This window comes from Hydractinia symbiolongicarpus, chromosome 4 (assembly GCF_029227915.1).
Source record: "Hydractinia symbiolongicarpus strain clone_291-10 chromosome 4, HSymV2.1, whole genome shotgun sequence".
Taxonomy (NCBI): Eukaryota; Metazoa; Cnidaria; class Hydrozoa; order Anthoathecata; family Hydractiniidae; genus Hydractinia; species Hydractinia symbiolongicarpus.
Genome location: NC_079878.1, coordinates 10871663 through 11014245, shown reverse-complemented (window position 1 = coordinate 11014245; position 142583 = coordinate 10871663). Strand labels below are relative to the sequence as shown.

Genomic DNA, 142583 nt, shown 5'->3' with positions numbered 1-142583 from the left:
CATTTCTATCGTCGTTCTTTGTTCTTAAATTTTTAAAAAGCGATCGAAAAAAGCATTTCTATTGTCGTTCTTTGTTCTTAAATTTTTAAAATGCGATCTAAAAAAGCATTTCTATCGCCGCTTTTCGTTCTTAAATTTTTAAAATGCAATCTCAATAAGCTTTTCTATTGCCGTTCTTAGCCAACCTGACCATCCTAGCTAATTCACCGGCTCCTGACTTAGTTAAAATAACTACGTAGACCTAAATCTCTGTGGCCTGGCCCCTTCGTCGTTGGTAACCAGGTCTTACACAAGAAATCCTGCCATGCGGTCCTTAACTAATGCGGAGGTGAACGCCGACGGAGCACGGATGAATAAAGTCTGCAAAACTGGACTTACAGGCGGAACAGACATTTTATCGTGGATTTAATTGTAGATAATTTCTTCATTTGACAAAGCAATTGGAAACCATAGCTGGTTCGAATTTAATGGATTTTCTTTATCCCGCAAGTGTTATTTAAGCAACTTTAAAAACGAAACCCATGTGCGGTAAAAAACATTTGTTTGCATAAGTGTTGTTAAAATGTTGGATAAATTTTTTTTGTAATTTGAAAACATTAAGTTTATAAAAATGACAGTATAGTCACGCATACTATTTCGGATATGTAAAAAGGAAGGTAAGATTGAGAGAGTCGCTATACGTAGACGCTCGATCATCGTATTTGGGGTTCACGAATCAAAACATCCCCCACTTTTCTACCGTAAAATTAGCGTGCAGCAAAGATTAGCCTCGGCAGTATTTTGCCGTCACAAAATGAAACCGCGCCAGCAATTGCGACGGCAATTGCCGATTGTCGATGCTAATTTCGAGGGCTGATAATATAGATGCGCGATCCTATACATAGTAGCATTTTTTCACACAGTGAAATTGTTTTATATTTCTATTACTTGGTGCTCTTTTTATGAGTTTTTTTCAAAACACCATTCTGGAGATCATTCAAGATTAACCTTGGAGCCTATATCGCACGCGTAACATTCTTTAATTTTACAATTTGAAAAAAAAGGGGGAGCTCTTGGTTGTTTCGGACCATTATTTTTTAAAGTAAATAAGCGATGCAAGCCTTAACACTTTAAGGATGGCAGAAAAAAATAAGTAATTTGCCAAATTAGGTTTCTTTTAGCCGAATTTAGATACATTACTAATGGTTGTTTACTGACGTGGGATTCATTAAAGGTTTTTTAGACAAAATTTCTCCTTTATGTACAATTTTCTCAGTTCCAATGATTTTGTTGAGCTTAATTGGGTGTTTACTACCTAAATTAGACTTTAACTAGTTGATAAGCGTGTGAAACCCATCGGCAGACAAAAATCTAGAGATTTGTTTACTTATTGCTTCTATTGTGTAGAGCCTAAAACGCTGATTGAGAAAATATATTGGTTTGTGTGCTTTTGACAAACTGTGGAAGAGATAGAGGTTTAAAAGGGTTTTTGATGATGCCATCAACCCGTCTGTTCCAAAACAGTCAGGTTGACCCAATTAGTCCTATTTTAGGATAAGATTTAAAAGATTATTTCAGGAGAAGCTATAAAGATATTTCTAAAATTATTGAACAACTTAGTTCTAGATTCTCAATTCAAACAGGTAAGAAATTTTATACACACAGCAAAGAAGACCAAATGGACTCAATCTATAATAAGACAATAGATCTAGCCAGGTGACCCAGCATGATTTTTCTCACCAGCAGGAAATTGGAATATTAAAGTGCAAAAAATTACGTTTGGTCTCAAACTATTTTTCTGCAATTAAAATAGACTGCGCTTCTTGATTTTTGAAGTGGTTTTAATAATGTATTCAGATATTTTAGATAGGGACAATGATCTAGTAGATTGGTTGTTTAGGGACAATGCTTTGACCGATGATAAAAATTAGATCACATAAAGAAATTTTACGATGCGTTAATTTTTTTTTACCTTGTAAAATTTTTTAGCAACGATCGTAAAAACAAAAAATGTATTGCCCAATTTATTTTGTGATATGACTGTAGTCATGGGAAAAAAAGCTATATACTATAATTGTACATGTTTTCTTTATTTGTAAATTTAAAGTCAATGATGCAAAGTCTTTAACAGATTTGTTTTTTTAACCAACAACAAGATTTACAAAGGTTCGAAAGACCTCATTGTTCTATTCTATTTTTAACTTTTTTTTTATGGTCAGAGCCTTTGAGTGGTCCCACGAAATTTTCAATGTTTTTTTTATTTGTTCTTTGGATTCTCTGCTATTCAATTAGTGTAAAGTTTTTATTCTTTTTTCGAAATAATGTTTATTGATCTTTTAATCAATGCGCAAAGATTAATTCAAGACCACTAAATACATTGTAACTGACAGAGAAACGATATTTTTAGTAAAACATTGGGAAAGTTTTCGTGCTGGAAGACACGAATGGTGCAATATTTCTAATTATGAAATTATGATCTTAGATTCTCTAGAATATCATTCTATTTGCTGAATTGTCTTAATACACAAAAAATCATTCGCCAACTATGACGTTACAGCTATTTAAACAGGATTGTAAAAAAGTGCCAAATAAGAGAAAAGAAGAACTTTTTTTTTAAAAAAAGTTTTTTATAATAATAAATAAAACATTTCCGATAAAATAAAATAAAATTATTTTTTTGATTTTTCGTGGGACCACTCCTTTAAATTTCTCAATTCTCAAAAGGAGCATTGTAAGAAAAGAAAGATTTATTCAAACAATGGTTAGCTGAAACTGTTTATTGTGTATTAGGAGCAGTATGTAACATTAAGTAAGACTGCTAGCTAATCCTAAATTTATAAAAACTAAAAGTGAAGAAATTAATGGATACAAAGCATCAACTGTTAAGTATTATTAAAAAATGAGAAGTTATCTCCATTTTGCGATTTTAGAATTAGAATACAGGTTTTAAATTTCTCTCGCAGTGAGTTTAGTTAAATGTTAAACACCTTGCTCGCGGTAGCGAAGGAGGCAATGTTAAAAAGAACAGGCTATTTGAGAAATTTATTATATACCTATATCTTGGCACAATTTTAGTGTACACTAGTCGTTAGCCCGTGGAAAAATCCACGGGTTCGCCCGTCGCAGCTAAGCTACCATTTTGCATGACAGACAGACGTATATGGGCATTAAAATATAGATTCAGGCATCAGTATTAAATCATGGACTTCCCACTAAGTTATAATTCCTGGAGTTCCAAGTTCACCTTTGATTTTGGATGTTTTGGAATTCGTATAGTTTTGCTACAAAACAACACCTTAAACTATGATGTAAACTTAAGCAATAAAACATCTCAAGAAAGCTGTGAATGTGAAGACTTCTGAAAGAGACTTAACATTCTTGCTTGTTTAGTAAGTTTTGCTGCCGAAAATGAGGGTATAACGCCCAGCGCAATAAAAAATTTAAGACGGTATCTTAATTATCCATAAAAAGGCTTGGACAGGGATGGCATGTGCACACCTCCACACACGCCTGAATAAATTATGGCATGCTATCTTTTGCTTGCCTCAGCTCTATCATGGCGTGTTATAAAAAGTGCTAATGTAAAAAACACACTATAATTTGGCATTTTTCTATCAGCAAAAAGGAAATTTCAAAGTCATGTCAAAATCCTTTGTTGTGAGTGAGAAACCCTTTGAATGCATCTATAGTAAAATTGATTGAATTCAGATTGGTTAAACAAATATAGCAAAACTAAGTGATCATCAAACAGGATGTTGGATTTGTGGAATTGAATTTTGTGTGAAGTTAATGTAGATATCTCTACTAAAGTTACCTTATAAAGTGATGGAAAAATCTAACAAATAAACAACAAAAGGTGTAACTAAAGAGTTAGGAAAACTTTTGTCATGGCAAAAGGAGGATTTAACACAGGTTTGGTGCAAGCTCTGCACCATATATAAGCTGCTATTGGTTCACTAAAGCCTTTACAGAGGGACCAATTTTGTAACAAAAAATCAGGTTATTTTACGTTATAAAAACTGTTTTTTTTTTTAATGTTAAACTTTTTATCTTATCTGGTTTTATTAGGTAAAATTTCCTTCTTATGTTTTGTATGAAACTTAAAAATTTCCAAATTTTGTTCTAAAATGATAAGAAAACAACCATACAAAACATAGAAATTGTCCTATTTTGTTTCAAAAAACTAAGTACATACTTGTAAACATTAAACAGATGTAAGTACTGCATTTTAAAATTATCAAGCGGTATTATGAAGCTTAAAATGTCACTGTAATTTTAAATAAAAACATGATAGTTGGAAATTATTGCAGTTAAATTTGTCTTAATTCGTCTTGCAAGTTAATTTAATTTTTCTCTTATTTAAGACTAATTTTACAAAAATCGTTTTGTATTAAACCAATGAGACAAATTAAAATTAGTCTCAAATAATGTCAAAATTTGTTTTTGGAGACAATTTAATTTGTGCCAATTCACTTATATTATGAGACAGAATTTTAAGATGGTCCTAAAATCATTAAAATCTGAATATGTGAAGCTTAAACAATTTTGTTGCGAAATCATTAAAACAAGTTCGTTAAAACTTTTTTGTTAAAATCAAATTGTACTTCATTTTGTTTTATGGTTTCTATTGAAATAATTATATATAGTTCATAGAAGTTTGTTTCATGAATGTAGCTTTTGCGTAACAAAATAAATTAGTTTGTAGTGTTTAACATGGAAAAAGTTACAAAAATTTTGAGACAGTCCCTTACTGTGACATGGAATTAGGTGTGTTACTATGTTCCATGTTAAAAACTCACATTTCTGCCCAACTAAATTATATACCATGTTTTTACGATTTATTTACAGGGAAAAATATTTGTTTACAATTAGAATGAGAGGTCTGCAAATTATGTATGTATGCTGACATGAATTTTTCTGAGTCTTTCAAGCAATCTGGTCAACTTTGTAAATTTTCAATTGATGGATGTTATGTGGTAAGTTTTGTTTTTTGCAAATTTCATTGTTTGTCACAAGATGTGTATAATGTAGGAAATTTTATTCTATACTCACTCATTATTCATTTTGCTGTATTCTTTAGCAAAATGGTCGATAAGTAAAAAAAAGGGAGAAGAACAGTGGAAATGAACCATCTAAATCTTAGTGATGTCAGAAATTACCCAATGAGACACAAAGAATATTCTTCAGATATTTGTTTACCCCCTTTTTTTTGTTTCAAGCTTGTTGTGTGGAACTTGAATTACTGATTAAGAAAATTTATAGTATCAGGTGCTTTTGATAAATGGTTATAGAGATTTGAGCCAGTGTCTGAGAACTGTATGACCATATGTTGTCCTGATCTAAAAAACTTAATACATTTATGTGAAGTTTGGAAACCGTTCATTAAAGCTCACCTCAAGAAGCCAGAAACAAGTGAAACATTAAGTGATCTTGATAGAAATGAAGTTTGACATATTTTTGTCAATGTAGACATATATAGATGAAGAAACCACTCCAGATTTAATTCGAATTACAAATTGAATTTAATATTGGCAATTGTCCTATTGTGGAGGCTTTGAAGAAGTATTTTAGGCAACAAATTACCCAAGTATTAGCTTGCTCCTGAGTAAAGGCAAAAGTAAAAGTTTTGTTGTTTGACGGGAACGTAGCTTCTGTTACCTCAATTTTTCATTCTCCCCCCTTTAGTCCTTAGGCAGGCCATTTCTTGAATAAAACTATGCCAGAGCTACAAAAAGCACCCGCTAAAAAAATAGCGAATGCTATGGTGCGCGAAAAATCGCACTCGTAAGCCAAATTTACAAGTGCGATGTGAATATTTGCAGGTGTGTTTCCCACTTAACTATCTTTTGTTTACCATAACGTTATGTTATTTAAGCTGTATAGAAATAATGTTTGAATAGTAAGGAATCGTCTACAGGTTGCTTCAATTCGTATAATATTTTATTTGTAAAGATCTACCATTTCAGAAAGTGAAAGTACCAATGTATCTGTTAAAAATCATAAAAACAGCATCGTAGAAAGTAAAAATATCGCCGTAGGTTGTTTAAAATTCTTAAAAACGGGCTCGTAGACAAGAAAAAGATCAATGTAGATTGTTTAAAAATCATAAAAACGGCATCGTAGAAAGCGAAGAGATCGACGTAGATCGTTTAGAAATTATGAAAACAGGATCGTTGACAGCGAAAAGATCACCATAGATCATTTAAAAATCATAAAAACGGCATCGTAGAAAGCGAAGAGATCGATGTAGATCGTTTAAAAATCATGAAAACAGGATTGTTGACAGCGAAATGATCGCCATAGATCGTTTAAGAATCATAAAATGACATCATAGAAAGTGATAATATCGTCGTAGATCGTTTAAAAATCACGAAAGCTTTTTTCATCACTCTATGTTATTTTAGAAAAAGAAAAAATTCATAAGTGCAATAAAAAGCACTCATAGTTTTTTTACGAGTGCGCGTGCGATCGCACTCATTTCAAGGAATGGCCTGCTTAAGCTAACGATAGGGACAACCTAAAAATGAGGTCATGATGACCGTAAATTATTAGGTATTGTAACAATTTCCTGACTTCTATTGTGCAAATGTTGCAGCCTGCCCTGCCACGAAGTTTCTATTGACCTTCTGTTCTACTGCTAATATCCGTTATAATGCTTTTAATCCATTTTCAAGTTATTTGGTTTTAAAGTTATAACTGCAATGCAGTAACTTCAAAAATTTAAACACATTGATGTCAATCTATTTTATCGAAGTTAAAAAATTGTTGTTTAGAAAAGAAGGAAAAATTGCATGTCAGAATTACCCTGGACAACACCTGTACAACAGACACAGTTATTGTATTATAAAGATAAGAAAAATACAATCAAGATGTGGCTTTCTCATAAAAATTAAACAACATAATTATCACATAGCATATGTAACACTGAAAATCTTTTTAAAATACCTTAATATCTAGAAAACACCTGGGTTTGAAATTTAGTGGCCATCCCTGAACCACAATAATAGCCACATTATCTGTGTGTATGTAAATCTAAAGTCATGCGACCATATACAGACCAAATGACTATATATTTGTGCCAGAGATGAATTTTTCGTCTTTAGCTATAAAAGTTCTGTAATATTTTTTCAGTGTAGAAATTCCAAATTTTTCGAGTTTCCTTGATATATTGCGATCAAATATTATCTTTTAAAGGCTAATGCAACACAGTACCGTTTGGTGGTGCGAGATGTTAACACACTTCAAATAAAGTGTTTATTCACGTGTCTTGATAGTATCAATTACATCGAGGTTTGTTTTTGTCATTTGAGTTTTATTTTTATTTTTTTGTTTTCTGTTTTAACATTACTTAAAGATTTCTCTTTTTTAGTGGTCATCAGATTCACAGTTTATATTATGTGGGTTATTTAAAAGAGGAATAATCCAGGTATTGTTTTGTTTTGTTACTTCCTATCAAAATTTTTTGACAACTAAAAGATTTGATCTGATGTGGAAATCCAAGTAAAGTAAAAAGCTGTGTCTTTACAACATTAATTATGGTAAAATTCATATCATCATAGTATATTCAAACAGATATGTACATCCAATACCGTTCATAGTCATTGAATACCATTCTCTTCATTTTCTAGTACTTTCTGTAATTAAAAATCCACACAAAGCAAAGTTTAAGCAATAATTAAATTTTTGATTAATTTTTAAAGGTGTGGTCAGTTGAGAACACAGATTGGACTTGTAAAATTGATCATGGGTCAATGGGATTAACTGCTGTAAGATGGGCACCTGACGGAAGACATATATTATCGACATCTGAATTTAAGGCATGAGTATATTTTATGATACATTTAAAACACTCTTAAAGAAATTAGATTGTAACAGCACATGAAAATTCAAATCATGCTATATCTCTAGCATGTATTCCACAGCCATTCTTTTCTTTCTGTTTTGTGGGCTGGTCGGTGGCTTGTTTTGCTTTTAAAACACTGACAATGATAAGTTTTTACAGAAAACAATTTTGATATTTTATAATTACTTTACCATAGCTGTGTTACATTTTTCTAGCTTCGCATAACTGTATGGTCACTGATAAACAAATCTGTATCGTACATCAAATATCCAAAACATTCTACAAAAGGTTTGTAAATGATTGCTAAATGTTTAAACCCTGAACATAATATTTATAAAATTGGCCTTTTTCGGTTTATTTATTGAAAAAAATAAAAAGCACCACCTAGCCAGTACTCTGTTTTACTTTGGCAGGTGTGTAAGCCACCTAAACAACTCTTTATTCAACCAATGCCCAAAAAGGTCTAAAATTCAGGCATGCTGACATCAGGAAAAATCATTTTAAACCTAATCAAACAACTTAAAGACCCTAGGTCTGCTGTAGACATTGAGGGTGAATGCAGAGGAAGGCTTATTATGGCACACCTCTGTGCGTAAGAATTGGTACAGGAATTTACCATCTTAGCCTTTATTTACATAATGTCATCTGGATAAGCTATCCAAGTGTGTTGTCAATATATTGCTGTCTATAGTGCAGTGGGTTCATTATGCAGCTTCCAGTTCTGAGAACCTAGAAACACCCGTCAATGCAGCATTGATTTTACTGACATGAATGACTGCAATATATTTAGGGGTACATTTAACACGAAAGTTCTAAGAGAAAACCTTTTAAAGAAAAAACGTTTTTGTGGGAAAAAAAGTTCATTGTTGCAAAAACCCATCACAAACTTTTAGTCAAAGTATATAGTGTAAAAATTTAGTATCATTGTAATTTACTTCACTAGGTCTGCGAAACTCTCAAACCAACGAAAGTTTATTCTCATAAATTTCTCAAAAGGCTTTGCTTTGAAAGCTAGTTCCTTTTTAGTAGCTACAAAAAAAACCCAGGAATTTAAGAAAGTAATTTTTTTGTTTCCACATGATATGTTTAGTGTTATCTTATATGTGTTTATATATTTTTACCGAAATTAACATTTATAATAAAAATAGAGAGCCATTGCAACTTGATCAGTAGTGCGAAAAAATGTATACTGTTACCGTTGGTTGCATCTGTCACATTAAATCCACTCGATCGCCATTTGTAATGCAGCTTTGAAGTAAAAAAATCGCTAAGCAGGCAAGAATCAGTAAGAAATGTAAAGTAAACGAAATATACATATTATGGTAACTTAACATTAACGCATAAGAGAGGGTGGGTTTTACTGATAATTCATTACACAGTACATTTCCTTTGCATTTATTTAAACTTCAACTTCAACTCCTTCTTCAACTCCCAGACGTTTTTTGGAAGATATATCAGTGATACTCTGTGGATATACACTTTTTAGTCAAATCGGCACTTGAAAAGAACAGCTGAGCTAGTGAATCAAATAATATTCATGTGGAATTGATGTGTCTGGACCATGTTAATGGAAAACTAAAATTATTTCAGTTTAAATATAGCATCTATCTGCTTTTTTTGCACAGAAAGATTGTGATCAACACCATGTGTGCAATTGAGTCGATTTTTAGTGCCCTTAAATGTGGATACTGACTTTTTGAAATATCAGCCTTTCTTTTTCCTTTATTCAGAAAGAAAAATGTTACATTAAAAAAATATGTATATATATATCAAATATTTTATATTGCCAAATAAAAAAAAAATAAATAAGATTATTATAATTGATAAACTTACTTGACATGCACAAAGTCAAGCTCTTGTACATAGAGACTTCATGTGTTTGTTGTTTTCTTTTTCTCTCAGTGCACATGGTACATGACAATTTTTTTACTTTTGTTGACATTGCACATTACAGTCAGTAAAATCATTACTCTCAAACGGGTTTTTTTTAGACTTTACCTTGGGATCGCAGATCAAATCCGACCTACTTCTAGGCAGTGTGTTAGCAATTAACAAAGTAGTTCTACTTTAATTTGTTGTGCAGTAAACTTTGATCAATTTCGAGTGCGTGTTACCTAAAAGGTTGTTTGTGGTTACTATTTCAAAATAGGACCTCTTTTCTAATAAATATTTCCTTCGTTGTATGTTTATATTTTTAAACGCATGAAATACATAAGAATACAAATATTTTTAGGCATGGATTTTTCTATGGATGGAAAGTATATGGCTTTATTAGAAAGAAGAAACTATAAGGATTTTGTCAGTGTTTTTGCATGTGACAGTTGGGAGATGTTAAAGGTTAGCTATATGATTCACTTATGACCAACTAATGTTACGGTCAATGTCAAAACCTCCCATATTTCGGTTTTTAGCATTTTGCAACAGATACCAAAGATTCGTCAGACCTTTCATTTTCACCTAATAGTTGCATGATTGCTATATGGGATTCCAAATTAGAGGTATAGATAATATTTTTCGCAGTTAAGTATTGTTAATGGTAGACCTATTAGCTGCCGGCCATAATCACTAATTTTTTAGGCACACACGACAAAATTTTGTTGTAGTAAAACATGTTGCTTGTGGCTTCCATCAACATGTCAATTTTGTAGTTGGCAACCGAAGATTGTTGCAAAAGTTCTACAGCAGAATCAAAATTGATTTTATTGTGCTGAGTAATGTTACCTGTGGCCCATATGTATCAAAATTATTTTTGCACTATTTTGCCATAGTTTAAATCGGGTTTGTAAACACCACATAAACAAACATGGCCTTCCAAAAAAAAAATAGCCTGATCTTTCACAAAAAGCAGCTGTTTAACTTAAAGTCAAACTATCAAAAAAACTTACTTAGCCTTTGTCACTGCAGTTCTTGAAAAAAATTACAAAAACACCCCTGTCACCTAAGCCATCATATTGCTATACAGTGCTATTGTTTGTGAGTCCATTGTAATTTTTATTTTCCTTGTCAAGACGTGTTTTTCTCCAATGCCCTATTTCTGTATAATGTTTTTTTGCTGCAAAACTTGAAAATATGTTGATTGTGGCGCTGTAACTTTCGACTTTGGTGTTGCATGTCAAGTATAAAACATCTGCATTTGCGGTGCTTTTTCAAGAGATATAAGTTCGGTAGTGGACATTTGTTAGTTAAAAATATTTTTAATGAGGATAATGTATTGGTGCCCAACCTTGTATTTCGCTGTTTTTTTCTCATTTAAGGCCCCATTTTATCATGTCTCTCCTTAAATATTTTGTGTTTCTTGAACTATATATCAGAAAATTATGTAAATTGTGTTGCGAGATTGAGCAGACATTCAACAAATCATTCTTATAGATTGGATGCGTAATAAAAACTAGTCTTCAATCTCCTATTATTGAGTTAAAACCACATGTTTTTTCCTTTCATTCAACTCCGTCTGTATGGGAAAAACCTTGCCTAAAACAATTTCCCAATTTTAACTAGCTAATGTTGTGTTTTTTTATTTTAGTACAAGGTTGTCATATATTCATTAGATGGTCGGTTTATTTCCTCGTACTCCGCATATGATTTTGCATTGGGTATAAAATCAGTTTCATGGACTCCATCCAACCAATTTCTCGCTGTTGGTAGTTATGATCAGCAGGTAGAAAGTGAGACTTTTTATTGTAAGCGGAGATAGTGTAGTGGTAGCGGATTCGACTTGTAATCATAAGGTTTCAGGTTCGAGTCCCCACTCCGGTGCACTTCATGAAATGCAGTGTTGTCAGCCCATTTAGTGCCATCTACTGACCGCTCACCGGCTTGTGTGGCAGGCAAGCATGTTATAGCAATGCTATACGTACTTCTGGCGGTAATGTAACATAGTTACAATCGGAGGGAAAAGGGCCAACCGTTAAGAGGGAATCCCCAAGGGTGTTAAAACTTCCCGTTACTTTCTTACTTACTTATTTACTTGTCTTGTTGAAAATATAAAATGATTTGCGTCACTAAAAGTTTCTTTATAGGTGCGTTTATTAAATAACATCACTTGGAAGTCTGTTTGCGAGTTCAAGCACGTGACAAAAATTACCAACCAAAATGTTGTAAGTATATCCCTCTTATGCATTTTTTTGACTTCAGTAAAGATGAGCAATTTTGTATGTGTGATGTGCATGTTTTTTTTTTGCACAAAACTTTTCGGACGATACTAAATTTTTTAACTTCTATTTCTAAGCAGTCCTTAAAAAGAATTAAGTGAAAAACAAAGTACTTAACCTTTATGTTGTCATTAACTAATAAATATTTCTTTCTATAGGTAGTGTATCAAGAAATCGAGAGAAAATCTGTGGTGTTACCTTGGGAGAATGAAAAGTCAAGTCGCTATTCTCCACCAAGTCATTGTAGGTCAATTCTTCATACATAGTGCTCTCCATGTTTATTGTATATATTTTATGTTTACTTAGGTTTAAGTGATATTGTTAATTTTGACTTTTATTTTCGACGAAGAGAGTAAATATTGAAATTCTTCAAGGGACAATTGACGAGGCTATTTGTTTGTCTTTTGCTTTCATTTCTCTTTTCTATTATTTTAAACCTTAGAAAGCGCGCAAAAATAATAAGTTCTCCAAAATTTAAGTTGCCATTGGTGGTTAAGGAGAAGACTTTGGCAGTCCAGTTTATCTCTTCCCATAAGCACTTATTATAACAACCTGTTCCTTTGGCGTGGCTGCGGTTAACTTTAAGGCTGTTTTCGTCCAATTTTTGCCCGTATACGCGTTCCTTCGAAACGAATCAATAAGCTCAATTCCCGTACATTCCGAAGAATGGCGTGTATTAAACGGACCACTCAAAGGGTCAAGGTGGAAAAAATTATACACACTTTAGAACCACATAGACGTCTAGCTAACCTGCTTATTAATAATTACCCTTTTTGATGAATTTGGTACTTTTATCTTTTTAATTTCTAAAAAAAAATTTTCCTTCAGTATTCTTTTTGTCGGTAAAATACCTTAAATGACAGATTAAGCGCACCCTGTCACAATAAAATTTTTAACTAAGCGCTCCGGGCGCTTAATTCGTCATTTCCGATAAGCTACGGTCTGTTAGGTGCTCTGGGTGGAGCACGATATTTGCGAATGTTCCAAAAGTTCTCTTTCCTTCATATAAAGTAGTAGTGAACATTTCTTGCCTAACGGGATTACAACTGCATGAATGCATTATGTCAGTCTAATGTATATTCTTGCGATTATTTACTTAGATATTCTGCAAGAAAAACCATTTCAAGTTCCTACCATTAGGCCTGATCCAGAAAAACCAAATCCCAAACTTGGTGTTGGAACGGTGCTATTCAGTTTTGATAACACATTTATGGCAACCCGAAATGGTAAGTTGTACTAGGAAAATAATTTTTATCTTCACTAAACGTTCTTACTAAAAAATCGGACGCCATTTCTTTCTTGGTACAATTCTCTGTGAATTGAAGTTGCGCTTGAGATGCGTTATTAGTCATTAATTTCTTGAGAATCAGGTACATTTTCTTGTAACTGGTTGCATATGTGAGGGAAAAAGTTTGATGCAGATGTCACCATTCTAAATGAGATTAAATTACTAAATAAAATCTCATCTTTGCGAGAACTGATTTTCGCTAAGTTGTCAAGTTCTAACATTTCGAGTGAATCAAGTTTTGCAAATTCCGCGAGAAAAAGGATTTGATGACCTTTTTTATCTTAATGTAGGAAACATAAGTAAAGACTGCTGAAGTTGTTTTGGGTAAATCAAAAGAAAAATATTAGGGTAAAGCGTTTTTAAAAAGAAAATCAAAATTTTCCAGGAATTAATTTTCGCATATAGCGAATTTCCCATAATTGCGAAATTAACAAAAACTTGCGAATTTCGCGAAAATTAATTTCCTTAAGGTACAAAGTCGCACCCATAAACTCGGCCATACCTTTCTTAATTTGCAATATCATCACACTAGAGCATGGAAAAAAGTTCATTACCCGAGGTATAAAATGATGTTGGACGGACGACCTCAAAATTAGAGGGTCTGTACGTCAATTTCCAATCTAATTCTATCAGTAAACATATAGGGCTTATAAGCTTACCCAAAAAGACCCATTGCAACCAAATTGAAGATCCCAAGTTATTGGGTCATAGGAAAAGACTTAAGAGGTCTGGGACACGCAAACAGTGTCATTTTGAGAAAAATTTGTTAATCAATTCAGCTTTATAATATCTATGCGTTAATAAAGTTTGAATGCACATCCCTTGACAGGTCTAAAATTAATGATCATAGAAAATATCAAAATTTGTTATTACTTAAATATGACATCATAATTTATGCAACATAATTAAATCTTAAATTTTTTTAAATGTAAATATCATGAGAAAAAAAGAGCTGTTTTAAAAATTTAAAAGAAAGACTTGTTAACGGACTTTTAAAGCTCAATAATATAAGTCCAACATCATTTTATACCTTGGACTCCCGTTAAGGCTTGTTTCAATTTCATTGCATTCTGCTATAGTGTAAAAAGAGTCTTTGTAACCGCGTGGGCACATAAAATTAGAGATCTGTTCGAGTGCGCACGCGCTAACAAAAAAGCATGTAAGCTTTTCGCACTGTAGCTGAAAATGCCATCAAATGGAATCGAGCGTAATATAGCTATAATTGTCATAAAAATCTGTATTGAAAAGCAAAGTTGTTAAAAACAAAATTTATGCCGCAGCAACACGTTTTTAGATAATATGCCGAATGTGATTTGGATTTGGGATATGATGAAATTGAAACTTCACACAGTGTTAGTACAGGCTCACCCTGTAAAAGGTAACTATACTTTTTTTGTTTTCTTCTAAAATGGAAATTCTCTCTGTGTAGAGTACATTATATTGTGGTTACTAAATCAAACAGTGATGCTGTAGACAGTGAAGCTGATTTTCTAGTTGAGATTTCTAGAAGAGTAAATGTTTTTCATCAGTCTGTTAACCTGTTTCAGTTACAAAATGCTGGTTTCTCTGTCGTTATCCACTGAAGTAAAAGTAGCCCAAGGCAGCCTTTACATGAAATTTAATTTTGGTTTCTTGTCTAGTTTTTAGTTCTGATAAATGTTTAACTGAATTCGGGCTCATTTCGATGCTGATTTCATTTCGCCCTTAAAATATCCATGTTAACCTGATTTATCCGGAATGAGACTATGGCGCATGCGTAAAACGATATTGCGCATGTTTAAAAAGCTATTGCGCATGTGTACAAAGTTACGGCGCATGTGCAGTTGGCACAGCCTTCTATATGAAGAACTCCATGCAATTAGGACGAAATTTCTTTGCGGTGTGAAATCTTTTTATGGTAAATTTTATGTCGGCCCAATGTAAAGTCTACGTAAAGAATTAAATTTTAGTGACGGAAATAGTCCGGCAATATATTTTTTCTCTATCTATATATAGGGATAAACATTATGATCACTATTTTAAAATTAAATCTTGGTTAATTATTTGCGTAGTTTTCACTAGAAAGTTGAGATCAGATTTTTTTTTTAGTGCTAGCTTGGGATCCTAAAGAAACGCGCTTGGCACTGTGTGCAGGGACGAATAAAATATATATGTGGTCTCCAGCAGGTTGCTTAGATGTTGAAGTTCCGTGTGAAGGTAATCATGAATTTTTTTTGTACAGGATGCCCACTCTATCAGGAAATGTCAGGAATTTCGAAAATAAAGGCAATAATGTCTTTTTAGGAAATGTCAGAAAAATGAGAGGACTTTTAAACTTTTTAGTGAGTCCCCGTAGCGCATATGCTTTTTATCTTAGTAATGTTTTTCAATGTCAGCTTTTATCTCGAGCTTGTATTCGTTTCATCCTTTCTTTCATTTTTTCTTCTTCTTTGACCAGTCAGCTTGTTCATCAGCTGTATCGATAGAAAAAAGTAGGGCAGCAAATTCGTAAATGTGAGGATTATTAGCTAAAAAAAATGACAGATAGTGTCAAAAATATCCGGAAAATCGAAGATTTTGGTGGACACGTTATATAAACTTAAACCCACTTAAATAGAGTAAGCGAAAGGTTTTTATTGTCGTTTCGCGCTTATCTTTCGAATAATGTTTCTAGTAAGTGCAGACAATTTTTATTATCTAGCTTATAGAGACTAGATATTAATAAGGAGCTGAGATGTCTGTCCCACAATGGGATTTTTACTGATTTTAAAATCTGGTAGCCTAACCCTGTGATCAAACCCAACTGAACTGCACTTAACTTTTTTCAATACGTAAAGAAATGGTTTGTCTTATTGTGAATAGTAAAGAGTTACAAGAGTCTGGCCAGCTGCATGTATAAAAATATGAGAAAAAAAGCCACTTAGCTAATTATACACACGGTGATGAAACTATTGAGTCAGATTCTATGCCTACGGGACTTTCAGTTCTAAAGTATCAGCGTGGCATATATGAGGTTTAAGGTTACGCTGTAACACGAGTTGTAAACATTGAACGCCATCTTTGCTTGCTCTTGCTGTCGTGTTTCACATGTTGTTGTTGTTGTTGTTGCTGTGTTTATTTTGAGACTCCAGAAATTATTTTTTTGTTCTCAAAATTATATTATTTTTATTCATTTTGCCCCTTTATGGATAATACAATTAGTCACTACAAGAATTGTGAGACGTCGCTATCTTGATACAAAAGAAATGACGCCTATCAATTTTTTTGGTCCAAATTAGACCAAATTGGCTTTTGTTTTCGCATTGTAAGCACAAGTTACGTTACATCTAGAGTTTTTGAAATTGATTTGGAAAATGTCAATTCGCTAAATTGCAGTTTCAAAGTCATGGTTAAATTCTTTAAACTACGCCTTCCTAAGAATAGCCTCGTTTTCAAACCAAATGAATTTCTTTAATGGCAATAAAATAGTGTAAAACACTCTTAAAAATCAAAATTTTCAGGTTTCAATCATTTTAACTGGATCTATTCAAAAATCCAAATAAGACGTGTTATGTCAACTTTAAAATTTTGTGTGACGTCATGCAATTTGGGAAAGGTGTATTTGAAACCGAAGTGAAAATGTTCCGGTTTGGATGAAGTTTGTTACACTGATCGGAAAGGACATGTTGAACATCCCGGTTTTGAAATTTTGACAACCAGAGTACTCTGATTTCATTAAATTTAGTACTTGTTCGGAAACAATAATTGATTAAGACTGTCAACGTCTGTGTTTTGCGAGCTAGTTTACGCAAATCATACGTCTTGTTTTGTGAGATAATCAAGTTAACTAAAAAATATCAAAATATGAAATTCACAGAAAACAATGAACCCTGATATTTTGACGTCCAATTTTTACCGAATTTTGAAGTTTAAATACATGTAAACTCGATATTTTTTTACATTTGAAGTATATTTTGCTTCTCACGTTTGAATAGTACCGCATTTACCCTGTAAGCACGAAAACTGCGACCTGAATCGTATCATGTGCATGCACACAAGTTTTTAGTGGATCTTTTTAATAAGACCGACTTGAAACACTTATTTTCTTAATTATATGCATTTTATTTTATATTGTCAATTTTTCTATTTCAGCCGACTTTTTCGTGACTGGTTTAACATGGCATCAATCGGGAGGCTCTCTAATTCTGACGAGTAGAGACCAAATGTGCATGTGTTACCTGGCAACGCCAATGTGAAGGAAAACGTTTGTCTAAAGCATTCTTCGTCTACTTTCTGATGTGAATCTGCTTTTTTACTATGACGATATGTGACACAGAAAAAGAACGAATTTGTACTTTTTTTTACGGATATAAATACATAAAAATATTTATTTTATATACATAACTACTTGTAGATAATCTTGTATCAATAAAAGATATCGTTCCGATATCGAAATAAAAATGTCATGCAACCTACGTCATCTATAGAATTACCTTTTTTTGTAAGAATAACTTTGATATAAGATTATAACTTTAAATTTGACACTTTTCTGTGAATACTATGAGAAAATCATCAGCTTGAAAGTTTAAATTCTGAGTAGTTAATGACAATAAATAAAAACTGAAATTCTTGTCAGTTAATGACGGAATGAAAAATCTGTATTATTAGACGTATCAGCCTTTTTAATTGATGTTACAAAAAACCAATCATAGGTTCTCACACACTACATTCTAGAATTATGTGAAAAGCTTCAAATTTTTTTTGCTTTATAATTTTTTTAAGTTTAAAAGAAAAAGTAAAACAAGCTTGAATTAAAATGAAATTAAAAATAAAATAGAAATATTTTTTTTTAAGTAAATAAAGTACAATACAAAAGTACTTTCCCGTGAAATTTTCTATCAATAAGTTAAGCCATAAAGCCTGGAAATGTCAGGAAATCGGAAAGTATTTTGGGTAAAGAACTGTCGGGAAAATACTCTGAGTTTTTCTTACTAGGGAGTTTAGTAACTGCATATCAGCAGAAATTTGTTTCGAAAAAGCACGGAAGGAATTTTTGCAACAGACCGTTTTTTTTCATTAACAAAACGTACGAAATCTGTGTAATTTTAGATAAAAATAAGGGTTCATAGCATTGTTAAATCTGTAGGGTGGTTATCACTCGTAGAAACGTCAAGAATTTTGTGCTGAAAGAAAAACCGTTGTATATAATTGTCGCCGTTCCAATCGAAAAAAAAGACAGCATGGCAGGGATAGAGGTTGAGTTTAAACTGAAATATGATGTTATGAAGAATGTTGAGACACACTTTTGTAGTCAAAATCGTTGACCAGAACGATCTTTTTCTGAACTCCAGGCTATTGTGAACGTACAGGAATTGAACGCAAATAGTTTAAGTTACCTATGACAACTCAGACATTTCATAATCAGAGGGCAATTTTTCGCTTTTTGATATCCTAGACAGCGCAAAATTTGGTAAAACTTGACGCCTAGGCTCTGTCTTTTCTATGCCAGGTACGACGGGATAAAAAAAAGAAAAAACCTGGTGACGACGTAACTAAACAAGGTTGTGACACTCTTCGTGTTGAAAAGCTTTCTAAAAGCAAATCATTGTTGAATAATTTACCAACAATAGTTGAATAGTTTCTAATGTCAGTACTGATCGTGCTGAAACTAAAAGTTATGTGAAGAACACTCAATCAACTGTAAAGCATGACACCATCCGCCCTATAGTTATAAAAACTGAACATTTTGTGATGTGTGAAACCTGAAAAGTATTTAAATGGTTTTTATAACGGACAAGTGCTTATAGCGGGACATGACCAACCTTGTTCCAGGACTCTTTTCCACCTAATCTGTTGACAGGAGGCTTCGTAAATCAACTTGGACAAAAGTAAGTTAGTTAAAGCAAGTATAACACGATAGAGAGTAAGCGTAGTCACACAGAGCATGAATGAACGTGAAGAACACCCTGATTTCTCTTAAATTTTGTCACATCGAGACTTGTTCTGAACTATGAAAAGAAAACCCGAGACATATTGGGAATAAAGCTTGCCAAAAAATGGACTATAAGCCTTCCCGTTAAACAACTTTAGATAAGTGCAGAGGAACGGGAAGGCGTTTGCAGCAGGGTGGAGCAACAAAAGAATCGGCTGAAACGTCCTTGTTATTATATATATTTATATATATAAATATATATAATACAAAACAAAATACAAATACAAACAAACTTTGTATTTAAATGAATGATTGCAAGGATAATACTGTATTAAAATGTCATATAATCCCACCAAGCAAATGTTTTTTATCAGTGAGCTACCCCAGCGATGTTCAGGCTGTCTGATTTTAAAAATTTCAGCACTGTGCTGGTGAAACTGCTAATATAATATATCCTAACCTTGTCATCCACTGTTGTCAGTGAACAGAGAAAGTCAGCAAAATAAGTGAAATCACGTATATAATTTAGACATTCATGTAATACCAATGGTATATTAAGCTATATATATGTTCATTTATTGTTTAAAAAAAACATTTTCACTGCAGTCAAGGCAGTCAGGGATAATGCATATGTAATTGACGGATCCAAATGAGGCATTGTCTGGTTCTACCATTTTGATAAATACTGTAACTGAGGGATCGTCCAATTTTGCCTTATCTCTGAATCGAAGAGGCCTTCTCAAAATATTTGCGTACATCATCATCAATTTTTTTTTAGAAGCCTGTTTTCAGAATCAATTTATCTTTACTTGTGGCTGCACTAATTATTGTAAATATTGTATGAAAAATACAGTGGTATATATGTTCTGTTTGGTAGTGTCTAGTAGTGGGATTTTATTTTTTGTGATTTTGTTTTGTGGTTTTAACAAAATCACACCTGCAAAATTTTGTGTGTGTAAGATTTTGTGCAGGCTGCATTACGTTCATATGCATGCAAACTTGGTGGACATGCAAATAATGCGTGTAATTTTAGGTTGTTTTCTTAGATTGACCATACTTACAACGATCAAGTTTAACCTTTACTGCATTCATTCTTATGCAACTTTAACTTATTTATGTAAGTTTTATTATTTACAAAAAAAACGAAAGTTTTCAGATTGTCTTTGCACGCTCATTACCATTCACGCAATTCACAAAGGTTATAAATTGATGTTGGTCACATAAAATTGTTAAAATTGAAAGTTTTATGCAACAAAAATGACTGTTATAGGGTCCTAAATAATTTTATGAAATAATTATACTTCTTGGTAATGAAAAATCATTCACGTTTAAAACAATTGGGGTGAGGAAACATTCATTATCCTCGAATCTGTGACCTGCAGCAGTAAAACCAGATTTCCACTAAGTGGATCAAGAAGTTGTGGACTGGTTTTTGTTATTTTATTAATAGCTTTCTGCTCCATCTCTCACTTTTCACTGATAAGATACATAACCTTATAAAAAATGTTATTGCTTAAAGTTTCTAAACTAACTATTTGGAACTTTATTTCCAGTATTTCTAAAGGACACAGTACAAGGTGCGTAAAAATTATGCACATTCTGTTATATTTATAGTTATAAAAAACGCATAATTATGACTATGCAACATATTTTTACTTGCAAAATTATGTGAATAACTTGGCATGCTTTCATTAGAATGTTAGAATTGGGTGTAAAGGGAAATTTGAAAAGAGTTCAACTGTATATTCTGTGTTGTTGTTGTTTGAAGATTGTTATAGGAAGATAAAGGAATTGATGTAGGAAGTAAAATCTTACCAACGACAGAATTTGCATAAACATTGTTTAGGCAAATGCTGTAGGTTCTAGTATTTAAAAAACATAACTTTCAAAAAAAATGTGTTTTATATATATGCATGTTTATACGAATACTATTGTTGTTATTCCAAAGCAAAGGAGAAGAAGAAGGAAAAAAATTGCACTTATCAGCTCCTTAGACCAAAAGTATTAGCTGCAGAAAAGACGCTTGCTGGATAATCATTTGCTTATTAATACAACAGTTGTGGTTAATAAAGTTTTTGATAAAAATTAAACCGACTAACGGTGACCTCTTAAACAAAGTATTATCATGTTTGTTTTTACAATCAAAAATTCTTGAAACCTTATAGGAGTATTTGCAAACTATCTTGTTTGTTAAAAACTGTGAGAGTAGTGAGAAAGTTATACAATGAAATTTTTTAACTGAGACCTGCTAGAAAACAGTTTTTATACTTCTAATATATGGATTGTGAGCAATATGATTTTAAATTAAAATCCTGTGAAATTTTATGTGAGCATTATTTGATTCATCTGGATAATTATAAGCCTTGGTTAGTTTAATAAAAATAGGATAAACTTGATCACAAGTGAATGTGTTATGTCTGTGTGTTCATATGAAAATTGTACGTTTTCTAAGAAATAAAGAAAGATTTTGTCACATGAGCATTATTTAGCATATGCATGAGTGATTGATAACTTAATTTAAACTTTATTAGCACTATTTTATTCACTTGTCTGTTTTTTTGCCCCTTGTTCACTGTGCTTAATTTTCCTAAAGTTATATGTAACTGCATAGATATAGTATGTCTGTACTTTTTGGTTACAGTAGTCTTAAGAACCACAGACTTTAATTTGAGGGCATTGAAGTATCCAGTGAACTTTTTGTAGTGTGTGTAATCTTTATTTTATCTCTTTTTAGGCATTCAATGAATATTTCGAGCCTCTATTATGAGAATTTAGGTATAGTGGTATAAAACTGTTCAGCATGTTGCTTTGGTCTTTTGTTTTATATATTTGTGTCACTGTAAGGTATTGTGTCGATACAGCTTAAAAGAACAATTAGCAAACATATCACATATTAAAGACAGTGATGAGAAAATTTCAGGCTTTAGTATTGTAACCAACATCTTCTCCATGGAGACCTTTTTGATCATTATATTTCTTTTAGCATAACTATATATTTATATTGTGAGGGAGGGTATTGTTTTATTTCTCATGTTAAATAGTAAAAGTTTTATAAAGGCTAATTGTCGAGGAGCATCAAAAATGGCATTTTTTAGTTGGTGAAACTTATATAGTTAGAGAATGTTTGTGGTATTTATGTTACTACATAAACTTGATATATATAGTTGATTGATATCTGATACGTTTTATGATGTTGTACAGTTGTCAAAATAAAAAAATAAAAATAACCAAACAAGGTAAAAAAGGCTAAAATGCAATAATAAAATTTCTTTTCAGTAATATATATTTGCCTCAGACATGAGATTATGATAAAGTGTTTGCATTACAAATTTTTTGTAGAAAATATTGCGTCTAAGAAACCCACATTAAGAATGGAATCCATTCAAGATGTAGTGATTTAAGTTATGTTACTTAAAGTAATAAGTTTGCTAGAGAAATGGTTTTTATATGTGTTTTTGTACATGCCTTAGTATTACTAAAATTATAAATGTTATGATATGAAACATTATATTTTTTATCAGATCTCAAAAAGTTCCTAGTTTGATGTATTTATATAGACTTAAAATTTATGTAATTTAAAACATTCATCTCCCCATGAAACTTTACATTGACATAAGATTATAGAAACCATGTCCCTGGTTAAAAAAATTTATTTATTTATAACTTTACATATTGAACCACCTGCCCGTCTATTTCTAGGCTTTCAGTTATATTTCATGTAGATTATAATACTGCACTGCGAAAAACTTTAACATCTTTACATGCTTACAGAAAAGGTGTAAGGCGATATTGTTTTTACAATTACATGTTATCTATCATTGCATTACTTAGTTTGGTGTATAAGTTGTATAGAGATACTAAACTTCTAGGTTATTTTTGTATAGCTGGCTTTTATCTTGTGATTATCTCTCTTGTCTGTTGAGACAAAAATATATTGTCTTTTTCTACAAGCCTTAGGTATTGAACTATAAAATTTGTTTTCAGTATTTATCTTAGCAATTCGTATTATATATTTATTAAATAGTTTTATTTTTTATTATTTTAGAATTACTCATTGAGATAAGACTTATGTGAACTGATTAAACAGCTGTGAATGCTCTTCTTAAAATCAAATGAGTTTATGCTCTAAAAACTTTAAGAGAGCACAATAGTAGAATTTGTGGCAGCATATTTCACAGGATATCCATTGTTGTATGCCTGTACCATACAGTTCAAGCAAAATATTTTTTATGTTGTTCATTTACTCAACTGGTATTACTTTACGTAAAATATATATAAAGGGATTATATTTCTTTTGAAATCTAAATCTATATGCTCCAATGCATAACCCTGTGTCCAAAAAAGTACACTTTTTCTTTATAGTATTTATAGTTTAGTTAGCAGATTTCACTTAATCTGTTTAGCATGGTTGGTTTTATGTTTTTTAATTCACATAAATTGTTTATAATTTTTTCACTGCCAGGGTTTATTAACCATAAAAAAATTGTGTGCTAAAAATAAAAAAGTGGCCATTTGTTGTCATTTGAATCTTTGATTCTGAGTATTCTTTAGATGGACTGCTATTCGACTTCAACTAATCTAAATCACCAAAGAGTACAGGACAGTTAGAGTATTTAGATTAGGTTTTTAGGGTGTTAGCTAAGAATTGACAATTGAGCCCTAATTGGAAATTTCCTTGAGAGTTTTCCAAAGGACAGCAAATGGGATTTCGAATTTCTATGCTATGAGATTTTTAGTTTTTAATTTTAATTTTTTTTCAATTTATTTTATTTGCGATAGAAAAAGTTGAAATTACAGTTGGTATAATATACAATTATATAACCAGTTACATATAGTTATATTTCAATGGCTGGAGACCAACAACATAGCGAGGCTAATTTTAAAAGTATCAGCTTCTTGTCTTTTTATTGCAGTTCCCTTTACCACCAATTGGAATGAATTCAAAAGAATAATTAATGGAGATATTAAGTTGGAAAACCTGTTATAAATACTATAGGCGAAATTAAGCAGCCTTAATGTTTCTGAAGTTTTGTCCCATTTCAGGCTCAAATGTAATATTCTTGTTCGAAGGTTCAATATACATGTTTGCTGCCACTCTGTATAGCATTACATTCCGATAACCTTTGTGTTGCGTTGTTGTTTTGTGCAAACACGAATTTGCAGGAGCACGCAGCAGACTATGTATTGTTTCCTGTTTCTAAGATTTCATTTTTTCTATATATAATGCAAAAAATGTTTCTTCTTCATTTCCTGTTTTCAGCCTGCCCATGTTTCCTCATTTAGGTGTTTCTTAAATAAAAAAAAATCCATTTAGAATTTCTCTAATATTTTAAGAAAAATAACTTATACAGAAACTACAAGAATTTGCAGAAATGCGTGCACCTGGTGAAGTCATGGCAGAAAATATACCACCACCTGCACTGCCAAGCCAATCCTCACCGATGTTGGAGGGAAGATCATCACCGTTACGCACTTCTTCCCCAGTTCCTGGTAAAAAGGTAATTTGATTGTCAATTTAGCTTTAAAAATGTCTTTTATTAATTCAAGAAAGCAATTTTATTTTACAGTGTAGGGATATTTTATCTCTCTGTAGCTTGTCTAATTCATCTGCCATACTTAATTTCCCTCAATCTTTTAAATGGGAATGTTCATGTGAAGGCGTTGATTGTTAGACAAGGATGTTATCCTGTAATTGCAATATGTCTCTACACGGTAATGCATCTTAATTATGTCTCTACACGGTAATGCATCTTAATTATAAAGAGAGAACTTGCATCTAAATTACTTGATCAGTTAAAAAATTAACACCCTAAACATCAATGTATAATATCAAAGCTGGAATTAACCTTTAAACTGATATTCTGCTTCTGTTATTCAATTATCTCTGTTATTTTTTTGTAGGATATGGCAAATGCTGCCAACGGGGCTATCAAGGTAATTATTACAACATAAACAGTAACCTCATAACGGTTAATATTAAATTTATTTTCATTAACACTTTTCTTTAAACAGACAACATAACATGACTTAACTGCTATTTTATATCATTTCGCACTGTCAATATAAACCATAACCATTATATGACCGTTATTTTTATGTAGTGACAGACTGTAATGTATATTTTCTTTATCACTTCTTGCATTAACCCTTTTGTTTGTATATGTTTACAAATTATAATCAATTTAAATATTAAAAGAAAACTTAAAACATGATAGGGTTGTTTTTGTAACAACACACGACTCAGCACAACTGGACTGTATTATGTAAACATTTGTAACTTAAACAGCTAATTTGTTTTATGGAACAACGTTTTGTTAAATCATGTTGGTAGTCTACCATCTTGATCTAATTCTGCAGGTTATGCTAGGAAATTAACTCCATCTCCCCTTGGAAACAAAGTTGAGGTCTGAGGTCAAGAGAACAGCTCAGCCTTGTTAAATGGAAGAGGAGACTGGCTATCCATATCCTTTGAAAAAATATGGAAGTTCTAATTTGCTTTTAGTTGGCATTACTGAGACAAGCTGTTTGTTCGGATTTGAAATATTTACTTGTTGTGCTTGTACATCTTGTTTGTTTGTTCGTTTGAAAACATTTTTAGCCTTTCAATGCTAGTTACAAATTACTCCACAATAACATGAAATAAAAATCAGAAACACTAAACAGAATCAACCAACATGAGCTATGTCTTTCTTGCTTCTCATGTTTGAATGGTGTCATAGCACATAGTCTAAATGTGAAGTATACAAATGTATTTTTTTCACTTTCGCCTTTACATTTTCTCTGAAAAAAGCATTCGCACATGGTAAAGATAATAAAAGTAAATAGAGATTGTTCCTATCTGCACCTAAAAAGTTCAGAAAAGATGATATTATTCACAAAGTTTTTTGGATACACCTTTTTTTAAATCCTGTCATACCCTTCATAAATTTACCCCTCGTCATTTCAATGTGAACACGGTAGCGTTTAATAATATAACTGATGATGTAAAGAAAGGGTTATTAAAATAGATTAAATAAGATTAAAAAGAATTAAAAGATTTGATCATGTGATAATTTTTTATTTTTTTTTGTTCAGTGATATATATAATGGCCTTTATGTGTGTTATATGCATATAATTTGTTTTTTTATTTTGTGTGTCGTAGTGTACTGTTAGACTTTTGGATGTGAACAAATGCATTTGATGTTTGAACATGTTTAAAACACTATCCATTCTCTCTTGAGAAAATTTCTACAAATAGCCTTTGGGATTAGTGGTAAAATGCAATTTGTGATGCCTTCTCACTCTCCTCCATGGTGTTGTTATGTTCATTCCGAAGCAGCAGGAAAAAGGAGAGACGTACAAGTCAAAGTTGTGTTCCTTGATGCATTGTTTTGCTTCATTACAGCTGATATTAAAATGCATGTTAATTGCACTGTTATTACTAATTACTCTGCTATTCAGTACTTACATCATAACAATGATTGCATCTTTATTGTTTATTAATGATGTGAAGCATTCGTAGTGTTATGTGGTTTAATTTTTCATTGAGTTGAAGTTTGAGCGTTTTAGTGTACTTCTACTGATATTTTGTTGTTTTTGTTCTTGTTGTGGAGAGTTAAAGAGTTTTGTTGTTACTGTTATTTTGAAGAGTAAAATGTTTTGGTTGTTTTTGTTCACATTGTTTATAAAAGACTTAATTTTGATTCTGTTGATTTTTTTGTTTTTAAAAGTTTTGATAAGATATTTGTTGGTTATGTAAGAGAAGAAAATGTTGACGTAATCAAACAAATACAGTAAATAAACAGTTTTTGAACAAAACAAACCAATTGGAGTGTTTAATTTAGGCATTATGTAATAGTTCATTTTGATGCGTTTTTTTATACAAAACGTTCTTGCTCTTGTGGTATAGATTTGTCCATGAAACATTAATTTTCTTAATGTTAAACGACATTAATAAGAGGCTTGTATGTGACTTGGTTTGTTTTTCTTTCTCAGTGTGGAGTTTTTAAAAGGAAATACTGTCCATTGTGTAACTTCATACATATTGACCCACTCTGTGATGAATAAATCCGTTTTTATAGTAAAAACAAACCTTTATCGGACACCTCTTCTGAATAGCGGTAAACCACAACTCAAGAGGACTTTTAATCTTTTAAGTTTATCAAAAAAAAAAAAGTTCATCCCTGTCCTAACATTGATCGACTCTTATACCGAAATATCACATGAAGTTTATGTATGTGTATAGGAAAGTTAAACAATTGAAAAGGAAGAGGTTATTAATAATATAAAAGAATTTATTTGATGGGCGAAGAATAATTCTGACATTGTTTTGATAGTTTAAAATCACAACCAGGATGGTGCAGTTTAAGGTTGGTTATAATTTCCTCTGTGTTTTTTTTTATTTATTAGTTTGTTATGTCATGTGTATTTTTTCTATGTTATTCATATATAATATATATTTACTTTAAATCTCTCGGTGGAATTTAAATGGTACATTTTATTAAATCATTATCGCGAATTTGTGTGGTTGAAATATGTCAAGTATGATGGAATGGGACAGCAATTGAAGTTTAAAGTGTCGCTTCGTGATTAAAATGTGTCGTTGGTAACGTAGGAGTGATTAGAAACATCGTTTCATGGTCACATTTGCGGTCAACTAATTATACTAAGCTTTTGTATAACTTAATGTCATTAATACAACCATGCATGCTTGATGCATAGTAAAAGCTAAAAATATATTTTACTCTATCTAAAATAAGATTTTGGCTTATCTGTAGATCCGTGTTGAAATTTTTTTAATTTTTTTATGTTACATATGTTAACTTGAGTTTGTCAGCTTATAAATCGAAAGTTAAAAATAAAGCTAGTGGTTCTTCGGGACTGTCAATTGACGAAATAAAAACGTGATATCCTGAAAACAGTGGTTAAGTCATCATCCTAAATTTAAAGCCTCATTACGTGTTATCATGTGAGCTGATCTAAAGTTGGCTAGTTCTCTTTAACAGATTCGTGAGAGTTCTTTTGATATGAAAGAACAGGAAATTCGATGAATTTAAGATATTCGTATGGAGCAGTTAACACCTTCAAAAATTCTTTTTAAATTTTCAGTTTACATCGGATTTTTTTTTGAAATGCTAATTGTGGAAAGCGTTTCATTTATTTAATGTAATTAAAAAAGTTGAGCTGGCATATTTATGATGACGTCATATTTTTCATTCCATTCTACATGTTTTATCAAAGTGGATTTTTTATGTTTTCCGTAACGTATACATTTTATTTGCTGTTCCTATGGTGACCATTCTAAACAAAAGAGGTCAAACAGTAACATGTTTTCCTCTCACATTAGATTCATCCTCAGTTTTTAGTTTGTTTTTTTCACAAACATCTCAGTGGAAGTAATAAATGTTATTTAATTCAAAACAAGATTAAACTCTTTGCATTCAGCTATAAAAAAGATTAGAACACTTAATTTCCTCTCTAATATTTCTCTAAAATATGAACCCAGTCCTTAAAGCGACGTTAGCGTATAATCAATTTGTATCATCTTTTATTTTATAAGAACTTAATTTCTCAGAACACTGAGGATAAGAATTTGCCAAAAAATTAAGAACATATTAAGAACATGCCCAGCCTGTATTTCTAGGAAGAAAATAACGTGAGCGTAAAACTCCTATGAAACTTTCTCAAACAGTTTTTCTGTCCTAAAGATAACTTCGAGATCTAATTTTTGTCGCTCCTAGAAATAGTTATAGGTGCATATATGTAGCTATGGTACGTATATTTCCCTTTTTTTAGAAGAACATTGGAGTCTGAAAAAAGTATTAAAAAATAAGAACATTCAGCATCAGCCGAAATATAGACACGCGTATAAAAGAGTTTCACAGAAAATGCTGACTTTTATAGTCATCAGACAACGAATTTTTCAGTAACAAAATTGAGAATACTTTAGTTCTTGTATTGAACATTAGACTTTTCCTCATTTATTCAGCCATGTTTAAAATCTCATCGCATTTTTTACAATTTTAGTATTAGTTTATCTTTTTAATAATCATTTAAGAATCAATTTAAGAATTATTTAGGCTTAAACTATCCTATGTTCTAAAAATCACGAGGCTTAAACCTTAAAGTATCGATTTTTACGAAGGAAGTGTATATTCTTAGCATTATTTGTAAAATTCTTCCATACGCAGCAAAGCAATCAAAGAAAACAGTTTCTAGATACGCCTGACTATAGTGATTTCGATGCAAACAACTTTCAACACGTTTAATTATTAAACTTCTCACCTCGTCCATAATATGATATTATTACACAGCCTAACCTATTTTTAACGAGTTACTTATTTTTACACTCGCATGAAGCCAATATACATGTAGCAGGTTTTATGACGTCATCTTATTGCGCCATTATTTGACGACATGAATAACGAATGTTGAAGATTTCCTTGAAATAGACCATGAGCAATTCTTCATACATCAATTATTGATTTAATTAGAGACATTTTTTATTTTTTCGTTGTTGCAGTCATGAAATATTAAATAAAACTTTTCCCGTTCTTTTTTTTAGTATTTTTGCTTTTTTCATTTTTTTTACAATGCGAAATAATTTATGGTTTTAAACGTTTTTGTTGATAAAAAAAATCACAACAAATGATGAAATAGAACTGAAATGAAGATAGAATTCAACGTTTTGTTATTGTTAGCTTACACTTTGATGTTACTATTACACAAAATGGAGATGTTGAAATTCGAATACTTTGAATAGTTCTGTTCCCAAAGTGACGTCACTTGATAAAATAATAGAAAATCTTTTATCATGTTCATATAAATGCTAGGTAACATAATTTCAACATGGGTGCAAATTAAAAACACTTTTGATGACGAAGGCGAATATTATTACTCAATTTTATTCACTAGAATTTGTGTTTTTGCTTTTTCACATACTCAACATTTTAAGTTAGATCACGTTAAACTTTTTACAGTATTTTGAACGTGTGTGGTATAACATGTGTTCTCAGCAGTGAAGTAGAAAAAAACAAAAACAGAAAAAAACAAGATGGTAGCTTACAAAGAAACAAGTAGAATAAACAATGTTGGTGATTACAACCGATTTGTATGTTTTTAATTGTATAAAAATTTTTAATCACAGTTTTTTGTTTATAAGTTTACAGCCACAGGGAATGAACTGCAAACAAGTTGGATATGTATCAAGGATTTTTCTTCCCGTTTTTTACTTTTTGTGGTGGTGTAACTTGGTGTAATTTATTTTGTTTGTTTGTTTGTTTTTGTTGGTTTGTTTGTAGTTGTTATTACATTATCTTGCAACAGGACACATTCGTTTTTTCGCACAAATTTCCCGCGTTCTACAAAAATTTTTGTTTTCTAACATTTCGACTTAGCCGATATTAATTTTTCTTCATTGCTTTGCTATGCTTTAATACTTTTGTATTTTACATTTTGCTCGTTTGCGCAACCTCAATAAGTTGACTTTATCTCTTTGGCAGGGCATCAATCGAGCCCAGCTCACATTACAAGAGCTGCAGGACCTTGCGGAGCGACAACGGAAGCAAATTCTCTACAACAGCAAGGAGCTTATGGAAAAACAACAGCAACTTATGAAAATGCATCAAGACTTTCGAACACGTTTGAAAAAGCCAGAATCACCAAGAACACAAGGGGTATCTCCACGGTCACCTGTGGAACCGCCTCCATCGCCAAGAGGTACAAAGCCGTCCCCAAAATCACCAGTAGGTAAACGAGAGCAGGACCAGTACGCAAAGATGTTGCGAGAGACGTATAGTTCGGTTAGTAGGATGCAAGGACGAAACAGTCTGCAGAAGGAAGTGGATGTCAGAAAGTTTAGCAATGTTGAACTCGGTACGTAGTGATTTGTTCTCTGATAATAATATTTCTAAGATGTTATATACGGTTGAAACTAACAGTGTGGCCGCTACTTCTGGAACCTCCATAACATTCTTGAAATGAAATATACACCTGAGAGAGAAAAATTCTGAAAGTTCTAAATTTCTGAATTTCTGAATTTTGTTGTTTCGTTTAATCATCATAAGATGTAAACTTTTTTTCTCGTAGAAGATTTCTGTTTATTTTTGGAACAAGATTCTACTACTGGAAAGAGAGGAGAAAATTCCTGGAATTTACTTTTTAAAAAGGAGTGGCCACCCTTACTAATATAACTCTTGTAAATAACTAAATGCGTGCTGTTATTTCCGCACTTTTTCAAAGTTTACTATACACGTTTCTTTTCTTTTTTTAAATTAAAGTTTGGCGTTTAAAAAACAATAGTTTGTTACCATCGAAGCATTATTTTAATTTTTTTTCCACGTAGCTCATGAGCTTGAAAAAGTACGTGCAATTTTTTCATCGAAACAAAATGAATTGGCCGACGCCGTGAAGAAAGTGGACGTTTTAACGCATGAATTGGAACAAAGAAAAAACGGCGATTCTAGTTGGGGTTCGGTACCTACTCCGGAACGAATAAATCGCCGGAAGAAAATACAGGCAGCTAAAGATGAGCTGGATCGACTACGTAACGAATTGATTGTAAGTCTTTATTTTCATGTATTAAAACCAGGCCACGTCATCGAACCCCGGCGACGTTTTATCTGCACGTTATTAAATCAAGTTAATAGTGTAGAGACTCTTCTTTTTGATAACTTTGTGTTATTTTTTAGGTACGAAATGAGATGAATTCTCAACAAAGTCATCAATTACAGCTTCAGCGAGATATTATTCACGAAAAGAAGCAGGAATTGCGCGATTTAAACAGTCGCATGAACGAGTTAAACATAGCGTTAAAGAAGAAAGGCGGTAAACTCGATCCCAACCGTAAAATACCGAACCATTTTGTGAATGGCGGCCAGCAAGTACTTTTTAACCAGAATTATTTGCAAGATACTCTTAGCAGAAAAAAAAAGCAAGTTATCCAAGACATCAATGCTAATCACGTGACCGTGCCTCCACCAATGAGTAACGGTATAGTAAATGGTGAAAAGGAGGACCTGCCCTCCGTGTTTCAAGAAACGCCGATTTCAGGTAATCAAATATGGCGGAATAACCACTCACTTAACATTCAAACAGATGGTTTAAATAATAAACCCTCTCCGTTACATTCTCCGTCTTCTTCTATTTCGTCACTCTCCTCCTTGTCGTCGACGTCAGTTACCACACCTGATGACCTCTCTAAACCGTTTCCATTCAGTCGTGATACTGCTCCACCGCCGCCGCCCAGAACGACACCAACGGGTGTTTTGAAAAATCGAAACGAAGCAGAAGCGAAAGCACCGAACGAAGAATTTCTCGCGCATTTACGAGCGCAAAAACAAAAAATAAGTAAACTACAAGGAGAACTGGAGACCGTAAATAAAACGTTAACTCCGTATACAGACTCGAAACTGTCTATGGACAGTGATAAGTTACGTAAATATGAACAATATGGTGACGCCACAAGTAGTTATATTGTTGACACGCTATCAAAAACTAAACCGCCACCGCCCGTTAAACCAAAACCTGCAATCGCTAAAAAGCCTGTAACGACTGGAGAGGAGGGTTTGGACTCTGTAGACCGAGCAGCCCCGGGTAGAAAATTGTCATTATTAGACGATGACGTCAGCGATATAACACCTGTGGAGGAACATTCATCTCTCCTACATAAATTAACTCACGAAGTTTTACCGAAGGATGCGAACGACCAAGATGGAGATGAAATGTCCTGGCCGTCTCCACCTACTGCGGAAAATATTCCCGATGAACCAGATGATTTTGAGTTGTCGTTTGCCGATATTGACGAGATAAACGAGATACAAACAGACTTGTGGAGTAACAGTGAAGAATCTTCCGTGAATTCTCAAAACTCGTACGATAGCGACTTTGATGACATCGAGAAAGCGGTTGTTCCCGTTGTTATTAGCGTCTCACCCGATAAAATGCCGCCACCGATATTAATGAAACCCGATAAACCACGCAAGCAAAAGAGACGAGTTGTACTCGAACCATTTGCATTATTACTCGATTCTGCATTAGAAGGCGAGTTAGATGAAGTAAAAGAGATTCTAAAACAGGTATTTAAGGAAGCTGCTCTGCTTTCATTTCCTTTATATTCAGCTCGTTCAGTGAACTTTGTAGTCGAAATGCATTCTATATGATAAGGCATCCTTTTGAAATTTCCTAGGTTCCAGACCCCAGTAAACCAAACCCGGAAGGAATAACAGCTCTTCATAATGCTGTTTGTGGAAATCATAAGGATGTAGTAAAATACCTCGTCGAAGTTGCGTGTGATATAAATTTGCCCGATAAAAATGGATGGTAAGGACATTCGATTTCCTCGAAGTTTATGTCAAAAATGATATTTTACAGAACCATTAACGAAAACAGTTTTGTATGAAAATATAATATCTGTTCGTTTTTAGGACGCCATTGCACTGTGCAGCATTTTACAACGACACTGAACTCTGTTCCTACTTGGTAGAACACGGGGCATCTGTATTTGCCACCACTTACGCTGATTACCAGACCCCCGCTCACAAGTGTTCTCGTTTGGATGACAACTACGACGAATGTTTTGGTTATTTACACGGTAAGCTTGGATTACTCGCCAACTTGGCATGATTCTTTGATTAATTGATTTACCAGTCCTTATAAGGCGGCAATATCTAACATCCGTTAAACGGATTCCGACACTGATACATCGATTTATGTCGGTTACGGAAATTATAAAAATATCTAATTACTGTAGAGATGCTCCCTCCATTGCAGAGCTTTTTGTGCAAATGTTTCATGTCACTTCATTTAAATGGCGTTAAATTCATTTTATTTTAGAATGCAAAGAAAACGTCGGTAGAATAAACGGCGGATTGGTGCACGCACTATACGACTATACGTCAGAGAACGATGACGAGTTAAGTTTCTATTGTGGCGACGAACTTACGGTGCTGCGAAGAGGCGATACCGTAGAAAAGGAATGGTGGTGGGGTAGAGATAGGAAAGGAAATACAGGCTACATCCCCTGCAATTTAGTTGGTGTAAGTGGAATACTCTTGGATGTTTTTGATTCTACTTGAAGTGTTTAAAAAGTTAAACTTTCCGGTGCTGTGTTACGTTTCGACAGTTTCGACAGTTTCAAAAAGACTGTGAAATTGATAACTCGTCTTATAAGTCTTCTATCATAGTGCTGAAAACTAATTATTAGGACAGTTTTCGTCTACCTAATTATCTAGTGAATTATGGATTGGTTTTTTTATGTTTACAATCTTTTAAAACATCTCCTCATCTGCTTCTAAATCTTACCACCGCCTGAGTTTTAATTTCTTTTAAGTCATCAAAATGCAGAATACAACATATGTTTCGTGTCCTGTTAAGAATAAACACAGGTTGATGGTAAAAAAAATCAGTTGAGGATGATTTAGTATGTTTTGTTTTGTTTTAGAATTATCCAAGGATAGCTGCAGTTGTTTGAGTACAATCAAGTCAGCAGACGCAAGTGAAATTTGACGTGGACAGTCCACGAGATGTTTTACCGCCTTAAGAATTCATAAAAATTGTCACAACGTGCACACAAAATTGTCACAACGTACACACAAAATTGTGGTGAGTTTGAACACGGATTCAAGTTCATTATAAGATTCTACTACAAAGATTATGTAAATACATTTTATGCTGACTCAACATTTTTATACATTTCAACCTGTAATCCAATTTATTTTTATATTTGTCGTGGAAAATTGTAGAAATAGTCTTTAAATTTTGTTTATAACTCAATCAAATCTCTCTAACGTTGTTGTTGTTTTTTCACACATACTTCTACGGCCAAGCTTACTAATTGTACAAGTGATGGAGGGTGACATAGGCCTATAACTTGCGTGTTAATTTATCTGCTCTACTACTTCAATTTGAAACTCAGTTCTCTAATATTATGTGCCCGTCTTTAAGGTTATGACAAATAGGGGTGATACAGGTATTAATTTAATACGCCCTAACGGCCTCTGTTATATACCTCCCATTGGTGTTGGGCGGTCTGACATTGGTTGAAATTATTTTTTGTATGAAAAATGATAATTTGTTTATAAATTACTCTCTTGAAATAAACTGTAAATGAAATAATTTAATGTATTTGTTGTGTTTTGTACATGAAACTTGTACCCATTCCCTTTTGACGAGGACGACTATTTCTCAACTATTTGGTGGAAGCTGTAAACCGTTTTAATTGGATTTTCCTGTACCAGCGAATTTTAGACGACAGTACTCCTAGTAAGATAAAAGGAACATAGATGAGTCATGCCTATCTATTGTTTTTTTTTTTAACATTGAAAGTTTTTTGGTACTGAAACCTGAACAGTTAAGTTTAAGTTTAATAATTCCACCATAACTAAAGCTAGGGCGAAACGATGAACTTGTTTCATTCCAAATGTTGCACTTGCAGCCACCACAAAATCCAACAAAACTTACTTACAAACAAAACGAGAAAAAATAGAATCGCCTAACGACTTGTCGACCGAGAATATGTATCTGGAAACATGATAGAAGGCTCCTGGTAGAAAAACTTACCATCTTAAAGTTAGCTGCCGTTTAAAATCTTCCTCTAACAGGTAATAGACCAAACAATTATTTTACCACTATACGGAAAGAGTTCACAGATCATATTATAAAGGAGGGAGAACGCTCGACTTTTTTTTAGCTTTTTTGACACAAAGAAATCAAGATCACATACTGAATATAAACAAATTTAAATGTTTATATGGGTGATTTTAATTGAATAATAAAAAATATTTTGCAAAAATGTGAACCTGCACAGGGTGGCGACACAATAAAACGTTTCAAAATTTTTCCCTGTAACACAATCGTCCTTGCAACAAAACCGAATGAATCTATTTTGTCCCCGTGTTGCAGCAACAAATTTTTTTGTCGCCAGAGACTTTTTTGACGTGTTGCAAAAAATTTTTTTGTTATAAGACACGATGGGAATTTTACAGGCGCGTGCGCAATGCATCTTGTTGAATTGCATTCGCAATCCAGTTTGGTTTTTTGTCCATCTCTATTTTGCTTTTCAATATCTTCGTCACTTTCCAAAGGGAAGAAATTGTTGCTGGAAAGGTTGAAAACATCAATTCTAACCTTTCTAACTTTTGATCAAAATATTTCAGAAATTTATAGTTAGCCATTAAAGTGAATATGTGACTAAGTGCATATTAAAAAGTGGAAGACTGGTGCCTTCTCAATCATCATGAGTTAAAAAGGTTAAATATGTCCCCTATTGCCAATTGTCAAGTTACCTTTTTCGACCAGAACTAATTACAAGCTCGTGAGCTTGTATTAAAACGCAAATGTGTCCTACAAGAATGGAAACTTTTGCCTCTCTGAGCACCGACACGGGAGTCGTCGTGTGTTCGAATTTCATCTTGGTAACTATTTTTACTTTTTTTTTCTTTTTTCTTTTTTAAAAAGATAAGACAAGTGTTCAAAACACTTGTATAACTAACTAGTAAATAGAGGTGTTTCCACCAAACTTTTTAAAGTGAATGTAGGCAGAATTAACTGAATTAATGAATTTCGCAAATTTTGGGGTTTGTGGGTTTGTGGTCTTTTTTCTTCCTGTCAGTCGGTTCACCCAAGACGGACCCATCGAAAATTAAAATTTCGAGGAATTTTCCGTTCAGGAAGATCTCACAAATCAATTTTGAAAAATAACTGCGTAGTGTGTAACAAATATTATTGCGTATCTGAATAGTAAAATATGTCGTGTCTAACTTCGTAACAAAAATCCCAATTTGATAGACAACATTTTGTAAACCTTATTCGCGAGGTTGTTTGCGTATATCATACGTCTTGTTTCAATATAAATTTCCCGATACATAAAAACATAAGAATTGTATCCACAAGTCATATTGTTACACCCTCGTCCCCAGTGATTTTTACCTTCTTTTAATATGACAAATGACGTTTATATCAAAGGCAATAATTCTTGGTGACGAGGGTGCATATTGTGACTGTCTAAAAAATAAATTTTTTAAATTGAACTAATCTATGAAAGGGACTGCATTTTTATTTTCCAACTGTTAACCATAAAAAAATATTTTAATCGATTAATTCATCGTTTAGACTTTTTTGCTTTCGCTTTTGGCTCATACTTGGTAAGGTAACATTCTGTTTTTTACTTTCAAAGCATTACAACTTTGTTTACATATATCCCGCACGACAAAAACTTGAATTGTTTCTACAGACTTCGTTTTCAGACTACCACTGACAAAAAATCCCGTCTACAAGATCTATCAAGATGAATCTTGAGAGAATTAATTATACTAGTCGTTAGCCCGTGAAAAAATCCACGGGTTCGCCCGTCCTTTTTATACCGCATTGCGTGCGTCTTGCTACCTGCGCAGCTAAGCTACCATTTTGCGTGACAGAAAGACGGACGGACAGACGTATACGGGTATTTAATATAGATAATAATTTGCAGCACTGGAGGTTTGAATTTATACCTTAAGTTAAGTTTGTCAACCTCGTTTCTAGGACACTTTGTGTTTGCGCCGAGTTTACCAAAAGACTCTGGTAACGAATTAAAAAGTGGCCAATGCGGTGAATTAACTTAGCGACGTTACAAAAGACCTTATAAGAGCGCTACGGACGAGGTTGGCTGTGTAATTTTTTATTCAAGTTAGGGCTGTAGTAGACAAGACAAAGAACTTGTATTACTTTATCCAAGATCTTTTTTCTAAATTTTATACTATGTTTTAGCAGAGCGTCTATCTAAATTGTCAACCCTGAATTTCATGCAATAAGAAACATCATATTAACCGAACGTGTTTGACTGTTCGTGTGTACTACTTCAACGTTCAATAAAACTGTCTTAATGACTGTGTTTTAAGTAGCATAACTTTAAACAATGTCTTGTTTATCTTGCACAACTTATGGTTTTCACATTGGATGCTTTCCAACACAAAGTGATCACAAAGGAGAATATAAAATGTCCGTCTGAAAATCCATCAGAAGGAGAAGTAATAGATTTGTAGTGTGTGAAATATAACAGAAATTAACCGTTAAAAGTATTAGGCAAGTGTAAAGTCATCAGCTACCAGCTTCGGTCAACAAACCTTTTCTTCCAGTTCTTGTATGATTTTGACAGAAGTAAAAAAAAAAAAAATAGAACTTTCAACTTTGTTCACCCTCGTATAAGCGCGTTTCTTAACTCTTAACTCCTGTGTAAGTTCTCATGCATAAATATTTCGTGACTACGTAACACGACTTTTTTCTCGCGCACCGATAAAATGCGAGTATTATTAATTAGAGAAGTGATATATCGTTTCAATTCTATGATTCTCTAAATGCACGTATACATAGGGAAAGTTGGGGGGAGAGCAGAAGGTATGCCGTTGTTGTTTTTGATTTTTAGCCATATCTCAGCCTGGACTTTCTTATAAACTAGGTTCTTATAAAAAAACGTGCAGAATCTATCATTGCCATGAATATTGGATTATGATTTCAAAACATATTCTATTTCTCCTTAAAGCACATATTCATTTCTGTTTTTTCCATCAAAGCGCTATTGTTAAAGTACAATTTTATAGGCATACCTTATGTGTTTTATAGTTACATATTTACACAACCGTTCGTGACCCTTTCTTATGCAATTTACAAATCACAAATCGTCCAGAGAACAGGGGGTTGGATATATGTTTGTAAAGATTTACTTAATTCGGAGGATTACTACCTTACAAATACAGTTTAGTTTTTGTCGACAGTAAAATTTTACTTGTCATATATATATTGCTAGATTTTTTCAAAATCGTAATTTAAATAAAACATTATTTAAAAAGTAAACTGCACCGCTATTGAGCAGAAAACAAACCAGGGACAGGTTAGCTATTAAACAAGAAAAATATAACAATACTGCTAATAAATTACGATAGTCCTGGGCATGAGCTAAAGTAAATGCGTGAAAATAATGTATTGTTTATCTATTGTATCGATGACAGCGTTAAGTATTTTGAAAGTAAACATCTTGTTGACCTTCGTTTTTAACACAACAATCACGTCTTAAAATAACGTCGTCTAACAAGATCTCGGGTGATATTTGAAACGCATCTTGAACTCTTCTGTTTATATATTTTCACGGAAAATTGATCCGTTTTAAACGCAACGTAAAGTTCGCAAACAGTGTTTGTGTACGGAGAGCTCGCGCAATCTGTCATCTGAGTAGTGCGAACAAGATACTTTTAATTGCGTATAGTGGTGAAATTTGAAGTTTTTAGTAAACTTTCAAGTATATTTTTAGAATGAGTAGTACGAGTCTAGACAGTGCTGAGCTACAGAAGCATGCTAACGCTGTATTGAACTATACTGTTGAACAAATCGAATGTGTATGTGATGCTTTAATACAAAGTCAAGGCTATGACACACTAGCTAAGTTTTTATGGTCATTGCCGCGAAATGACGTCATTAATAACAGCGAATATGTGGTGAAGGCTAAATCGTATGTTGCATTACATCAAGGGAGATATAGAGACTTATACGCATTGCTTGAGAATCACGAGTTCGATCCAGATTTTCATCCCATTCTGCAGCAAATGTGGCATGATGCCCATTACCAAGAAGCAGAGAAAATCCGAGGACGTCCTCTCGGAGCAGTGGAAAAATATAGAATACGAAGAAAATATCCTTTACCAAGGACAATATGGGATGGAGAGGAGACGGTGTACTGTTTTAAAGAGAAATCACGCCAGGTATTGAAAGAATGGTATGAAAAAGACAAATATCCGACTCCCCAAGATAAAAAGTTACTAGCAAAAAGGACGGAACTGACACTTGTGCAAGTGTCTAATTGGTTTAAAAATCGAAGACAGCGAGATAAACCGCAAGGTGATGGAGAAGACGAGAAAGACACTAGGTGGGTAACAGAAATTTTTTTAAAAATGCACGATCACGTGCGATACGGTCCAATATCTTGCCAATCTGTATTATTGTTGCATATTTTTTTAATTTTCGGATCTCGAATATATACCATCTTTAAGTTGTTAAAGCACTTGTGACAAATACCACAAAATGTTGCATGGTCTACAAACCTCTGCATCGTTACAATCTCGTTCCCAGGGCATTTTTCGGCTTTCTGATATATGGCAAGCACGTAAATAAATATTTTTTAAGCTATGGTAAAATATTTTCTTTAATAATTACCTAAGCAAATTCAGGAAACTAATAAACAACGTAAACTTTCAGAATAAATTAACCGTAACGATTGTGATATTCATTGTTTCTAAAGAGCATTGAAATAACGATTTAACAAGCTCGTTACCAAAACATTTTATTGTAGTACTGCTGCAAAGTAAATAGTCCTGGCGACGAGGTTAAAGTGTCAGAAATAACAAAAAGCGAAGTCTGTTAAAATGTTTAATAAAGACAAACGCCTTCTTTAGAAAATATTTCTTTCATAGTATAATGCCATATGAAGCCTAAATTGTTTTAAAATTAAATTTTATTAAAGGCCTAACAGACTTATATATGAGAAAAAATATGTAAAAATTAAATGAAATTTGATAAAGCTATTTTTGATTATTTAATGGAAATGCCAGCTTTATTTTGAAAGGTATAAATAGAATCAACCACGGCGACCATAAAAAATGCCTGTTAATAAAACTTTTAAAACGAAACCACTGTCTTCTAAATGACGCAATGTTTTATAAATGCTCATACCTTACACAATCTGAACAGTGAGTTTTACTGTTTTGTAACTTACAGCTCATGTACCATCTTAGTTAAATATTGATTTAACTGACTTGACCTTGGGTAGATGTCGATCACGATTTTGCCAACCGATGTTCTTTTATTTATATATCCTTATTAAAGTTTTTAAAAACATAAATAACTTAGTAATAATTACAAACAATAAGAAAGAAATATAAATGTGAATTTGAGAACACCACTTCCTGATCAATCTTGAGGTCTAATTGTTTATATTTATTTATTTATTTATTTATTTGTTTATTTTTCCATTTTAGAACACTTGAACCATGGACAAACGGAAGTTTAAACGTACCCTACCTAAATAATAACAACCATAACAATAATTACATGCTAAAACTGGACCATGATGACACCTCGAAATCGCTAATTAAATCAGAACCTAGCGCATTTCGTGAAGAATCCGATTCCGATCGGGTAGTCCGATCGACTAACTATTTCAATGATATTAGTTGTCATATATAGAGATAGTATTTCGGAAATTTATACCGGGTTATTTGCTGTCACCAAACTCAGTTCCAGGACCTTCCTCTTGGCGTAACTGGTAGTTTGTGCAGGGAAGGTTATGGTCTTTAAAATTTAGAAATCTCAAACGTACAAGATTTCGTTGGTTATAAACTTCTAAAGTTTTGAGAAGTTTTAGCAAAAATGTGGAAGCAAAAAATATTACTACACTCGAATAATATCCTCGTGCTTTGTGAAATAACTTTAAGGCGACATTATTACTCACAAAAATGTTGATACATTTGATAGTGTGTACTAACCCTTACTTCCAAATCAGCGCCTAATATTTTGTACTTCCCGATACCTTTGTAAATAATAAACCATTTCCGTGTTTTTTAACGGCAACTTATTCGCTGTTATTTTTTTGCTTAAAGGTCTGGGAAAGATATTGCCTTGTATTAAACATTTAAAAAGAAATGATAAATGTCTAAAAATATGTATAAATTTTTTATGTATCAGAAATGAGATTTTTAGCAGAATATTCCCTTTTTTAAAACTTTAGAAAGAATTTAGTTGTAAATTTTATTAGCTTTGATTGGCTTATTTCGTGTCACGTGATGTAAATATTACCTTATTTAGAAAAAAAAGACCAGGTTATGTAAACATTTAAAAAATGACAATTTAGAAATAAAAAAAGGAATGTGTTTTTACCTCTAACCTCCTCCTCAATCAAAGCTTTTTCGCTGTCTGAGATTATCAAAAAAATGTCTTGGAGAAAATGTTGTCTAAATCCGTTTTCTACCGTGGCTTATTTGGACGAACTCCCGATTACTGTTCAAAACTCGCGGTAAAACTCGCGACATAAGTCTAACTTGTTGACTGAAGGTGAATTTATTACCCGTGTGGCCGTCCAAATATAAAAAAGCCTATGATCCTGAGAACGAGGTTAAAGTTGATCCATAATTACAGCTCAGACTCAAGATCCTTGGGGACGAGGTTGATATTTAGCGTATTAGTAAAGGAGCTCTCCAACGGATCACATAAAACAAATTTTCTTGACCGAAATTGATATTTATGTACCTGCTATATCATTTTAAGCTTGGTCAGCTGGTCTATTTTGCTGAAATCCAAAAGTTTGAAAATTATTATCCAGTAAAAGTAGAACACCTTAACTACCAGACTTGCTTATTTGAGAGAAGAAGGCGTGTTTTATCATGCAACCTCGTTCCCAGGGCATTTTAAATCTTTGCTACTATCGGGATGTCAAAAAAGATACAAGATGCCCTAGGACGCGGTTGGTGTAGTGTGTATTGTAAAATAGCCATGATTATATTTGTGATGGTCTTTTTTGGCTCAGTTTTGATTCTGGATTAGTTTATACTTAGCTACCTGGAGGCCTGGAAGAAAGTTGGAAAAAACGCTGATCAACGACTTTCACTTTCGAGAATCCAAAACAAACAAGATGGCGTCTATTAATACGAGGGAAGTGTTTGCAGAGAAAATATGTATTGTTCGTTCAAAACTTAATAAGGAAAAGATAAAGTTGTGGCTTCCACCTTTTACTACTGAAAATGGAGAAAAGGGCGATGTGCCTATGGTATGTACTTTTATATTTTAATATCATATATTTGTGATTTCTTTTTTAATGAGTAAACGTGAGTGAGTGATATTTTTGATTCACACCACAACACACAACACTGTAACAATTTCCTTATACTAGGTGACAGTGCACCCTGAAAGTTTGGGTTTTAAACTATTATTAAGTGTAAATTAAATCCTTCTTTTTTATTGGAATTTTTTTGAAGTCCTAACTATATACAGTGCCTAAAAATAGGACTAAAAATAGCTGAAAGAGCTTACTGCTGGAAATGCAAGCAATGGATTTTATCTATATGGGCAAGTGAATGTTACTGTAAGCGAGTCAAGGTTGATAAAAAATTATTTCAATCCATAAAAACTTGGATACCCTTGTCCCGTAGTTTGAGGCAAGTCGACCTCTGGCTAAATAATAACAAAATGAATATTAATACGGAAAAAATTAAAACAATCTTTTTCAGCAAACACAGCCAGTTAAAAAAAGTTGAGAACAAAACTATCAACTATATGGGTTTTCCTTTTTAGAGGAGCAAAAACAATGGCTAAACTTTACAATTGACTCTTTCAAAATCAAAAACTAAAATTACCTGGCTGCGCAGCTGGCTATATACAAAATAACATTGCTTACCTTGCACATGCGTAATAATTTACGAAACTCGTGTCCGTACCTTTCTTTTGAAAGAGAGGGAATATTCACTGAATAATTTACTTATCAAAAATGATGTTTTATATATTAGTTTTCACAACGATGAATCACATTGCTCCTGATTACATGCACTTAAAATTCCTTTTGGCGAAAAACATCAAACAAGAGGAGCCTGAAAATACAGGTTTGCACTTCCCTTGGTCAACACGGAATTTGGCAAAAAGCCTTTCTGTTTGTTTGGAATAATCTTCCAGACCAAGTGGCCTGTAAGTCTGCTTTCATTTCAGACTTCCATTTCTGATGTATTTGGCAAATTCTAATGGAAATCAATTTTTTGTTTTTAATTCTTTTTCTTTTCAATTTTCGCAGATTATAATGTTTAATTGAGCTGAGGCAGTCCAAGGTTTATCATTTTATGTTTCTGTTTTGTTCTAGTTGCCCTCAGTGGAAACAATCCACGTACTAGCTATAGGTTTTTTTGATTTTCTTTGAATATTTATTATTAGTATATTATTATTATTCAGAACCTCTTGTACTCACATGTTTTCTTCTGTCTACCTCAAAACCACTTTGGCCGTATTCTTGGGTCCAGGTTAACATGCTCAAGTTTTCTGCTAATCTTTAACAAAAATGACTAATTTGAATTTAAGCATAATTTTAATGTTTAAACACTGAGTGCAACTGCCTATTAATAGCCAAACAATTGATGTTTTATAAAGAAATAACCACTTAAATAAACTGCAGTGAAAATGTTTCAATGCAGTTGAATGTCATATTTAAGTAATGGCAAATTTCGACATTTTCTGTCATCAGTAATTTCAAACCTGTTAAGGGATGTGCATTAAAATTTAGAAATGAAGTAACTTGGTTAGAATTTATTTAACACTGTTTCTTTTTATTCCTTTTACTTGTACAAACCATTGTATATGGCACTGATGATGACAATATGTCGAAAAGCTTTTGCTGATTTTTAAACTTGTGTTTAATCATGGTAATCAAAACTTTCTATGTTATAGTTTTTGCCGATAAATCAAAATGTACCACTCATTTTTTTCCTCTGAAAATTTTGTTGATGTTAACCCGGATCGGATAATAGCAACAGTTCGGGCATGTGAAAGAAAAGGGGGAGATGGCACACTGTGGTTTAAAACAAAAAATTTAAGGTTTTTGATCTAAATTCAGTGATTTGTTTAAGAGAGGAATTTCAATGTTCCAAATTATCAATTTCTACTTATGTTAGGACTTGTTATAAGTGTGGGAATAAGGGAAACATAAAAGTAACTTTCTAACTGTCCATATATCCAAATCCAAATAGGACTATCTGCAAAATTTGCTTGTCCCTCCTCCCCCTCCCCCCCAACTGGCTTTTTGCCTCAAGTGCCTTATTATTGACCTTAAAATCTTTCTACAAATATTTTAATTTCAGCTTGTTTTATGCATCAGTCTGTTCAATGTTTAACTTATGACCAGTTTGCATCATTTTTGTAACATGTTTGACACTTGTAGGATCTTGTTATCCGGTTTGTTAATGAACTGAGAATACCAGAAGAAATTATTTTGCAAATTTTTGAGCAACTACGCATTCATGCTATATCAAAATTGAAATCTCGAGAAACATTTACAAGCACTGGTATTGCAACACTGCATTTGCATCTTCAATGGGTTGACAGCAACAGTCGAAGACAGAAAATGGATACAACTGTTGCCATAAAGTTGGATGAAAGTGGCTCTCATTTATGTGAAATGTGGGTATAGTTTGATAAGCATTCACAAGAAGAATAACATATGCATAGTAAACATAGTTAGAGATTGCTTTTAGTTCTGTTTGTAAAACCAAATGTTGATTATTAATATTTTCTTAATGTAAAATACAAGCATTGTTCAACATTCTAATAATTTTGTTGAGCAGTACATGGTTAAAAACTTCTAATATCTTGTATCTAGGTTACAAAAGGAAGTTTTAACAGATGAGTTCAACTTGGAAAGCATGAGAATGATTCACAAAGGCAGAATTATTGATCATGGTAAGTGGAAACATTGATTGTTTTGAAGATGTAAGAGTACAGTGAGACATACAAGATGGTAATATAGGTTCAAAGTAATAGTCTAGGAATTTAATAAATAAGAATAAACTCAAACTTTTTTTTGGCCCAAGAAAGTTGATTTTTGCATAATAGCCTTGAAAACATAATGCACAGTTTTATTTTGCTTATAAAAAATGCAAATGTGCCAGAATTTTTTTGTTGTAAAATAGGAGTAGAAACCATCCTTTATCTTTATAACATTAACTAAAACATTTAATGTGTACCACAAACAAGGGAAAGATAAAGGGATTAACTAACAGTAAACTATTTTTAATGGTGATATGAAAAATGATGGAACATGGTAGAAATGTGCTGTTTTAAGGATAAAATCAATAAACATGCTCAAACATGCAGGCAAAAATCAGCTTTCCTTGGCACTAAAAAACACTGGTAACTATTGCATTACCGGAGCGTTTGGTATATCGAGAATAAATTTTATAGAATAGAACAGCTTGTACCAGTATTTTTACTAACTGTGGTAAAGCGTTCACCTCAAGTGTAGAAAGTTGTGGGTTCAAACCTGCAGTTTTCTAGTTGAGCCAAAGTTGCATGCCTTCTGAAGCCCAAATTGGAACTTTAAATCCACTAGGACCCCGTTAGCCTTGTTGATAACAGTACAGTATGATCTAAAGAGGCTATCGGTTGTAAATAATAGTAATATTTATAATTTATTCAAAGTTTACTTATTTAAAGTTGAGCTAGAAGACATGTAAAAGAAAAAAGAAGAAAAAGATGATACTTTTGTAGTATAAAATTCGAAAAGGCTTTTACAAAAGGCTTTTCGGAGTTAGCGCAGCCATATTTAATTTTCCCGCAAGTGGTGCAAGCTGCGCTTTGAACCCTCCGGTAACAAAGCATACAAGAAGTACCAAAAAGAAGAGCCTCTTTTGAGAGATTTATCGCCCATCTTGGCACGTCTTTGTTTACATTTGGGTACGAGTATTGAATCCCAAACCCCCGGCCGCGTGTCGTGTTGTAATTCGCGAATTTTTAGTACACCTTGGATTTGGAATAAATAACAAAAAATAAAAATCTTTAGAGTGATTAGGGGCACTAGGTTAGTAATGGATGATGTCCAAGGTTTTGTACACAATTTTCTGTCTGTACAAGTGTACTTTATTTAGGCACTTCCCTCTCAACCCAGAATGTAACGAATGGTGCAAATATCATGGTCATTTTAACTCTGAAACAGTCGTATTCTTGTGATGACGAGGTATCAACATCCAATCGTGCTGCTGAAACAAAAAAGATTGTTGAAGCTCTTGCTAAACGAACTGATGGTTTGAATATCATTTTTTTAGTTATTTATTGGTTACTTGTTTAAAGACTTCAAAATTAATTAACTTCAAAATAAAACCTAGTGGTTGAAATCAATGGTTGCATTGTACTTGTACAACGTAATACTTACTCATACTGAATAAGTAAAGATGTAAACTAATTCGCAAAATAATAGAGATTTTTAAAAACCTTTTGGTAGTGATCAGCAATTGAATTCTATCATGCACTCAGACTTTCATGTTTTTCTTTATAATAGTTAGTATTTTAGTAGACTCAGAAAAGTTTATGCATAAACAAATAAACAAAAAAAACAACAGGGAGATGTGTTAATAGAGTTTTGGTAGTTAGGGTTGTGGTCATATTTTTGTTTTAACATTTAGGGGGCCGTGGAAAACATGATCATTTTTTTCTGGAAATAAACGACCAACAAGGAAATAAAATTCATTTACCTGAAGAGGAGAGAAAGGTATTCAATATTTTTTTTTACAGGAGCCATATTCCAATTTTTTTCTTTCATTTTTTTTTAAAAATAGCAGTTTTAACTGTGCTACTCTTCGACTGTATTTATGTCAAGTCAAGTCAAATGCAAGTTGTACTCTTTTTATATCAATTGTGTTGCGGTTTGCGAATTTTATTATGGTGGCGTAAATATAATAAGAAAAAGAGTAACATATCACTGTCTTCAAAAGATTCAAAATATTATCTATACTTGGTGAAGTTTCACCTTGGCATATTACCATTAAGGGCAAAGGTAAAGCTTACATATGGGGGCGCTCTGATCAGATTGGTTGGCGTGATTTTATGTCTTTTGACCTTCTTCTGTGAGAAATAACCTGAATTAACGAAGAGGGACGAGTATTTACTGTCATACCGGGCACTTATTCCTCACTTTTCTCAATCACTGGAATCGCGGTAAAATGAAGTTTTGTTTTTTTACATTTCGTCTTGTGAAATGTAGTGCAGGGAATTGGGTTGACTAAAAGGCTGAAAACAGGTGACTTGATTGATGGTTAAGATTTCACCCCGGTGATAGTTATAAAGAGTGCTATATTTTTTTTTAGAGTTTGAGTGTTGCTATGACTCTGCATGAAAAAGGCAGAGTATTACTAAAACAGAAGAAATTTCTTGAAAGTTTGTCAATGTTTTTGGAGGCAGATCAAGAATTCAGGTATAGCAGTATATTTTTGAAGGGATCTCAAGGTGAAATTTTTTTGACATTTTCTGTCATTATTTTTAGGAATTAATTTCCGCAAGAACTAATTTCATGAATTATTTGAAAAAATAAAAGTTAGTTTTCCTAATAACTCGTTTTCGCGTCCTAATATTTCGCTTAAATTAGATTTCATGAATTTTTGCGAAAAAAGAAGTTGGTGACTTTTAGTGCCTCAATTTGCAGCAAACCGTTTTTTAAGAGAGAAGGTTGAAATTCACATATGCGTTATAAGTAGTTCTGTAAACCGTAAAAAGAAATTAGTGTAAATCGTACATTAAGAAGAAAAAAACATCTAAATCTCGCGGAAATTAATTTCCCGAATTTCGCGAATAGCGATTTTTTTAATAATTTTTGCGAAATTGACAAAACTCGTGGAATTTGCGATAATTAATCCCCACAGGGTAAATGTTTTAAGAAAATAATCGCTATCTTGGCACAGGGAAAGATTTTTGCTAATAACAACTTTTTAGGCTTCGTAATATAACTTCAACAGCATTTATTCCCCCGTGATCCCTTTGATATTAAGTTAATGCTACTTCATTTCAATGAAAAATTTCAGACCAATAAACCCAAACAACTGCATCAACTTCCTCTCTCAGCTTCTGCTTATTGACCCACTGGCATTATATGAAAACATAATTTGCAACATTTAGGTCTTGGTGTCCTCATATAATGCCAGCTGTACGTTTTCTCCATTGAGCTATAAAGAATTTTTTTAACCCGGTGTCCAAAACTCTTCTAGCAATCTGAGAAATAAATGGAAATTTTAAGTCTGTGAATTAATAAAATATAACCAAGCTTCTTTTTGTAGGAACTGCAGATCAGAACTGTTGAACGCCGTGGATAATTATGCTGTGTTGTGTCTCGATATTGTTTGGTGTTATTTTTCACTGCAAAAATTGGATTATTTACCAGATGCAGGTAATTTTTTTACTTATCTATCTTGTAATGGCCTTAAAATAAAAAGAGCGGTATTTTATGTTCTTCGTTAGTCTGGTGCCGTATTGGTAGTGATGGTGACAACGCGAATGGCAACGTGATCGATAACGCGAATAACGGTTATTTTTTATTTATTTAACGAGTGTTTATACAGGATAAGCAATAAACCTTTACCGAATTATCTAGTGAATGATAATGTAAATGTATAGAGGCAGCACATATTCGAAAGGAGGAGGCGCTTAAAAAGGTAGGAGGTATACAAAGGCTTGCCAGCAAAAAATGTATTTTTTTCACATGATACCTACATCAGAATTAATACTGCCATCGTCAATTATATTAACAACCTAAACCTCCTTGCTAATAGCTACCATATATTATTTCAAGAGTTTTAATGAAGATCAGTGAAAATCAATAATTTCATTATGTTTTGATTAACCGCCTATCTATAGGACACGTGTTTATAAAAAGGGCGTCTATTAGGGAGGGCGTATACTGAAAAAAATATTGGTAGCAAGGGCGTTTGATGAAATTTATTTGAAGCATTACGGTATCTACGACGGTCGAAAATCACTGTGTATTGTTTTACAGATGAAAACTAGACATACTGTTTTCTTTTTTGCTGTACGCTACATGTCTCCTAAAATCAACTAAAATCAAAGAAAATGTGTTCTTTTTTTGCATTAAATACAATTTCTCTGTGCTTTCTCATCTTAAATCCCAACTACTTATTATGTAACAGACACTAAAAGAAGTGTGTTTCCATTTAGAAGAGAAGTTGAGAGTTTGTAAAGACTGTCTTAGTAAAAGCTACGGACCAAATCTGGAGAGGTTGACGTTTGTAAAGGTAAATATTGTCAGTACCATTAGGGCAAAAATCTGTTTTACCAACTGGGTAACTTGTGGTGCAGCGTTCGCTTCAGTGTGGATGATCTACGATTCAAACCCCGGCTGAGTCATGGTAGATGCTAAAATAGTGTAAATCGATTAATATCAGTTATCATTAGAATAGGATTGATATCTCTTCGTAGCAGTGGAAGCTTTAAATTCTCCATGACCACTTTTGTAAGGCTAATAACAGTACAATTAAGAACTAAATAGACTATCTGGGATAATCCTAATAAATAAATAAAAATAAATATTTCTGTGCTTTTATGATTAAAATATTCGATTTAGGGAAGCGATATGAATGAGTTGGCGTTATTTGTTCGTGTACATCTACTTGAAGCTATATGTAATTACTTGCGTGGAAATAACGAAGAAGCTTCTGATGCTTTGAACAAGGTAAGATTTTGTGTATAATTAATATGTATATCTGTTAGTTTTAGATGGAATATCCTTGTCCAAAAAGGAGATAAGCATTTTTTAGCATCAAATAAAAAGCATTGTTAAAAACCGCTGTATCAAAATAAATTCAAATTGAAAAATAATGCAAAAAGTCATAAATAGTTCTCTACCCTCTCCCCCCTTCCTCCCCCACTCTTCTCCTTCCCCTTAAAAATTGGGAAAATGACTTGCTACATCTTTTGTAGAATAATTGTATTTGATTAGCAGGTTTAAATTTATTGTACGAATTTTTCGGATATTTTTAATGTTTGTAATATTTTGCCTTATTTTTTCTAATTAACAGGCTGAAGTGCATATTAAAAGACTTGAAGTGGACGACGACAAATTTTCACAACGTAAGTTTTCCATTTCTATTTTCGAAAACTCCTCTTCAACATTCTTATATGTATACATGAAAAGCGTTTCTGATAATTACCTGTCAGCAAAGTTTAAGTTCATTTTTGGTTGCTATGATGGTCAACACCTACAACAGAATAAATACAGTTTTTATATTTCGTTACAGTAGTTTCGATGGGATTTTCCACCAGGGAGGCTAGGCTATCGCTGCGTGCTTGTAGGGGTGACGTCACACTGGCGATTGAATGGATTTCAAGAAGAAAAGAAGTGGGTTGATTATTTCTTACTATGTCATTATCTTTAAGTAACATTTCTGCGAGATACAGTATAATACGGGTAGTTTTACTGCAATTATCTTGGTAAGTTAAAATTTTATGATAATCCCTACTTATAAAGAGATTTGCTTAACTGGAACATTCAATAAGTTTCCCTAGAAATCCCAATTGATGGGAGTATGCTGTATTTTTTAAATTGGCGTGTCCTTTGCTATCCCGAGAAACAAAATTCAAGAAACTGCATACATAAACTGTTTTTGGGTCAGTACCCCTTTCCAATACATTCCAATTTATTATAATGCGTCTCGAATTTTTTAATTTATTTGCTGCTTTTAAAAAAAACTGAACAGATGGAGTAAAGCCTTGCTCGCGGAGATTAGTTTGCAAAATAAATTTCTCAGTAGCACAAAGATAACTTTATTAAACACTTCCTTGAAGGTCCTGAAAATAGAATACAACAGGAGTATATTCTAATTCCAGGAAGAAGTCCTGGAAAGTTGTAAAAATAAAGAAAAACAATAATAATTTTTTGAATCTGTATTTTGTTTAGGCTCGGGTTTTTTTCGGTCGTCGGGTTATAAGAGCTGTTCATTGTTTTTCTCTCATTAAAATTTCTGTTTTTGCGAACAACATTACTTCTGAAAAAGAAGTCAAAATTAAAACTTCTTGAAAACTCCTTGAATTAACTTTTGGAAAATGAGTGGCCAACCTGTAATATAAAACAATGACATAGCTTTCATTTCTTTACTGGCTTCTGCTAACTGCATATTCGACCAGTAGGCGAATAATAGTCTGAACGTAGTCTAAAATTTAGTACTGATTCACGAAATTTCATGGTAAAATGTCTGTAATTATTTGTTTTACATTTCTTTATATTTATTGTAGGAAATGTTGGCACGCAAAGAAAGGGAAAGAAAAGAAAAAGAAGATCGCAAATCAGCTAGAAAGTTTGGATGGACAACATCGGGCGATTTGTAAGTGCTTTTTTGGCGAATTTAGTTGTTTCCTATATAGTGATTTATTGTTATATTTGTTTACTCTCTGGTCTCCAATAGCAGAGGGGTGGAATGGTAGAGGTGGAGTGGTAGGGGTGGAGTGATAGGGGCAATTTTTGAAATATATTAATAGTAGGGTGTTGTTGGAGAACTCTTTGATTGTTAATGGTAAGTTGGTGGATTCGAAACATTTAAAATTTTTATAATCAGTAAATACAACATCTTAAATGATTCAAAAATAAAATATTCTTAGCAAGTAAGTAAGCAATCACAAATATGTGTTATAACACAAGATGGTAAGCCTTCGTTACATCAATTTTCTACCTTGTATGTGAGAAAACTAGAACTAATGATAGGTAAACAATTTTCAGAAAAATGAAGTTGTCCATGTAGTAAAACCGAAAAAAAAACGGAAGCGTAATTGGAGACTGACACATTCTCGCTGTCACTTACATGACTATTTTTAGGGTGAATATGGAGTATGTTAGAAATTTGACAGAAATGGGATTTTGTCACGAGATATCTTTGGCAGCCATCAAACGAAGCAATAACAATATTAACGATGCACTTGAAGTATGATTTTAAAGTTATTACTGTTGTTGTAAGTCGTTGTTTCCATCGAATAGAGCTTAAAAATGACATGCAGAGTCGTACCTGCCGCTGAAATACCTTCATCTATACGTGCATTTTATTATATAATGCTGCAAAGCCATCGACTGGTGGCCTTGTGGTAATGAGTTCGCCTTCAGTGCGGAAGGTCTTAAGTTTAAAGCGCAGTCTAGACAGAGATTATAAAAGTATGAATCTATCTTTTCTGCTTAAGGTTCAGCATAAGAATAGGATTGATGTCTTAGGCGATTGTCTTTAAATGCACTAGGACCTTCCTCGCTGGAGCCTCGTTGATAATAGCGCCATTAGGAACTGAAGTAGCTTTCCTGAGTAAAAAGTTGTAATAATCATAGAACTGCACATGCGCAATTAGTTGTTTCAAGGTATATGCATTTACACATGAGCAACTTTTGAGAGGGAAATGAAATTTTGTTTTGTTCATTTTATCTTAACCATGTATACATTTATAATAAACCCTGAAGTGAAATGTTAAAATTTTTATGAAACTTTACATAAGCATACGAGCATCTAGGTTCTCAAGGATAAAATAAAATAAAATTATTAATTAGTGTTTATATTTTAGATACTGCAGAATAATCCTGACACGCTGTTGATGGAACAGTAAGTATTTCCTTAAAGTATTTCATATCAGTTTTATACTTTGTCAGAGCCGTTTTTTGAAGGGACGAGATTTTAAACTTACAAAATTCTTTGAAAATTAAGTGATTAGGGAGACCTCACGATAGTTAGGACTTACTAAACAGCATTTTTTTAAATTTTAGCCCCTATAGATTGGTTAAAATACACTCTTCTCTTATAATAATACGAAGCTTCAGTCTCTGTCTGTGACTTTTGCAAATTCGATTATATTTATTATTATTTTCTTTAACAAAGTCTATAAAACATCACCTATAAAATTATTCTGTAATTTACCAAACTTTGCCGTAAAAATAATGTTGACGACGAAAAGTATATTAAGATTGGTGAAGACATTGCATTACACTTTTAAATTTAAGACTAACTAACTTGAGTGGGAATAACTGACGTCATCTCCTGCGTGGGTAACTAGGGACTACCTGGGGCTAAAACAGGACCAATTTCCTGAATCTGGCTCAACCCACCCGTTTCGGAAGTTTAAATCCACATATCCCTTTAACCGTTGGTTAAAAGCACATCATTCCATACATATTTCTAATCAGCATTTTAAGCTCTACACAACGGAAGCAACAGGTAAAAAAAACTTTGGTTAAAATCTTTGCTGACGTCATTAAAATTCAAATGACGGATATTTGTTATCCTTTTTGCCTAATTGGGTTTTTCTTTTCAAAAGTACATGATCCTATACATTTTCTTCATCAACGATTTGAGCTCTACACAATAAAGGGAACGTGTAAACAAATTACTGAAAAAATTGCTGACGTCCACAAAATTTTTAGACTTAAATATCTCCCTAACTTTTCGTTAAATCTACATGTTTATGTGCATTATTTTCATCAGGTTCAAGCTTTTCACATTAGATGCTACGCGGGTTAATAAAATTTTTAAAAAAATTCTATGTATATGAACTTCACAGTGCTGTCATCATCAAAATTTAAGAACGGCTTTTTGTCATTTTTCCTCTACCTAAGTGGAAAAGGAAAGAAAAATTATTGACGTCAGTGTAAGATGACATCATCATACCTGACAATACCTGACAATAGGCTACAACGGTGGTACATAAATTTTGGAACAAGAAAAAGAGCTGCACGCAATTTAGATTTAGCACAAAATTATTTCATAAAAGCACATGATTTGGCGACTGTTAATAAACGTATACAAAAAAATAAATTTTTGCCTGATTTGTTCTGACCACCTGCTAACCGAAGAGTCGCCGTGACAACACACGTGACGTCATGACAATTTTTTTTAAACTATTCCGACACTAACTGAAATTGGACCCCTAAAAACCCCTAGGTTTCAGAAGTTTCAGGGAGGATTTTTTGAGCACCTCCTCCCCTAGTTCAGATTAAAATTAAGACTACAGTGTTAAATTACGTCAAAAAGGACGAGAATATACCAGTAGAGTGCGTATGATAAAATATACCTATTTCGTATTGGATATTGTTTTAGGGACCGTGATTCTCACCTTAACCCACATTGACTATGCCGGTTGTGTTTGCCAATAGTGTCATTTTTTAGCCAACTGTTTTCTGCCGATTACTTGCGTGACTTGTTTTTAATTCCTCTTGTAGTCTCTCCTATATTTACTAGCTACTTGTTTTTTTAGAACTTCCTTTCCGAAGCATATGACGCAACAGGTAATTGCTAATGAATTAATTTATCCAGAAAAATACAATCCGCATCAACAATAGGCCATACATAAGCACTAATATGCCTTCTCGTGCTTATTTATGTGGTATATTCACATAGATATTTTAATTATTTGACGTCTTTCATTCAGTTTGTGGCCATTGGCTTTCCATTACCATTAGTCGAGAAAACATTGAAAAAATGGAATGGTGACGTCAACAAATGTATGGAGGAGTTGCTAAAACAACAAACCGAAAAATCGACAAATTTGAATAACGATGCTTCACCGTCAGCTGCAATTGATAATGAAACTGAAAATTCATCTTCAATGGAAGCATACGATGAAAGTAAATAATGTTATTTTTTTGTCATCATAGTCTGACTACCTTACTAGAATAACTGGTGTGAGATCCAAAGGCAATTTATAGGCCTATGTAGTAGTGTCAACAGTGTTGTACATGTTTTCCTTTATAAGGACACATCGAGAAAGTCCTAATTCTTATCTTATAACTTATAAATGCCGTTGTTACTCCTCCAAGTTACAGTTAATAAGCCTAACGCTAACCTTTGATTTTTCTATCAATTTTTTTTGATGCGATCCGGGAGTGTAACTTCATATACAGCCAATGTAATGCTTCTGTTCTAATTTACAACCAATGGAATGCTTTTGTTCTAATTTACAACCAATGGAATGCTTCTGTCTAATATACAACCAATGGGATGCTTCTGCTCCCAGCTATATTGTTTATTTTAACGAACCTGGCAACCAAGCAGTAATTAATGCCACTGCTTAGAGCCTTTGTCCTTTTAGAATTTGTGTCCCAGAATTAATGTCCTTCAACTTCCTGTATTTAGATTCTATCTCTGATGAAAGTTCAGATGAAGACGACAATGAAATAGACTTAAAGGTAGCTGAAACGCTAAAAGACATTGCTCAAAATCCGGATGATGATTATCTTGACTTGACATTAGAAGAAGAAGCAGAACTTTTAAATAAATACAGGTTACTGATAGCGACATCTAGTCAAAATTAATAGTTATGTATTGACCTTTTTTCTTTTTTCAAGATAAAATAGAACAACAACATTGAATGACTTTACAATCCTTTTGGAGGTAACAATTTTTTGCAGAATTAACTTCTGTTCAGTCTTCTTTATAAAAGGACTATAATGGTACATTAAGCTCGGTCCAGTCTTTCCGAAATTGAATACTTATATACATCGGAGGTCGAAATATTACCATAAAAATATATATGCTGAACGACCATGTATATGTTTCTTTAAAGTATTTACATACGTTCACATGAACATGTCATTTAAAGAGTTATATACATCGAATATAATACTGCGGCTTGGTTGAGTGCTATGAACTTGATAGAGCCAGTAGGTTGAAAGTATAGGTAAGTAGTTTTAACAGTGGCAGGATATTGTGTCAAATGTCGTCCAGCATGACAACCTGTGTTTTATTTTCATTAAAGCAGAAATAGTTTGTGGCCACATTTTTTTCGAGAGATGTCTAGTAAAAAGCTTTAGCTATAACGGAATATTTGTAGCTACACATGACGTGCTTGGTAGGCCGTATGTTTAAATATTACGGAATGATATCTGACACACTTTGAAATTTTTTAAAAGAACAGAAGATCGGCGAGATCACGCTCATTGTTGGTTATAAACTAATTCACTGCGTTCAATCGTTTATAACTTTGTTTATTCTCCGTAGGGATACGCTAGCACATACGTCATCAGATGATGTCAATAAAAACCTTTTTCAAAGCTTGTTTCTATTTGACTTAAATTCCCACTATTAACAAAGTAAGCTGACGAGGCTTCTTGTTAACGCATATGGGCATTGACAAAACTACAGATTGTCTAAAAAAATTACAGTCAAATAAAAACAAGCGTTTCGGCTCGATGAAATTACGCAATAACTTGATTGGAAATTTCAAATATTTTTCCAGAGACAATATCGATAACACAATAACCAATGTAATGTGTATGCGGTTAGCAAAAGTGTTAAACTTACCAGCCTTGTTACCAGTCCTCACACAAATTCAAACTAAATCAACTTACTACATCTATTTATGTCAAAACCTTTTTCATTTTAAGTGTACATCATTCTCATTGGAATTAAGCGTTACAGATAAATACTGTCGGATCTTGTGGCCATTAAACAGACTCTGAGTAAACAGAGAGAACAACAACGCAGCTGAAATCGTCAATTCCCTGGCTACTTGTCTTACTTGCCCACTAATTATTATACTTCACCAGTACTCTAAATTGACTAGCAATAGCATAGTTAGGTTATTAGGAGTAATTAAGAGCTCTTACGCCAATATCATGTTGAAAGCGCTTCCTGTTGCATTTTTAGTCCGCTAGTCTTGTCTCACTTTGCGAAAATGAACACAATGAGGAAAATAATAGCAGGTTTCATATAGTATTTATTATTATAATGAAACGTTACAACAACACTAACAAGTGTTTTTAACCGTATAAGAGCGTAGAAGTTCTCGTGTCTACTATCTTTTAAAGTGGAGTTGATGAGGTGGTTAGAATGCTGCACCAAGTAGGTATTTCACACAGAGTTGACGGAATTTTGACTATTCACCAGTTATTATGGTAGTTCAAATGATTTTTTGAAAAAATATTGTACCAGTCATTTTTAAGGTACGCAACTTTTTCATTATTATAATGATAATGTAACACTGTTACGAAAATTCAGTTACGAAAGGCTTCATACTTTTTTAATTTTTAAATAAAAGTGTTTTTCTTTTTTTGAAAATGTATCTTTTTCATCATACAAAAGTGGTTGAAGTAACAAACAAATGTAGTGTCTCTGAAATTAAAATAGTTCTTAATGTTAGAAAAAAGAATTCTGGAAAAAATAGAATGATAAAAAGTAGAAATAGACATCTTTAATATGTGTGCTATCTGCGTGGATCTTCGAAGGAATATTGTTTGACAAAATAAAGTCTAGATGTTTATGGCGAACTTAATAGTAGCTATGTCAGAAAAATAGTATTTTTTACTCATTTACTAGTGAACTACAATTACCTACAAAATATATTGAGTAAAGGTTGCAAAGCTTACAGTTAGTATCCCCAAATAATTGTATAATTTCTATACTACAATCCTGCAAAAGAAAGGCTTTACATTTAACATAATTTTCAGCTAAATAACTTTGTCAAACCACAATTCCTTTAAGAGGATGAATTTTCGCGAAAATTAAATTTGTGAGGATTTTGGAACAAAATATATGCTATATTAGTAATAACCATATTCTGTCAGTTTGTGCACGCAAAAAATTCTTCTACGGAAAGGAAATTGTGATATACAATTTACTTTGTCTTTGCGTGTTTTTATTTGATTCAAAAAATCTTCTCATACAAAAGTCACGGGTAATTAACTTTCCTTGTTTCTCCGTTTAACGGGATTTCCAATGTTAACACAGACGCCCCCATTACGAAGTTCACCGCGTTCTCTTTTCTCAAAAAAAAAGTATAGTATACGCGGCGTATGGTCACGTGACACTAATATAAACGCATAAAAAACGACATTACCAAATATAGTATGATGAAAAATATAAAAAAAAAATCGTATTCTTTACAGTTTTCCCAATGCGTGCACCGACAAAGTCACGGACAATTGAGGTTGCGTTGTTTATTTTGTTAAAAATGTTTAAGTATTCGCGCCTTTTCGACGAAATTAGCAACAACCAATTTTATGATAAGAAGAAGAGAACAATAAATTTCAAAAGATTTTGTAAGTTTTGATTCTTTGTTTGTTGCCCTCTTCCTCGTCTTTGTTTAGAAATTAACAAATGGAATTATAATGAAAAAATGAATGCTCTATCTTCACTGATTATAATTTCGGTTTTTTACTTTGTGAACTTTGTTTTATCCATTTACATTTTTTGTAAGACCGTCAAAATTTTAGCTGAAGCTTGATGTGCTTATTTTTATCTGGAATTGTTCTTAATGTGTTCTTACCTGATCAATCTTTTAAATTATAAGAAAAGGGCAAAATCAGTTCTTTTAAACCCTATTTACAAGAGGAGCGTCATCTGCTCAATGCACAGATTATCGCGCAAATTATTGTTTAATATAGTTTACTTTTTCTAAGCGTAATAATTACATTGAGACTCTAAGCCTAAATTTTCTGGCTATAATAAAAAGAAAAACGTGTGGTTTATAATACAGTAACTATAAGTGTATCATAACAGGGACCATGACCCCAGGTAAATTTCATAACTAGGGCATGGAATAACGGTGCGAGAAATAAGTACAACGGGTGACTAACAAATATTTTTTTTAGTTCCGTGAACGATTAGAACCTTAAATTATTATTCTGATGTCTAGTCAGTGTCCCGTAAGAGAATACAAGGGCTCAGCAGTCTTTTTTATATCGCATTTCGTGTGTCTATAACACGGCTATAAAATGGTAAAAGGGCAGATTTTTTGAGGATTTCGTTTGGCAGAAATCAGGGAAAGTTATTCTCTCGAAACTCTAGGCTAGTCATAAAATACTGATAGAGTGATAAGCCCAGTTATTTGAAAGAAGTTAAAAACAGTCTGCACAATCCCAATGTTGTATTATTCCCAGTTACAGCTAATTTTTGCCGCTTTTTTGCTGCCATCACGTAAAGGAATTGTAACGGTGATAACACGACTTGAATGTAATTCAGTTGTACTTGACCAACATTGACTTCTACCAATAAATAACTTGTCGATAGCATTTTCCACTTCTTTCTGCACATATGAAGAATCAACAGGATTCCTAGTTGTTAAAACTTCGACATTTTTGTTCAAAACAGCTAGATAATTCTTCAGACTTCTAATCGATTCTTCATTCCTCAAATGCGAGGGCAATTCTTTGTTGAACTCAATCGAAGGTGTTTCTAAAGCTATATTATCCCTTATACCCATCATCCAATTTTTCGGTCGAACTGACTGTGATAGCCAGTTTGGTTGCGGTTCAAAAAGTAAGAAAATTTCACCTCCCAGTAGTCGTTGTAATGTAACAGATGCAAAGTCTGAGAAAAGTTCTAAATGAATTTCTTTAACATCTGCGAGGTAGTTGTGATAAGGATTTGCAGGATCAATCAAATATGGTCGTAATTTGATCGATGTTGGTACCTGGTTAGCTCTGTAATAGGTTTCTTCAAAAGTAATTCCACAAGTTTTGATGTTTTTTACAGTTTCTAAAAACGTTTTAAAGGAACGGGAAAAGTTTCCATGATGTTTCAAACCAGCATCAATTGCCAATAATTCAATGATTGACGAACGACCATAGACATATACGTTGTTGGAAACCAACTCAAAAAACAAGGTCTTGTTCCAGTATTTACATAATCGAATAAATTCATGAATAAAGGATGTTTGCTTTTTCACAAATTGAACTGCCATTTCTGATAACTCATTCTGCATTTTCATAAATTCTTCTGCAGCTTCTAAGCTTTCCCTTTGTTTTGCTTTGTTGAGTAATGCTCTTGCATCTTCCTCTGTTTTTACTCCGGGTGCAGTAGCCAACACCACGTCAAAATCCACACCTTCCAACGTAAATTGAAGTGCCTTTGGCTTTCTTATTGGCGTTTTTTTAATTTCAGATTCTTTAATATCGAACTTAAAAAGTAAAATATCTTCAAAATGATCCAAAACTTCCTCAAATTGAAAAAAGAGAACTAAAAATTATATATACATTATATACACACGTATTTTTTATAATAACACGAATCCATAATATTGCAAATCTAAAAAAATGAAAAAGTAAAAGGACAAAAAACGGAATAGTTTTGGTGATATTTAGTTTTAAAGCTAACACGTGAATCTTTCGAAAGAGATGACAAGGAGCAACGACTTGGTAATAGTTGAACCTGAAACAAGAGAAGCTTGAGTAAAGTTCACCCTTACTCGAAATTTGAAAATGGTGTATTAGTAAGTTCTTGATCTGAAAGTAGCAATAAACAGTCAGTATTTCTCCTTCTCCGTCGTTTTGTGACAATAAAACAAATTCCAAAGAACAGAAATCTTATCTTTGAAGTAAAAGTTTTCGATACATGAATATGTGAACAAAAAATCTCATTGATTAAACGTTATTTACAGCGATCATTAAAATGTGCAGAATCATCTGGCTATAATTGAATCTTACAAAATGCCCTCTACAGGAACACCAAAACAGAACTTTACCTGGTCATAAAAAAGCGACATTCACTAAACCAATTAATTATCATTACCAGACTGATTTAAAAAAAGGTTGATGTAAGCAATGGTAAAAATATCAACCTTTATGCTTTATGTTTTTTTCGTCAACACATGACAAACTCAGAGGTGCCTCTTTTGATTGGATAATATAGATTGGATTATATGGAGGCACTAAAATGTACATACTTAGTTATTTATTCCTTTTATAAGTAAGTTATATAAATCTTCACAATAAGAAAGTGCAAATTTAAACTAATAGTAGGGCTTGAGAAAATCATCCCCGTGCTGGCGCTGATGAATAGTCATAAAATATCTCTGAGAAAAAAATGATCACAGTAACTGACTATTTTAGACCGCTATTATAACAACATAAATAATAATGAAAATAACAAATGTTCAACTGGCATATTTGCATTGACTGATATATTACAGATTGGTAGGTTGAATTTGCACAATTCGGACATTATTCTATTTTCAATCTTAGATGCTTAGATATACTGCAAATATGATGACTAATTTTTCAAATACTGAAAATGCAAAAAAATTACAAATCCTGTTAGAGTGAACTCCTTGTAACAAAAATGTTTAAAGATTCACCATATCGAAATCATCAACACAATGTCAATTATTCCCAGTCACAGCTGACTCTTACTGCTTTATTCCTGCCATCAACCAGTGGTATAGTGACTGTGGTTGCACGATTTGAATGTGCTTCAGATGAGCTTGACCAATTCTGATGTCCACCAGAAAACAATTTGTCAATAGCATCTTGCATTTTCCCCTGCACATAGGTGGGGTCAACAGGATTGCAGTTTGCTGACATTTCCATATTTTTCTCGAGAACAGCCATATAATTCTTCATGCTTTTGATTGATTTTTCGTTCTTCAAATGTGACGGTAAACTTTTAATGTCAATTGAAGGCGTTTTTATAGTAACTCCATCCTCTATACCCACTATCCATTTTTTTGGCTTAAGCGGCCGTCCTAACCAATCGGGTTGTGGTTCAAATAATCCAGGAAGGTCATTGCTTAAAAATCGTTGTAAGGTATCAGACGCAAACCGTGCAAATTCTTGTAAATGTATTTCTTTTACATCTTCGAGGAAGTTGTGATAAGGATTTGCAGGATCAATCAAATATGGCCGTGTTTTGGCCGACGTTGGTATCTGGTCAGCTCTGTAATAGGTGTCTTCAAAAGTAATTTCACAATTTTTGATGTCTTTTACAGTTTCTAAAAACGTTTTGAAGGACAGGGAAAAGTTTCCATGATGTTTCAAACCAGCATCAATTGCCAATAATTCAATGATTGACGAACGACCATAGACATATACGTTGTTGAAAACCAACTCAAAAAACAAGGTGTTGTTCCAGTACTTGCATAATCGAATGAATTCATGAACAAAAGGGGTTTGCTTTTTTAAAAATTGAACTGCCATTTCTGAGAGGCCATTTTGCATTTTCATTAACTCTTTAGCGGCTTCAAAATCCTGATTTCTTTCTGTTTGTTTTGCTGTATTAAGCAACATCTTTGCATCTCCTTCTTTTCTTTCTCCGGGTGCAATAGCCAATACCACATCAAAATCCACATCCTCCAACGTAAATTGAAGCGTCTTTGGTTTTCTTCTTGGCGTTTTTTTAATTTCAGATTCTTTAATATCGAACTTAAAAAGTAAAATATCTTCAAAATGATCCAAAACTTCCTCAAATTGAGATGGACGTATGTTGTTGACAATAACAACACAATCAAAATCAACTTTAAGATAAATTGATGATTTCTTTTCTGCACCTCCAACCAGTTCACATCGATCAATTTTAAACATTTTTGAGGTTTGCAGAGCTCGGAACATTTTATTCATTACCTCTTTTCCATGCTTTATTACTTCTTCAGAAGGATGAAGTGTTGAGGAAAGACGTCGTAAATAGGACTCCATCACATTAACCATTTGGGGCTCTAAATTAAAGGATGAATGTCTTTTATTCCTTTAAAGTAAAATTAGAGTGATATTAAATTCAATTTACTTTACTTCTAAGATTTTCTGACTTATTTCGCTGAATTTGTTAACAAATTGATATAATTGTCAATTTTTAAATTAATATAATAGCGTTGTTTTACAGTCTCTTTTTTTTTAAAACAAAATCTTTTTACGATGACCTATTATCAGTAACAGCGAAAGAACAACATAATCCTTTTTTAAGTGTCAAAATTTTAAGAAAACGTTTAAAACGTTAAGGAAAGCTACAGAAATTATTTTGAGAAAACACATCAAATACATTTTTAGGTTGTACAAAGTTCACTTTCAACAATTTCCCTTTAACCCTATTAGCTATGGGTTATTTTTACCCTTACCTATTAGGAAGAGGGGTGGTAGGAGGGGGGGGGCGGAATGAATGTTCCCCATCTCCCTATCTGTAATTGTTGCATAAAACTTTGCATGAATCCAATATGAAGGGTTTGAACTTGTGACTGATCTATGTTGTAGTTTTTATTTAAACGTGCATTATTTTTTGGAAATTTTGGGTTTTTTATTTGCTTTCAAATCAGTATTGTTCTTGTAGGAATTATTTGCTTCAAATTAAAATGTGTTGAATATCGTGAAAAAGAAATTTCTTATTGGGTTTCAACTCTTACCTAAAAAGAAAATTTATATTTATGTAAAGCACTAGTTAGACAGCTCATTGTCCTTTTAATTCCAGGATCATTTAAGAATTTTATTTTCTTTGATTTCGCGATTTTCTTAATTTGCAAAGGTAGCGGACTTGTGAGCTTCTTGACAACTAGTGAGCTTTTTGATAACATGTGAGCTTCTTGACAACTTGTAAGCTTTTTGATAACTTGTGAGCTTTTTGATAACTTGTGAGCTTTTTGATAACTTGTGAGCTTCTTGACAACTTGTAAACTTTTTGATAACTTGTGAGCTTCTTGACAACTTGTAAGCTTTTTGATAACTTGTAAACTTTTTGATAACTTGTGAGGTTTTTGACAACTTGTGAGCTTTTTGATAACTTGTAAGCTTTTTGATAACTTGTAAGCTTTTTGATAACTTGTGAGGTTTTTGACAACTTGTGAGGTTTTTGACAACTTGTAAACTTTTTGATAACTTGAGAGCTTTTTGATAACTTGTGAGCTTTTTGATAACTTGTGAGCTTTTTGATAACTTGTGAGCTTTTTGATAACTTGTAAACTTTTTGATAACTTGTGAGCTTTTTGACAACTTGTGAGCTTTTTGATAACTTGTAAGCTTTTTGATAACTTGTAAGCTTTTTGATAACTTGTGAGGTTTTTGACAACTTGTGAGGTTTTTGACAACTTGTGAACTTTTTGATAACTTGAGAGCTTTTTGATAACTTGTGAGCTTTTTGATAACTTGTGAGCTTTTTGATAACTTGTGAGCTTTTTGATAACTTGTGAGCTTCTTGACAACTTGTAAACTTTTTGATAACTTGTGAGCTTCTTGACAACTTGTAAACTTTTTGATAACTTGTGAGCTTTTTGATAACTTGTGAGCTTTTTGATAACTTGTGAGCTTCTTGACAACTTGTAAACTTTTTGATAACTTGTGAGGTTTTTGACAACTTGTAAACTTTTTGATAACTTGTGAGCTTTTTGATAACTTGTGAGCTTTTTGATAACTTGTGAGCTTCTTGACAACTTGTAAACTTTTTGATAACTTGTGAGCTTTTTGACAACTTGTGAGCTTTTTGACAACTTGTGAGCTTCTTGACAACTTGTAAGCTTTTTGATAACTTGTGAGCTTTTTGATAACTTGTGAGCTTCTTGACAACTTGTAAACTTTTTGATAACTTGTGAGCTTCTTGACAACTTGTGAGCTTCTTGACAACTTGTAAGCTTTTTGATAACTTGTGAGCTTTTTGATAACTTGTGAGCTTTTTGATAACTTGTGAGCTTCTTGACAACTTGTAAACTTTTTGATAACTTGTGAGCTTTTTGATAACTTGTGAGCTTTTTGATAACTTGTGAGCTTCTTGACAACTTGTAAGCTTTTTGATAACTTGTAAACTTTTTGATAACTTGTGAGCTTTTTGATAACTTGTAAGCTTTTTGATAACTTGTGAGCTTCTTGATAACTTGAGAGCTTTTTGACAACTTGTGAGGTTTTTGATAACTTGAGAGCTTTTTGATAACTTGTGAGCTTCTTGACAACTTGTGAGCTTTCTGACAACTTAGGAGAATGTCTAGAGCTCATGTAATTTTAGTCTAGTGTTTTAATTTAGTGATTTTCGCACTGGCCAGGCTGTAGGAAAAAGATAAAAAACGGAGAAAGGTTCTTGCAGTGGTTAATTTTTGGTACGATCTGATCTCAACAAAGGCTGATAATCACTTGTTGCAATTTTACGAAACTTTGTCGTATAATTTTGTATACTGCAAAAGTGCGCAAGAATTAGGAAATTTCCAGGTTTATTATAAAAAAGTATGTAATGTGTTTTGTGCCTGCAATCCAAGGTGAGTATGGCTTCTAATGACGATACTGCTTTAGGATAAGAATTAGATTTTCTAAAACTTTTCAGACCTTTCGATAAAGAAAATAATGCATAAAAATCATTTCAAACAGATACAAGTGCAATAACAAAAATGTGAGTGGTCACATAGAGAAGAACACCCACAAGCTTGCTTACAAAGACATAAAAATTTCAAACATTTTAGGAAAGCACTTTGCCATGTAAATAACCAAGTTTCCTGTTTTTATATGTTTTATTTTGCATGACCCTGTAAAAATCAACTGGTAATAGCTTTCACTTTAGACAATCGATTTAACAATCTTTATAGAAATTCTTTGAAAATTGTATCTCCATATTTATGCAGTTCCACTGCAAATAATACTATACAGGTGGATATCTTTACCATAATATTAAAAAACTCAAAAAGAATATGAAGATCCAAAATGGCTCAGTGAGAGCTTTGTTTCCTAAACATGTAAAAGTTGTATTATAGTTAAGTATTCTCGGAGTTATCAATTAAACATATTTCTGAGAATCTTTGTCTTAATAATGAATTTCTTAAAAGTGTGGTTAAATTCAAAGAAGTTTTCTTCTTTTGCTGGTGTTCAAGAAACGATCTGCATTAAATAAAAGTTCTTGCTATTTTTTCTCCAAGTATCTTTTTCATTAGTCAGCCGGTCAAACATAATTACGCTTTAAATTCAAACGTTTAATACAGAGATCTTATCATTTATTAATGCCTTTAAAAATCTCATCAAATTTAATGTTTTCTAGGAATTTGGTGGTTAAAACTGATCTAACGGAGTTGTAACGCCCAAAACGCCCTTATTACGCAGCTACGCCCTTATTACGCAGCTACGCCCTCATTATGCAGCTACGCCCTTCGACTCAAGTAAAAAAATTACAACTATATTTTATGGGTAAAAGTGTGAATAAAGAATTAAATTTATTTTTGTTGTAATTGATTCTCAACATTTACACTGTTAACTACAACAGTTTTCTTCCAAAATTTTATTTACACACAAAAATTACTGGTTCTACCATTTCTGAAATTGGTAAAAACTGTGAAATCTGTCATAAACAAATTTCAAGTGCTGAATATTCATGATATGTTTACTGCTATTAAATTGAGAAAATGGAGCTACAAAAGAAATTGTAAAATTTTCTATGAAAGATTTTATAGATCAATGGGTCCATTTTTAATAATTTATATAACCTGACATTAAATCAATAATTCTTTATTGAAAAAGAGTGTAAATAAAGTGTTTCACTCTCCACCAGCCTTGTCCACAAGGATTTTTTACCTTTCTGAAAATCTGAGACGGTAGGGATTGTCAGAAGGTGAAAATAATCCCCTCGTAATAAAAATAGCCAATGAACAGAAAAATTTGTTCGAGATATCAATAATTTCTAGGTATTTAGTAACACTGATAGATCCTGCTTCTGCAAAAGCATAAAATAAAGAGCAAGTAAAAAACACAAGCTACCTTGTTCTTCAGTCTTACTTGTTCATTCGTCTTTGCTTTTCTTAAAAATGAAAAAGATAAAAAAAATGAAGAATTTATCATTAAAACTGGACGCAGGGAATTTCCCAAGGGAAAAATTAACCGAACTAACCAATAAAACTAGTTCTTACAAAGGGTAAGCACCTTGGTTACGTAAAAAAACAAACAAATAGATACAGATTTAAAAGCAACCATGAATGTTATATAACATTTCGGACATACAGCGACACAATATACAAAAGCTGTTGCGCAAACATATTTCTTTAAAATTTTACTGCTTTGTTAAAAGATTACAGTTGATAAAATATTTTAACTTTTAGTGCTTAGTAATATCTGTCACTCACAAACAAAAGCTTACAATGATACGGTATTGGAGAACAACTAACGTGTTAAAACTACTGCAGAGCTTTTAACGCTATAGCTCTGGACATGGGGCTAAAAAACCTCTTCTTTAAAAGAAACGAAGGAGACATCATATTATTACAAAAATAAATGTGTGTTAGTACATTGGAGAACAACTACGATAAAAAATATTTTGACCGTACAACGTCATGCCTTGCTGCAATTTCGTATAATTTTGTATATATTCGTGTAAAACTGGTTTTAGCTATTCTTTACAATTACAGAAATTACAGGATGTCTTAAAACTCAAATAAAAAAGTTAAAGTTATATTTTATGGGTAAAAAGTGTATTTAAAGAATTAAATTTATTACTGCTGTATTTGTTTATCTGCATTCACACTGTTAAATGTGACAGTGTTTTTTGACAAATTTTATTTACACACCAAAATAAAAGGTTGCATCATAATTTTATTTGAGCTGGTAACAACTATGAAATTTGTCAAATACAAGAAATTTTGGGTGCTGAATATTAACGATATACTCTTTGCTATTAGAATTAAAAAATTAAGCTAATACAAAATAAATTGTAATTTTTTTATGGAAAATTCTTTAAATAAAAGGACCCATTTTGTTAACCTGAAATTAAATCAATAACTTTTTGTTAAAAAAAGGTGTTAATCGTTAACGCTCCACCAACCTTGCCCGAGATTTTTTACCTTTACTGCGGCCAAAAAAATAGCCAACGAACAGAAAAATCTGTTTGTGAGATATCAATAATTTCCAGAAATTGGGTTACACTTTGGATCCTGCTTGTAAAAAACCATAAAAACACGAGAAAGTAAAAAACACAAACTACTTTCTCTCAATAAAGAAAATAAAAAAATGAAGAATATATTATTAAAAATGGACGAGCGGAATTTCCCAAGGGAAAAATTAACCAAACTAACCAATAAAATTAGCATTTCAAAGGGTAAGCACCTTAAGCAAAAAAAACAACAATAGATACAGATTTAAAACCAACTGTGTATGTTATATAATATTTCTGACACGCAGCGACACGATGCAGAATAGCTGTTACTCAAACATATTTCTTTAAAATTTTAATGCTTTGTTAAAAGAATACAGTTGCAAATAACTTATGACTTTCAGTGTTTAGTAACATTTGTCACTCACAAACAAATCTCTTATAATAATACGCTAAGTGTGTCTGTCTGTCACTTTTGCAAAGTGGATAAAATTTCTTTGATAAAGTCTATAAAACATCGCCTATAAATTTGTTCTGTAAATTAGCAAACTTTGACGTTAAAGCAATATTGACGTCAAAGGAAAGTATATTAAGATTAGTGAAGCCATTGCATTGCACTTTTAAATTTAAGGCTTAATAACTTGGAAACGGGTGGAAATAACTGACGTCATCTCCTGCGTGGGTAACTAGGGACCACCTAGGACCAATTTGGGTAAGTTTCCCAAACCTGGGTCCCCAAATCCGTTTCGGAATGGGTGGGTTGATGACGTCATCAAAAAACCTTTAAACCCTAATATCTCTGCAACCGTTTGTCAAAAGTACATAATCCTATACATTTTCTGGATCAGCGTTTCAAGATCTATACGATAGAGGCAACAGGTATACAAATTTCTAAAAAAAATTTATCGGTTTTGACGGGGCCATTGCTGACGTCAGCAAAATCTTTAAATTCTTATATCTCATTAACATCAAAATTTTTATCCTGCTTTAGTGGATTTTTCCACGGGCTTTATCGACTAGTCTATATAATAATACGCCAGTTCCGTGTCTCTGTGACAGGCAAAGTGGATGTCTTCATTTTCCTTTGATATTGCCGAAAAATGCATGTCTAATATGGTAAATATTCAGACATTACGGCGCGACGTCAATAACACCACTTTAACGTCAATATCCTATATTAAATTAATGAAGCCATTACAGTGCACCTAAAACTTTGAGGCTAAATAACTTGGAAACGAGTTGGTGACGTCAATGATTTTTCACCGCGTGGGTAACTAGGGACCACCTTGGACCAATTTGGGTAAGTTTCCCAAACCTGGGTCCCCGAATCCGTTTTGGAATGGACGGGTTGATGACGTCATCAAAAAATCTTTAAACCCTAATATCTCTGCAACCGTTTGTCAAAGATATATGATCCTATACATTTTCTTGATCATCGTTTCAAGGTCTATACGATGAAGGTAACAGGGATATAAATTTCTGAAAATTTTTTTTTGCGTTTTAACGGGCCATTGCTGACGTCAGCAAAATTTTAAAACCCTTTTATGTCTTTTGTTGTTCGTAGAAAAGTTATGATCCTATATTATTTTGATCAGCGTTTCAACCTCTACACGTTACAGGCAACGAATAAACTAAATTTTGCCAATTTTTTTTTTTTTTTTTGGATTTGCAATGCTGACGACAGCAAACTAACATTTTCAATGTCCTAAGTGGATTTCTCCACGGGTCTTTATCGACTAGTCTATATAATAATACGCCAGTTCTGTCTGTCTGTGACTTTTGCAAAGTGGATTATATTCTTCACAATTTTCTTTAACAAATTCTATAAAACATCGCCTATAAAATTGTTCTGTAATTTACCAAACTTTAACGCTAAAATAGTATTGACGTCAAAGGAAAGTTAATTAAGATTAGTGAAGCCATTACAGTGCACCTAAAATTTTGAGGCCAAATAACTTGGAAACGAGTTGGTGACGTCAATGTTTTTTAACCGCGTGGGTAACTAGGGTCCACCTGGGACCAATTTGAGTAATTTTCCAAACCTGGGTCCCCAAATCCGTTTCGGAATGAACGGGTTTATGACGTCATCAAAAAACCTCTAAACCACAATATTTCCGTAACCGTTGGTCAAAAATACATAATCCTATACATTTTCTTGATCAGCGTTTCAAGATCTATACGAGAGAGGCAACAGGTACATGAATTTCTGAAAAAAAAATTTTTGTGTTTTCACGGGCCTTTGCTGACGTCAGCACAATTTTTAAACACTTATATCTCTTTTTGCGTTCCTCGAAAACATATCATCCTACACATTATTTTGATCAGCGTGATTCAACCTCTACGCATTACAATAAAATAATAAAATAAATTTCCCTAACTTTTTTGGGATCTTCACTGCTGACGTCAGCAAAACATCTAAAACAACCTATTTTTCTATTGCCCATCTGCCTAAGTGGATTTCTCCACGGGCCTTATCGACTAGTGTTAATAATAGGATATTGCAGAATAACAACTAATGTGTTGGAACTACTGCAGAGTTTTTAACTTTATAGCCCTGAAAGTGGGGCTAAAATACCCCCTTCTTCAAAAGAGACGAAGGAGACATCATATTGCTACAAAATTTGCCATAAATGTGTGTTAGTACATTGAAGGCAACTAGGATAAAAAATGCTTTGACCGTATAACATCATCGTATAATTCCAGATTTGAAAACAGGGTAAACATAAACGTGGAAAAAGAGAAAAAATTTTCAAACGTTTTTGATGTGTATAAATTGTTAGTCACATATGTTAGTTACAAATGTTAGCAACCCAACGAAGTTTCATCACATTTAACCCAAAATATAAATTTACGTGTAATGATTTAACAATTCTCTGTTTTATGTGACAATTAAACACTTGGCACAAGGATGCGTCTATCGATGGGCTAATTCATGCCAAACTAGCTTTTCTGATATCTAGCGAAAAAGCAAAAATACCTGAGAACGAAGATGTCAAAGAAAAAGTCATTAAAATATGCAGTTATTTAACCTTCCGTAGAAAAAAAAAAAAAGAAAATCACCTTAACGAGCCGCGTTGATAACACAAAATCCGACAAAATAAAAACTATAGTAAATTCGTTTAAAAATTTAAAATAAATATACTTTTACCTTCTTTTAATTCTTTTTCTCTGTATTCGACTTTGCTTTTATTCGACAGAAATCAGGTAGAAAATAGTGGCAGCTTATATGCTAAAAAATGAACAGAGGGAATTCCAAAAAAAAAGCTGACATATGGATTGGTTATAAGGTCTTTTTTTCAAGCATCGACGTGTAATAGAGAAACGTAAGCGTTAAAGGATTTTCATTTAATACCGTATTAAACATTTCCTAGAAATTGTTTGAAGTTCTTAGAAAAAAAAACATGTGAATGTTTTAAGTTTATTTATAAAATACACCAACCTCCATCCCAAATTTTGTCCGGCCATCTGCACAACGTTGTTCGTTGTAACCGTTTTATTTATGATTTTGGGATTTTGATTCACTAATTTTGGGAAAGTTATTGCCCAAAAAAATCATGCAAAAAAATTTAACAAATTCTCCTCTTACATAACTTTTTTAATTTCAATCGGAACTGAAAATATTCAAAGCTTGTATCCTCTCATTTTCAAGGAATTTTGAGTTTTATAGACTAAAAAAGGAATAACAAAAATTAGTGAAGAACGCCTTGTCGTCTAAAATTAAAGAAAATCCGTGAACAATATTAGTCATTATAAGATGATTAGTCTTACCGACTTGTTTATCAGAAAACAAAAAAAAATGAGTGCATCAACTTAATTTTTTGTTGTTTTATCGTATTTGGGTTTATGTGTAGAAATTATAAAGATCATGGCAATGGCTCAAGAGTTTTTCTTTTGGCAAAACGAAAACAGACAGTCTTGTCTCCAGAACTCTTTGAAATGAATTCTCAAAGAGATATGGGTACGAGAATGCCGTACAGAGTGTATCCACGGTGTAATAGCAGATATGTACTCAGGAAAAAACTAAAAAGAAGTAGAAATTTTGTGAGCATTAATCAATTTTGCAAAATGTCGTGTTGACAAATATAAATCCCCATTCGATTTATAATGCAGCTGTTATAATAGAGACTGACCTATGAATAAGCAATTGGCTTATTCATAGATGTTTCAAATTCGAGGAAATTCAATCTGTTTAAATTTGCTATATGAATGAAACCAGTTGTTAGCTTTTTTGTTTAAGTAATGGTCGTTGGTTTATTCCAGATTAATAGGGAGAACGTCTTTATGTTGTGATTGAGCTTGTTGTAGAATATCCAGAAAATGAATCGGTGCACACTATCTGTACACGATTTTTGCTTGATAACTTTGAAATTATCACGCAGTTTGTTCGGATGAAAATAAAGGTACATCGAAGGTAATCCTTAATTGCATCGAGCCCCAGGATACATAAGACAGGAAAGAAGATTTGAAAAGTTTGTTTTGACACAGTCTTTACGAAATGATGCTACGACAAACTTTTTTTGGAGGGTTCCACTTTCAATACTTGCACTTTAACAGTCTATTATGTTTTAATCAAAATAGCCAGGTAACCAGCAGAATGAGAGTTAGTTAAGGTTTCAAATAATTATATTTTATTAGGAGTTACGCCTAATAAAATATAATTATTTATGAGACCAAGATTAATAGTGGAACACTCCAGGGAAATTTTCTCAAAGCATCATTTCGCAGACAAATTTTTCAAATCTTTTTTTCTATCATACGTAACCTGAGGCTGGATGCAATTAAGATGACCTTCAATGTACCCTCATTTTCATTCGGACAAGGATAATTTTTAAGTAACTAACCACAAATCGTGTCAAAATTGTGTAAAGATGGTGTACAAATGGTGTACAAGGATTTATTTTCTAGACATTGTACAGCAAGCTCAATTGCAACATAAAGACGTTTCCCTATTAATCGGGAATAAACCAGCGACCAACCATTACTAAATAAATCAAACATCTGGTTTTATTTATATAACAGATGGAATTTCCTCGAATTTGAATAATTTATAATAACAGCTGCGTGAACGGGTAATTTGTCAACACGACATTGTGCAAAATTGATTAATGCTCACAAAATATTTTTGTTTATAAGATGTACCTAATACTGTTAGCTTTTTCCTGAATATATATATATGTTCTTACACCGAAGATATATTCTATACGTCATTCTCGTACCTAGATCTCTTTGAGAGTTATTCTCAAAAAGTTCTGGTGACGAGACTGTCTGTTGACGTTTTGCCACAATAAAATTCTTGATCAATTGCTAGGACCTTTATAATTTCCTCACATACACCCAAAGACGATTAAACAACTTATTAAGTCATTGCCTCGATTTTTATCGTTTTCTGATAAACAAGTCGGTAAGAATATTCAACTTATAATAACTAATATTGTTTACAGATTTTCTTTAACTTTAAACGACAAGGTTTTCTTCACTTATTTTTGTTGTTCCTTTTTTAATCTATAAAACTCAAATTTTCTCGAAAATAAGAGGATACAAGCGTTCGATATTTTCAGTTCGTATCGTAGTTAATTTAGACGTTGATGTATTTTATAAATAAACTTAAAACATTCACATGTTTTTTATTCTAAGAACTTCAAACAATTTCTAGGAAATGTTTTGGAATTCCCTCCGTTCATTTTTTAGCATATAAGCTGCCACTATTTTTTTACCTGATGTCTAGCTATTAAAAGCGAAGTCGAGTACAGAAAGAAAAAAAAGGTAAAAAAAAGGTAAAAATATATTTATTTTAAATATTTAAAGGAATTTACTATGGTGGTTATTCTGTCGGATTTTGTGTTATCAACTCGGCTCGTCAAAGTGATTTTCTTTGATTTCTTCTACGGAAAGGTTAAATGACTGCAAAAAAACGTTATTTTTAATGACTTTTTCTTTGACACTCTGTGTCAGTTACTTTGACACCCTCGTTCTCAGATATTTTTTGTTTTTTCGCTATGAGAGAAGACATAATTCATGCCCAACTAGCTATCGGAAAAGCTAGTTTGGCATGAATTAGCCCATCGATAGACATCCTTGCCCCAAGTGTTTAATTGTCACATAAAGCAGAGAATTGTTAAATCATTACACATAGATTTATATTTTGGCTGAAATGTGATGAATTTTCGTTGGGTTGCTAACATTTGTAACTAAAATATATGACTAAAAATTTATACAATTGTGTGAAAAATTTCTCTTTTTCCACAGTTTATGTTTACCCTATTTTTAAGTCTGGAATTATACGATGACGTTGTACCGTCAAAATATTTTTTATCCTAGTTGCCTTCAATCTACTAACACACATTTATGGCAAGTTCTGTAGCAATATGATGTCTCCTTCGTCTCTTTTGCAGAAGAGGGTATTTTAGCCCTATGTCCAGAGCTATAGAGATAAAATCTCTGCAGTAGTTTTAACTCGTTAGTTGTTCTCCAATACCGTATCATTGTAAGCATTTGTGTGTGAGTGACAGATATTACTAAGCACTAAAAGTTAAAATATTTTATCAACTGTATTCTTTTAACAAAGCAGTAAAATTTTAAAGAAATATGTTTGAGCAACAGCTTTTGTATATTGTGTCGCTGTATGTCCGAAATATTATATAACATTCATAGTTGCCCTTAAATCTGTATCTATTTGTTTTTTTTACGTAACCAAGGCGCTTACCCTTTGTAAAAACTAGTTTTATTCACGGTGTTTTATTGGTTAGTTCGGTTAATTTTTCCCTTGGGAAATACCCTGCGTCCAGTTTTAATGATATATTCTTCATTTTTTTTATCTTTTTCATTTTTAAGCAAAGCAAACACGAATGAAGAAGTAAGACTGAAGAGGAAGGTAGCTTGTGTATTTTACTTGCTCGTTTTTTAACGCTTTTTCAGAAGCAGGATTCAACAGTGTTACCAAATACCTGGAAATTCTGATTGGCAGAAAGGTAAAAAAATCCCTGTGGACAAGGTTGGTGGAGAGTAACATACTTTACACTCTGTTTTAATAAAAAGTTATTGATTTAATGCCAGGTTATATAAATTATTAAAAATGGACCAATTTATCTATAGAACCTTTCGTAGAAAATTTTACAATTTTCTTTGTAGCACTTGGAATTTGTTTATGACAGATTTTACAGTTTTCACCAACTTAAGAAATGGTAAAACCTGTATTTTGGTGTGTAAAAAAAATTGGAAGAAAACTATTGTAGTTAACAGTGTGAATGTAGAGAATCAACTACAGCAATGATAAATTTAATTCTGCAAAAGCGCTTTTACCCATAAAATATGGTTGTAAATTTTTTACTTGAGTTTTAAAATATCTGGTAATTTCTGTAATTGTAAAAAAGAGTTAAAAGTTTTATACGAATAGATACAAAATTATACGAAATTGCAGCAAGGCAGTCGCCGAAGGGCGTAGCTGCATAATAAGGGCGTAGCTGCGTAATAATGGCGTAGCTGCGTAATAAGGGCGTAGCTGCGTAATAAGGGCGTTTTGGGCGTTACAACTCGTTAGGTCAGTTTTAACCACCAAATTCCTAGAAAACATTAAATTTGACGAGATTATTAAAGGCATTAATAAATGATAAGATCACTGTATTAAACGCTTGAATTTAAAGCGTAATTATGTATGACCGGCTGACTAATGAAAAAGATACTTGGAGAAAAAATAGCAAGAAAGAACTGTTATTTAATGCAGATCGTTTCTTGAACACCAGCATAAGAAGAAAACTTCTTTGAATTTAACTACACTTTTAAGAAATTCATTATTAAGACAAAGATTCTCAGAAATATGTTTAATTGATAACTTCGAGAATACTTAACTATAATACAACTTTTACATGTTTAGGAAACAAAGCTCTCACTGAGCCATTTTGGATCTTCATATTCTTTTTGAGATTTTTAATATTATGGTAAAGATATCCACCTGTACAATATTATTTGCAGTGGAACTGCATAAATATGGAGATACAAGTTTCAAAGAATTTCTATAAAAATTGTCAAATCACAAGTAAAAGCTATTACCAGTTGATTTTTGCAGGGTCATGCGAAAAAAAACATATAAAAACAATTCAACTTTTTACCTTTTTTATTTGATTTTTAAGACATCCTTTTTTTACACGAATATGTACGAAATGATTCGAAATGATACAAAATTGCATCAAGGCAGTAACCGCCCAAGGGCGTAGCTGCGTGTTAAAGGCATTTTAGCTATCAAATTTCTAACAAGCAGTGAATTTGATAAGATTTAAGGCATTAATAAGTGATAAGATCACTGTATTACATGCTAAAATTTAAAGCGTAGTTATGTATGACAGCTGACTAATAAAAAAATTTAGAAACAAATAGGAAGAAAAGAACTTGTTATTGAATGTTGATCGTTTCTTGAAGACCAGCAATAGAAGACAATTTCTTTGAATTTAACTATATTTCCAAGAAATTTATTATTACAAGGTACAGATTCTCAGAAATGTGTTTAATTAATAACCCGAGAATATAACTATAATACAACTTTTACATGTCTAGGAAACAAAGCTCTCACTGAGCCATTCTTGTTTTCATATTTTTTGAGATTTTTAATATTATGGTAAATACATTATTTATTGCAACTGCATAAAAATGTCAAATCAATAGCTAAAAATAAAAGCTATTACAGGTTGATTTATAAAACGCTCATGCGAAAATAAACAAGTAAAATAAACAGGTTAAAACTTATTTACATAACAAATTACTTTCTTAAAATATTTGAAAAACTTTTAATGTCTTAGTAAGCAAGCATGTGGGTATTCTTCTGTATGTGACAACTCACGTACGGGATACTTAAAAGTGCTGTTGGGAAGTAGTAGTTGAACTAAAAACAATACTTCAAAATGGAAACCATGGTACATAACATTTTTAAAACTATACTAATTCTTATTGAGAAACTGATTAAAGCAAATATAACTGCCTGTATCTAATAACTATAGCAATTTGATTTGTTTTCTCAAAATAATTTCTGTAGCTTTTCTTAGTGTTTTAAACGTTTTATGTGCCATTAAAAGTATATCGTCTAAAAATATTATCAACCTCACATGTATTCGTCTCAGTACTAAGATTGGTATTTTTAGTAATTTTGTGAAAATTAACGGTGCTGGACCAAGACGGAAACATAGACAAAAGAATTCGTAAAGATTGACCTCTCAAAAGAACCTTATATGCTTCCTGAAGTCTTTTTATTGTAAACTAACAACTTAGACCCCAGGGGCTTTTGTCCTTTTGACATCGAGGCCGGGGCCGTCAAGCAAGTGTAGCGGCTTTGACATGGCAACAAACCCTGGGGACGAGGATGTGTCAATTGATAAAGAAGTGTCATATGATATAAAATAGGTCATATAAATAATATACAAATGTTTGTTCCGTTTGTAGATTTTCAATGCACAGTATTTTGTTTTACTTAAAAAACAATTTTATTGCATAATATTTTCTCGGAAATTCCCTTCACCGATGATATTAATTTTATCTTATTTGCTTTCAAGCAGGATAGTATAAAATAAGAAAGTACGAAGTAATGAAAGGTTTGTTTCGTCACTTAGTCTCTTTACAAACTATTTTTCTCTAGAACTTTCTGTTGTAACACAAATGTTACGTTAGCTTGCAAGTTTGGCATAAAGACGAGCTACTATTTTGTACAAATTGTGTGTTATTCTTTATCGATGAACAACCTAAGATAGCCGGTCAATACACAGTTTAATGCACTCATTGGTTTAGAGAGAAGTGTATTAGTTTAACCCTATTATACTTGAACTTTTTTGGCTCTTGTAATCCTGGGGGACACATCCTCGTCCACAGGATTTGTTGCCTATGCTTAATTTACTTTCCGTATATGTATAATTTCTTTTCTACATGCTTTAAGACTTTTTTTTAAATAAAAGCTATTAATTATTTTTCTCTGGTATATACGAATGAAATTGCGCATCCAATTCATCAAAAATAACTTATTTTGCAACACCATATGAAATCCTACGATGGCACTGAAGGGCGGAGCTTTTGTTTGTTTATTTCCAAACTTTCGCTTCGTGTTTCAAGCTTTTCTCAAATTTTCGAAGCTTGTAGTTGAATATGATTTGACAAAACAATCATCAGATTTTCATTGATAATGGATTATTCTTTTATCTAAAGTTCCATTTACTTATTTTCCTTCATTATAAGCTTTTCAAATGATTTTAAATCGCTTATAATGTTAGAACAAAAAACGATTCAGATTCCACAGCAGTGTTAATTTTTTACAAGTTAATTCCGGACGCAGTTTGCTTTGGCATTTTTGCTCACCTTGCCTTGCTTACCTTTGCCTGTCTTGCTGGTTCCCTTTCTCTGTTGCCCTGCCGTTTTCCTTGTTTTTTCTGCCTTTTGTAATGAGACAGAACTTCCAATTACGAACTTTGATCCTCATGATGATGATGATGATGATGATGATGATGATGATGATGATGATGATGATGATGATGATGATGATGATGATGATGATGATGATGATGATGATGATGATGATGATGATGATGATGATGATGATGATGATGATGATGATGATGATGATGATGATGATGATGATGATGATGATGATGATGAACAATATCTTCATAAAATTAATAAAAAAAACTACATTGTTCAACTGCATAGGGAAAGGTGCTGCTAAAACCACTTTATTTTTCTTGAAAATTCAGTCCATTTTTTGAAAAACCGATGTAGAGTGTCTAAAAGTCATAAGATTTTGAGATGAAAGACAACTATACCATGGATAATTATACTGTACCATGGATAATTATAAAAGACGGATTTTTATCGCCTGAAAAAACTACTTTACCCTTTATGTTTTTAGAAAATTTTCCACTGAAAGAAAAAAAGAACATGGCAGCGCATGCAGATCTGGAAAAATTTGAAAAAAAGAAGGTCACAAATTTCTTTGTGGGACTGAAAGATGAAGATGAGCTCGTTTTCGAGAAAACGGAAAATAAATTATGTAGAATTAAAAGATCTACCCCATCATTGGAAAATAAAATAAAATTTAAAGATATTGCTCATTTAGAAGAGCAACTTCTGACCGCTCTTCAAAAAGCAAAAGAGTCCATGGTAGATGGTGATACTTGTTCTTTGTCTACTCGCATAATGGATGAACCGTATTGGGATATCGAACCCGGCTCGTACAAATGCTCTGAAATTGCAAACAAAAAAATACGCTGGCACGATAGCAAGGGTATTGCTGGGAAAATAAAAAGAAATTATCAAACAACACCAGAGACAAAAAATCAGCTTGCCGTGGAATTCAGGATAGACGGTGATAAAGATACTTTATCTTATCGAACACTTACAGATGATGTCAAAGATTACGATTTCATTGACGTTGGTCACGGATATTTTCTCTATCCAGATAAGCAATACACTTCGTTCGTCATTGTGGATCCAAGAAAAAGAAATGCGATCATAATACTTTTAACAATTCACTCCGCTGCTGATCCTGAATACGAAAGTTTTGTACGAAAGTTTCACGATAAATTAAAAAATAAAATAATTGAACATCCTGAAGGCTACTCTGTTGAGAAAATGTACGCATTTCGAAACATGGTCTGGAAGTTATCTCATGAAACAGAAATTTTGGTTCAGGAATTTAAAATTGGTAGCGATCGTGTTTACGCAAAACTCCATTTCGTCGATAAAAAGTTAGTTTCCAAGATGAGTGAGAAAGAATGGAAAGAAGAGGACGTAACCACCATGATTGAGGAATCACTCGTACAAATCGACAATCTCTTGAGTAATGTTGCTTGATTTAAATGATCTGCTCTTATTTCATTAAAAAATCATTTTTTTTTTGTTTTTATTTCCCGTCTAAACAAAAAACAATATCAAATTTTCTACAAACAAAAATACAGTAGACCTCACTTTACCTGTTGTTGTTTCAGTTTTGACTTTATCTCGTTCAGTTGTAATATCGCACAATATTTCTTGGTTTAAATTGAGCATCTTCAAACATTTTGAAAACGTACTGCAGTTTAAATTACTAGTCGTTAGCCCGTGGAAGAACCCACGGGTTCGCCCGTCCTTTTTATACCGCAATGCGTGCGTCTTGCTACCTGCGCAGCTAAGCTACCATTTTGCGTGACAGACAGACGAACTGACGGACAGACGTATGCGGGTATTATAATATAGACGGAGTCGCTCGTTCTTTATATTTACCCGTCGCAACAAAGTGGACAGAATTTTATCGCATTTGGTATTGATGCGCATTTTAAAAATTTCGCGTTTCTGTTACGGGACACGGCTTTCGCGGACACACAGACAGACGACGGCTATTATTACAGAGATAAGAAATGATCATAAGGAAGCCATAATTCACAAGATATTTATGGTATATATTATTCCAAACATTATTATTGTTACTTTTATTGTTTAACGTACTTTTATTATCAATTAATTCCTTAAAAAACTATTGAAGGTCTTGAAGTTTAAAAAATGTTTACCTGATGTTTCAGAAAAGATACAAGATGCCCTAGGGACGGTTGAGCTAAACTGTGTCGTCGATCTGCATAGGCGTAATACCTTTTTTAGGGTTAGATATTATTATAGAGACTGGACGATAAACCCATCTAAAAATGCACTTAGTTAGAGGAACGATGGAAAAGAGCCATTTAAATGTTGTTAGCGTCAGCAATGACCCGATAATACACAAAATGTTTTTTGAAATTTGTTTAACTGTTGCCTCTATCGTGTAGATCTCAAAACCCTAATCAGGAAAATGTATAGGATGGTGATTTTTTGACGAACGGTTAAGGAGACACTGGGTTCGTATAGTTTTTTTATGACGTTGGAATAATCTGACGGTGTGAAGGATTTTAGCTAGCTGGGGAACCACGACGTCGAGCCTTCGGACAAAGCCAACAGTAATGAGGCGTCGAAGCCAGGTTGAGTGCGTAAGTACAGGTGGATTATTTTGAACATTCAGATTGGGAACTTTTAGTAAAGGTACATTGGTACATTGTCTATCAGGAATAAATCGAAGTGCTTACTGCAACAAAGCCTTCTTCAGGTTGAGATCTTAAGTGCTTCTGTACAGGTATACAGTATGTATCAAATCTAGTAAAACGCTTGCAATGATACAGTGTTGGGGGTGTAATGTATATTTCTTACGGCAACTTTACATGGAATAAAAGCACATGTCACAGCTAGTTGTTACCCCATCGTAACAACTGGTCGCCCATTATTTTTATAATGAGATCAGGATGATCGCTTTTTGGTAAATCATACAGCACATCTGATTGTTGTAAGTGTTTACATCAGCACGCCCTATAATCATAATAGCCTTTTTAAAAAACACTTTGCAACTTTGGTCTAAATAAAAGAACAGAAAAGAGCCTGTCCTTACGCCGTCCAGAACAGTCAATCCGTAACTTTTTTTGCAGAATGAACTTTTGTAATTTGATTCATTGCCCCTTTAAAAAAAACATCCTACCGTCGTTACAGATTGTGGGGGAAAGTAAACCAAAGAATCAAAGATTAATCCAGACTGTTGTCTCATTGAAGCAACAAACTTTAAATTTTACCACAAAAGGTGTGGTTACCTGCATGAGAAAGATTATTGAACTGTATTTGGCTGCTTTAACTTTACTTACCTCGATGCAGAGAAAAGGTCTTAGAAGCGCTTAACAGTTCAAGCAGTAGTCCATAAAAGCATTCTCAAACACTTAGATAAAGTCCAGATCTACCGACCGAGAATTTTCCTCGTCGATGTAATTACGCCCTACATCTTTAACGGTCACGAAGTATCTCCTGTTTAATCAATTTCGCTCAGCAAACTTGTGCCAACGTTGTGCATTAGCTCGTGTGATTAGTAACAAAGGTTGTCATTACTGTTAATATTATTCATTTAGCATTGGTAAGCTCACCAAACAGCTACAGACCTAGGCATGGGACTAGGTTAGTTTTTCATCACATCATGCTTGATGGACATTTTGTACTCAAAATCTTAAAATTTGTCTGTTTCAGACGTGACTTTAGTTTTTAACCAAGCTAAAGCATCAGGCTGGGGCAGAAAGACCTTTCCAAATACCTGTTCTGATCCGTTGTTAAAGCGTTGCTGTGGAAAAAGCTACATAGGGGGATGTGTTAAGAGATATTACTGATAAAATTTTCCAAATTTCCTCCACGTACTCAAAAAGGAAGCCCAACATGGACGTAAAATGCCTGTGAAATATTAAGTCATAAATTCAGGTTTGTTTTCCTTATTCATAGATTTTCTCGGTGCTGGCAGTTCGTTTTCGCGGTTTCCTTTTAATGAATTAATATAAAGGGATCAAAATCAAACATGATCGAAGTTTGGCTGATATAAGGAAAACGTCTGGCTGTAGACAAACTTAGTTAAAGAAAACATCCTTATTTTTGAGTTTTTTCTAGCACATGTTAATAGAATGCATTGTTATGCTTTAGGATACATGAAACACCCAAATCGTTACTTTTGTAAAATTTTTGATTTTACGTTAGCTTATAATTCATGAAATATTTATTTTAAATAAAAAAATATGAATTTTAAATAGGAGGAAGATGACAAAACATTTTTTCTCACTTCTTTTCAATAAAATTTAATATCGATATCTCAAACACAATTTTTGCACCTGTATGTTTTAGACTACAATCATTTATAAATGTGGGGACAAAGCTAAAATATATACTTTCATTTTACAGTTAAGAAATATCGGCAGTTTTCTCCACATAGGTGTTTCCTGTGTGCTTGTACACTAAATCGGCTCATTTTAAATGAGACTATAATTTAGCTTGATTTATTAACCAAAATTAAAAACTATTTCTATCTAACTTCTATCCGAGGACAGTTACTCTGTTACATAAATAAGAAAAGAATAATTTCTGATTGTTTCTTATTTTCATTGCTGTAGCGAAAGTTTAAATAACGAACACTTAACACTTAGGTAGGAATAAAGTTTACATTCGCTTCGATGAGAATCCTTCTTCTAACCATAAAAAAGGCTTTTGAACTAAAGTAAAAAAGATAGCTCTGGAAATAACTAATATTTTATCTGTAAGAAGTTGCTTAAAAATGCAATAAGTCTGACAAATTATTAAAATACAAAGCTATACGGTGTAACGATCATTCTACCTGTCATCATGAACACAATTTTTGATTGTTTGATCATGTGAATCATAAAAACAAAGTTTTTGATTTGAAGTCTTATACTCAACATCTATCCATCTAGGCATTTCCATGCTTTTTTAATGCAAAATCCGCTGCTATCCGATGTCTGCTGTGGTAAGCTTTGAAAAGATCTTCACACATCATGTTTGTAGCTGTACTTAATTTACATATATCTTTTAAAGATACAAGATTCTCTGTGTGTGGTATGATGATTACTCGATATAAGCATACTTTAAATGTGTTCAAATATCTCGTTATTTTTACCATTTTTAAGAAATCCATTTACTTCTGTGTTTTTCCGTCTTCTTTTCTCTATGCAGTGATAAATCAGAATAAAACAGCTCATAATTAAACTAGTGATGGACAGAACTTGAAATAACACTTCTCCACCATATCTTGCAAAAATCATACCACCAAAGATATTCCCGATAAGAATCCCCAGCGAATAATACAGCGTGTTTACAATTCCAAACATTGTCGTACATATTTTGAGGGGACTGACTTTATGAATATACTCAACTAGTGCAACCCAAAATAAAGCAAACCCAAATGAATGCAAAGTCTGTACTGCAATAATTATTGAAGGAATTTTAACAATTCCCATTATAAGATAACGTACTGCATAGGAGAATGTAGCAACCACAAAGGCAGGAAAAGCGCCGCCGAGAAGATTCATAATTCTTGATGAAATAGGAAAGGCTACTACAGCTGATATGGACGCTATGGATGCTGCCAATCCCATTTCTGTCCTCGATGAGCCGATGCTTGTCAAATGCATCGACAAAAAGCCAGGTATTGTTGCATAGTTGATGCCATTATTGACTGTTATTATAAAAACAAAAATAACCTCCCACTGTTTACAAACAGATAAGGTTGATTGCAGTACACTTTTACCAGATAAACTTCCTTCAACTTCGCCTTCGTCAAAAGTGTCGTATCTTTTAAAGGCTTTCGGCAGGACTTTTTTGGGTTTTACAGGTGAATGTGTCAAAAATAATGCGGCAATAAAAAGTATCAAAAAATGAGGCAGCAGAACAAAAAACACGGGGGAGTATCTCGATACCTCCGGCAGATGAAATTTATCTGAAAGCAACCCAGAGAAAAACGAGCCACTGGCAACACCAATTGATCCAAACACTCGTTGATTACCAAAGGTTGTTTTGCTTTTGTGCTTAGCAACAAGACTCATAATAGCAGAGTCTAAAAAACCAGCTGTAGACATAAATAAAACTGATAAAAATGACGTCAACAACAGCATGACTGTAAAAAGAATCCAACTTGATGTAGGACTTAGATTATTTTCAACTTCTGTGCCATTCCCGACAGTAACATTTTTTGTGGCAAGTGTTTCATCTAACGTTTGAGCAATCCATGGCAAAGGCAATGCCACGCTGATGGTGGCTACGATTTCTAGTAGTAAAATTGTTTTGTGCCTGTTTGTGCGGTCAGCAATAGCGTTCAAGAATGGGGATAAAATTAATGATGCCACTGTGCGGAATCCAGCTATTAAACTGCTTTGCGTTACAGACAACCCTATAGATGTTAGGAAAACAGTGAGAAATGGTATGATACAACCAAGACTTGCTTCGAAGCCAAAATAACAAAGTTTAGCTGGAAGAAATATTTTAACATGGTTGGTATCTATGGCAAGTATTTTTTCCTTCAGTTTGGCAAATTTAGTTTTGCTTAGCTTTTGTGTATTTTCTTTTTCCATGATGTAAATCTAAAGAAAAAAGCAATCACGGAACATCAATTTCTTTAGCAATAGCTACTATACAGGAAAAAATAACGCCATTCTAAATTCTACCAAACGATAGAAATTATTAATATATTTATTTATAATATTTACCTGCTTTCTGCTCAACACTGTGACTAATTGCTAGAATCTTAAGCTATCTTTACAGTATCTTTCACAACAAATGCAAGGATTCTCTGATATTATATAGATTTAAAAACCACAGTGATAACACACAAACAATTCGATAAATTTTTATTAAATTAGCCTTATGCACTATTTATATGCTTCCTTTATTATCATAATATCTTTGAATGTCAAGAAAGTAGCTTTTGATTTACTTATTCTGCAATACCCCACGCTGCTTTTCCTTCTCCCCTTCTGATTCGCAATAGACTGAAGATTTATTCATTATGTATAAGTAGATTGTTACAAATTCATAAAAATAATTTGTGGTTTATATTGAAGATAGAGTTAAATTTAGTACATTTTGAGAACCTGCTGAGAAGGTGGTGAAAATTAAAAATCAAAACAACACGCGATTTTTGTTAATCTTGTTAAAAAAAATTCAAAAAAGAGGTCATTTTTTTCCTTACGTATATTATACTTGAGATATGTATACCACTAAAGGTAATATTCTATAGAGATAATAAAGGCTAATCATTTCTTTAGAAATACCACAACTATTCCTACCATTGTATTTTTGACATTTTTTGGACTCCGCCTGCTTTTAGAGTTTTGTGGGATTTCTATACTTTCTTTTTACTTTGTTTTGTTTCCATGGAAAAAAAATTTAACAACTATATCCAATGCTTTTTACGAATTCCGTTTCAGGCTATGTCAGTTATATAAGTTAACAGTTGAACAAAGCAAATTGCAGATGCTGATCTTTCTATTAAAAATGCACAACACTATGAAACATCAAGAAAATAGTGAAGCATCTAATTCTACAATTTCTGCATTGAGAATATAGAACCTAACCTCATCGCTGAAAAATCACGCTATTAAAAAGTTTGCTAGTTTGCTTTTTGGTGTTTCTTTAAATGCTACATGGGGCCCAAGCTACATGGGGCGATTGATTTCCTTAAAAATAATTTTTTAAGGAAACAATTTTTGTGACAAGGAAATAAAGCTGATTGAAAAGTTTGTGTTGGTTTTGTTCTTTTTTTGATTTCTTTTTATCATGATCTGCTTTTATTGTTAAGGAAAATATTTTTAGAGGAAAATAATTGACTCTAATAATTTAAAAATGATTTGACCAGCACGAATTGTAGTAGACTTTTAAAAATAAAACACATTTTTTTATTTGAACGACATGTTTTAATTCTAATTATCAGGTTGCAAAGCTACAAAGTTTAAAAAGTGAAACACATATTAAAAAGTATTTATTATAACTTTTATTTAAAACAAGACTCGAATAACTTCAAAAAGTAATTATAAAAGATATACGGAAAACTACTAGCTAGGATAGTCCAAAAGACTTTCTTATAAAAAACCTTTTAACTTTGTTTGCCTTAGATCGCCATTTGAAATGTCCTATTATGCCGTTAGCGAAAAGATTTAAGGAAGAAGAAAAAAAATCCTAAGAAAAAAGAAAGGGTACAGAATATATTTTTACAATCATGTCATTTGTCGTAAGTTTTGCTTGATTTTTTAGTTTACATTTTACTCTTTATATACCTTTCTGGTCGGCAATTTTAAAATTCAACAATGAACCACACAACACTTTTTGCCAGGAAGAATTAACTGTAGTTTTCACGTGGTAGGATTTACCATAACTTCAGTCTTATCATTTAATCCTTGTCTTTCTCTACTCTTTACAAAAAGCACAGCTCAATCAGCGCTTTTTCCTTTATTGTCATAGGAACTATCGAAGGGTGTGGGGAAGAGGGGTATAAGGGTGTATGTTTTTAAACCCTAATATCTCTCTACCTAAGCAGTTCGCAAAAACACCATGATTTTACACATTCTGTTGGTCAAGGTCTACACAATTAGGGGGTCCGTTAAAAACACGGTACTAAATATTAATAATAAAACCCAAGATTTCTGGAAAAAGGAGTGACTGCATTTTTTGATGTTACAATAACGCACGGAAATCAAGCGACCCATAAAATTTTCCAGCGGCACGAGCAAGCGAAAAAGAGAGAGTATTTACATCGTATTTTGGAAATCGAACATGGAAGTTTTACACCATTGATAGTTGGTACCAATGGAGGTGTTGGAAACGAGTGCAGCAAGTTTCCATCTATCTAGCTAGCGAAGAAATTGCCGGAAAAAACAATGAAAATTACGGAACTGCAATAACGTGGCTTAGAACTCGCCTCTGGAAATTACTCAAGCCTCACTACTCAGTCTGAGAGGTTCGAGAGTCTCATTCAGACAATATGAGAATATTGGGGACCAAGGTCTCGATAACGTTGTTAGTGGTGTCGATTAAAGTAACTTTTCCATTTTGTAGCAAATTTCTGTGTGATTTCGACTTTTTAGGGCTCAATAGCGTCTCTTTGGCCTTATTCAATATATCTACTCAGTTTTCTTCAACTATTTATGTGTGTGTCTGTTTTTTAGCTATTATATTTAACACTCATTGTTTTTATTGAACTTGACATTTTATTTATTACTTATTATTTTGATTACTATCAAATTTTACACGACATTAGTAAGTCTTTCACCTACAAAATATGTTTTTCTTATAACGGGTTATTAATAGCGTCACCAAAATACATGCCCGTAACCCTTTTCCTCCCTCATAAGAGTGGATTTTTTCCACAGACTAGTTTAGTTACCAACTTCTCCGCCCACCTTTCCCTTTTTCTGCCTAAACAATGCTACATTCTGTTTCCTATGATAGAATAATATGTGAGACACACTCTCCAGAGTTTGGCACCTGAAATTACTTTTCGTCTTGCTTTTTAAAATAAGGACTTGAAATATTTGCGGTCATGTATTCTCAATTTAGGGGCTAGAAATATTTGACACGATGGATTTTCTATTTAGGGAGATATATATAATTGTATTTTTTTACATATTTTCACAAAATAAAGGCGACGAATTCGTGTTTGTGCTGCAAAATTTTTGCTTCCTTTCCTGCAATATTTTTATTTTTCGGCCAAAGTAGCGAACTCGTCGCCTTATCTACGGAGCTAACTCTAGAGAGGATGCTAGAGTTTCATTCAGTTTCTACAAAAAGAGGGCAAAAAGAGAGAATCCATGACCGAAAATATTTAAAGCCCTCGTTTCCCAAAGCAAGGCGAAATATAAGTTCAGTTGCTTATTCTTGGCGGTGATTCAATATGGGAAAGGGGGTCGCTCCATGTTGCAGTGAGTTATGTGGTATAGCGCGGACCCTAATTTGCTTAGCTCAAAGTGAGATTAAATACTCTGGGACTCCCACGGAAATAAAAGACAGGGTATAGTCCCCTGGTCACAGCCGTATATCGCATTTGCTGCTAAAATTTGAGACAAGTGTAATGGCGGTCAAAGCTCAGGTTGGGTACATTTCTGTTGCTTTTTATTTCCACATTATCTAGTTAGCTATAGCTAGCTAGCCTAGTTAACTAAGCTTATTTCGAGGATATCAAATTCAGTTGCTCCCAAACGTAATTTTTACCATTGATATTACGAGAGGTAGGATGAGAAATGTTTGCAGACTTGACAAAAATAATAGAGCTAATGCCTTTTTTCCAAACCTTGCGAATGTTTTCAGGTTATTGCTAAAGAAATTACAATAAGATTTTTTTGCTCTGCCTCCACAAAGTCACAGTCAGGTTGCGGTGCAGTTATACCTCTCATGAAGGGAAGATTTAGACAGAGCATATAGCTCTGTGCGGGAGACTGGGGTTCGATTCCTCTTGACAGCAATTCAACATGGGCGAGTGAGTGTTACCATGCCCCGGGTTAACCCAAGCCATGTGAGGGAAATTGGGGAGATGACACAATGTGGGCCGTTGGAATTTGCTGGGAGTTGTCTAGTAGAGCACGGGCCCTAATTTGGTCTGCGTAGCTCAAAATGAGCATTAAATACTCTTGCACTCTCCATCTTAAGCCATGGCCCCTCCTGGAAACGATAGACAGTGTATATCCCTCGATATTTGTGAGGCTAGCCATGTAAAATATGCACATCCATCCAGCCTTTTTACAAAAGACTTGTACATACAATCATATTAGCGGATAGATTTAATGATGACATTCCATGAAGTAGAATTACGTTTAATTACCTGGATCATGCAAGGATATCTTCGTTTTTTAATTCCTCTTAAAATTTGTTGATGTTAAACCTGGATCTAAAAATGGCTTGGACCTGTGTGTGAAGGACAATTGTTTTTGAATTTATATTGCCCAGGAGAAAACCTTGAAAGTACATTTACTGGCAAAAACTGTTGGTGGTTTAAAACAGCCCCAATCTTTATTCAGAGAGAACCAATAAATAGATAGCTACTAGTGCTCGTTAAAAGTAGCTATTATAAAACATATTATTATTATTTTTAAAAAAAGACAAACTGTTTTAGTTTGTAACACATGTTTCATCTTGGACGTCAAGACATCTTCAGTTAATTTAAAATATGTACAAGTCTGTTGTATATATATATATATATACTAGTCGATAAGGCCCGTGGAGAAATCCACTTAGGCAAAAGGTCAATAAAAAAAAGTTGTTTTAGATGTTTTGCTGACGTCAGCGCAGTGCAGATATAAAAAAATCACAAAATTGGTTTATTCTTTGTCTGTAATGTGTAGAAGTTGAAACGCTGATCAAAATAATGTACGGGATCATATGTTCTTGACGAACGCCTAAAGGAGATATCAGGGATTAAAAATTTTGCTGACGTCAGCAATGGCCCGTCAAAACCTAAAAAAAATTTTTTTGGAAATTTCTATACCTGTTGCTTTCATCGCATAGATCTTGAAACTCTGATCAGGAAAATGTATAGGACCATGTACTTTTGATAAACGGATGCAGAGATATTAGGGTTTAAAGGTTTTTTTATGACGTCATTAATCCGTTCATTCCGAAACGGATTCGGTGACCCAGGCTTGGAAAACTTACCCAAATTGGTCCCAGGTAGTCCTTAGTTACCCACGCAGGAGATGACGTCAGTTATTTCCACCCGTTTCCAAGTTATTTAGCGTTAAATTTAAAAGTGCAATGCAATGGCTTCACTAATCTTAATGTACTTTCCTTTGACGTCAATATTGCTCTAACGTCAAAGTTTGCTAATTTACAGAACAAATTTATAGGTGATGTTTTATAGAATTTATCAAAGAAATTTTATCCACTTAGCAAAAGTCACAGAAAGAAGCTCCGTATTATTATAAGAGATATGCATATTTTACGTGGCTAGCCGAAATATTGAGTGATACACCCCGTCTATTATTTCCAGGTGATGCCATGGATTTGATGGCGATCCTAGAGTATTTAATGCTTAAAGCTACGCAGACCCAACTAAAGTCTGAGCTGTACCAGACAACTCCCTGCAACACCAAACTGGGCACCCCAACATTGTATATCATATCCCTAATTTCCCTCACATGGTTTTGGTTAACCTGGTGCTATATTTACTCGCCCACATTAAATCGCAATATAGCAACTGTAATATTACATTGCTGACCTATTAAATTATGTATAAAACCTTGTTTTCATTTCAATTATTCATGAATAAGTGGCATTTTTTCTGACATTTTTTACATGCTAAAAGAACTGCAATCATATAGCATTAATATATAAATGTCTTATTTTACCCTTGGATTGCCATATTTTACCCTTGGATTGCCATATTTTTCAGTTTTTTTGTGTATATATATATATTTAGTTTACTGAAGCCACTGGAAAATTTTTTATAATATAATGGAAGCAGTAGAAGAAGAAAACATTGTCATGGAGGAGGGTGCTGAAGATTTTGAGTTAACATACTTCAATGAACTTCCTGAAGAATTGGTTATAAAGGTGTTTTCTTATTTGTCTCCATACACTGACAGAAAAATTGCAAAATTGGTCAATAAAAAATGGCATAGACTAATTGTGGTTATTGAACATCATTGTAATAGAGTTTTTTATGAATCTATCAAATCCAGCAATATTATGTGGAAGATACGTAAACAAAGGTCCTACGATATAACTGAAACTCTTATACCAGGAAAGGTAAAAGGAAGGTCTTTTCGCACTAAAGTTCAAAGGGCAAATTTAAATGAACCTCATCCACGTTTTTCGCATTCATCTGTCATATTAGGACAGTATATGTATGTATTTGGTGGTGGAAGCTCAGAATCAAATGCAAGCTCGACTTTCAATGACCTGTATAAACTTGATTTGTCCAATTACACATGGCAGAAAGTTAAAACAAAAGGATTACTGCCAGCGCCAAGAGAGAGTGGCACACTGGTTTCTTATAAACAGAGACCTAGCAAACATTTATATAGAGCTATTCCTTACAAAGGTAAATTGATTCTGTTTGGTGGATGGTGTCAACCTCCACCTGGGGCAATCCTTGTTGGTCCAAGATTTTTTGAAGACACTCAAATTTTTCATGTACATGATTCTCGTTGGCAGCGCATAAATGTAGATAATAACTTCCCGACACCCCGTGCTGGTCATGGTGCATCTGTGGTTGGAAACAAAATGGTTATATTTGGTGGATCACAAAGAAATAACAGGTACTTGGGTGTAAACATTTTCATTTATCTGGACGTTTCATCTTGGACATATTCCAACTTCATTTTTTATATTTCTTGAAACTGTTAAAGCGCACAGTACACTCTTTGTCTTATGCTTACATTTATAAATGCCAAAATTGATATTTGTGGTGGCAATTTTAAATTTGTGTTTTGTATACAGATTAAATGATGTTTGGGTGTTTGATATTGATGCTTTATCTTGGACTTGTCCATATATTAGAGGACAAAAACCTAGAGAACGATTTGGTCATTCCCAGGTAAAGCTTTCATTTAATTTTGTTGCATGGGTCATTGTCTATAAATCTTTGGCAGAGTAGCCAAGTGGTCATTAGTAGTCAGATTCTTTTTAATTGAATAGTCACAGAAAGTTTAGGGGATTGGGCCACAAAATTTTGGGGGTACTGATTGTTCCAATACCCCTGCTGTGCCCTAATGACGTGAACGGTATTTCCGATAGCGAAAAAAATTTATATTTTACAAATATTTTTGTGATTTACTTCAGTTATTTTTACACTTTACTCTTGTGCACTAAGTTCACGCTGCCATGTTGTTATTATTAAGGGTTATTAAGGTTATTATAACACCAATACAGTGATATGGGTCATACTGACCTTGCAACCAGCCAGGAATTATACCTAGAATTTCAAGTCTCTTAAAACCTTTATCCTTGTTCCCAGCTCTTCCAGCTTCTATCGATGGAAAAAACAGTCCATAATAGAGACAAGTTTGCTAAACTTTTACAAGCCTGCATAATGGCAGATTGTAGCAGTAGGAGAAAAAGGTCAACAGCAACTGGGTGGGCAAAGAGTGATGTAACATTTGCATAACAGAATTCAGGAAATCTTATTTATACTTATAAGAAGTAAATCAGTATTTTCAGTAATCTTTCCCCTATTTGAAGATCTCTGCCCTAACAGCGAAATGGGATCAAAAATTTTTCACCAGTAAAAATTTCTGTAAAAAAAATCTGCTTCTCTCAAGTGACCAAATTTTATAGCTGGAAAAAAAAATATTACTGTCAAAGATTCTGTTGTATCATGTTATTAATCAGTGATGAGATTACCATAAAGCTATTTAGCATTTGACAATTTGAAAATTTTACATGAATTTCAATATTGATTATACTGCTTCTCTCAAGTGACCAAATTTTATAGCTGGAAAAAAAAATATTACTGTCAAAGATTCTGTTGTATCATGTTATTAATCAGTGATGAGATTACCATAAAGCTATTTAGCATTTGACAATTTGAAAATTTTACATGAATTTCAATATTGATTATACTGCTTCTCTCAAGTGACCAAATTTTATAGCTGGAAAAAAAAATATTACTGTCAAAGATTCTGTTGTATCATGTTATTAATCAGTGATGAGATTACCATAAAGCTATTTAGCATTTGACAATTTGAAAATTTTACATGAATTTCAATATTGATTATACTGCTTCTCTCAAGTGACCAAATTTTATAGCTGGAAAAAAAAATATTACTGTCAAAGATTCTGTTGTATCATGTTATTAATCAGTGATGAGATTGCCATGAAGCTATTTAGGATTTGACGATTTGAAAATTTTACATGAATTTTAATATTGATAGTTATTATAATTATATATATGCTCAACGAACATCAATTACATGTTTCAAAGTTAGTTGATGATGCAATAATTTTTGCATAATTAGCAATTTTTTCGAGACCTATAATATCTCAAGAGCAAATATCGATTTATCAAACACATAATAAGATTCAAATGTTTATTTTATATGAGCTCAATTTGTGTTTTTGGAGGAAGGGTAAGCTTTAAATGATATAAATCAATGGTGCAGGCATGCTACCAATGTCTCTTTTACCCTTGTTTTTTGTTAATAGATAAGGTTACCACATCTTTGTGTAAGAGAAGTAAAAAAAAGTGTCTTACTGTATTTGCAAATGAAAAATTGTTATCTGACAGCGTAACATCAGATTTCAAAATAATCTGTTTGAAGTCTTTTGTGTTTATAAACAATGTAAAGGAGATTGGAAGCTCTTTGTAAAATTTGTTAAAATCGCTTGTAATGTTTTACATAGTTCACATTGAATGATCGCATGATACTTGTAATAGGAGGTTGTGGTGGCCCAAATGAGGTAAATATTTTTTTTTACATTTTATTTTATTATTTATCATTTTAAGTGAATATTCTTTCTTTGAGCGCACTGTTAAGCTTGCAGGATCAGTGGCAAATTTAAAGTTATCAGGCACCTTTTTCCGTATTAATTAATTCTACAGTTTATGTAAAAAACTATATTTTGTCTCAGAAATAATGAAAAAATTAAAAGCCCTACTCTTGGTTTCATCTAAGTGATCGTATTGACTTTAGGGTTTTTATGAGACCGTAAAAAATTGATGTGTGTATGTTTTTTGTCTTTTACCTGGATTCTTATTCAAATATAATCCAGAGTTCTAATTCTGCTTTGGATGGTAGCTGTAAGTATTTTTTTGTAATGCCAAATCTTGAACTCAATCAGTTATTTTTTGCTAATATAAATTGATTGTGATTTTGTTACATGACTGTATATTTTCTTTATCTTTATACATACAGCTTGACCGTATAGTATTTAGAAATGTTGAAAAACCATTGTATACGTTTAGGAATGCATTGCACCAAAATATACCTTAGGTGTTATCAGCTATTTTCTTTTGGTGATAGAACTCAACACTAATTGTCGTCTCTTTTTTTCCGTTTAAAGCAGATATCATAGTTGTTACATGATTTCACGTATACTCGTCACAGAACAACAGGACAATATTTTATAGCTTAATACTGCTTATAGCTGAATGTTTTGCCTCCTTGCTGATTTTCTTGGATTTATAATTGTTGCCTGCAAAAAGGTTGTCACCGTGTCTCATTTTATGCCAAGTGGATATATTTTGTTTTTCGAATGTATTTCAGTTAGTCTGCTAGATTGTCATATGTATGTTATTTCAATAAGATTAATTAGTTATGTCTGTCACTGCTAAACATGTAATAGAGTAGTTGATATTTTAATCTCTCTTGGAATAGCAGGAGGTTCGTCTGTTTCCAAGTATCAAATTAATTTAAGTTTATCTTTTTTTATTTACATACTTCTTGCATTATTCGGGGTGTTCACTCTGTCATTAATGTCAGCAATTTTAATGATGTTGTCAAGATGTTTCAGCAATGCTTTGATATGTCGGGAATTGAAGATTTAAATCATCAATCAGGATTACTATTCTTTTTCAAAGATTTGGCTGAGCTGGAATTTTATATTTTTTTATTTTTTGCATAGTGTTTCGTCAATATTCTTGTATCAAAATTGCATTTTTTTATGATAATTTGTTAGAATATTAGAATATCTGTGCCGACCCGAAATAGCTAGAAAAATTACAACAATTTTAGAAATATCAGGCATGTCGATGAGGAGTTAATAGAATTTTAAATGAAAAAAAAACAAAATGGCAGGCCTTTTTTATTCGTTCGATGTGTATTTCTAGAGCAGTGTGATGTCGTAAAAAGATGCATTGATTTGAAACACTGGTTTTGGTTTCAAGTGATCGCGCACCAGTAAACCTGTCCTGTTCCGTGTGCATGTATCAGTCCCTCATAACAAATCAAAAAATGCATTAAACTTTGAATATACTGGAAAATGTTGACGTGTATAACCATAACAGTCAATAATGATATCCTAATGAGAGAGGTGTTAACAATGGCGAAGTAATTTCAATGTGGTATTCGATGATTGATTTCTCTCGAATTAAATATTTACCAAAAGGTAATGGATGGTGACAGAAGATCGACTTAGAGTTTTTTGATGATCGTGATGGACGTACTTAAAATACATTGTCTAGGGAGTGTTGCATTGATGTCTGTTGATGACGGAGGTTTTATAGTAAATGATTGACTGCTTAGTGATGTGGGTTTTGTTCCTTTGTTTTGTTTACTTCATATTGTATGTTTGTGGAAACGTACATTTTCTGTAACATCGCGAATAATCTTTGTATTTAATCCATTTGTCTTTCTACCCCTTGTCCCAGTTTTAAGATAAATAGTCTTTACCTTGTAGTAAATAATTTGCGCTGTAGACACAAGTGCTGCATAGAATGCAAACTCTACTGGTATTTTGTATCGCATAATTAATTTAGTTATGTATAAATGCTGGCTTTATCTCATTAGTAACTTTTATATTTACAATTCCACCTTGTTTGCGCTTTTACAGCAAGTTATTGTTCTAAGTAACTATGGCAACCAATTACATTTGTGCGTCATGTGCAATGTAAGTTTACTTGCAAAAAATATTCTCTGTTTTAAACTGAGAACGTTTAATGAAATTGTGTGTAATTCGATTTGATATCATTTTTGACTTAATTTTAATAATTACTTCATTGCTTTCAATTGATTAGATTCGGTTCTTCATAGGAGAATTTGATTTCTCTTGTAATTTCTGTTGAGGCGCTGATTGATGTGATAGCATGACTCAATTAGTTTTAAATTCTTGCGATGATCACTCTTCAGTTGTTTCTTGTTGAACTGTTTTCAGTGAACGATGCGTATATTCATTTTTCTCGGTTGTGTCACTTTTACTTGTGTGTTCCCGTTACATGCGCAGATGGTATGTCCAAAGGGTTTCACCCCACTTGGCTATAACTGCAGGCAATGTGCAAACGATCGGTTCAAAGCATCGCCTGGCAACCATACATGCATGAAGTGCGGAGAAGACTCAGAGAGCCGCTCCAGGAGAGGTGTGGGATGCGCATGCGTGTCAGGAAGCTTTCGACGAAAAAAATTTACGAATAATAATACTGCTAAATGTTATAGCTTGAGACTTGAAGAAATATATTTTACTTGTGTCACACCCTCTGTCGTGGTTGCTCAATGGAAAGAGATTAGACGATACTTGGATGTAAAAAGTGTTGTATACGTTATACAATGTTACGACTGTCCCCGTGGTACGATCACAACAAGAAGAAACAGAGCTGTCTTCCCAGATTTAACGCCAGGAGAGAGTTATTTAGTGACATTTGGAGTTAGCATCGAGAGTAAAATAAATGTATTATTAACTGTCAACAAAACCTTCAGTGCAAATGCAATTCACTTGCCTTCGTACCTTGCACAAAGTATGACGCTAACCTTAGTAATACCGCTGAACGCTTTGTTGCTTGTTGTTTTAATGATTGACAGATTGTTTTCGCGCCGAAAACCACCGCGTTATCACTTACCTCAAGAAGAATACTTTCGCGTAGAAGATGCTTCGAAAACACAAAGGGATTCTATAGCTTTCGGCATAAGTGCTGAAGATGTTAATCATTGTTTATGTACCATGTGAGGACAACGAAGGCAGAGTTGGGAATGTCAAAGAATCCTTTAACAGACGTGACTGCGGCTATTTCCTGATGTTTATATTTTGTTGTATGTCAGTAGTTTGTGCTAAGAAAGATTTTCTCTGCTTTTAACTTATTTTCGGTGTATTTCTTCTGTTTATGTATTCTGTATATTTTCTCATCTTGTATTTTCGCGTTGGGAGATATGTCTTTCACTGAGCACTATGACGCATTTATGAAGGAGACAGAAATTGTTTAGTTTTGCTGAAAATTAAAGCACAGCAAGTTAGAAATTTTTGATACAGAAGCCCTTCTAATATACTCTATGCAGGAATAAAATAAAAAAATAAATTTTTTCTTTCTCGTGTTTATTATTTTTGATCAGGCGTATAAATTTTTATAAATTTTTTTGTTAAAGTTCATAAATGACTCAGGGTAGTAGCCATAAGAAGGTCAGGGCAACATAAATTGCACAGAAAGCAGCCCTGCTGAAAACAAAATTTTTCAGAATATGACAAACCTCTAGGTCAACCTTCGCGAATAAAATTTTAGGGGGTTCAACATTTAACAACATGCTCTAAATTCGCGAAAATTGCAAAACTTATATGAATATAAGAGTATGCAACGATGAGCAAAGTAAGCAAACAGCACCATTCGACCAAACAAATGTGGAAAAAGCACCCATGTGCGAATGTACAGGTGCATTACAATTCTTTATGTCCAAACCTTATTTAATCGTTGTTTTGTTTGTTTGTTTACAATATACAATATTCCACTACTCTATTATTGTCTACAACTGACGTGAGTTTTTGTCATAATGCTAAAAAACTCCACCGCAGATTTTTTCACTTTCTTATTGCGTAGGACGTAAATAAACGGATCAGCAATGCAGCTAGCAAACAAAGTATAGAAAGCCACCTTCTCAAATGTCTCATTTTTTGCTATGATTTTAACTTTGTTTACGAGTAAACTGTGGAGGAGAGCAGGCAACCAAAAACAAATATGCGTTATGGCTATAATGAAACACAGGTAGAAGGATTTGTGCTTCTTTTTCTGTAATGCTCTCAACCGTAGTCGTTTTTCGTTAACTTCAACTGTTGTTTGCATCATGTGTTTAATCTGTTTTCTCACGATGACGAAGAGTAACATATTTTCCAATGCAAGGAAAAACATAGAAGTTGTAGCCTGAGCTATAAACACATCATCTGATACCACTCCGAGTAGCAGCGTTAGAGCTTGGAGGAAACAAGGTTAGAGACATAAACGTGAGTGGAATTAACCATGCTATTGAAAGCGATAGAACGATCACCTTGAGGTTGATTCTGATATAAATGAATGGAAATCGTATGGAAAGAAGTCTGTCACTGGTCACTAATATTAAGTTGCAGAACAGAAGTAAGATAGCTGACGTGGAATAATCTTGTTTCTGTCTTTCAAACTCTATCTTTGTTAATTTGGATGGCGATATTGAGACATAAACGCAAATTGCGCCCATAAAAACATTCGCTAGTAATAAACTTGCGAGAAATCTATTTGCGTGTACTCTTCGTAATCTCTTCTTGAAAAGTATAAAACATAACAGACACGTGTTAAGAAGAATGATCACTACACCTTGTGCGAGACAAGTCAAACAATGTTCTTTCTTCGTTCCGTCTTCATTTGTGGTCAATATGTTGAGTAGTATTCTAGGTTTTAATTCCATTTGTTGGAGCAGCTCTTATGGAAGCTGCAGTAACCTCAGGACATCTACAGCTTCCATCAAAAATTTAATAAATACTGTGGCTTAGTCACTCGTGCGACTTTTGCTTTTTAATATTTGCTTTAATAATCGTAAAAGCACGTATTATTTTCAAACTACTGTCCACCGTCCCATTACAGTAAAATGGAAAAGAATATTTTTTTTTTAATATATTTGTTTTTATATTCTAATATTATTTGCAATCAATTTACATAATATGTTTGCGATGTCCGTTCTCAGTGTGAAATTATTCACAAACTTAAAATGCAAATTTAATCCTTTTTTAAGTTTTCTTGAAAAAAGTATTGAATTTATAAACCTTAAATAACTACCGTGTTTTACGTGATTGTTCTTTCCATTAGCTTTTGAGTGACGCTTGGTTATATGACGTCACGCTGTGCACGTGGATCCAACTGAACGTGGAGAATCAAATTTACGAACCGCCCGATTTGTGGAGCCATGCGTCTGTGCTTGTAAATGGAGATGTGGTAGTACTTAGCGAAGAAAAGAAATGCCCATATTGCCGGTCGCCGATTCAAAACTTTTCAGTACCGACTAGAAAACCGCATGGTATGAAATGCATTTTATTTTGACACAATTAACTGATCAATGCGGAGAACATGGAGTTTAGAATCCATTTATAAAGTTACCCCCAGTCTTATATTGCAACCAATCCCCGAAATACCCTGTACCGTCTTTCAGTCTTCCTCTGATGAGTTGACCTACACTCATTCCTTTTTACCAAGTTACATTCAAGCCTAAAGCTCTTTGCCTTGCCTTTTTAATCGTTTTACCGTTGGACTTTCCTATTAGCTTGTGCAATCATTGAGGAATGTCAGGAAACTGTCCATGTAATAACTCGTGTTTTATTCAAATGGTAACCTTTTTGCTACGGATAAACAAAATAGCGATGCGGGAAATACGTCGGAAGAATGAAAATCATTTTTTCGACTTTTCCGTAAGCGTAAACACCGTAAGCTAATTGCACTTGCGAAATTGTATTAATTGTCACGAGTTGGTAAATTGTTAGCGAATGTTATATATTTCTTTACTGTGTTTTAGAAGATACTTGATTTAGTGGACAGAAATACTAGTTTGTATGAATTATAAAAGCTTTTTTTTATGTGAATAAATTGTTTGCTTGGTAAAAGTTTCATGAATTATTGGCTTTTTTTTCATGCATAAATTTTCGCGAATGGCATCTTGATGAAAATTTCGCGAAAATTTAAATTCGCCAAAAACTAAGTTACTAAAAATAATAAATTGCGAAAGTTGGTACCATACGGTAATTAAAGTAACTTTGACAATTTTTTAGGTGATGCAAAAGTCTGTTCGTGTGGGCGCAGAAATCCAGAAGATATGATAATGTTCAAGCAGTCATGTTTTCAAATGTATTTGCTCGATTGTTCAAGTCTCCTTACGAACTCGACGTGTCGTTGGTTAAATTATAAATACTTACAGCCTTCACCCCCGGCAAGAAGAATGTTTTCTGTTAACTTAGGTATTAATGAAATCTTAATATTCGGGGGGTTACAAAATGTGATGACGCAAGAAAGTAAGACTGATAATCATACGATAGTAATTTCTGCAAAACCGAGTCTGTGACGTCAGATCCGGCACCAAGCGTGTCGATAAAGCGACTGAAAGTACGGTAATGTTTATATATTAAAGATTTATAGTTATAATTTGACTGTTCTTTACTTTACACTACTTGTTTCTGCTCCCACAACCCTAATTATACTGTCGTCTAATAGACAATTGACCCTTACCCCCTCTCTGCTAAATAATTCGATAGGATTTTTCAAATAGCTTATAGTATTTCATAAAACAAACAATGGCAGCAATAAATTCATGCTTATGTCAGCACTTTTCCTGTGACCCCATCGGAAGCTTGAAATTTGTCCAAAATACCACTATCTGCTTAAAATCCAATTACTGTAGTTTTTAAACAAATTTTAACATGATGTTTAGTTGTTTTTTTTTGCGAATTTTCCCGGTTTAATTCACCGCAAATTTTTTCGATTTTCAAGTAAAATAAAAAAATCGGGAAATCGGATTAATCACGTGTCCAAACTTTGCAGAATGATTGCTTTTAATTAAATTAATTTGTGGTAATTCTAACAAAAATTGTAGTAAATGCATGCAGGTGTCTGATAGATACATATAAAAACTAACTCATTAAGCATAATACCCATGCATTATACTAAAAAGAGTTATTAGAAGAAAAACGGCAGAGCTGACTTTAGGTCTATTGCTTACATGAAGCTTGCATTTTTTTTACTCGTGTGTGTTCGTTTTTCTGTTTTAAGGGATTTTGATCATCATATTACTTACTACAAGATGAAGCTTATAAAAAGGAAAGGCGCATGTTCATGTTTTTTCTTCGTTGTGGTGGTACCACAGTGATCAATAATTCTTTTTCCTTTCACCTTTATAACTATATTTATACACAGACTATGTACTTATCACAAATCGCCCTTGTTTTCTTCATATTGTGTCAAAGAAGAGATTAGAAGAAACGTTAAACAGTTACTACTACGGAAAAAGAAAAACACTATAACTTCTAATATTTATTTCTCTATAAATATAATAAGTAAGGAATTGTGTTGAAATCGAATATCAAACGTTTTTTTTTTGTTTTTTTTATAAGAACAAACCATATAAGAACATCAGAATATCATGGGTATAAACAGCTGCTTTCTTATTTATGTTTACTCACTTTATTATTATTTCGGAGAACCTCTCTAACTTGTACATGTTTTTTATAATAAAGCAGTTGCTAAGGGTCTAGGCTTCAAATTGGGCACAAAATTAAGTAAATTCTATGTCTTCATTCATCACCTGGACACCTTTCCCCTTTGAGCAACTTTTCCAGTTTACCAGTAGAATCATTTGTGCGTGGGAGTCCCTAGAAATTTTTGGTTAAACTTGAGGTTTAAAAAGCTATTTCTCCTTAGCAACCTGAGGTCTGAGTCCAAAAATGGGTTGCTTATAAAAAAAGGTTGTGTTTATGAGAAGTGGCAATATAAATTCTTTAAAGTTACAAAAGAAACAATGTCAGTTTGAGTTTATATAGAACCTAGTGGAAGATTCGTATTTGGTAAAACCTTGGAATAAATACCCATCATACTCGTGAATTTAATTTTTGCGCACCTAAACGCGATGAAATATAAATCGCGAAACTTTCCGTCTGACAATATCATCATGTCTGCGTTGCCTTGATTTGCCTATAAGTTTTCATGCTTTATGACGATTGTGCATTAAACTTTTTCGGCAAAGGTGTTTCCTGAGGCTCCTAAAGGTACGGAATAAACGTGACTCGCTTTGATGTTTAGCTAAATAAGTTTAGCTTTTCCGTTTATATGTGGTGTGCCGTTCATTGGCCATAGCTCTGTTGAGTCAATTTTGGTTAGATTTTTCAAAGAACTGTAAGCCGATGGTAGAGTTTCACTTGAGATGTACATACTGGCTTCCACTGCTTCTGCTGAAGAAAAAATATTTATAGATATATGCAAAAATTGATGCATTTAAGGTAATTTTTTGCAAAGTAAACTAAATGTTTTTTTCATTACCTGGTTTTTTGGTGTACAAAAGAAATGACTTCATCTCCAATTCAGCTTCATCAGGCCTAAGATGGTGCAATAGTAAGTAATTTGAACTCTTGAAATTAAACCCTCAAAATGTCCTCTTTTACTGTTACTTAACAAAATAGTAATAAGTGGTTATAAGGCCTGTGGGTTTTAGGCCTCTCAGACCCTGGAACTAGGGAGAGGGTCAAATTGGGTAGTAATGCAGGATGCAACGACAAAAAGAGAATTATAATACTGCGAGAATCACCATGTCTTTAAAATGGGAATATTATTAAGAAAACTGGAAAAATTTAGTGACACGATTTAATACCGAAGATTACAAATTTCGCACCTAGAGTCCTGAATCGACGGGACAATTTTGCAGATCAATTTTCAAAATAAAGTATTGAACTAAAATGGTTGTGTATATATTGTCAAAACAGAACGATAATACTCAAATGACATAAACACACAAATCAATACTTAAAAATTGATCTGTTCTGCCCAATCTTCGGATAGTAACAAATGGGTAGCCAGTAGCCTTAAGACTGGACTGCTCAATCTATAGACATACATGTCAAATCTTAGAACAATTGTGGTAAACAAAGAAAACAGTGACAGTTTTAGACTGTATATTGAAACTTATCTTGACAAATCAAAAGGCGAAAAAAATTATGCCAATTATGTAAATTTGTGTATAAAAAATTGAAACTAATCAAACATATATAGCTGACTATCGCTAGCTAGCTAAACTTCTTTTTAAAAATGAAGTAACCAGCTAACGATTTATCTGATTCTTTATATACAAACATTTTATTTTTAAAATTTGGTCACTACGAGCTGTATATAAACGCCAAATGTAAAATACATGCTAGCTAAGCTAAAGCTAGCTAGCTACGATTTTTACTGTGTCCAAAAACTGGCCTGGTCAATTCAACAGTTTTTTGTTTTTCGTTTTTTGTTTATCATATACCCCAAATATGAGCTTTTAATGTGCCTCAGAATGGTTGTTCGGTCTTGCGAACAACAGAGTTTGTGTGGCACATCCCTTCTTTAAAATCTAAAATGCGTCTAAAGATGGGCCAAACATTCTCTCCTGCCCAATCTTGTAATGCCTTCCCCAGTCATAAGACTCGGCATTTCTATGTCCAAAGATTAGGCAGAACAGATCCAATTGTTAAAATTGTTGCGTGTATCTTTTTCAGATAAATAATATTTTTCGAAAATTGATCTACAAAATTGTCTGTTTGGGCCTTTAAATTTTTAGTTTTCTTTATTCCGTGTGCACGCTTGATTTTCTCTTTTTCCTTCGACAAAAGAACTTGTTACTTCAAAAGTTCTATGGAAAATATATAATGGTCACTCACTGGTTGTCTATAAAATCTTTCAATTCTTTCTTCGTTCTAAAAAAAAAATCAAATCGGGTTACCTCGTCAGGCAATCGGTTGGTAAAGTTTTTTTAATGGATTTTAACAATAACCATACAGAAGAACGTTGGTAGCAAAGTTATATTTTGTACGTGAATTCATGACTGGTAGCAGCGCCTCGTTCATGGATGTCTTAATTTTAGCTGCGAATTTTTACCATTTAGGAAACAGTAGTCTTATTCCGTCAAAATAATGCCACGAACTCCATTAGGATAGAGCAACCTTGTCGTCCAGACTTTGTCATTATTCCTTTGTGACGAGATTTTGGGGTTAATGAAAAATTAAGGTCAAAAGACCGACGAATAATTTAAGCCAATTAAGATTCTTCAAAAATCATCTTCGTCAGAATGTCACAAAAGAAAATTAACCCTTAACAAACGTAAGAGGATTAAGGCTATTTTTCACGTCAAGAAAATTTTCCGCGAAACGAAACGGAAAGAAACAAAACAGAACAGTAATTGCACTTCATAATATTTGGTCACGTTTCAATACAGAAAGTAAACACTGCGCAAATCTGATTGGCTAAATAATCTGATTGGCTAAATAATTTTCTACGTGCCGTTTCCGTACACAACGCATAGAGAAAGTTAAACTCGATACTACTTGGCTTGGAACGCAACAGACAAGAAAATTTTCTGTTCACGTGTTTAATGACAGGGAGCAATAGACCTTAATGTGACAAGGTCGGCTTTTCAAAAAAGATCTTATCGGCTCAAAAATGGCTAATTTATGATGCGCAAAATGAGCCAAACACAGTTGAGAAAAAACGTTTTTTTTTGACATTTCTTAGAATTGGATTATTATGAGTCAAAACGGTACAAAAATAGGGATTTCTGAACTTTCTTTTTTGAGGATTAGATTTTTAGTGTTTTTCTAATGTTTTAAATCCAGGTAGTTCCATTGAAGTTTCGCTTGTTATTTTTAACACGAATGAGGTCGCACTGTAAGTTACATAATAGAAAAACATACCTGTCGTATTTACAGCAGAGAACAATAACAATGATAATGAACAGAATGAAGAAGACAACCAAGCCAGATATCACCCAAAACTTCCAGCTATTTCTTTCTTTTGCCAATCGCTCTATAAATGTCAAGCTAACCGGCGGAGGTGGTTGGGATGTAAGCGGTGGTACAAACGTATAGTTATTACTCACGACAGTTACTATGACAACACATGTGTCTGCTAAGGATGGATCACCTTGATCCTTTACTTCTATTTTTAATTTGTAAACCGCGGGTTTCAATAGAGTTTTTTTCACAAATATATCACCGTCATTTTTATGTATTCTGAATAATTCAAAATCATTTACGATCTTGTATGTAATTACACCGTATTTCCCGCTATCACGATCGGTTGCCGTAACTTTTATAATGGAGATGTCTGGTGCGCCATTATTAAAAATGGTAACCTTGTATTCTTGTTTTTCAAATATCGGTTTGTTGTCGTTATCGTCGACAATTAAGACATTTACATGCTGATATGTCGTAAATAATCCATCGCTAGCACTTACGATCAAGTCAATTTTTTTAAATATTTCATAGTCGACTTTATTATTGACTGTTATATCCCCTGATAGTTCATCTATTGCAAATGGTTTGCCTATTGATGTGAAATAAATGCTATACTTAATAGTTGTATTCGGGTCTTCATCGAAAGCGGTTACCTTGCATACTTTAGTTTTCAAATTGCTGTTTTCTTTCACTTTGCATATTTGCGTTTGATTGATGAATTTCGGTTTATGTTCGTTTTCATTCATAATATATACTGTCAGATTTTTAGTTATAAAACCCGTGGTTTCCATATCAAATGTTTCGGCTTTAACGGTGAGTCTGTAAGATGATCGCAACTCGTAATTAAACGGCCTTCTGTGTAGTAATGTCGAAAATCCGTTCGTAAGAGATGGCGAAAAGTAAAAGTTATTGTCGTCATTTCCTAAAAAAATTAATTAAAAATATTTTTTTGAATTAAGAACTGCTACGCCTAAAATATTTTCAAAGATAAAATTAACACCTATGAACAAATCACAGTAGGTCAATAATTTGTAAGATATTTAACCCAGACAGAATACCGAATCATATTTAAAAGAAAGAATACCGAAAACAAACTTGTATGAATGCTTAGTAAAAAGACTTTTCTTTCAAAAATAGATTACACATTTTTACCTCATTTTAACTAATACCTGAAAATGTTTTCGCAAACGATTGCCCTCGAAAAATTAATGCCCGTAAATTGTAACTTTTTTGACCTGCGAAATTAAGTACCCGCTAATATGACGAAGATGTTAATCAAAATTTGATAATAGTTTAAAGACGCATTGATATCTCCATGAGCAGAAAACGCTAAATAATACTCTTTACCTGGCTCAAACACCTTTTTGCCTGCCACGAAAACCGGACTTTTACCCGTGTTATGCTAACACACAAACGCATTTTAACGTTTAAAACTTTCTCTTACTGTAACTCACCTTCCACTATGCTCAACATCACGTCAGCTGGCTCGTTAGTGAGCATGTTGGAAGCATGCACTGTAACCCATGCAACCAGCTTGTTAGTATCAACATTTTCTTTCACGTACACGGTTTCTTTTGAAAGGGTTAAGACTGGGCGTGGATCTGAAAATATCAAACAAGAAGTCTTTGTTATTTATCCTATGTGCACTTCTTGATATTTAACTGTTGTTGCAGGGACTTAGAAATATATAAAACCTCTAATTGTAGCCTTAGATACATTAAACTGTTTTCCAAGCGGATCAATCTCCATCTGCTTTGAAGACACTCGCTTGATCGCTTAAGTTTGCTTAAATGTTCCACGGTGGTACTTTTGTATAAGAATCAAATTTTATTCGTACATTTCTTGAGCATGTGAGTGTAATCAAAGTGCCCTGTACGTAGATCCAAAAAATTTGTGCCATTGGTTCACTCTTTACGAAAAACACCACGTAGCAAAGAAACTGTCCTTTGCTATTTCCCTTAATCTATACCGAGGTTTGGTTGTGATATATGTCGGAATTAATTGTCTTTAATGGATCTACATGATCTACAGGATCATTTTTTTAATAAAACAATTTTCATTGTTCATAGATTTATCCCGACTTTACTTCAACTTGTTGTTTGGTTGTTTGTTTTTAAAACTTTGAACAGTAGTATGGACGATGCATCGGCAAACACTACTGCAAATTAAATTTTCGTTATCAAGCTTTAAGCGACAGCAAAACCACTGTTCTTCACTTCAGTAGGTAAACATTTCATTCGTTAGAAACAAAATATATTTCGTACCTACAACAATCACTTTAACAGGATTTGCAGCCATTAATGACTTCCCTCGTTCCATTTTACACGTGTACGTCCCATTGTCATTAAACTGCACATTGGTAAGGAGTAGGGAACCTTCGCGCTTTCCACGGATCACTTTTATTACCTGCGCGGTGGGTAAACAAAATAGAACATTAGCTTCCTATTAAACATACTTTTAGAAAAAGTTTTTATCATGTGAATTTACATTAATTCATAATTAAAAGGGGTTTTCTTTATCTTGTCTTCTTCGGGGTTTCTAAACCAGCGCACTTTGAAATCAAACCTGGTTCCTATTGAGTTCAGCATTTTAATTTAATTTAGTTAAGCGCCCTGTTTAGGTATTTGTCACCGAAACATAAAGACGCACTTCAAGAAAAAAAAATTTGACACTTTGAGTAATATTACCTTGCCATCTTTTTCCCAAATAAAATCAGCCACTAAGTTTAATGTGGACGAACATTTCAAAACAAAGTCTCTAGTGAGTGCCACGTGTGTTAAGCTGCCATTTATGTTGGTCTTGGCTGTATTCTTGTCTATGCCATCAATGCATTGCGCGTCGAAAGATGGCTGAGTATCTAAGGAGTTTATTTTAACATATAAATAAAGCAGTAATTGTTAAAACAAATTGCTCAAAATGGCGGCATCGATGAGGACATGTTGTTAATCATCTTATGTACGACATTGGGGTTCATTGTGTTCGACCCCGTAGTTATTTCTGCGCGTTGTTCAAACAATCAAAAATGTATGAACTTCACGTAATGTAAACAAACTGGGGGTGTTTCGAGTAATTCCTAAGGTTTACTCCACGGATAATTATTAAAAATATATCGCATTTGGTAACATCAACTTTGTTCTTACGCGCATGCAAATAATATACATATTTACCGACAGTAAATACAGATAACTTTGAATTCTTCTCAACTGTGACTTTATATCTGTTTGGACATTTAAACTTTAATTGGAGAGCGGAATTTCTTTGCAACCATAACACATTTGCGTAAACAACGTATTCTTCATTTAGTACGTTTGTCAAGACCTTTACTGTATCATCAGAGTACACAATAAGTTGGCAACTAATATATAAAAAAAGGTTACTTTAAACTTTACAGTTTGCTAATGGAGAGAACATTAATATTATTATGCAAATTTTCGCAACACTTCTCTTCAACCTCCTCCCCCTTTCTTTTTGTTTCTCATCAGCGCTGCGATTTTTGACAGCTCGCTCTGAGATATATAAGAAGTGACAACAGGTCCTTGATTAGAGATGGACTTCTCTAAAGTACTGATAGCACAGGCATATATGAAGTGTTTCGGTAGCAAACTTGACATATATTACCATTTTTTCATGATCTTTTTAAGCTCTATCCAGTGGTACAGGTAATTTTTTTAAGAATACCTTGGTGAGTGCATGCAAGGTTTGTTTTAACATTTTCTGGTCTGAAAAATACTGAATTGCTCGCTAGTGAGTTCAAAAACTATCTGGATTTAAGTTTATTAAGGACCTGCAAAGTCGTAAGAAAAAGTTTGGTTTTAATATGCGCTTGGACCATGAAAAGACAAATAATAATAAACAAACAAACCGTGTACCTCGATCGATTTGACATTTTTTGTTTCATTGGAATTAAGGAATTAATTTTTCTGTAAACGGCTATTTCGCGTTACCACTTACCTGCTCGGATCTCCAGATAATTTCACATGAAACGTCATGGTGATAAAGTAGTACCCATTCTCTTGAGGGATAAACATCCCAGACCCTTCTTTGTAACCTTTAGAAGCGTCAAAGAACGGATGATGCGATGTAATCCAGCCGTCCAATCGTTCCGTAAATCCGTCAGTTGCTGTATATTTTTGATCCACTAAAATCGTGGCTGAGAATCCTTCTGTCCCTTGCAAAGTGTTGAGTGCTACGAAGTTCGCGACTGGGACTGTTTTGTTGCTGTCCGATCCTGATTTATCTAAAAGAACTTTTAATTTGTTTTTTCTACACATTGCAAGAACAAAGAAATTCGAGACATTTTGAACGTTTGGAATCTCAATTTTCAGCATTCTGTCGGCCGTTCTAAATATCAACGTGTTCGGTAAAATATTCTCCACAACGGTAACAACGCATCGCTGATTGTGAAAGCTTTCACTTTCAAAAAGTTGCTCCACATTAAATGCGACTGTTTTTCGTGGCTGTTGGTACATGGTAACAAACTGATGAAGTTTCGTTAAGAAATACGAGTCGTATATCGTCGTGACGTTATTAGCAGCAAACGTCGTCTTGTTGTCGTATTTGATAAATCGCATACCACCATAAACTCGGTCGTTAATAATAACGTTTCTGGTTTGAGCGTATATTCCAGCTGGTCCTGAAATTGTTTGCAACGAGCTAGAAGATAAAAAGATTACAAGATGCAAGAATACAAGATTTTACGCGCAGTAATTCATTTTATGGTGGTGCGCAGTGCGCATGCACTCACAAGCTAAGCTTGCATGCGAAATACACCAATCATAAGAGATTTTTCATTACCTGTTGTCCTTTGCTACAATATTTCGAGAAATTGAGGAGGAGGGTCCTGACAAGTCCATCAGCGACCAAGAGCTTCTCGTGCATAGTACCGGAGTATCAATGCGATCTCCATATACAAGTAGCTGTAAAGACTCTTCCCTTGCAACTTGTAAGATGCCAGTCGCTGTTAGAGTCACGGAATCTCGAGTTTTTAGAACTACCGGAGATGAAATGTAAAGTAAACGGTATTTAGGTCGAACACGAATACATAGTCTGAACACACCTATAACTTCATGCAGGTGAACACTTACATGGTACAAAACTGTACTCGGTCTAACTGCAACAAAATACGGGCCAAAAAATTTCGTGTCGTGTAATTTAAAGCCACCAGAGCTTTCTGAAAATTTGAAGTTGTCTAACGCGTTGAGTTTGTTAATAAATTGAAACATTCTATTTGCTCGTTGGATTGTTTTAAATCCATTTTTTTCCATTAATACATTTGAAACTAAAGCACAACTAAATGTTTCTTCAATCGGAGAAAGTTTTGCCTTGCTTCCTTCTGCTAATGTTAAGGTTATGTGCACACTGTCGTTTTTTTTTAATTTTAAGTAGCCGAATACTTCTAGAGTAAAGTCTTCTTCACTCTCCATCTCGTTGCTACTCATGTATGTGATGAAATTCAAACCGAGATCTTTTTGCCCGTTAAATACTCTTAACACAAGCTCTTCAGGTTTGCTGCCTAACTCAGTGAAATTTAAATGTATTGAATATGTCACAAGAAAGACACCGTTTCCAGGCGATTTTAGAGACTGCATTTCGTGGTTTTCACCACGAGAATTAGATTTCCAGTTCTGGCCTTGATTCTTTTTAGCAATCAAATAATTTCCGTTCTGAAGACTGTGCAACAAAGTCAAATCAAAATGGACATCACCAACAATCTGAATACTGGTCTTACAGGTAACGAAAAGTTTCAATACATCTCCTCTATTTAATTCAACAATACCACCCACATTGAGCTTCTCTGTTTTCGTTTTGATCAATCGAATACTGTACAGTGTTTTGGTTAGTTGTTTGTCTCTCAACAACAGAAGAATCTTTTGCGTGCTATCGCCTATTGTTTTTACGCTGACGTAAGCATAAACAAAGTAAACACCCGATGAAGGAACAATAAATTCGTCACCAGTCAGATACTTGCTAAAATACATCTTTTTATTGGGTATAAAATTTTTTAGTTGGATCCACTTTTGACGGCAATTGATTACGTGCCCATCGCTAATTGCTAACTCTGAAGACAGTGAGTATGTTTTTGAAGAAATTGGAGCCAACGACAAAAAACTTTGCGCGTTCAGCTTCATGTAAGCGTCACATGATTTGAACTTGATTGACAACATGGAGTTCGCACGCAGATTTAATACGCCATGTATATTAAGCATGCTAGAACCTTTGTTCTCAAAATTGTGTGTGGAGGAGAGGCCTGAAATTAAGTCAATTTCATCCTCCTCCATATCGTCACTACCAGTTATTGTTGCTTCAAAATATTTATTTTTGCTTGGGAGGTTTAGTTGCAACATAATGAGATATAAACCACTCTCCTTGATTTGTAGAAGGTTTCTATTTATGTCTTTTCTATCTGAAAAAGCATAGTGGATGTTATTTGTAAAGCTTGTGCTGTTAGCATCGTGCTCTAGCTTTATTAAGCAGACATCTGTATTTGTAGTTATAACATTCAATAAAGGGAGAGAAAATCCTTCGCGTATCGACTCCTTGTCCCCCAATTTGAGAATTGCATAGCTACTGTGTTTCAAAATCTCTGCATTCTCGATTTTAATTGTGATGAAAGTATCTTTGTGAAGTTTTACTGGTTGAAGAAATGAGACTGTCTTTATTATAATTTCTTTGCTGGAGACGTTGTACAAAATAGTTTTGTTGTTCACTGCAATTTCAAAATAAGAATTCGATTTCATGGCTACCACGGCTGCGATTGAAAGATAATATATACCAGTACATGGAATGGTAACACTTGATAGAGTCGAAAAAACTAAAAATTAAATAAATAAAAAAAAAACAAAGTTAGACCCCGGTTTCTCAAGGACCTAGCGAGATCAAGCAAGCGGTCACTACCATTTTGCGTGACAGACAGACAGACAGACAGACAGACAGACAAACAGACAGACAGACAGACAGACAGACAGACAGACAGACAGACAGACAGACAGACAGACAGACAGACAGACAGACAGACAGACAGACAGACAGACAGACAGACAGACAGACAGACAGACAGACAAACAGACAGGGTATTATAATACAGATATTGACATGATTTCGCCCCTACAATGTGTTTATTTAGGACTTTTTTGTTTAAAAAATATTTTTACCGACTGGTGGCCTTGTAGTAGAGCGTTTGCCTCAGTGTGAAAGGCGCAGGTTTATACCCCAGAGGAGAGATTCCAGAATACATGAAAGTCCAAAACTATAGAATTTAAATAGAATTTCAGCCGGTCTGGGGGACTAAAGTAGGCCTTCTAGTTTTTTAAACCTGTTTAATGATCTCTATAATAATAGCCGTCGTCTGTCTTTCTCTGCGCGGACCCCCCGCTGAGTTAGAAAATGATGTTACGGAAACACGAATATCAAATGCGATATATTAATATCCACTTTGTTGCGACGGGTAAATATAAAGGACGAGCGAACCCTTGGATTTTTCCACGGGCAACGAATAGTTTATATTATAATACCCGTATATGTATGTCTGTCTGTTACGGAAAATGGCCACAAGTACCGAGACACACAAAATGCAATAAATAAAAGACGGGCGAACCCGTGCATGTATCTAAGGGTCACCGACTAGTTTTAATTATTATCATGCATTAATACCTTCGCTACAGATAAGGTATTCTTATTAAAAAGAGTGTGTTTCTAAATATTCTACACAATTGCTGCTTTGAACCACACCTTGCTCCAAATTCAAAATAGCAATTTTGTGTATGTATGACAATCTGGTCTCCAGGACCTCTAAGGGTTTTATTGGAGGGGTGATTTTTAAAAGTAATTGAGACGAGGTTCATGTAATCATAACTCGCTTAACGCGACCAAAAGCTATTATGGTTCCTTAAAACTAGAAAGCAAATTCGACATGTCTCATGAATGTAACACCATTAGCCTGTCTTGTGACTACAGAAAAAACAAATTACAAAATGCTAGAAATATCTGTTTATGATCAAATCCAATTTGCTCCTGTTAGTTCAGACCTAACCAATTCACCGTATGGTGACACAAAATTCTAATTTTTCAGACACTAATCTTGTTTTTTTTCTTCAACTCCAACGTAATTACCAGCTTACTCACCATTTCCTGTTATGAAATTCATACTTTGCATGCAGCTATTGGTGACAATGTAAGAGGATTATATATTTATATCCTCCCCACCGTGTATATATGATCTCTCAAACAAATGTAAAAGAATTAGAAACATTAATGAATAAAAAAGAAAAAATGCTAACCTGTCAACGAATTAAAAAATCTTAGTTCGTTAAGCACTCCAGGATAAGTTAATTCTGTTGTAAGTGGCAGCACAAACGAAGGAGTGTCACCAGGGTTACCAATGTATTGTATGCTGAGTGTCGAACCTTCTTTGACAGTGATTTCGTTTTTATTGTGCACGCTTATTTCAAGTTTTGTTAACTGCTTTAACCTGGTGAAACATTGCAAATTTACAGTCCCATTTGTGTTTATGTGTTTTGCAGCATAACAGAACACGTTTCTAGCCACTTGAATTTCACGTATAGCTACTTTAAGACTTCCACCTTCCTTACCAATCCTCTCAAACATTAAATTCATAGCTAAAAAGTAGATTCCACTTTTGGTAATTTGAATAATCCCTGTCTCGTGTTGGTGGAGAGACGATGAATGTTGATAAAAACCGTATTCGGTAATCACGCTCCATTGTGTGAGAAGGTTCGGGTACTCCTTTGTAGAAGCTATTAATGTAAATGAATGACGTATCTGAGCGCTTATTCCTGTTGCATGAAAACCTAAAAAAGGAAATGGTAGACATAGCTGTATAACTAGTTTGTTTTAAAATAAACAACAAAGATTTAAAAAAAGGATCTAGGGTGATACATCCTTGTCCCTGGAGTTCTTAACTTTTGACATTAGCCGTCAAGTAAGTGCTAACGGCTTTTACATCAGGCAACAAATCCTGGGGATGAGGATGAGAGCGGAACCTACATATTCAAACACATGATGAAATGTTGTATATCAACAATAAAAGAAGTCTCATATATCATTAATATAATTTTGTTTATAAATCATGTAAATTTTCAGGATGGATATGCTTTTTTCTTGACTTTTACAGCCTCAAGTTTTTACTGCGCATAATGAGGATAAGTTTGCAACAAAAAAACACTATTCTTTGACGTGTAAGAAATGATTTTTCTTAGGAATTCTAGACTTTTATTCTTGTAATCTGAGAATTCTGGCAGAGTTACGTTCTTAATAATTTTTTTAGCTTTTAGCAACACCTCAACCTCAACTTTGTTATAAACTTAGTTCTCAGTACCTATATATAATGAACCATCACAGTAAATAAAAAACAAATAAAAATTGTCGTATCATGAGCCTCTATACTCCAGCTCTTTTTCCCCAAAAAAATTTTCCCCTGGTTAAAAATAAGGGTCTGGTAACTAAATACGTCAGAGATACATACCTTGAATGAACAAAGTGAAGCCAGAAAACAACCATAACACAAACTTTATAGACATATCTATCATCTGGGCGAAACAGAAGGATACATCACTTCACGATATGGCTTACGCTGTATTTAAACGCGGTATTACCAACACTTAAAAAAACCTCACATGGGGCTATTAGTTCAAATCCTGCGTGAGAAATCTAAAAAAGAACAATTAAAATGATTTAATATAAAAACGTCTGTGTAGTTATTAAAAGAATTTGATATGATTCGCACATAATAGTATTTGATTCCATAATCTATGGTTTTGTAAATGGTACTGAAATGACGTTTAAAAATAATTATGACACTACTAATAAAAAACATTTTTTTATTTTTCAGGAAAATGTAAAAAGAATTAAAGAAAAACGTATATTAACTCAATTTTTGTATATTTTTGGTTATTAGGCAATGGCGGAGAAAAGCGGTCTGCAGCTTGGTTGCAAGACTTCATTTATTCCTATTTGGTGTGAGCTTTCTGGGATTTTAGTAAAGTTTCAGGGGAGGAGAACAATTATACAATCCTCAGCTATTGGAATGTCAGGAGTCCATCAAAAAGGAAAAAACAAAACTTTAACTAAGGAATAATCATAAAAAATCTTTTTTAAAATCTTGTACAATGTGGTTAAAATGGAAAAACGACTTGGTATATTGTTAAGGAAATTACCTTGAGATTGGCAAAAGCAAAGCTGGATAAAACGGTATTTTGATTCAACCTAGGACTGATGAAAAATCAGCAAGACGTACTAATTTAAAACAGCTAACATTCTAATTAGCCTTATCTTAAGAATTATGATTAAGAAATGTCTGAAACAGAATTAACAAAAAAATTTAATTTTAACCTGTGAAAGTCTCCGTAATATAAAACGCATACATTGATAAGATCAGTGCTGAAGTCATTAAGCATTTTTCTTATCGTCATTGTGTCTCCGCCTTTAAACGGACCCTAACACTAAAATTGTCTTTTTTATGTTATAGAGGAAAAAAATTTATCAAGTCTTTCTGGAGTTAATAAAAATTATTATTGGTTATATAACAAGTTGGTTTGTGATCTCATTTTAAAATATAGTGCAAAATTTTACAAAAATAAAACTTTAATTTAGGTGGTAGAGCGTTCTCCTCCACTGCGGAAGGTCTTGGGTTTAAACCCCGGCCGAGACATGCCTTAGACTAAAAAAGTGTAAATCAATCCTTTCTGCTTAACGTTCAGCATGAGAATAGGATTGATATCTTAGGCGGTTGTCTAGTTGAGCGATTGCTGTGCTTGAACGACTTTCGTCTGTTATTAATGAGGGTCCTGCGAAGGGTGTCCTAGAACTCCCTTGGCAGGACCCTAATTGATAACAGTTCTGCGAGGAAATGAAAAGACTATCCTGGCTAAATAATAGCAATAATAATATTAATGCAGTTTAGACTTGTACTACAGACGCCATCTTGGCATAAACAAAGTTATGAAAGTTTAATTATGATATTACCTTTAATTGGAAGTAGAAATGCAATGTCAGCATTTTCCCAGAGTCATCATATGACATTATAAGTTCCTGGATTTCAAATATTTAAACCTCAAATGATTGTAAGAATTAAAAAATGTTTTAAAAAATTTCAAAAGACTCCTTGTATATAATAAATTAAAAAAAAAATACATTTTTCTGTTTCCGTGGGTCCCTATAAACAGCTGGACTAAAAACTGATAATTTTGCATGAAGTCCTTATACACAATGCCAGTGTAAGTCACTAAAACAGAAAATCATTTTTTTATTTCTTTTAAACGTAAATCATCAGATTTGAAAACGTTCTTCAAAAATCAAATGTAAAGTATAATTCCATGTCAAAAAAAAATAATAAAAAATTGTTGAAATCACTCCCTAATTAAAAGACGTGAAGAATAATTGGTTTTGTTGGTCCAAAGTTTCTATGCATAATAATAAGAATCTTATGATTTTTATTAATTCCAGAAAGACTTGATAAAGTTTTTATCCTGTCTAAAATAAAATAGACATTTTTCGTGTTAGGGTTTAAATGAAAGTTAAAAAATATAAGGCAGAGACATAATAATAAGAACCTTATAATCACGTGGGATACCTTTTAGAAAAACGTAATTTATAACAATAAAAAGGGAATATAGAGAATACTACGCGTGAAGATGTAGGAAAGGGTCGCTTTAGCACTGGAAGCAAATTAGAAAGGAACGCAACAGAAGACAGATAGCGCAAACCATACACGCCACGCAAAACGATGTATTTCGTTTTGACTCATCAGAAAACCATCTTTTTGCTCGCCTTTTTTATATTCAACATACAATCTTCAAAGTTCTATAATTGATCTTAATACTTTGCAGATGTATAAAAGATAATATATAAAGAAAATGAAGATTATTATTTTTTCTTGAAAAAAGGTTTTCCTACAAATCTTTTCTTCGACCAGCTGCCCTTCTTGAATAATGTTTGAAAAACTGGGCTAAACTTAAGGCTGGCTTTGGTACCTTTTATTTCTTTTTATTGTATAAAAATATAGCCATAGGTTTTTTATGTCTATTCTACTGATATTTTTATTTATTTATACTGGTTTTAATAATTATTTTAAGTTGTATTAATTCGCATATATACTGAGGTAGACTCTCCTTGTTGTGAAATACAGACATGTAATGAATTTTCTTCTTTGTCATGTGTAGAAAATGTTGAAAATGAATGTGTTTTACTGTTTACTGTAACGGAAATTTTCCAATAGAGGACACTCCAATGTCAGAATTTTCACGAATTGTGCCTTTTGCGAAATTTTACATGTTTCGCGCATATTTATATCCGTCGAATTAAGAAATTTCCCGGAAATTAATTTACAATAACATGCATTTTCTGTATCTAGGTTAAAATTGAAGTTTTTAAATACATACAGGTTAGCTAAATAAAGTTTCTTTCCACCCTTGTCCCCAGGGTTTTTTGCCTCTTTGACATGAGAGATGGTTTCTTTCCAAATATTTCCTATAACAATATGAGACAGAATGTGCATCACAAAGGCTTATGTGAAATCATGTGAAATATATATACTCATTGTAACATTTGCATATGCATATCCGATAACCCGATTTATTTGTAGTGCAGAATCCGATAAGAAATTACATTTCCGACTCATCTCGACGGTCGGAAACGACGCTTGCAGCACAGAACACGTTTTTTTAACGGCGATGATTTTCAAACAACTCACCATATTGTAGCTCAATTTACTAAAGGGCAGCAGAACTCACCATAGAGTAGCCCAATTCACCATAGGATAACTCAACTCATCTTTTTTGTAACATGGGGAGCATTTTTTTTATGACAACCTAGTCTTCAGGACAGGGCCGACGAATCCAGGGGGCCGGGAAGCCTGGGAGTGCGTATGCTATTGTCGTGAGCTCTCATTTTAACGCATTTGTAAAAAAAGATATATATGTCACAGCTTTCAGGGGCGCGTTTATGCCAAACGTCCAAATTTACTTTAATTATTGTATTGCTTTGCTACAAATTTATTTGTACGATTCTGTTAACACTTTTCATCTGCATAAAATGTACTTTATGATTTTAAATGGTTGCATTTGTTTAAAAAAACAAGGTACTTGAAAAGAAATTAAGTATAAATTTTGCATGAATTAAGTGTTTTTTTGATTAGTATCCGATAAAAAATTTCAAAAATTGGGGCACATTTAAGGCTAATTCAGAGGCCTAAATTCAAAAATTTTCTAAGGTCTCTCGGCCCCAACCATGGTAAGGCCTCCCCAGATACTAGCTACATATATTTGCACCCCCACTTTCAATTTCGATTTGCCGGCCCTGCAGGATTTATAACGGTCCAACTGTTGGAGCTGTTTTTCTTACGATTTTGACTTGGAAAATTCCGTAGAAATTCAGAATACTCAAAACTACAACCATGGAAAAAATAGTTGAGAAATTGTCTGTTTCTTTTTATCCTTTCTCGATATTAGCAAAAGAGTTACCTTACCAGTGGTGTAGGCATAGTAACCAACGTCTAATATGCGTTAGCTGCACTTTTCAAAATGTCCGTATTGTGGAGCAGTCCGCTTTACGACCCGAAAACGTTCAAAATAGGGGAAGGGAGGGGGGACTTGGACAGGCTGACGTTAGCACAATTAACGATTTTGAATCTGACCATATAACCTAAGGTCTTAATTACGTCCACGAACATACTGAAAAGTTCGGAGTGCGTTTTACTTAGGTAGAAAGAGCGATCTTAATTGTATGTTGTTGTGATTTTTAGATTCCGCCATTTTTTCCAATATAGTATGTCCAGGGTTGTTGTGAATTGGATGAACAGGTACTTACAGGTACTTTCAAATTTTCTTACTGTTAATTTGAAGGATGGCTGAGGACTTCAAAAACAAGCACTAAAAAAAAGCCAGGACCTAAAACGTAGTGAAATTGTTATACAAATTTTCCTTTTGTTACTGTAAACCGTAAACATATAGACGCACTTCGTTAAAGTTTGTCAAAATATTGGCTTCGATAGTTCGCTGCAGACACAACATGTAAAAACATGCAAGCAAGTTTAATTATCACGATGTTGTTATCTCCATCATGTCGATGTTGTTATCTCCACCATATTGATTTTGCACATATTTAACCAAACGTGAAATAAAATATTCCATTTCTGACAACAACGAAAATTAGCACAACGAATAAAAAAAGTAGCGAGCATGACATTAGAGATGGTCAAAAGTTCAATTGAAATATATTAGAAATTGTGATGAATTCAAAATAGTAATGTTTACAAAGTTGTGCCTACCGTACTCTTAAAATCTTAAAAGAAATTTATGAGAAAAAAAATTATATTGAAAATATTTTCACGAGGAGCAAATTCTCGCGAATAATTGTAAAAGTCAAGGAAGTTGTTTAAATTTGCAAAAGTGAGTTTCACGAAATTTGCTTTTTCGAAACTGTGCCTAATAAACCGAACATATAGAACTGTGTGAATCTGCGATGTTCAATCTCAAACGTTTACAACAATTACAAAATAGACCTGAACGCTCTACCGCGATTTCTCGATCCTTTGTCAGCCACTTATCAGAAAGTCATGAGACTGAGACTGTCTTCCACTCAGATTACATCACATTACAATTCATGAATTAGAGCGTTTAGCAGTCAGTTTTTTCGATCAAACATAAGTCGTATTAAACAGACGAATGAAAACTTCCTTCAACTAATTAAAGAAATTAAATGAATGTCGACAACTTTAAAGGAGGTACAAGTATACTATAGCTATTCTTGCGTCAAATTTCATTTTACTGTCACCATCTGACATCGTACAAATTGCTGGAATTAGAGGAACCCGTAGCCATGATGTTGTCATTCAACGCTGCAGTATGCACGACATAATAGTTCTCCGAGCTAGTTTCCACAACAATCACTTCCGCCATGAGAAATAAAACAAAAAAACACAACACAAACACAACAATACATCGTTCAGTATCGTTAGTGTATTTGCGGTTCCAGATGAAGTAATCTAGATTTTTAAAAGACAATGTTCTAAAATTTATGTACATTGTGTACGAACAGTCAGTAGCCCGTAGATAAATCGAGTAGGTCGCCCGATCCTTTATATATCGTAGATAGCCGCAGATTAGAAAATAAAGCTGATTTTTGTATCACAAAGGAAAAATAACATGATGATAAAATATTATCACAATGATGACGAACCATACTTTTAGTCTTTCAAACAAATTTTTACAAATGATGGATAAAAGATTAATGATTTTATTTTATAACAGTCTTTAATTAATTTTGTTTTCTACTATTTATCTTGACGATCTCTTGTCTCTCCTTAATGGAGGAGAGAGTCTTCTTCTCTATTAATAAAGAAAATTGACAGATTAAAAGGAAGTTGGACACAAAAATTATAAAATGTTTGAAATAAATGTTAGAAAAACTATTCATTTTTGACTATTTTTCTTTGCTCGCTTTTGATTTTTTTTGACTGCCCGCTAATTGGAGTTTTTTAGTGCAAAATATTTTGCCCGCTGATTTAAGTGTCCGATTTTTGACTAGAAAACGGCCGGTGTATGGACAAAGTGTCCGCTAATCAGAGGTGTGCGCTAATCAGAAGTGTCCGTCTTTTAAAGTGCCCAGTAAATGGAGAGAATACTGTAGTATGTGATATTAGTACAACCTCTTTTCTTGATGTCCTATTGTCAAAAAAGATGGGGTCGAGGTTGATAATACTACATTCACAAAAAATTAAGCATCACCTGGCCGCAAAGAGTAATTTTACATTTATTTACAATATTGACTAAGGCCTATTTACAGGAAAATTGCCTATACAGCGATAAAGAGAATTATTATGGGAAAAATAAGCATTTATATATAGCGATAAAAAGAATTATTACGGGAAAAATAAGCATCTATATAGCGATAAAGAGCATTATTACGGGAAAAGTAAGCATCTGTGTAGAGATAAAGAGAATTATTACGGGAAAAATAAGTATCTATATAGCGATAAAGCGAATTATTACGTAAAGAATAAGCATCTATATAGCGATAAAGCGAATTGTTACGGGAAAAAATAAGTATCTATATAGCGATAAAGCGAATTATTACGCAAAAATAGAGAATTATTACGGGAAAAATAAGTATCTATATAGCGATAAAGCGAATTATTACTAAAAAAATAAGCATCTATATAGCGATAAAGCGAATTATTACGCAAAAAATAAGCATCTATATAGCGATAAAGCGAATTATTACAATTATGCGACATATTATGCCACATTACGTTAGTTATAGCATATTTACGGGAAAATAAGCGTAATAAAGAATGTTATTACAATTATGAGGAGTATTACGGTACATTATGTTGGTTAAGGTCTATCTACAGGAAAAATACGCCTTCCTAATTCAGTAGGCGAGTGTCGGTACAGATATCATATTACTTTATCTTGTACGTCGTGTGTTGGGTCCACTTAGTCTGGTGCTAAATTGAGTCGTTGCCGCTGAAAGACAGGATACGGCTATTACTTTGGAGGTAAGACAATAAACGTGATTAAAGCAGAAGTTTCAATTGCAGTGAGCTCACAAATTTAGTCTTTCCAAGCAGACAATCAACAAGCAACAGATAAGTTACATTGGGCCGCGAAAAAAAATTTGTTGCTTATAAAATCTTATATCTTTTTGTGGCAAAAAAGTTATTATGACACCTCAAATCACGTTATTCATTTTTCCAATTTCGCGCAACCTAATTTTCATTTTCCGTCTAAAAATACCATTGTGTTACATCAAATTTTCGCAAAGCCAAATTTAGCGAAAAGTTTTCTCGCAACCAATTGTCCGAGAAGCGGTTCGGCACGAAAATTAATAAGAAAAAAGGATGTAAAAAAATTAAGTGAACCCGTGCTTGCAAATACATATTATATTTTTTGTAATAAATGTCCGATAACATGAACCAAATATGCATGGGATTGTGTTTCAACTATCGTTGGAAAAATTTATTGCAAATTAAAAAAAAGTGAAATTCAACAAATTTCTGTATTTTCACAGTTACATGATCCTTAGATTTTTGCCAGGTCTATATAGCAAGAGCCCATGATGATCTATTGGAATTACTGACTTGCCGCCAAGGCTTGTTAGGTTTAATATGCAAGAATGAAATATTCTAACAAGCCTGGGGAGCGAGGTCAAGAAAATTACTGTAAATGAAATACACAGGTGTGTTGGCATAATAATTGAAACGATACATGCTGAATAAATATCTTCAAGTGTGAGAATGAAGAAGGAAAGAACAAGTTTTATACGAATCAACTTTAACCACTTCTTCTGCTTGAAGCTTGTTTACAACTCTTGGTTCAGCGTGACACTTTCACCATTATGGTGATTCAACTGTTGGTTTTATTGTCTTTAACATATCAAAGTGTTTGTTTTGACGCGAAGGTTAGTGATTCAGTTTCCAGAATTAAGAATTGGGATGGAACAGGATAAAGGGGTTGATAAATAGAAAACATGGATATTTTGAGAAAAAGCCTTTATTGTTAATTGATTTAGTTAATGACATATCACTGTAATACAACATTATTTTTTGATATTTTCTTCAGACATTTTGCATTCTTTTTCAAGTTAATTACAAGAAAAAGTAAATACCTTAACGGAATTAGTTTTCGTAAGATTTAAACTTCGCGATTTCGCAAAGTTTTGTGCTATTTGAGAAATTGTTTAAATTTCCACTCTCACCATTCCCAAGACAAATCTCGCTGCTAAATTCTTGCAAAACATAAATTTTCGAAACCTTGTTTTTTGCAAAATTTGGAGATAGTAAGTCTTGTGTTTGCTTAAATTTATCAATTTACTGCCTCACCCGCACTTTGTTTTATATCTTAATTACAGAAACAGTTTCTCTTTCGCTTGTGACAGCTTCATATAAGTGAAAATTTATAGTTATTGAACGCCTACCCAGGTCTTGAGAATGACGATTTTTCTGATGAATCTTTTTCGCACATAGACATTGATGTTGGTGAAGGGCGAAATGGCTTCAACTATTTAATGAATTGTCGTCAACTTCGACATATGATTTTTCTATATAAAAATATGCTTTTTTAAAATGTCAAGCTGGAACAGGTTAAAAACACAAATGCACAAATAAAGAAAAGAAAATACTGACCACCCTGTTTAGAAATTTAGTATTCTTATAAAGAAAGCGTGTAGAATAAAAACCTTAAAAATTACGTAATGGAAATTTGCTATTCGCAAAAATAAATTCTCATTGAAACTATCCATTAGGAAAATCAAATTCTCGCAAAATCTAAAAAAATACAAAAATTTCGATTCACGAAAATGTATTTCTTTAAGATATGATGAAAGTTTCACACGAGTTAGATATTCATCAGTACGAGTTACATACTTTTCTCATCTCAGCAAATTAAGAAACAACGATTTGGAAAAGCACTGGGAGGTTGTAGAACATTAAAAATTAGCAATCAGAGGATGTCGGTGATTATGCGGATGACTATGTCGATTTATCTGGCTAGACCCAAAGATAAACAAAAAAAAACACGTACTAAAAGTTTTCAAAAAAATGGAAATCACAATTTAAACTTGATCAATATTGAGCATGTTTCTATAGGGGGTCCATGTTAAATTGGGCAAGGCAACAAGATGGAATTTCGGAAAAATACGGATTTCGAAACATTCTTTGTGATTTTATTAACTTTAGTTATGCAACTTAGGAAATCAGGGAATTTTAGAACAGAATATCAGCTAGATTCAATCTATCCACCGAAGTGCAATTGTCTCCTGATGTAAAGCTATTTTATTTATGTAAGTAAAGAGATTGAAAAATTCGTCTGACCTTTAGGTATTGAATCTTATTATGTAAAATCTCTTAAAACCATTTTACACAACTGCTTTAGAAATTTCTGACAACATTTGGCTATTACAATCCTGCATCATTCAATGGAGGGGATGGTTTTACAGAAGCACTATTAGCATATCAGAGGTTTTTTGGCCTACCTCAAACTGGCATTGTCGACGCAGTAACAAAAGCGGAAATGAAAAAACCTAGATGCGGGAATTCTGATCACCCACCCTCCGACAAGAACGCGTACTTTAAAACTGGTCGAAAATGGAGCAAGGCTGACTTGACGTATAGAATCATAAACAGAAGTAAATCCACTTTGTTTTTTAGTTTGTTATTAAGAAGAATATGGTTTAAAGACTGAGATAACTAGGTATTTTCAAAAAATGATGGACATTTTTAGAACCAACAATACTATACATCAATAAAACAATATTTATGTGGATTTAGCAAGCATGAATGCTGATAGTAAAACGTAAATGCTCTCTTCTGCAGAGTGCTGAATTTGTTACTTAATATTATAAGATTGTTAGGGCTTGAAAGTAACTCTATTCTCTTTACCAAACGTAGCCTCTTCAGGAAAGAAAGCATTCCTATAAAAAGAAAAAAGTTCACATTAGAAAATCGCAGCATTAGGGTGACTTGAAGAATGATTGGATATTATTGCAGGACTTCCTTATATTACTTCAGGGTTATAACTGTTTTCATAGAGTCAAATTTAAGGAGATAAAGGTGAACAAATCTTAAAGATGGCGGTATTTTCTCAAAAAAACTGATTTAAGGACATCCAAGAAGGTATAATTGAGATGTTTAAGGTGATGCTATGAGCAACATTATTGAGTATTATTGCTGTACCAATGTAGGTTTCCAAGGTTACCACTGTTATTCAGGAAAAAGGAATCCTTGATTTTCCCCGATTCCTCTAAATTCTCTGGTTTCGTTGTTTACACTAACTTCTATGCAATTTGGAAAATAAAAACATTCGACTAAACGGAATTCAAAATATTGTAAAATTAAAATTGAGGAGATTTTAAGGGGCAAAGAATCCAATTTTGAATACGATTTTTGGTAGAGTTTTCTATTTAGAACTACTGACAAGTTTTGAGAAGGTGTGGCACTCCTATCTTAGAAGAATTATTTATCGCACAAATCCTTCAAGATATTTCTTCTTTTTTTTCAACAAGAGATAATGACTATAATGTTTTTTTGGTTCCCCAGTTCAACTTAGGTGCCAATTTTGAGATTTCTATACACAAACCAAGTTCCTTTTAACATTAATTTTAGCTCCAGACTTGTCTTCAAAAGATGTCGATGAAACTATTCAAAAGGCGTTTGACGTTTGGGCGAATGTTACAAATTTAAGTTTCGCAAAAACATCAGTTTATTCTCATCTCACTGTCGGGTAAGAAAACTGCTTTTTGGAGTGTAATATTCGCCATTTTGACGGTACTATTTTTACAACGGGAAGCAAATATAAATGACGTTTGCTGTTAGAAGTAAGCTTAACCAAGCTTAGTTTCTTTTAGTTTTCTTTAGCTTGTCTTAAGTACTTTGACCTTAGAGAAGGGAATATTTCTTCCTCCAATATTTGACTGACATTTGGAAATGAAGGAATGTGCAGTAATTTTTTCAAGTTGCTTTACAATCTAGTTTCCCAAAGTACATAGGGTGTACATATTTGAAATATATGCTTGTGTATACATATTTGTAAAATTAAAAGCCTATATATGACAAGCAATTTTTCTCCGAAAATGGATTATGAAAATAAATGAAGTGCTTTTGGATTTTTTTGAATTTTTGACAAAAACATGACATGAGTTCTTAGGGATAAACTTAAAAGAAGAATATTAAGTGTACTTTTAAAAGCCTCAGCGGAGGACACAAGGTTAACAACATATGGTGCAACTGTTCCTTCAAATTTTGAGAATTTTAGAGTACTTTATTGTAAGTAATTTTCGCGAGAATAAAATTTCAAGATTCGAAAAAAACCGCAAATTTTTTTGCATTTTAGCGAAATTAATTTTTGCGGTTAAGATTTTCTACATTTGCGCTAAATAAAATTTCGCGCAATTTATTTTTGCAATTTTGATACTGATATTAAAACTTGATATTTCGCGGAATATAATTTCGCAAATTTTTAAACAATCTCTGTGTTTCGGCAATTTGATCACAACACAACCTCGTCCCCAGGGCATCTTGTATCTTTTCTAACCCTGGGACGGCGATACAAACATGCTCGTATCGCCGTCCCAGGGTCAGAAAAGATACAAGATGCCCTGGGGACGAGGTTGTTCACAACACTGTTCTGCTACTCGATTTTTACGGACACAAATATATATCCCGTTTAGGTTTTATTCAAGGGGTCATTCTGACAGCAATCCATTTGACGGACCAGAAGGAGTGTTAGCGCATGCGTACTTTCCCACAGATGGGAGAGTTCATTTTGACGAAGACGAAACTTGGGTTATTAATGGCAAAAAAGGTACAAAAATTTTATTTGGGAAATTTTAACCCTATTATACCTGGTGAGGGGGACGGCACAAAGTGTCTCCGGCAATTTCAATTGAGCATATCCTTTTTTGTGGATGACACTGAATTTTGAAATTTGGTGACTTTTCCTTACCTTTATTACAGATTCAGGTAAAAAAAAATTTAGTGAAAAAAAATGAATTTCCTGCCATTTTTGAACAAAGAGTTCTTTCTTCAGCAAGTCAAAATAAACCATTTTTGTTGTTTTGTTTTGTTTCTAAATAAATTTTATAAAAGCTTTATAAAAGCTTGTGTTACCAAGGATACATACCACAAGGTGTATATAATGCAGACCAGAAATTTTATTTTATCACAACCAGAAAATTACGTCATCAAATTATTTTTACCTGGAATGAGTTTGTATTAAGACATTCTACAACTGTGCCAAGTTTGTCCACCTAAGCATAACTGGTTCAGGATTTATAACCTGCGGGCACTTGCCCCCCGCTCCTAGTGGGTTGCACGGGCCAAAAAGCTCAGGTATAATAGGGTTAAATATTTTAACATCGTTTTATAAAATCCGTGTTGATAGAAACTTTTTATATGACGGGACTTTACAATAATCTGTTAACATATTTAATTTAATCTCTTTAATAATAACCGTCGTCTGTTTGTGTGCCGCAAAACCCGCGTCCTGTTGCGGAAACACGAAATGTGATATATAAAGGACGGGCGACCCTGTGGATTTTTCCACGGGTTAACGATTATCTCTATAATAATAGCCGTCGTCTGTCTGTCTCTGCGCGGACCTCCCGCTGAGTTAGAAAATGATATGACGGAAACACGAATATCAAATGCGATATAATTTTATCCACTTTGTTGCGACGGGTATATTTAAAGGACGGGCGGCTCCGTGGATTTTTCCACGGGCAACGACTAGTCTCTATTATAATAGCCGTATTTTGTCTGTGTTCAAAAGGGTTACCGCGTCCTGTTACGAGAACACGAAATGCCATATATAAAGGACGGGCGACCCCGTGGATTTTTCCACGGGTAACGACTTCTCTTTAACAATAGCCGTATTTTGTCTGTCTGTCCGCAAAAACCGCGTCCTGTTACGGAAAAACGAAATGCGATATTAAAAGGACAAGCGACCCCGTGGATCTTTCTACGGGTTAACGACTAGTCTATATTATAACACCTGTATACGTCTGTCCGCCTGTCTGTCACGCAAAATGGTAGCTTAGCTGCACAAGTAGCGAGACGCATGCAATGCGGTATAAAAAGGACGGGCGAACCCGTGGATTTTTCCACGGGCTAACGACTTATAGATAAACTAGTCCTTAGCTTGTCCAAAATCCATAGAAATTCTCCCGTTGCAAGGGCTTCAAAATTTCGTGCGTGGTTTAGTACCACACGGATTTAGCTTTAGGCAGACAACGGCTATTATTAGAGACTAGTCTTCAACCCGTGGAAAAATCCACGGGGTGGCCGTCCTTTTTTTATCGCACTTCGGCGACGGCTATTATTAAAGAGAAAGTCGGTGGGCCGTGAATAAATTCACAGGTTCGCCCGTTCTTTATATATTACATTCCGTGAGTCCGTACCACGATATTTTTCTTGCAGCAGACAGAATACGCTTAATATTAATATAGAGATGAAGCTGCCAAATCGAATTGGCAGTCCCTTGTCAAAATTCTGTAATGTTGTGCTAAATTTTCCAAAAATCAAGCAGTCCCGAATCAAGCAGTCCCAAGCAATCATAGTTCTTAGCTCTAAGATTTCTATAGCTTGGCGTAGCCCAGCATCCTCGATTGCTTTAAGATAGAAGATAAGAAACCATAGGTTCACATTAAAAATAAGTTACCTTTTTACACAATACGTAAATTTTGACAGGAGCTGACTTACTTATGGTAGCTGTACATGAAATTGGTCATGCTCTTGGACTTCATCATTCGCAAGTTCGTGGCAGTATCATGTGGCCAACCTACGCTGGCTACAAACCGAATTTACAATTGCATATCGATGATATCACTGGGATCCAATCATTGTATGGGTTAAAAGGTACGTGCCTAAATGAGGAAAACAAAATTAGTTTGTTATAAAAAAATGACTTATTTAAGATAAGGATAGTTTCGAGAGTTTGTCTCGTCTGGCGATGTCTTTGTAAATTTCATCCGCGAAAGTTTGGTTTTCTGCTAAATATTCAAGAAAAACCAATTTACATTTTTCAGTTCAACAAAATACAACCTTTTTTCCTTTTTCTGCCTTAAGCGAATTGATTTTTGAAATTAATTGACAAAAAATTTCCGTTTTTTTTTTTTTCGTGTTGTCTCTGTCCCCTCGTCAAAACAAACTTTGGATTTACTAATATTTTACAGACCATAGCTTATTTTCCCGCCAAAAAGAATACTGAAGGAAAATTCATCATAAAACATTAATTATTCGTTGTCTAGACGTCTATGTGGTTGTAAACACGCCATTCTTCGGAAATTGCGGATATCGAGCTTGTTGAATCGTTTTGTAGTCCCTTTAACATGTCAATCGTGACTTTAAGTAACGTCTTTCCGCTCTCCACTTTTATCGTGATTCGAATATTCGGGTCAGAGAAGAGAGCGCATTTTTTTAGACACAAAAAAAGTTTAGTTTTTCGCGTGTCTAAAATAATCTGAAATTTGTGAGTGGAAAATAATCTCTACTTTTACTAGAAAAAGATGTTCCAAAACATAAACACAAGAGTCAGAGTTCGCGAAAATTTTTGCCTGCAAATTTTTCTGCCCTCTTAAATATGCACGCTCTGATTCAAAATTGCTCTATCACAATTCGGGCAAAATACGTTGAGACTTTTCACATATCACACTATATCACTTCCCACTATTCAATATTGCATCGTATCGTACGGTCGATCGGCAAGACGAAAATATTGACACTGGGGTGGAGGGTGCCCAGTAGGATTATGCTTAGAAGTTTAACGTATATTGTTCCAGAACGTAACATGTATAAAAAATGCACCATATTGCAACAAATTTTAATTAAAAGAGAAAAATATGTGAAAAAATGAAAACAAATATTTTATCAGAATCTAATTTTGATATTTTGTTTGATAAGCGTAAGGTAGTCCTTGGAAAATATGATACCTTATGTCATAAAATACGTGTCTTTTTAAAAAAAGTAAACCGTTTATAAGAAACAAGAGGCTGAAGCTTCTAAAAAATAAGAAACTTTCAGTACTGGAAATTTTATGCTTCAAAAATTTAGAAACAAATAAAAATAAAACTCCATGAAATATTTTTTCGTAAACTATTTGTATATACGCTTGTGTAATTATAACATAGAGAGAATAGGCCAATGTCGAATTCAATCGACATATAGATATAAGTTTAAGAAAAAAAATAGGAAATTTTCAGTACTAAAATTGCCAAAAAATAAATAATAAGAAACTGTACTAGAGACTATTACTGATTTCTTTTTTAAAAAAAATACGTGTATTTAAATTCGCGCATCTTTTGTTCGCACATTTGATTTTTGCACATATGGGTTTTGCGCACATGTCAAATTTTTTTGATGCAAAACGCGAAATTGTTTTTCCGCTTAGGGTTCCGACTGCATTATCTCAGGCACAAACGCGCTCGGAAGTTGCTTGCTCCGCACCGATGTCATCTATTTTTTAAACTTTTTATAGGTGATGGTGGAGATTGTACAAACGCGTCCGCATCTTGCTCGCACTATAATAAAGCTTCATGTAGAAAGAACACGTGGTTAATGAAGAAATGTAAAAAATATTGTGATCTATGTTAAAACAATCATTATTTTCAAAAATCAATTCTAGGTAAAAAGTCGTATTTCGTTTTCCTTTTTTCGCGTATTATTTCAAAACAGAGTTTCGATCCAGGAGACTTCTTCGCAGAAAAAAATACAAAAAAGACACAAGTCATTCTTTTTTTTCCAGCAAATCGAGTTTACCAAAATTTAATTTATAAAAGGTGTCTCGAATACACTAAATGTTTTAAGAATTGCTTACAGAATGACTTATGTTAGAACTTTTAGCTTGTATCATCGAGAAAAATGACAGATATTTCCCACAAGTAACTAAATTTTTGCCCGACCTAATCTTCGCAAAATGTATTATTTTTAGACCCCGCTAAACAACAACTTAGAGTATTAAAATCAGGAAAACGGATTGATGTAAATCGTATGGTTAAACTTAACTCTATTCGACAAACTTGTAAAAAATGCTTAATTTCTGTAATCTGTACGAGTACGAGAAATTTCAAATGTTTTTCAAGTCCAAAAGTTTTTTGGCTCATTTTTTTGCGCATTTCATATGAGAACAATCTCCGTACCATTTATTTTCTATCTTCTCTTTTTTCAATAACACAAGGCGTACGAGCATCGTTACCAACTACAATATTTTTTTGCTTGTCCACAGTTGGATTAGCAAAAAAAATCCCGCTGTTCGGAAATGGGGAAAAACTTATTTCGCGTGATAGTAAATAGTCAAACAATAAAATTTTATAACAAGAATTTGCAGTAAATTTAAGGTTCTATTATTTTCCTTAATTTGATGTTTTAACAAATTTTGTTTTTTGTCTATATACATAAGAGAGGTTAGAGTAAAAAAAAACAACAATAACATTAAAAACAACAATAACAACAACAATAATAACAACAATAACAACAACAATAACAACAACAATACCAACAACAATAAGGCACAAATAACAGGAGAACTTCAAACAGTGAAGCTTATAACCTTGTACTATGAAGATTAAAAATTCATCGTACGAAGTTACAAGCTACATTGAATGAAATAAGATCATCGTGGTACCAAGAAAAGTGCGTCTTTTGAAGCCTGGACTGAGTGTTGAGGATTTGACGAGGATTTGATATTATTGCTTCTCAGTGACTAAATGATTTAAACGATTTTCATTTTTTTTCATCAGGGATGTTCGATTAACATCCCTGATCAGTAAATCACAGCATTATAATGTTTTTTTCTTGCTTACGCGCGTCCAGCATTGCTTTCTTAATATTACTGACTATTTATTTAGAATTTATTGCGAACGGTTGATGGCATTGGTTCAAATCTAAAAGTAAACGGGAAAAAATGAACAGACACTTATAGAATTGTCTTTCGTCACGTTTGGCGAAAAATTGCAATTACTTTAGAAGAGGATTTTGATCTACTCACCACATTTATCAATCATAAATGTCTGCAATTGTCATGAGGAAAATATCTAACAGTTTGTGTTCATCTAAAGAAAATAACATTAACTATTATGCTCCTTGCATTATCGTATTACATATATTCTTCAGGTAAACTTGCAGATAATGTGATTGCCAATGCTTACACCTTCAAGCGTATCTTGTTACTTTGACAAGATGGGGATTAGAAAGATGGAAGTTTGTTTTCTTGTCAAGTTACGAATACAAAACAAATCGACTCACCTGTCACGTTTTTTCAGCATCTTCTACAATAGTTTCTACGAATATGCTGTCATCCACAACAAACCCACCATCAAGGAGTGTGCTGAGGTTTAAAAACTTCGGACAACCTGCAGCAATGTTCATCTCTTTTTTCGGTTGTTGAAACGAAGATGAATTTCTGTCGGTCAGAAACGTTTCTTTTCTTGCTCTAGATGAACTCTCGTGATTCAAGATGCGAAATGTCACTCTCTTCACAAAAGGCCATTTCAACAAATCATCATACTGCGACTTCATGACAACGAAAAAGATTGATAAATGTGTACCCTTCCCAATACCATCACCGTTTAAGTACAACCTGGTGCAGAACTTATACCCAAAAGCTTCAGTGTAGGTCGGAGCGCTATGAAGTGCTGTCACACGTCCATTTCTAGACTGTGTCATTCGATACTGTAAATTATCTATTTTCCATACCTGGCGTCCATTGTAAGTTGTGTTTTCAAGAAGACAAAGTTTTAGCTCTGTATCAGCTAAAGATGAATTTAACACTGCATAATCTCGATCAATTTGTTCAATTTTATTTCTATTGCTTTCCAAGGTGTTTGCAATCCTCATTACTTCTGTGTGTTGCTGTATAACAGGGCTTTGTGAGCTTAATTTCAACAAATCTCTCTGCATACTTTCCAACTGACTTATTTTGTCATCAATTTTGTGATCGGGAGTTTTGATTTGGGCAATCCTGTTTTCAATTCTTTCTAAATGTTTTAAATGTTCAGTACTTCTCTGCAGATCTGCGACCTGTTTTTCGAGCGATTCCACATTGGCTAAGAGCGTGTTTATTTGATTGTGTAGTTCTTTTATACAATAGTTAGACGCCTGTTGGTTTCTTTGAGCAGTCATGAAATACGCTAGTGCTTGCATTGTGTGAATCTTTATAGCTTCTTCTAAATGGTTTTTCAGATTTTCAGGCTGATTGGACTATAAACAAAAAGAAACTGCTTATTAATTTTTTGTAAAGCTAGGTACAACACAGAAGACACACTGCATTCATACTTTTAACGGAACCGAATAGGCAATGGATATTGGGCCCAACAAGTTAAAGTTACGAACTTACAAGATAATTAGTCCTAGAAAGTTAAAAGCATAAAAAAATTAATTTAGAAGGTCAAAAGTTAAAATAAGTTATAACAAATGTATAGATTAGATACGATCAAAGTAATAAATACCTCATAGCAACACCCAAGTTTATGAAATGGGCAAAACTGTCCCGACACCAACCCAGAACAGGTTTTGCTATGCTCAAGTAGGTCACCAATTTTGATTTCATCTGAACAACCCAGCGGACATTCATAGGGCTTGTTTTCACAAAAAAAGTCATGCAGTTTTGCCTCACTTGCTCGACAATGTTGGAAGCAATATAAACATTGGACTTGTCGTGCTTTGCATAAATTTTGTTGATGCTGTTCCAGTTGTAGCTTTCCAACTCTCTCTCTACAGTCATCACAAATAATTGCGACAAACTCACATTTCTCTTCATGGGCCTAAAGAATGCGCAAATATAAGAGTCTGACATGTATTATCATTTGGTTACCATTCCCCCTCCTCCCCCCTTTTGGTCGACTTTTCAAAATTTTGCAAATAAGGGTTTTTTTGTAAAATGGTGGTGTTGCTCTATATTCTACTTCAAGTAACAAAGATCACATAGCTTTAACCCCTAATAATAGGGGCGTTGTTTTAAAAAATGACCCCTCAACTAATTACATAAACAATGTAACATTTTTACAGCCTTTTATTTTTCATTATCCATGATTTCAAAAATAATATAACTCACATTGATGTCAGATAAAGCACCTTTCCACTGACAACCATATTCTACATTGCTACAAGCACACACTATTTTGCTGATTTCACGTGTTATACTTCTGTCTTGAAAAAACTCATCGGATGATATAGGTTCACCATCTATTGGACATACTCCATTACTAAAAAAACAAAAATTATATAATAAATAATTCAGCACACCAAGTGGAAAAAATGCTCCAAATAAAATTACATGTATACAGTTTTAAAACTACAAGCAGGCTAACAAACCTTTAAGTCTTAGTTTTATCTGCTTTATCTACTGATTACTGACAACTCTAAATTTATTAAATTATGCCTTCAGTGGCTAAACCAATAAATAATGTTTTAAACTTGTTTATGAAAATAATAAAAATATATATAATCTGTGCTACTGTTACCAACCTAAATTTTTCAGTTGAAATAATGACTCTAAATAGAATGTAAATATATGATGATTGAAAAATATTGTTTTTATTTTTTTAAAAACTTGTGAAAAATTTCTGCTCCCTGTTACTGTAAATGTTCCTTTTATTTAAACCTTTAGAATTGCTTTCAGAAATTGCAATTGGGGTCTGCTTAGTAAAAAAAATATATATATATATATATAGGCTAAATTTATCATAAGTTTTAAAACTGGTGTCTTACCCTTCCTCTTGTTTTTTTACATAACACTTTTTGCATGCCACTTCTCCTCGCACAGTTTGGATAGGTTCTATCATAATCTCCTGACAAAATGGGCAAAAATATTTAGATGGAACCTTAGATACAGGGTTAACTTCTTTGTTACCATAATTAATGCCATGAGCATATTTCATCTTTACAGACTTTACTTCATTGCCAGATGGCCAGTTACTGAAGCCTGAAGCATTATCACGTTCCACACTTATCATTTCAGTGTCACCTCCCATCACTTGGGTTATATCCATGGCCATCTTATATTCCATTTTTTCCTTAACAAGATGTTGAGCAATCTGCCAGACCCACTAAAATTCAAAAGAATTATATTGCATTAATAAAAAGTTTGCTTGTTAGGTGCAAATGACTTTCTTGCAAGTTTTCCCAAAAATTATCAAAAAATATGTTTTGCAGGCCACTCTTAGGGCCATTAACCACAAAGGATTTTTGTTGTTCACAAAATATTATTCAAGATATTTATATCTCTATAGGTTGCACCAAAAGTGACTGAAATGTTTGTATTGTAGTTACATTCTCTGAAAGAGACACACAGGATGTTTCCAAGACATAAACAATTTCCTGAAACTTAGTTCACAGTTACCAACTGATATGCTTAAACAAAGTGCCGGGTGTGTAGCATATTAACACTAGTAATTTATAATTTATGTGGTTAACCTTGTTATTTAAAAGAAAAAAAGAAAAAAAAAAGAAAGGAAAAGACTATATACAAAGACATTTCTAGTGTTTAAACTTCCCTGGGCTACAGAGATCATTTTAATTTCTACCCAACTAGGACAACGGACCTTAATAAGCAATAGACACCATGGTTCTTTCAGATGTGAGTTGAGTGCTTTAATAACTGAGCTATCAATCCTCCAGATTATAATTTTTTGAGCACTAAAGGGAATGGGTTGCTCAGGTAATGGAGCATTTTCTTCACGTCGAAGAGATTATTATTTTAAGACTGTTGTCTAGAAATTTTGGCCAAACCTTGGAGAATTTTATAATTTAAACTGCAACGCAGATAGTCAAGCTCCTAAATATTTGTGGTGTAGCTTTTATATCTGATGCTCCAAGAAATCTCATTCTTTAAAAAAACATATCTGCATTGCATTTATTTATTTTTTAATTATATTATTTTTTAATAATTTTTCTATATGTATTTTAAACCTGCTTTATGGGAGCTTTGTAGTCCCTCCTGAAAACCATTGACACAGTTTTATCCCAAAGAATTAACCACTACTAAAATATCAGCTAGCAGCCAGAATGATCGACTGAAAAAAACACATTAAAGGCTTTGTTGTTAAATGAGAGACTTTATTAGTGGTTTGGAACTAGCTAGACAGTCAGGGAAATCCTCTTAATTAAACTGTATAGCTTAATTTGGAGATCTCCTAAATAAGCTGTATTATACAGCTTGATTAGGTGCTAAATTAGGAGGTAGAAAAAGGTTTTCCTCAATTTCGCGAAAAATGTAATTTTTTAGCAGAATCACCGCTGCAGCTCTTCCATCGTCAGTTTGACCACTACACTATAAAAAAAGAATGGTACTTCCAGCACCTGGGCTTAAAAGATATGGAATAGAAACAATGGTTCATTGTAGCGAACAATGGTGCAGTGTAAACTTTAAATTTAGTGGATCTCCGGGGTGCTATGAAAAAACTAAGGTATTGGAGATGTTTATATGCACGTAAATATTGGATTTACTCAGTTAGATAGATGCTAAAATTCAGTTAAATATGTGTTTTTGACGATCAAGGTTTTGTACATCTTAACTAAGCTGTAAAACGCCTAATTAGACTGTATCATACATCCTAATTAAGCTGACATCCTGACTGCTTGAGCTAGCTAGCACCAGCCATATTTTTTATGGCATGCAGATTTTTAACCATGGTAGCCAGGTTATCTGTGATAAAGAATGTGTATGTAATGTAAAAAAAATTAGCAAAGGCGCTATTCTCGTGGTAATCCCTTACATGTTTCCGTTTTTTGAACATGTGACTTTGTGGTTATCATATGTTCGGTTTTTTGTTAATAATCCAATAACATTGGTGATATTGGTGTTAAGTTGTAGATACTAGCTAAATTGCGAGATCGTCAGTTGATTACTACTGAAATTGAATCTATCAGCTAACAAAATATCAAAACCTGCGTCCAGAATTAAAAAAACTAACCTTTTCACAATTTCCACGATTTGCTTTTTGCTCAAATTTTTTAGGTATACAGCTTTTATATGTAAACATGGCGGCTCAGGGAATTTCTAATAAAACAACGTATAACAATAGGGAATTTCCCTTTCGACTCTTTCCAGTATCGCAAATCCGAAACAAACTTTCTTGTTTATTCCCGAGTTTCATATAGCGCATACTCTTGGCACCATTAGCGAAGCAATTGGGGCAAAATTATTAAAAGATAAGAAAAGAGTAATAGGGGTAGCGGAATCCTCCACCAAGTTCTCTCAACAACTACGCGGGGTAATAAAGCTAAAACCTAAGAAAAGAAACTGAGATTTTTCCTTTTAAGGCCACTCCTTTTTACTCACGCCATACATCAAGCCATTTATAAACTCACCCAAGCATGAGCCCAGCAGAAACGTGGTAGGCTTATACTGAGCCTATCAAATTTGGTTGTGAGACGAAACCATAGTTACGTCGTATTTTAAAGCCCTTAAATTGCCGACATTGGAGTTCCAAGCATTTTTTTCTAGTTTCCTTCCAATGTCGGGAGCACTGTTCGAATATTGACACGCGAACATTGCTAAAGTGCAACAAACACAGGAATTGGCGAGAACCCGATAATTTTTCAAGCATCTTTAACGATATTATTTTAGGCCCAAGTTTTCGATGCAGAAAAAACATCGGATCTGGGGATGAAACCTTGAATTTATTACCGCCATAGTAGAATTATTTTCTGGAATTCATTTAATTCAGGGGCGGCGCCACTATGGGGGTTGGGGCGACCCCTGGATCAGCTGTTCCTTGGTTGGGGCGACCCCTGGATCGGCAACTCGCTTCGCTCGTGGATTGTCACTAAAATCTCAAAATCTACCACTATGCCTAAGCCCCCCGCCCCCCCCCCATTTTGGAAATTGTGGCGCCTCCCCGTGATTACCCTTTACTCTCTTCTAATGTGTGGCTTCGTCTGTTATTCATCATTCCGTGACTGTTGACAAAAGTGATTCAAAACTATAAAAGAGATTGAAAGAGTTGTCGGGAAAAAAAACTTATAAAATAATAGGGAAAAATACAACGACTCATATATTGAAAAACAACGAAAATAGATTAAAGAAGTGGAATGTAAAAGATCCGTGCATATCGACTTTTCCTTTTTACAATATTCATTAAATATTTATTAATGAATAGCTAATTTATGCAAACAAAATTCTTTTATCTCCCTTCAAGCACATAATAAATACATTACAACTTTCCCCATACATAATACTTGTGACAACGCATGCTCGGCAACCGTAGTATGAGAACAATTAAAATTTAAAAATTTATTGTTTATGAGAAAAAAGTTCATTCATTTGCTAGGGAAGTTCCCAATGTTTCAAATTTATTTTCCCTATTGTTGTCGTTTGTATTTTTCCCTTTTTTACTTACTAGTTGCAGGGGAAAAATGTCTGTTATCAATTTGATTTCCCCGGAAAGACAAATTTCACAACATGTAATGTTGACCTCACACCACGCAATTCTATTAGTTTTTCCCCCGGAAAATGTGTCAGCAATGTCTCTAAGAACTCTGCTGCTATAAAACGCACCCAGCGTTCATCCCACGAGAAGAATTGTCGCAAACATCAGCTAATTCAGTTGATTCTTTTTAGATTCTTCTTACTTCTGACGTTACTGAGAAAGAAATACAGCGATTCTATTAGAACATCAAAATTTATCGCAAAAAGTTCAATAAATTTTTAAAGAAGTTCACGGCATAATGTTCTTAAACAGGGTTTGTTCAAAAAAATTCGTTAAGCTTTTCGTAGTATTCGAAACTCATATTATTGCTGCTTCTTTTACTCTACTAACGTAACTAATGAGACGTGTCCGTACATAATGGCGGATTTCGGATTGCGCAATTTTGCTTCACTTGACATGGGAACTCTCTATTGGCAGCTTTAAAGTTCTAAGGCACGCATATAGGATGCACTTCATATCTGCAATCATGGTCAATTTATCATTCAAAATGATAGCATATGCACGAAAAATGATAAAATTTACTGTTTTTTTATCAATGATAATTAATCACGATTGCAAAGGTTGATTAGTGTGCTTTACCCAGCAAAAGCCGTTTGCATTTCATTGAAACAGCAATTATTATTAAAAACATATGTTCAACTTTGTGATCGGTGAAAAGGGAAATAGAATATGACATTTTTTGTTGTATAAACTATTCTTTTCAATGATTATTTCAGCCTGAATAAGGCACCTGTCTCAACTTTTATATATACTTTTATACATATATACTTAACATCATTAATTCATGCTCAAAACTCTTAGTCTGAGTAAAAAGAATAAATGGACAGCATTTACCTTTACCTTCAAGGATACCGCGTTGTCACTCGGTAGGTTCTAATATGCCGTTAAAAATTTACATCAAGTGTTCCATTTAAAATTTCCCTACGATGACATCCTAAATCCATTATAATCCATTGTTTATCATTACATTAACTTATATACCGCTGGGGGTCTCGTTTATTCAAACAACAATTTTTTTATAATGGGACAATTTTTTTCAATTCACAATTTTAACACGGGACGACACAAATTTAAAAGGTCAAGTCACCCTGGGGACAAGTATGGCGAGTCAAATTCACAAAATAACTGGTATTTCCCTAGGAGCACTGTTTATTTGTCACTAATCCGTGTACATTATGCGTTGCTAAGTTACAACAAAAAGAATAATTCTATAAATCTGTTTGTTCATCCTAGCTACGTTTCCAATATCAAATCTCTATATCAAGAAAGCCGTATTCTGTCTGTCTGCCCAATCGTCGTGCTACGGAAGCACGAAATATTCGATATGTATAGAACTGATTTTTTTACGGACTACCAACTAGTCCGTTATACTAGTTACAAAAATTAAAAATAGTGACCTGGTTAACAAAAAGTGACACAAACTTTTACTAAAACAATCAACTGTTTTTTTTTGTTTAATATTTGCTAATTGTATTTGCTTAGGCTAAATGTTGCTTAAATACTTTGACGTTTCAGACTAAATTTTAATAAACTGAAAAAAAATAACGCTGTAAGATGACAAATTCAAACAATCCAGAACCCCAACTGACTGTAAATTAACTACGGTATTACACCATGGAGGTATAAAAGAACATACATGGTAACACACGCTATACTTTACAAAAGAATTTACATTGGAAATAGTTTAATGTTGTATATCTTCATACGGTTCGTCCAAACCTATTTTCACGTAGATAAATGGCTCCTCATACGGTAATTTCACCTTTCTTCCAGTTCCAATTCGGCTCCTTTTACCGATCGGTGTTAAATCGGAAGAAAACGAATCGATTTCCATTCTTTCTGGAAGTTCTATTATAAAAGTAACTCTTTTCACAAAAGGCGGCAGAAACTGATCAAAATTCCAAGGGAGACGCTTCAGGTATATATAGAATTTCTCCGATACAATCGTGGCTTCTACTGCTAACAGATAGCCATCACCAAAGTTAAATGGTGGAAAATACACTGTGTAGGCTTCTCCATTTTTCTTAATTGGAAATCTCACCCATATTTCATGATTTTGCTTTAAAAGACACATATTCCTCCAGCTACTACTGATACGTTCCATTTTTCTAGTGCAGTGAAAAAGAACATAATTTTAGAAAAGACTTAGGGAAGGATTGGAGCACACTTAATTTTCTTGATGTGTAGACTAAGTGTTTAAGATGCTTTTTTAATCCAATCCCCAGATCTTCTGTTTCGTTTAGCCTTTTGATATGCGTGTCAGTCATATATCAGAAAACGAAAAAGAAGATCTGGGAACAAGATTGATGAATTTAAATCACAAAACGATACTGTTTCTCTAAATAGTCACGTGTGTAAAATCTTTTTAAAAAAATACTTTAGCAATACAAAGCTTCTTCGGAAGAATCGAGGGAAAAGAACTTTTTTTCTTTATTCACTCCTTTTTTTCCTTCACTATTTTATCTTGCCTATATTGCCTACTTAAATAATTTCGAAATTCAATTCTAAACCATATATACCTCTTTAGCTTTCCTCGCCACCAGTCAGTTTCTTTAACTCAGGCTCAAGAAAGCGGTGATACTTGTATTCTTTGGCAGCAAATTCATCCTTTAACTCTGTGTGATAAGAAGTCCCGTTCGACAAGTAAAAAACATTTTTGGAGCACATGTATTTTTTTTTTGAGGGGGAAAGTGAGGTTGGCCATTTATAATTCCACATATTTCCCCAAAACTTTTTATGAAATTTAAATGACACAATTTTATTGTGTTTGTAAACCCCCTTTTTTCTCCACTTAAGAAAGTTGATACAAAAAACAAGAAAAAATTAACTGTCGTAAAGTAATTCCCAGGTGTGTTTGTGAATCACCCAATTATGCTCTTGTTTGAGCGTTGGTGATTTAAAAGATAAAACCGAAGAATTTTATAGTGCACTATGAACACACATCAAAGGCAGAGCAAAACGTATACTTCCGTGAAAGTTTTAAAAAGGGAATATAAAAAATAATGCAAATTAAGATGCCGAGAAGTTAAGATAACGATAGAAGATGAAGTACTCAGTTAGACGCCTTTTGTGAAGAGAGTTACATAATTTATTTCATGTAACTCTCTTCACAAAAGGCAACTACATGAGTAGCAATGAGTAGCAATACGACGTGCTTGGTTGTAAAATGTACAGCAAGGAGGTAGTGACCATTCTATTGTTTTTACTGTTTTTTTTTAAACTTAAACACGAGAACGGTAACATTATTCAATTAACGTAGGTTTAATCAAGTAATCTTGCTCCCCCTCTTAGTGCAACATCCTCGTCCTCAGGGTTTGTTGCCTGATGTCAAAGCCGCTAGCCATTACTTCTTAGTCGCTGGTTCATGTCAAAAGGCAAGAACCCCTGGGGAGGACGTCGTTGGTGCAACGAAGCCAAAGATAGCGCTCTACCGTGTTCTAAATCTTTGGGTTGTCAAGATCTTTTATATTTTTATAGTTTTTTATATAAAATATATATTGCAAACTTCATTAGCACACTCGCAAAAGACAGCGTTTCTTAGAGGGCGGTTTTATACTTTAATATTAGAAGAGAAGTTTATCGGAGGGCGGCGATGATACATCATTTCAACCTCCTCCCCAGGGGCTTTTGCCTTTTTGACATCAAGGCCGGCTTGTTCGGCCGTCAAGTAAGCGCTGGCTTTTTTACATAGCCAACAATTGAAGGTTCTCAGATCATCTCGAAATTCCCTTAAGTTTCAGAACAATAAGTTTCAATTCTCGCCCTAGATCTCTTTCAGATAAAAAAAGTTTATTTGAAAGAGCTTTGGGGACTAAAATGATAAGTTTCAACTTTAATTTTAACCTCGTCCCCGGAGCTCTTTTTCACTTTTCGATTTTGAGATGGCGTTGAATGTCTCGTATCAAAAAAAAGAAATAGAGCTCTGGTGACAAGGTTGCACTGAGATTGCACCATGAGCAGTTGTTGTCAAGACGATAACTGTGAAACACTGAATTAATTAAATAAATGAAAAATCTATAAATTATTGAATATATATTAAATTGATAAATTGACGGAATTCCATTTGAAAAGGCTTATATACTAAGGGGAATTTTTGAAGTTAAGAAACACATGGGTATGTTATACCTTGCGTTAGTTCCATAACGTCACAACTTCGTCAATATTTTCCCGCATTTTACCGGATCAAGGGGTTGTAAGTCATTACTCGAACTGAAAAACGGGAATTTCAATTTCACTGACGAAATTTAGCTCAGCACTAAGTTGTTTGTTTTTTCAATTTTAAACTTTGCTCTTTTTTAATAAAAATACCCCTTTTTTGTAGTGTTGCCAAAGTACAAATCTAAGCACTAAAAGTTTACCATCCCAACACAATTTGCTTATTAAAATAAAACTTACATAGACACTAGACACACAGAGTCAAACTAGTGATCCTACCCCTGGACTAAATTATCCTCTTAAAACGTGGACTAAGGAGGAAACGTGTACACAAAATCTGCTAAAGATAATTCAGTTACATATTTTCTTACTTATGTACATACACTTTACAAACTGTATTTACTATAATCATTTTTCTAGTAGAAAGGTCAGTCAGTTGAGGATTAATCAAAGTACCCTTTAGGAGATAGTTCTCTTTCTGTTTATTTTAACGCAATATAAACCGTCATCACCAAGATTGCACATGCTTTTAAAAACTCTCGCTAAATAGAACTATGTATTTCAGAGTGTTGAAACAGTGAACTCTGGAGTTTTCCTTTATGGTGATACAGACAAAAATGTTAAAACGGTATTCTTTAGTCTGATTCCTGATACGGCTCTTCGATT

At 33.3% G+C, this 142583-nt stretch overlaps 12 protein-coding genes across 25 annotated transcripts; 6 read left to right on the top strand and 6 right to left on the bottom strand.

Annotated features, from left to right (window-relative positions):
* Window positions 1-4797: 4797 nt before the first annotated feature.
* LOC130641223 (WD repeat-containing protein WRAP73-like) lies at window positions 4798-17694 on the top strand. The gene is made up of 14 exons (XM_057447939.1): window positions 4798-4955; window positions 7174-7269; window positions 7349-7405; window positions 7680-7796; window positions 8038-8110; window positions 10056-10159; window positions 10234-10320; window positions 11346-11480; window positions 11842-11919; window positions 12132-12216; window positions 13074-13199; window positions 14556-14639; window positions 15350-15457; window positions 17372-17694. Exons 1-14 carry the CDS (start codon window positions 4875-4877, stop codon window positions 17473-17475), a joined length of 1335 nt encoding a protein of 444 aa, XP_057303922.1. The 5' UTR covers window positions 4798-4874; the 3' UTR covers window positions 17476-17694.
* Window positions 17695-24379: 6685 nt separating this feature from the next.
* Window positions 24380-35244, top strand: LOC130641221 (apoptosis-stimulating of p53 protein 2-like). Of its 4 annotated transcripts, XM_057447935.1 has the most exons (9): window positions 24380-24649; window positions 25053-25085; window positions 30633-31005; window positions 31475-31689; window positions 31821-33206; window positions 33317-33450; window positions 33555-33721; window positions 33964-34166; window positions 34571-35244. In XM_057447935.1, the coding sequence occupies exons 1-9, from the start codon at window positions 24524-24526 to the stop codon at window positions 34598-34600; spliced, it is 2667 nt and encodes an 888-aa protein (XP_057303918.1). In that variant the 5' UTR covers window positions 24380-24523; the 3' UTR covers window positions 34601-35244. The 4 variants fall into 4 exon arrangements, with proteins under 4 accessions (XP_057303918.1, XP_057303919.1, XP_057303921.1 ...); XM_057447936.1 differs by lacking the exon at window positions 25053-25085 and having other exon boundaries at window positions 24383-24649; XM_057447938.1 differs by lacking the exons at window positions 24380-24649; window positions 25053-25085 and adding an exon at window positions 27044-27500.
* Window positions 35245-39167: 3923 nt separating this feature from the next.
* LOC130641220 (homeobox protein six1-like) lies at window positions 39168-42031 on the top strand. Its single transcript, XM_057447934.1, has 2 exons — window positions 39168-40024; window positions 41133-42031. Exons 1-2 carry the CDS (start codon window positions 39414-39416, stop codon window positions 41338-41340), a joined length of 819 nt encoding a protein of 272 aa, XP_057303917.1. The 5' UTR covers window positions 39168-39413; the 3' UTR covers window positions 41341-42031.
* Window positions 42032-42648: 617 nt separating this feature from the next.
* On the top strand, window positions 42649-56014 carry LOC130641217 (NEDD8 ultimate buster 1-like). The gene is made up of 17 exons (XM_057447930.1): window positions 42649-42916; window positions 45068-45306; window positions 45506-45585; window positions 46770-46925; window positions 47304-47389; window positions 47985-48091; window positions 48948-49057; window positions 49843-49919; window positions 50249-50356; window positions 50703-50754; window positions 50922-51022; window positions 51916-52004; window positions 52493-52598; window positions 53218-53255; window positions 54901-54931; window positions 55075-55270; window positions 55779-56014. Exons 1-17 carry the CDS (start codon window positions 42782-42784, stop codon window positions 55955-55957), a joined length of 1890 nt encoding a protein of 629 aa, XP_057303913.1. The 5' UTR covers window positions 42649-42781; the 3' UTR covers window positions 55958-56014.
* A 2934-nt stretch (window positions 56015-58948) lies between these two features.
* On the bottom strand, window positions 58949-60602 carry LOC130641219 (uncharacterized). The gene has a single exon (XM_057447933.1). It carries the CDS (start codon window positions 60349-60351, stop codon window positions 59512-59514), a length of 840 nt encoding a protein of 279 aa, XP_057303916.1. The 5' UTR covers window positions 60352-60602; the 3' UTR covers window positions 58949-59511.
* Window positions 60603-60928: 326 nt separating this feature from the next.
* Window positions 60929-71427, bottom strand: LOC130641218 (uncharacterized). 2 transcript variants are annotated; one of them, XM_057447931.1, is made up of 3 exons: window positions 71317-71394; window positions 67064-67103; window positions 60929-63069 (listed from the first exon to the last, which is right to left on the bottom strand). In XM_057447931.1, the coding sequence occupies exon 3, from the start codon at window positions 63059-63061 to the stop codon at window positions 61745-61747; it is 1317 nt and encodes a 438-aa protein (XP_057303914.1). In that variant the 5' UTR covers window positions 63062-63069; window positions 67064-67103; window positions 71317-71394; the 3' UTR covers window positions 60929-61744. The 2 variants fall into 2 exon arrangements, with proteins under 2 accessions (XP_057303914.1, XP_057303915.1); XM_057447932.1 differs by lacking the exon at window positions 67064-67103 and having other exon boundaries at window positions 71317-71427.
* Window positions 71428-73848: 2421 nt separating this feature from the next.
* Window positions 73849-80654, top strand: LOC130641215 (uncharacterized). Of its 5 annotated transcripts, XM_057447924.1 has the most exons (3): window positions 73924-73942; window positions 75000-75039; window positions 79045-80654. In XM_057447924.1, the coding sequence occupies exon 3, from the start codon at window positions 79074-79076 to the stop codon at window positions 79986-79988; it is 915 nt and encodes a 304-aa protein (XP_057303907.1). In that variant the 5' UTR covers window positions 73924-73942; window positions 75000-75039; window positions 79045-79073; the 3' UTR covers window positions 79989-80654. The 5 variants fall into 5 exon arrangements, with proteins under 5 accessions (XP_057303909.1, XP_057303907.1, XP_057303908.1 ...); XM_057447926.1 differs by lacking the exon at window positions 75000-75039 and having other exon boundaries at window positions 73849-73942; XM_057447925.1 differs by lacking the exon at window positions 73924-73942 and having other exon boundaries at window positions 75019-75159.
* A 2942-nt stretch (window positions 80655-83596) lies between these two features.
* LOC130642234 (uncharacterized) lies at window positions 83597-85511 on the bottom strand. Its single transcript, XM_057449322.1, has 3 exons — window positions 85455-85511; window positions 85214-85243; window positions 83597-85087 (listed from the first exon to the last, which is right to left on the bottom strand). Exons 1-3 carry the CDS (start codon window positions 85509-85511, stop codon window positions 83597-83599), a joined length of 1578 nt encoding a protein of 525 aa, XP_057305305.1.
* Window positions 85512-88461: 2950 nt separating this feature from the next.
* LOC130641214 (F-box only protein 42-like) lies at window positions 88462-100521 on the top strand. The gene is made up of 6 exons (XM_057447922.1): window positions 88462-88587; window positions 90910-91750; window positions 91932-92028; window positions 93834-93890; window positions 99184-99391; window positions 100137-100521. The coding sequence occupies exons 2-6, from the start codon at window positions 90945-90947 to the stop codon at window positions 100424-100426; spliced, it is 1458 nt and encodes a 485-aa protein (XP_057303905.1). The 5' UTR covers window positions 88462-88587; window positions 90910-90944; the 3' UTR covers window positions 100427-100521.
* An 848-nt stretch (window positions 100522-101369) lies between these two features.
* On the bottom strand, window positions 101370-128179 carry LOC130641211 (uncharacterized). Of its 6 annotated transcripts, XM_057447917.1 has the most exons (16): window positions 128038-128179; window positions 124222-124253; window positions 122760-122882; window positions 117224-117311; window positions 114310-114494; window positions 113105-113635; window positions 109623-111639; window positions 108780-109481; window positions 107996-108183; window positions 107516-107685; window positions 107093-107234; window positions 106283-106429; window positions 104787-105750; window positions 103758-103793; window positions 102394-102449; window positions 101370-102305 (listed from the first exon to the last, which is right to left on the bottom strand). In XM_057447917.1, the coding sequence occupies exons 5-16, from the start codon at window positions 114371-114373 to the stop codon at window positions 102157-102159; spliced, it is 5166 nt and encodes a 1721-aa protein (XP_057303900.1). In that variant the 5' UTR covers window positions 114374-114494; window positions 117224-117311; window positions 122760-122882; window positions 124222-124253; window positions 128038-128179; the 3' UTR covers window positions 101370-102156. The 6 variants fall into 6 exon arrangements, with proteins under 6 accessions (XP_057303900.1, XP_057303898.1, XP_057303899.1 ...); XM_057447915.1 differs by lacking the exon at window positions 117224-117311; XM_057447916.1 differs by lacking the exons at window positions 117224-117311; window positions 124222-124253 and having other exon boundaries at window positions 128038-128178.
* Window positions 128180-131573: 3394 nt separating this feature from the next.
* LOC130641213 (TNF receptor-associated factor 3-like) lies at window positions 131574-137057 on the bottom strand. Its single transcript, XM_057447921.1, has 5 exons — window positions 136245-137057; window positions 134041-134378; window positions 133385-133535; window positions 132780-133094; window positions 131574-132531 (listed from the first exon to the last, which is right to left on the bottom strand). Exons 1-5 carry the CDS (start codon window positions 136311-136313, stop codon window positions 131581-131583), a joined length of 1824 nt encoding a protein of 607 aa, XP_057303904.1. The 5' UTR covers window positions 136314-137057; the 3' UTR covers window positions 131574-131580.
* Window positions 137058-138893: 1836 nt separating this feature from the next.
* On the bottom strand, window positions 138894-140734 carry LOC130641216 (uncharacterized). The gene is made up of 2 exons (XM_057447928.1): window positions 140282-140734; window positions 138894-139870 (listed from the first exon to the last, which is right to left on the bottom strand). The coding sequence occupies exon 2, from the start codon at window positions 139864-139866 to the stop codon at window positions 139447-139449; it is 420 nt and encodes a 139-aa protein (XP_057303911.1). The 5' UTR covers window positions 139867-139870; window positions 140282-140734; the 3' UTR covers window positions 138894-139446.
* Between the last annotated feature and the right edge of the window lie 1849 nt (window positions 140735-142583).

What these genes read in the sequence shown, in the direction of transcription:
- LOC130641219 (XM_057447933.1), bottom strand. Translation starts at nt 60,351, where the DNA reads ATGAAAATGCAGAATGAGTTATCAGAAATGGCAGTTCAATTTGTGAAA.
- LOC130641218 (XM_057447932.1), bottom strand. Translation starts at nt 63,061, where the DNA reads ATGGTTAATGTGATGGAGTCCTATTTACGACGTCTTTCCTCAACACTT.
- LOC130641223 (XM_057447939.1), top strand. Translation starts at nt 4,875, where the DNA reads ATGTATGCTGACATGAATTTTTCTGAGTCTTTCAAGCAATCTGGTCAA. An exon ending in ACAGTTGGGAGATGTTAAAG is followed by an intron (nt 10,160 to 10,233) that starts GTTAGCTATATG and finishes TTCGGTTTTTAG; the next exon opens with CATTTTGCAACAGATACCAA. An exon ending in CTATTCTCCACCAAGTCATT is followed by an intron (nt 12,217 to 13,073) that starts GTAGGTCAATTC and finishes TTATTTACTTAG; the next exon opens with ATATTCTGCAAGAAAAACCA.
- LOC130641220 (XM_057447934.1), top strand. Translation starts at nt 39,414, where the DNA reads ATGAGTAGTACGAGTCTAGACAGTGCTGAGCTACAGAAGCATGCTAAC. An exon ending in GAAGACGAGAAAGACACTAG is followed by an intron (nt 40,025 to 41,132) that starts GTGGGTAACAGA and finishes TTTCCATTTTAG; the next exon opens with AACACTTGAACCATGGACAA.
- LOC130641221 (XM_057447935.1), top strand. Translation starts at nt 24,524, where the DNA reads ATGCGTGCACCTGGTGAAGTCATGGCAGAAAATATACCACCACCTGCA. An exon ending in GTTTAGCAATGTTGAACTCG is followed by an intron (nt 31,006 to 31,474) that starts GTACGTAGTGAT and finishes TTTTCCACGTAG; the next exon opens with CTCATGAGCTTGAAAAAGTA. An exon ending in ATGTTTTGGTTATTTACACG is followed by an intron (nt 33,722 to 33,963) that starts GTAAGCTTGGAT and finishes ATTTTATTTTAG; the next exon opens with AATGCAAAGAAAACGTCGGT.
- LOC130641211 (XM_057447917.1), bottom strand. Translation starts at nt 114,373, where the DNA reads ATGATAGATATGTCTATAAAGTTTGTGTTATGGTTGTTTTCTGGCTTC. An exon ending in ATTGTAGCAAAGGACAACAG is followed by an intron (nt 109,482 to 109,622) that starts GTAATGAAAAAT and finishes TTTATCTTCTAG; the next exon opens with CTCGTTGCAAACAATTTCAG. An exon ending in TTTGTACACCAAAAAACCAG is followed by an intron (nt 102,306 to 102,393) that starts GTAATGAAAAAA and finishes TTTTTTCTTCAG; the next exon opens with CAGAAGCAGTGGAAGCCAGT.
- LOC130642234 (XM_057449322.1), bottom strand. Translation starts at nt 85,511, where the DNA reads ATGAATAAATCTTCAGTCTATTGCGAATCAGAAGGGGAGAAGGAAAAG. An exon ending in AGAAGGAAAAGCAGCGTGGG is followed by an intron (nt 85,244 to 85,454) that starts GTATTGCAGAAT and finishes TTAAGATTCTAG; the next exon opens with CAATTAGTCACAGTGTTGAG. An exon ending in CAGTGTTGAGCAGAAAGCAG is followed by an intron (nt 85,088 to 85,213) that starts GTAAATATTATA and finishes TTTTTTCTTTAG; the next exon opens with ATTTACATCATGGAAAAAGA.
- LOC130641213 (XM_057447921.1), bottom strand. Translation starts at nt 136,313, where the DNA reads ATGTTTACATATAAAAGCTGTATACCTAAAAAATTTGAGCAAAAAGCA. An exon ending in ATCGTGGAAATTGTGAAAAG is followed by an intron (nt 134,379 to 136,244) that starts GTTAGTTTTTTT and finishes TTTGAATTTTAG; the next exon opens with TGGGTCTGGCAGATTGCTCA. An exon ending in GTAAAAAAACAAGAGGAAGG is followed by an intron (nt 133,536 to 134,040) that starts GTAAGACACCAG and finishes TTGTTTTTTTAG; the next exon opens with TAATGGAGTATGTCCAATAG.
- LOC130641217 (XM_057447930.1), top strand. Translation starts at nt 42,782, where the DNA reads ATGGCGTCTATTAATACGAGGGAAGTGTTTGCAGAGAAAATATGTATT. An exon ending in AAAAGGGCGATGTGCCTATG is followed by an intron (nt 42,917 to 45,067) that starts GTATGTACTTTT and finishes TGACACTTGTAG; the next exon opens with GATCTTGTTATCCGGTTTGT. An exon ending in AGGCAGAATTATTGATCATG is followed by an intron (nt 45,586 to 46,769) that starts GTAAGTGGAAAC and finishes TACTTTATTTAG; the next exon opens with GCACTTCCCTCTCAACCCAG.
- LOC130641214 (XM_057447922.1), top strand. Translation starts at nt 90,945, where the DNA reads ATGGAAGCAGTAGAAGAAGAAAACATTGTCATGGAGGAGGGTGCTGAA. An exon ending in GGATCACAAAGAAATAACAG is followed by an intron (nt 91,751 to 91,931) that starts GTACTTGGGTGT and finishes TTTTGTATACAG; the next exon opens with ATTAAATGATGTTTGGGTGT. An exon ending in GTTGTGGTGGCCCAAATGAG is followed by an intron (nt 93,891 to 99,183) that starts GTAAATATTTTT and finishes TCTTTCCATTAG; the next exon opens with CTTTTGAGTGACGCTTGGTT.
- LOC130641216 (XM_057447928.1), bottom strand. Translation starts at nt 139,866, where the DNA reads ATGGAACGTATCAGTAGTAGCTGGAGGAATATGTGTCTTTTAAAGCAA.